This window comes from Hippopotamus amphibius, chromosome 17 (assembly GCF_030028045.1).
Source record: "Hippopotamus amphibius kiboko isolate mHipAmp2 chromosome 17, mHipAmp2.hap2, whole genome shotgun sequence".
NCBI classification, from domain to species: Eukaryota; Metazoa; Chordata; class Mammalia; order Artiodactyla; family Hippopotamidae; genus Hippopotamus; species Hippopotamus amphibius.
In genome coordinates this window covers 37,700,245-37,835,172 of record NC_080202.1, presented here as the reverse complement: position 1 = coordinate 37,835,172, position 134,928 = coordinate 37,700,245, and the positions used below count along the sequence as shown (strand labels likewise).

Genomic DNA, 134,928 nt, shown 5'->3' with positions numbered 1-134,928 from the left:
CACCCAGGGTTCCTGAGGGGGATTCATAGGGTTCACGTTTCTTTGAGCCTTTGACCGGGTGGGAAGGTTGAGGGTCTGCACAACCTATCTGTGACCTCCCCCCACCAGCTGAGGGCTGGGGAGGTCCCCTGGTGGGAGGAAGAAGGGTCATTTGTCACTGATCCCTGAATTCCCCAACCTTTGGTGGGGCCCAAGGTGGGGTTTCCTCTCACTTAAGGAGAGGGAGGGACTCTGTTTAATACCCCAGGCTGCAAGCAGTGGGGTCTGCATGGAGCCGACTTGCGATTCTGGGAAGGATGGAGAGTACATGTGGACAAGGAACATGTGAATAACATACACGTGGAAAAAACCTGTGTCACTCATAGACACATCAGAGGCATGACATCCCCCCTTCTCCACCCCACTCTCACCCTTGGGGGATAGAGGGCCCACCCCCTATACCAACCATACATGTGTGTTGAGCGCGCGCGCGCACACACACACACACACACACACACACACACACCCCCACGCTCCTGCACTCGCGCACACATCCGATGAGCTAGAAGAGCAGGACTGGGGAGCTGGGTTGAATGAGGGGAGGGGAGGGACAGGAAGGCAGGGTAGCCCCACCCCCACCCCATGCCCCATGCCCACCGTCCGCCTCCCTCCCGGTAACTGGCGAGGTCTCTGCCCCCTTGACTTTTCCCAGCTTCGAGGAAATACCTCCCTTTAGGGGAAAGCGAGATCGTGAGGGGAAGGAGGGGAAGCACTGACTCGGGCAGAGGCATGAGCCTGATTTTCCAGTCTGAGGCGGGGCGGAGCGAGGTGGCACTGGGGACGCCCGGGCGATGGGGCCTGACTCAGAGCCAGAACCACAGAGCTCGTCCGCTGTATTGTCGTCGGGGAACAAGAAGCCACCAGGTTTATAAGAAACTGCGATTCATCTCTGCCCCCTTCCACCCCTCTGCAAGGGATCACAGTTAGGCTCGAGGAAGAACTTACAGTCCAGGCAAGGAAAGGAATCTGTCTCAGGTGATCTTTTTGGAAGTCTTCTCTGGGTTTGTTAAGGAAGAATGGCATGTTTCAGGGAGTTTAGATCTTGAGAATAGTCTGAAGCCAGAGGATGGGGCCCTCGATGTCCCCACATAAGCTGTCAGAGAAGCCCCCTCCTCCCTCCCAGCCAAGAATAGGAGCTCTTAAGCTCCACTGGCTGTCCCAGAGCTATGGAGGCTGCAGCAGCGGCATCCAGGGGTCTTCAGAATCACAGGCAGTCAGATTGGCATGGAGAGGCGTGGGGCAGCGGGCAGCTCCAGCTGGCTCTTTTGCCCCCCTCTTGGCTACTGGCTCACAGGTCCCAAGGTGAGAAGCAAGATGGGGAGAGAGTGCAGGTTCTGTTAGCAGAAGGGCAGAGCTGAAGGTGTGATGAACCTCAGAGTGGGCAGAGAGAGGGAGGAAGTGCTGCGGGGCAGGGAGCGTGTCCAGTGGCATCCTCCTCCCATTTCTAAGAGCTACCCAGGCCCCCTCCCCACTCAGACAGAAACACCAGACAGCTGGGATGTGCGGCAGTGGGCCCGGTTTTCAGGGTAGGGAGATGGAAAAAGTGAGGAACGCCCCTGTCCCTACCCCTGCCGCTGGAAACCAGGACTCCTGGAGTCTTCCATCTGGACCTGTTTTCGTCCCCTGCCACCATGCCCAGCCCAGCCTGGGCTGTGTGTCTGAGCCAGCCCCTCCCCTCTTAGTTCCTCAGTCCTGCTTTCCCCCCTCTTGCCCCATAAGTGGGATGGGTTTTGCTGAGTAATGAAGCTCAATTCTGCGGGGTCCTGAGACAGAAACGGACGCTGGGAATGACTTCCCAACGTACAGGGGAACACACCCCGGGGGCGACCTGGGGAGGACTTAAGGTCTTGCCTTTCTCCAGAGGAAGGGGAAGGACTCTGAGCCGGAACTGGGGTGGGTGGGATACCTTGTGAGCGGAGAGGGATAGCGGATAACAACAACTGAGAGCCTGGGGAAATCAAGTCACATCGGAGCATCAGTTTCCTCATCTGTGAAATGAAGAACAATAGTGTCCTCTTTACAGGTGTGGGCTCATGGGAAGGGCGCAGTGCAAGCATAAGGGTGCAGCTCTGGGTCACCAGCTTGACAAGGTACTTCACTTCTCTATAGCTCAGTTTCCTTGTCTGCAAAACAGGTACAGTGACCCCACTGACCTGTGGCGCTGCGGAGCCTAATGAAATCCCCACTGACCTGTGGCGCTGCGGAGCCTAATGAAATCCAGGGTATGAGTCGCCTGGCAGTGTTCTCTTCTCATCCTCTGTGCCACTAGGCAGCAGTGGGATCATCAGGAAGAACTCAGGTTTGTCCAGTTTCCAAACTCACAGGGAGTCCAGGGATGAAACAAAGTACAAGCTGGACTCAGCCATGTGTCCAGGGCAGTGGGAGCCTGAGAACCTTGGTGGACAGCCCACTCCTGGGGCCCTGAGCCTGGGGTGGTGGTGACTCCAGGTCAGTGTGGTGTGTGCATGTGTGTCTGTGAAATGCAAAGACCACAGGCCCAGTATCTCAATTCCCAGCCACTGGCCCAGCTGCTAAGAACTCGCCTAACCGTAGCCCACGCTCCCCAACCCACAGAACACGTCAGGTTCTGGTGCCAGTGATTGGAAAGAAATGGAGGCAGGCATGAGGTGGGGAGTCTATGGGCAGCCACGCCAGCTTCACAGCCCCTGTGGCTGGAGATGAGGGTCCAGGGGCTGCCAGCTGCCCATGGCTCTGGTGCAAAGAGGTTGGCAGGACGCCTTGTGACACTTCCTGGGTAACTGAGGGGGGTGGGCAGCAGACAACAGGCCCCCGGGGAAATCTCAGACTTGTGTGTCAGAGCGGATCTGTGTCTGGTATGGTAAGTGGGGTTAAACTCAAGGTCAGACCTAGCCAACCTCTTTCTGCACCAACATGGCCTTGGGTGCCGTCCATTGCAGAGGCCGGGACCCAGGTGTCCACTCAGCTGGAGCTGACCCTGCTCATGCCTGCTCAGTCCCTCTGCCCGGATGCTGGTCGTCTGCCTGATTTCTGCCTGTGCCTGGATTTATGGGGAATGGAGCACAGCACGTAGGGCCTAGGCCTCCGTTCTACTGCCAAGTTGCGGGTGCTAGTCTCTCCATAGGTTTTGGGGATCTCAGAAAAGGAAATGAGATTGAGCTGTAGTGTGAAGGGCTGTGGGAAGACAATTTCTGAATCGCACGTGGATGAGGTGGGAGGTGGCTCTAGACTGCTTAAACAGAGGGAACACTACCAGGTATCTCAGAGTTCTGTACGATCCAGACTCAGTCGCTTAGCCTCCACCTCTGAAGTGCGGGGAGGTCAACCTGCCCCAGGCTCCCGGGTCTCCTACCTCTCTCCTCCTTGGTCTCCTGCCATTCCCAGGCCACTGTTTCATGGAGTTGAGAGGGAGGAAAAGGAGGGAAGGAGGGAAAAGGAAGCCTTGAGAACAATCTGGAGGGCCAAAGTGGACCCCAAGCAGGATGCAGAGTTGGTAAGATGACAAAGAGGACACAGTGGTCGGTGAATTTGGGCAAGAAATGTAGGATAAGTCAGCAAGCTGCCTTTGCAGCAGGGGGACCCGAGGTAGAAGGTAAGAAGGGCTTCCAAAGGGGGCGGCAGTGTCAGTGTTTCTGGCATAGGATGTGTATGTGTACTGCAGGTGGGGTAGGGCTGCACAGAGGGAAAGCTGCATCTTCCTGCCTTTGAGGAGGAAGATGGTGCAACAGGAAGGCCAGAACGTGGACTGCAGGTAGAATTCCAAAGTGCCCCCATGAGACAGGGATGAGGGAGACAGAGGGCCAGCTGCTGGGCCTGCAACCTCCCCTGTCCCCACGCCTATCCCTCCCGCCCCTGCCAACACTCCTCAGTCCCCCACCCCATTCTGGCCCGCAGCCCTGGGGAAGCGACACGGCGTTCTCACCACAGAACCAGTGCCGGCTGCAGCTTCTTCCCTCTGACCTATTTTTCAATCATCTGATGGGATCCCCCCCCCCCACCAAACCAAAGCCCTGGCCCCCTGGGCCCGTCAGTTCCGCCGCGTGTCAAAACTGCCCCTGTCACTTTGCGTTGGGTCTCAGTCCAGCCGGCCCCTCCCCCAGGGCCTGAGCGCAATGGCTAATTACCCAGCTGCTGAGCCCCCACCCCCTCCCTGCCCCTCCACTCCCAGCCCCAACGGAGGGGCCCCAGGACCGCTGGGAGGACGATCTGGGGCCTCCGCACCCTCCCGCGGTGTGGCAGGAAGTCCTTCCTGCTATCTAACCCCCCGTCTTCCCTCTGACCTGCCGGGAGCTGAATCACAGACACAGAGGATGTTGGTACTGGAAGGGACGTTGGGATGCCTCTCAAGGGACAGAAAAGGGCAACCAGTCTCCTGCCTTGGGTTTAGGGAAGTCTTCTGTCCCCCTGGCTTTCTCACAGAATTCAAGAGGATGGTGTCTACGGACTGTTTCATTGAACAGAGCAGAAAACGGAGGCAAAGAGAGGGAAAACACCTAGCCCAGGGTCATCGGGGGCTCATGGTGGAGCCAGGGTCAGAACCCAGAGCTCTCTTTCTAAATTTCCATTTGCTTCTGAGTCCTTCCCACTGGATGTCTGTTTCAGTTTCTGTGCAACTCTACCCTTGACCCTGACCAGAAGCGTTCCCTGCCATGTCTCTCTCTCCCTTGCCCACTGGCCTAGAAGAGCTTCATCCTGGTTTTGGGGGGCTGTCCAGCTTGCTTCAGGCAACATTTAGTGATGGGATCTGTCCCTTCCTCTCCTCCCCTCACTACCGCCTGTGTCCCCCTTTTCCCTTCCTCTTTGGTCCATGCCTGGTGCAGCCCGTGTAAGTCTGCTCCCACCTAGTTGCCACCCCACAGTGTTAACCGGATGGACAAGCCAAAGGGCCTCAGGCCAGAGACAGGCCTGGAGCAGACTCACGAATGGGGGCCCAGTCCCACACAGACAGGCAGACAGACAGAAATGCAGCGGGCACACTGAGACCTAGAGAGACCTCAAGGCACCGACAGAGACATGAAGACGTTTGCAGGCTCAGCCCCAGAGAAAGCAGATGGACGGACACAGAAAGATCCACACAGGACCTACACTTGGGACAAGCACACCGAGATTTTACAGATCCCAGAGACAGAGGTGAGTGCAAAGAAGACACACAGCCAGGCAGGCAGAAACTCTGGGAACCCTGAGAGACACACAATCAGACCAACATAGCAGAGAAACACAGAGACGCAGAGCCCTGAGAGACCAATAGAGTCACGGGGCAAACAGGGATACACAGGGCTCACCGGAAGCCAGGCGAGGGCCTTGGAGAGCGAGGGGGCCAGGCAGGGACTGTTTGGCTGTCCTGTGGCCAGAGGCCCTGGGGAATGGCCTTCCACGGCGGCCTGGCCTGGTGGAGCCTGACTGTGTCAGAGGACTTGCGGTCTCCAAGAGCACAGGATGGGGAGCAGAGAGGAGCCTGGCTGTGGAGGGGTTAACCCCTGGCCCCTCCCACTACTCAGCTCTTCTTTTTCTCCCTGCACCCCCCCACCCCCATCCCAGCTCCCTTTACCCTGAGCCCCGGGTATTCCCCCCCACCCCCACTCCTGGTAACTGGACCCTGCTTCCTGCCTGAGATTAAGGGCCTGTCTGCTGAGATTCCCCAGGAAGGGGAGGGACACAGTCTCTCCCCAGGGCCTCCCGGAGCTCAGGCTTGCCCACCCATAGCCTGGCATGCCCCCAAGCCTACAGATTGCTCAAGTACCAACATCTTAAGGTCCCTTCAGGAGGGGGCAGGAACCCTAGCCTGGGAGCACAGTGGGGGTGGGGTGCTCTGTGGGTGTGTGGGGGGGTGGGTCTAGTGTGAAGAGCTGGGGCTGGGGTGACAGGGATTAGAGAAAGACAGAAAAGCTGATCCGAGATAGGATGCCCACAGAGGGAGGACTGAAATGCAGGAGGAGCCAGGCATGGCCTGGGGCCAGAGGGTAAGGCTGCCCCGCCTTGAAGGGTGTAGGGGGTGGGAAAAGGGAACCAGCCTGGGGGTGAGAACCTGGAGCTCTTGACCTTGGGATGAGCCCACACTGACCACCTGGTGCTGCGTGCTGGGGACTCGGAACTCCTGCAGCTGTCATGGGGGGAGGGGCTTCTACAGGTGCTTGTCACTCCCCTCCTGCCCTCCCTGACTGTTAAGCCGATGGTTCCGGCCTTGCTCTCTGAAGGACTGGGAGTCTGGGCCCAGGATGGGAGGAGGTTCAGGGCGGGTGGGGGTGAGCAGAGCAGATGCCCAAGGAGCTCAGGGAGGCTGCATGTGGGACAAGAGAAGGGGATATGGCTGCAGGAACTGGATCACAGGGATTTGCCTAGCATGGCTCTGTGGGGCCAGCTGTGTGTGTGTGTGTGTGTGTGTGTGTGTGTGTGTACGCTCATGTACATGTGGGTGTCATTTGTTGTATGTGCACAGGCTGCTGTGTTTCAAGTCTGCATCTGTAGGGCAAGTGCCCTGAGGGGAGTACTGTGACACCAGGGTCACCTTGCTAGGAGTTCTTTGGGAGCAGAGGCTGAGCCTAATTTACCTCTGTGACCCCATAGTCCCCAGGGTCTGGCCTGTCCCAGTCTCCAGGGAATGGTGTATGGGCGTTAGGAGGGGAAGCCTGTCCTTTCTGAGATGGGGCCTTACGGAGTGGTTCTCTTTGGGACCAAGGCCCTTAGTGGAGGCTGGAATCTGGATTTGAAGGCCCGTTTGTGGGGAACCAATGGATGCCAGAGCGGGGAAAGGGAAGCTACAGGCAGCTCGGAGGAGAGGAAGAAGAGGCATTTTAGCATAGCCTGTCCCTCTGCTCTGTTCCTGCCTTGGGGCAGAACCCCTCAGCCTTTACACTACCTTACACCTCACTTGAGACCCGGTTTGTCCTGGCAGAATATCTGTTAGCTCCATTTACTGTCAAGGAAACCAGAGAGGTGAAGATACTTGAACAGGCCACACAGCCAGTTGAAACTGGGGTTCCAAGCCAGTGACCCCATTTCCCTCTGCCCCAGCCTCCAGTCCCCACAGGTGTCTCTGCCTCTTCCTGGCCCGTCTCCCTCTTTTCTTCCTTCTCACACGTCCCTCTTTCCTGGCCTGAGACTTTCTCACTGAGTCACACTCTGGCTCTCTGACTTTGCCGTGCTTGTCCCTCGCCATCTCTGAGCCTTTCAGAAGCTCAGCCCAGGCCCCTTGCACTGTGCTCTCTCTTTCCTGTCCTGCTTCATCCTGAACACGCTGTCCCCTCTTCACCTTCTCACAGCCTCTCAGGCTGTGCCCAGCAGGGTGGAGGGCAGACATCCTGGGCCCTGGTGTCCTTATGTGCTGGGTCTCCACCAACAGCCACCCCTCCCTAACTCCCCCGGGGGCTGCTCAGCCTTCCCTGCATCTTGCAGTGTGAGCCCACTCAAGAGCCGCAAGGGCTCAACACCCACACATTTTAAGGAGAGGACCCAGGTGACTGTTAGATTCTGGGGTGAGGAATTGACTGATCGGATCCTGGAGCTTCAATAAGAGCATCTTCTCAGTGCCTGTAGCAGCCGTCCTCAGCCATGACACAGTCTTCCAGGCACCGAGCAGCACACAGCAAGCAGGCTGAGGGCGCAGGCTTTCTCAGGCTGGGACATGACTTGGAGGTGGAATAGCGAAGTGGGAGGGGCCCGGAGGGTGGGATGCATGGACTCCGTGGGGCCCAGCATCACCTGGAGTCCTTAAACATACAGACTCCGGGGAACCTGCCACAGGCCTGGGAATCAGAATCTCTAGAGGCCCATCCCAGGAATCTGCATCATAACAGCTTCCTGGCACCGTCTGTGACCCCCAGGTGTGGCAGGTGCTGTGAGGCATCAGGGGAGCCAAGTTCGTTTTGTCTTGATAGGAAAGAAGCCTTGAATACAGACAGAGGACAACAGGGTGAAGAAAACCGCAGGCCAGGCTGGTGGGGTAGGGGCAATTTTCTTTCCTGTTTTCCACACCTTTTCTGATGTGATCATATGATTTTCATTTATTATGATTGTTCTCCCTTAAAATGGGAAGGCAAACCCTCTTGTGTGAAGAGCACTGGATCAGGAGTCAGGAGACCGGGGTTGCAGCCCTGGCTCTGCTATGAATGGGGTGTGGGTGTTTGGGAAGTCATTCATTTTCCCATATTTACCATCCAGCCTGTCTCGTAACATTTGATGTTTGTTGGAGACGGTGTCTCTCCCATCCTGGACACACACCCTGTGTATCTTCGCTCCTGCCCCACCAGGGCCAACCGTCTGGATGCTCAGTGGGTTGATCCATGAGAGAGGGGCTGGAACGGGCAGCGATGGGAAGTGAGGGGATCCCAGGGCCTCGTATCCTGCTCCCCCTTCCCCACCTCTCCAGCCCTGGGGCCTGGGAAGAGGATGAGGTGGCAACAGGAGGAGGAGGTGTCACTGCCAGGGTTCTTCTTCTCACCCAAGCTGGCAGAGGGGCGGGACTGGCACTGGTGACACCAGGGCCACTCAGCCCCCGCTTTTCACAAGCACTTTCTTTTTTGGGTGGAAGGAATTGGAGGGAGGGGGTGAGGAATCTGGGGTTGATGAGCCAGGCTGTAAGACCCTCTAACAGCCCATCAGGTTACAGAAAGACTGCCCCCAGCCACCCTCTTCCTCCAGGGACACGTCCCCAGGCCCACCTGATTCTGCGATTCATAATCCCTCCTGCCCCCAAAGGAGCTCAGGTCCTTCCGTTCAGAGGTAGGGGATGGATCAACTGACCTGAGGATTAGTATGGAGAAGAGGAATGGGAGAGAGGGAGGGAGGAACAAGGCTTCACTTGGCCCTCCACAGCCAAGCACTTAGCGAAAATGTCTCCCAAAAGAGGTGGCAGCATTCAATAGTCTCATGTCTCCTGGGGAAATCAGTCATTCAGGGAAGACTTACTAAAATCTTTCACGTTTCCCCAAAAGGAGCCAAGGGTCCCAAGGTCACCCTCTCTTTCAAGCAATGCTGCCCAGTTGGAACAGCAGGCAGAAACCTCCCCCTTCCGTAAGGATGGGGAATGGTGGGTAAAGAGCCAGGAGGAGGCCAGTCTCGGGTTCTGGTGCTGTTGTGTGCTGGCCTCCATGTTCAGCGGATGCACTGATTCTCTCTCCTCCCTCCCTCCCTGGGTCATGCCCGCCTCCTGGGGTCCCCAGCTTTGCCTTCACCTGCCAACCTGCCTTTCAGTTCAGCTCTAGCTGGGAGCAGAGAGTCCCCCGGGCCCCTAAGTGTGAAGTCCTGTTGGGCTGGGACAGGGATGTAGAGATGGGGCCAGCCCCCAGGGGAGAAGTGAGGAGGCCTGGGGTGAAAGAGGGGATAGAATAGGTTAACCTTTAATATGATGAAAATGTTCAAGTATTTTTCAAAACACTCGTACAAATGTAACTATTTACCTACATATTGACATACAAAAAATTCCACAACACCTTGTGTTTTTTAAAAATATTTATTTATTTGGCTGGGCTGGATCTTAGTTGCTGCACGCAGGATCTTCCTTGGCGCATGCGGGATCTTCATTGAGGCACGTGGGATCTTTAGTTGCGGCATGTGGGATCCATTTCCCTAGCCAGGGATTGAACCTGGGCCCCCTGCCTTGGGAACGTGGAGTCTTAGCCACTGGACCACCAGGCAAGTCCCCATGACACCTTGTTGAGAGAAAAAAAAACATTACAAAGCAGCATGTGTGCTGTTATATAGAATTATATATATATATATATATATGGGGTGGGCGTGTGTGTGTGTGTACTCATGTGCAAAAGACAGAGAGAGGATGTACAGGGAGTGTTATCTGGAAGGGTGTTCACCGAAATCTTAATCTTGTTTGCCTCTCGGGGGTAGAGTTTGGGGCAATTTATACAGTCCTATTTTTACTTTTCTGTACTGCTTAAATTTTCTACGTGAGTATGTTTTAGCTTTACACACAGGAAAACTCCCAACGATGATATTTTCAATTGGGGAGAAAGGATTGTTTTCATCATAAAAGGAATATAACTACATTAGTCAACAGAAAAAGAAAATAGAGAAAGAAAAGCCCCCATAGTCCTTTCACCAAGGCAGCCCTTCAGAACATGTGGTGGGTTTCCTTCCTGTCAGCCAGCTCTGAATATGTTCAAAGCAGCTTTTCCATCCAGGTATAATAATAGACTGGAAAATGCCGCCCAGGTGTCCCCTCTCATGTAAGGCTCACAGCCCCTCTGAAAAGTACATCAGTTTGTTTTCTCTAGCCTAGGGGACTTGAGGCACTTGAGGCTGACTTTCAGGCAAGGGAAGTGACTTGTCCAGGCCACATATACCCAAGTGAGAGGCAGAGTCAGTCCTGAGACTCTCAACACTGGCAGTTCAGTGCTACTTCCAGTGCCCACGGCTGCCGGGCCCGTGAGGGAGAGCTTTTGTGAGCATGGACCAGCCCTGGGCCCTGCAAACCCTCAGATGCTGCGATGCAATTCGTTTGAAGGAACTCTTCTTGCTGCCCACCAGGTCCCAGGTCTGCCCTGGGCCTGAAGGAACAAGATGCATCCGAAACAGTCCACTTGGGCCTCTGGCAAAGAGAAAGGGCATAAACACTTCCCACAAAGCCTTGGCACACAGTGAGCAGCAGTGAACATCTGTCACACGCCCATGAGTGAAGCGCCTCGGAGCCTGCGAGTAAGCTCACCAGGGCCATCACTGAAGGCTTCCCGTAGGAGGGGGCCTTTGAGCTGAGACTTCAAGGATGGGTGGAATTTCCACGAGGGTTCAGAGGAGAGAAACAGTCTGGCGTTTCAGGTGGTGGGGCTGACTCTCCCAGAAGGCAAAGTATTTGAGCGCGAACTACAAGCCGCGCGGGGACTCGCTGGTCTACACGGTGGGGCCCCTGCAGTCCTCCCCAACCGCGTAGAATTTGCCGAGTATTAGCCACGAGGGGCGGGGTGAGGCGGGGCGGGGTGAGGCGGGGCGGGGCGGGGCCGAGGTGGCGGGGTGGGGGTGCCCGGAGAGCTTCATAAAGCCACAGCAAAGGCGCTGCGACGCTAGTGACAGCGGCCCGCTGGAGAGGGAGCCCGGGAGCTGCCGCGCGCCCGCCAAACGCGGGCGCAGGACCCAGGCGTCCGAGCCCGGGCTCCGGTGGGGCCCCCGCCCCTGCCCCCAACCCCGGGGCCCCCGCCCCGCCCCGCCCCCGCCCGCCTCGGCCCCGCCGACCCCCGCGCCCGCCCCCGCGCGGAGAGGGGCTGGTCCTCGACGGCCGCGGGAAGGTGCCAGCCCGCCCCGGATGGGCATCGTGGAGCCGGGCTGCGGAGACATGCTGACGGGCACCGAGCCGATGCCGGCGAGCGACGAGGGCCGGGCGCCAGGCGCCGACCCGCAGAACCGCTACTTCTATCCGGAGCCGGGCGCGCAGGACGCTGCCGACCGTCGCGGGGGCGCCAGCCTAGGGGCGCCCTACGCCGGGGGCGCCCTGGTGCCCGCCCCGCCGGGCCGCTTCCTCGGAGCCTACGCCTACCCGCCCCGGCCCCAGGCCACCGGCTTCCCCGGGGCGGGCGAGCCCTTCCCGCCGACGCCGGGCGCCGAGGGCTACCAGCCGGGGGACGCCTATGCGGCCCCGGACCCGCGCGCCACACTCTTCCCGGGGCCGCGCGAGGACTATGCGCTGCCGGCGGGGCTGGAGGTATCCGGGAAGCTGAGAGTCGCGCTCAACAACCACCTGTTGTGGTCCAAGTTTAATCAGCACCAGACGGAGATGATCATCACCAAGCAGGGACGGTGAGTGAGGCGCGCGCCGGGAGAGCCGAGAGGTGGGAGCCTCCTCCGTCCCGCCCGCCCTGACGGGGACGCGCTTTTCTTTTCTTTCTTTCTTTTTTGTTTTTTCTTTCTTTCTTTTTTCGTTTTGTTTTGTTTAGAGTTTGCTAGTGTTTCCGTGTACCTCACAGTTTTGGCTCAGGCTTGGTGGGGGGGAAGAGGGAGCTGAGTTGTGGACAGGAAAGTTCTGGGGCTTGTTTACTCTCAGGACATGGTACCAACAGGCACAACTCAAAAGGGAGATGGAGGAGAGGGGCGCAGTGAGCCATCGTCCTGGTTTATGGGGAGCGTGCCTAGGTTTCACCCAGCATTTCTGTGCGCTCTCTGCCTGGGTGGGAGGCGCCGAGAGCGCAGAGGGAGTGTGTGCTGTGGGTCTGACAGAGCAGGACGCCTCTTAGCCCCTAAGTGTGCAGAAACTGAGCTGAGGGCAGAGTCGTACGGTGGGTGGACAACGGTCCAGCCCTCATCTCCGGGGCCCCCTGTGCCCACCTCTCCCAGCCCCGTTGCTGTTGTTGTGTACAGGTCAGCTCTGGGGAGGAGGGGGTAAAACTGGGATTTAGTGACATGGAGAAGTAGTCGCCAAGTTTCCCTACCGGTAGTACTTTGAGATCATATGTCTGGTGTGTGCGTGTGTTGGGAGGGGGCATAGATTCCTTCCAGACACAGTCCCCTGCTGGAGGGCACAGACGTCCATGGGCCTGAGCAGGTGAAGCTAAGCCATGGGTCCCAGCTGGCAGCCAGTCCTGCACTCTGTACCCTTCAAGTCTTGTCCCTGAAAGCCTGCCCCACCCTTATTCAGATATTCACCAATCCATCCTGGGGAACCCATAGTTCCATGGCTCAGAGTCCCCTGAGCCCGGTGCATTTGGGGTAGGGTTTGGGGCCAAGGGTGCTGCTTCCGGAGAGAGACTCCTACGTGGGGAAAGAAAGAGAAACTTGCAACTTGTGTGGTATTTGTTTGGTAAGCAACACTCTGAGTGGGCCCTGCCTGTATCTGGTGTGTGAGGGTGTGCACCCGCCCTCCCCAGTGGGGGCCCGTGTGGGCAGGGGACCAGTCAGGGCCTCCATGTGGAGGAGCTGTGTCCTCAGTGGACCGGGGAGGTGTTGAAGAGCAGATACCAAGTGTGGGGCTTGGGGAGGGAGAAGGGAGAGGCCATGCTGGGCCCGAGGGTTGGCATTCAATCTGGGCATTGCTGGAACATTCTTCCCTCCTGATAGATGATTTCTGTGGGGTGGCTTGGCATTGAGGGACCTGTCCACCAACAACAATTGGCTTCAAATTGCTGAACTGCTCCTCTTTCTTTGGGATGAACCCAGGAAATTTGGCGTTTTCTTTTATGGCGCGGCCTTCGTCTTCTAGGCCTTCCGATAATTCATTCCTCTCTGCTCCTCCAATGCTAACCCCGCTCTGGGTGCACCCAGGCACAGCCCAGGCTTCTAGGCTATCGTGTCTGAATCGGAGGGGACCCAGAATATCCTGTCCCGTCTTTTCCCTGGACAGACCGGGAAATGGACCCAGAGGCAGTAAGAGACTTTTCTGAGATTACACAGCACACTCATCGCTGGCAGAACTGGCACCAGCACCCAGATGTTATATGCCTGATTTCTTTCTCTGGTCCCCCCCAGCCGGGAGTAAAAACAGCCACCTACACTGTCCGAAGGCCTTGATGCATTCAGAGTGCTTTCACTTCCATTATTTCACTGTGCACTAGGTAGGCCAAGCGGCCTCCCCATTTACAGCTGAGGGCACTGAGGCCCAGGGGGACTGGTGGCTTACACTGGGTCACACAGCAACCCAAACTCAGGCCTGCACCCTGTTGCGTGGTCAGGAAGCCTTCCCACCCTGGGGCCTGGTGGGGATATCCCCACAGCCTTGCAGCCAGGCCACAGCCCCTCCAGTCTTGAGAGATGAGGTGGACAGAGCTTCAGCAGAACTTCAGGGATCTGGGGGTACAGGGCTAACTGTGGTCTTAAGAGGATGCATCTTCCTGTACTGGTTGCCTCCTAGACATCTACAACTTCCTTCTTTCCTTTATGTTCCTGCTGAATAATCCTCTCTTGCTAAGTTTTGTTGTCTCTCTTTTAGATCCACGCACAATTTCCTTTATTATGGTAAATTCCAATATATATTAGAAGTGAAGAGAAACATGTAACAGATCTCCATCTACCCATTACCCAGCTGCAGCAGTTATCAGTACTGGTCCAGTCTTGTCTCTGCTTTATCCTCGCTCACTTAACTTCTGGTCTGAAACTATATTAGTGATAGTGTAAGTAATTAGTAAGTAAATCCTAGACACCGTATTACTTCATCCTTAAGTAGTTCTCCGTGCACCTCTAAAAATGGCTTTTTAAAAATAAACACAATGCCATTAGCAAACCTAAAAAGAAACTCTTAAATATCATCAAATTTCCCTGATTGTTGTGCGCGCCCACACACATGCACACATACGAATGCTTCACAGTCCTCACACTTTGAATCCATCCTGATGGACTGCTTCGGACACCGCGGGGTGTGGGGCAGTTCCAAGAGGGCAATGGCCCCCTCACCACTTCCTTTGAGGCCTGCTCTTGGATCAGGCCTCGGGGGCCCCATGGTGGGGTGGAGGAGACAGAGGACACACCGCCCCCAATTCAGCACCCCCGACTGTGGGCTCCCAGTGATCTGGGAAGTTGGCGGCCATTTCCTTCTGCTACTGGCTTCTGAAAAGTAAGACTTAGGCTCAGAGAACAGCTCCCTTTCTGTCCTCCTGCTTTGGCGGGCTGACCTGTCCTTCCACGGTTTCCAGTGACCCACCAGTCACCACCACATCACCCACGGCTTTCTTCCTTTTTGAAAAATCCTTCCAGCCCAGGCTCGCCCACAGCCCCGTAGCCTTTCGCCTTGGGCTGACTCAGTCCCTCCCAGATCCTTCCTCTCCCACCCACCCTGGACCCATCCCTCAGTGTGGACAAGACACACGTTCATGCTCTCCTTCACGGGCAGGAATGGAGTGGGGAACAGGGGATGATGCTGGGGTCCAGAGGCTGATCCAGGCAGCTCAGATGGGGCTAGGAGGGGACACAGGACAAGAAGATGGACTGGCCAACTGGAGGGTTTAGAGTTCAAGTTTGTGTGCTTGTGGAGGTTTGTGGCCTGATAGGCCCACTTGTGCTCCCCAGACTCATATTATTTCTGGGAGGCCGTCTGTGTGCTGTGCCCGAGTCGGCCGGCGAATAGCAGTCGACGGTAGACATTCTCAGTAGAGGAAGAGAGAGGCGGCTGTCTCCGTGTGTGGGTGTGTGGGTGTGCAGTAATTGCCGGCAATCCCCACTTTTCTGGGTGTGATTAGTTGATTATTATAATTAAGATAACTCTGTTGTTGAGCAGCTCAGTTCGCATTTGTGTGTGTATGTATGTGCGAAGTTAGGGCTTGATAAAACAATTTCAGTTCCGCACCATCCTCGATCACTGGCCTCAGCCCTTTTGGTTTCCTCTTCTCTACATTCCAACTCCGAGAACTTCTTAGATCTTTATAAAAAAATTCTTTTTAGCTTTAAGGCTGCTTTAATTTGGGCTGACTGGCTTTATTTCTTTTGGAGCAGGTGGAAACGCCTTGGCTTTCTCTTCCGCCATTTTCTGGTGGCTGTCCGATTTCTATTCAGTGGCTGCGAGGTTGGTGGGAGGAGGTGATCCTTTGAGGCCCGAGAGCTTTTCGTGTTTGGATTGGTACAGTGCATTGCCAGAATACCCTCCTCAAAGGTGGTACCGATTTCCAGCCCCACCACTAACGGACGAGAGGACCCATTATCCACAGGCTCATCAACATTAGATGTTGTCTATTTTGAAACATCTTGCCAACATGACTGATAAAAACCATCTTTTAATTTGTATTTAATGACAGTGAATTGGAGCATTGTCAGAGGTGTTCAGGATGGGGAAGGGACACGATGACGTTGTGAATCTTTTCAAGCTGGATGGTCCTTAGAAGAAGCAGAGGAATTTGGGGTCTTGGTCCCTGTCCTCGGAGGGCCGAGTGGTGAGCCGTCTTTTCTAGGGGCTCAGTCTGGCACCAGACCCAGCTTCACTCCCTGTTCCTTCCCAGCAAAGTGTCATGTAAATCAGGGGCTATTTTGGGATCCCAGCTGGTGGTGATTCTAGACTTTTAGGGTGAAGTTGAGACCTCCCTTTTCCTCTCCTCTTCCACACAGTCTTCCTTTATCTCCTGCCTTTCACTCTACCAGTGATAAGCAGGGTGGGGCGATGGAGACTGTTGCATGTGCTCCGCCATCGGGAGACCCCATTTCTGCTCTCCCACCAAGGAGCAGTCACCGAACCTCTCTGAGCCTCGTTTTCTTCAAGTAGAAAATTGGAAATAACATTTTATATCTCAAAGGACTGGTTCAGTGAACTGGCTGCTGCATAAGTAGTGGCGCTTGAATGAGTAAGTTCCCTGCTCTTTCTTTATTATTACATGGTTGGATAGGAACTGGTTACAGTATAGGAAACGTGAATGACCTGACCACTGCTGTAGAATGAGTTGGTGGTAGAAATGGGTTGAAAATATCCTCCCACCCTCGACTGCTCACAGCCTCATCCCTAACCTTTGATTTCTCTGGTTGACTGGCACGCCGAGCTCCTGGGACCGAGGGCCTCAAACTGGAACCCTGGACTCTTGCTTGGGGTTCTTCAGCCAGGCCAGAAGGCTTTGATCCTTCTGGGCCTGGGAAAAGGTGGGATGGGGGTGGGATGGAAGAGACGGCAAGCTGAGTTTCACATCTTTCAAACCTCTTTTTTTAAATAAATTTATTTATTTATTTATTTATTTATTGGCTGTGTTTGGTCTTCATTGCTGCACACGGGCTTTGTCTAGTTGCGGGGAGCAGGGGCTGTCCTTCACTGTGGTCCACGGGCTCCTCATTGTGGTGGCTTCTCCTGTTGCGGAGCACCGGCTCTAGGCACATGGGCCTCAGTAGTTGCGGCACATGGGCTCAACAGTTGTGGCTCACGGGCTCTAAAGCAGGGCTCAATAGTTGTGGCGCACGGGCTCAGTTGCTTTGTGGCATGTGGGATCCCTCCAGAGCAGGGCTCGAACCTGTGTCCCCTGCACTGGCAGGCAGATTCCTAACCACTGCGCCACCTAGGAAGTCCCTTTCAAACTTCTTAACAGCTCTCAGAGGAAAGATAGACAGCAGTTATTATCTCCATTTACGGGTGAAGAAAGTGAGGTTTGGTTTGGGCCTTAACTTATCCAAGGCCATAGGGCCAGTGAGTCTCTTTTTTTCTCAGCCCAGGAGAGTCTTAGGAAGACAGGAATGTGATAGTACCCTCCTAGGAGATTTTTCCAAGGTTATTAAGGATATTGCTCTGGGACCCTCTGGGGACTAGAATCCACCCAAAAGTGCTCCTAGGCCCCTGGAACTCTCTCTCCCCCAGGTTTACCAACTCATGAACCAGTGCCTTTCTTCCCAACCTACAGGGCTTCTTGTAGGGGAGGGGAGAAGTGTGTGGGAATGAAAAGTAGTTCTGATGAGGGTTTGACTCTGCTTCTTAAAAACTCTGCTCTTCCTGCTTGGGTTATAAGAGAAAGACTAAGCCATAGAGGTGCTGGTTGTAGTGTTGGTGGTGATGGTGGAGGTTATGGTTGTAGTGGTGGTGGTGATGGTAGAGGTGTTGGTTGTAGTGGTGGTGGTGATGGTGGAGGTGATGGTTGTAGTGACGGTGGTGATAGTGGAGGTGTTGGCTGTAGTGATGGTGGTGATGGTGGAGGTAATGGAGGTGTTGATGATGGGGTGGTGATGGTGGAGGTGGTGGAGATGCTTGTGGTATGGTAGTGCTTCTTGCTCTGAATCTATTACTTGGCACAATAGCACAGCATCCCACATCCAACTTCCTCCACTTTTCCCAGAAACCAGGACTTCGAACATGAGCACTGGGCTCAATACAGTCCCTCTTCCAGGTGGATGGGAAGCTCCAGCTAGGGCTTCAGCTACTTCTCTGAAAACCCTGGAGGAGGCCGTACTACAGATATCAGGCCCAGGAGGATGAGGAAGGGAGGGCCTGTGGATGGGTGCTCTGGGGCTGGGTGTGTGTTAGCACTGTGAGAGCCTCAGTGGAGAGGATGGATGACACACTGAGGCCAGCCCAGGGTTCAGGGAACTGAGACATGAGGACCTACTAGGAACTGCCTCTGTGGGGCGGGCTGGTGACTTTGCTCCCCCTCTAGGGAGCAAACCAAGGCTGGAAACAGGAGTGTGCAGCTGATGTCTAGTGACTGACCCTCTGAAAGAAAAACATTTTTAAAAACCCTGATTCATAGTGTTTGCTGATTTCCGTAAATGGCCCTGTGATGGCTGCTTGTCAGCTGCCCACGTGACATCACTGAACACTCAGTTGGGAAGAGATGTGTGGTAGTGCACATTATCTAGTATCTCCGCTGTACAGGTACGGTGGACGTAAACAATATCAAAGGCAGAGATAATAGTAAAATGTAATAAAAAAATTTGAGAAGTGATTTTTTTGAGTGTGTATTACTTTGGCGTGTAACGTAATATATTTCATTGTAAATTTATATGACTTAATTTTTAAATGTGGCTGTTCAACAACTGGCCGGCAGACTTCCTGGAGAAGGGGGAGACCCAGCTCCAGCACACCACCACGGACGGCCTTTGCACAAGGCGCGGCTGTCTGGGGGGTTGGGAGCTGATGGATATTGGTGGGTGTCTGTTCTCCCCAGGAGGATGTTCCCATTCCTGTCATTTACTGTGGCTGGGCTGGAGCCCACCAGCCATTACCGGATGTTTGTGGATGTTGTCTTGGTGGACCAACACCACTGGCGGTATCAGAGCGGCAAGTGGGTGCAGTGTGGAAAGGCTGAGGGCAGCATGCCAGGTACGTGCCTCCTTGGGAACGGGGGGCACACTTTTTCTCTAAGACGGCGCGCCCCCTGGTGGATGCAAGAGGAACCCCCAAGCCCCTGCCCCTGACTTCTAGGATTTAATTCTCTTCCATCCCTCCCATCCCATCCCATCCCACACCCCCCACCCCACCCTTCCCAGGTCTCACTTCCGTTCTCTTTGTCATCTCTCCTACTTTGCTCGGCTCGGTCCTCCGCCCACACCTCCCCGTGTCCTGCCCCGTCTGTCCTCCCCCTCATCCTTCTTGCCATCCCCCTCAGAACAGGCAGAGAAGCCCCACATCACCAAGGGCCTGGTCCCGGGGCTGTGTGCCAAAGAGATTCACTGTCCACAGGGAACCGCCTGTACGTCCACCCCGATTCTCCCAACACGGGAGCCCACTGGATGCGCCAGGAAGTTTCATTTGGGAAACTAAAGCTCACGAACAACAAGGGGGCCTCCAACAATGTGACCCAGGTGGGACTCCTCCCCATGAGTTAGCCCCACACCCCTCCCGGTCCTCGAGGCCACAGTGGGTCCTGCAGGCTGATTCTACTCTGTAAGAGGGACTTTTCTCCCTCTCTGATTCTGGTTCTTTTCCACCCACTTTGGGAGAAGGCTAAGGTGGGAGGACGCTGGGGGCAGGCAGGGGTCACGTACAGGCCAACATGGACCCAGCCAGCCTGGGGATTTCTTTACCGAATCCTGGGCTGCCGTTACTCATGTGCCATTTTGGGTAGAGAGTCGGTACCAGTGGTCCCAGGGAACGGATGCAGAGTTTCTTTGAGTTGAGCAATCCTCTTAAAAGTGCCCTTATCCCTGAAAAGCCCTGTTTGTGCTAATACCTTGGTCACAATGGACATCTGGGGATAGGAAAAGGGGCAAGAGAGTAGAACTGGTACCCTGAAGAGGCTAGGGACTGGGGTTGGAGGGCCTGGGAAAAGTTACATGGTGGCAGGACAGAGGAGTGGTCACGATGACTTCGGGGTCCTTTCTAGTTTGTCCATAGTGCTGGCCACAGGCCGGGCTGGGGGAGGGTTCCTTTGAACTCTCCCCTCCCACCCTCACAGCCGTCTTCGCCTCTCTCAGATGATCGTGCTCCAGTCCCTCCATAAGTACCAGCCCCGGCTACACATTGTCGAGGTCACTGATGGAGAGCCAGAGGCAGCCTGCAACACGTCCAACACGCACATCTTTACTTTCCAAGAAACCCAGTTCATCGCTGTGACCGCCTACCAGAACGCTGAGGTGAGGGCTGCCTGGGTGAGGGTGGGCTGAGCCTGTGAGGGGGTGGGGGTGAGGGGGAGAGCGGGGCCCCCAGTCTTCCTGGGAGTGATTTTGGAAGTTCCCCAGCCTCAGACTCACAGCTGACTCTGTTTCCCTTCTCTTTAGATTACTCAGCTGAAAATTGATAATAACCCTTTCGCCAAAGGTTTCCGGGAGAACTTTGAGTCGTAAGTGCCACGGGGTTCAACTCATGTTTGCAGAGGCCTCCTCTTGTCCCTCAGAGGGACAAGTGCTCAGCGTGTCCCCACTCTGCCTCTGCGGTGGGGACGTGTGGGGTGGGTGCTGGAGGGCGGCGGGCAGGTCAGGGAGGAGGGTCTGGGGAGGGACCTGCGATAGGCTGGCTCCTAAGTGACCAGTTCTGCTCGTGACCCTTGGCTTTTGCCTCCTGTTTTTATTTTAGCATGTATGCATCTGTTGACACCAGCGTCCCCTCCCCGCCTGGACCCAACTGTCAATTGCTTGGGGGAGACCACTACTCTCCTCTCCTCCCCAACCAGTATCCCATTCCCAGCCGTTTCTACCCTGACCTTCCCAGCCAGGCCAAGGATGTGGTTCCCCAGCCTTACTGGCTGGGGGCCCCCCGAGACCACAGCTACGAGGCCGAGTTTCGAGCTGTCAGCATGAAGCCTGCATTCCTGCCTTCTGCCCCTGGACCCACCATGCCCTACTACCGAAGCCAGGAGGTCTTGGCGCCTGGAACTGGCTGGCCTGTGGCCCCCCAGTACCCTCCCAAGATGAGTACAGCCACCTGGTTCCGCTCCGTGAGAACTCTGCCCGTGGAACCTGGCCCTGGAGCCTCCGAGGGGCGGGGGCCAGAGGACCAGGGCTCCCCCTCCTTGTGGACTGAGATCACCCCCATCCGGCCAGAGTCCAGCGACTCAGGACTGGGCGAAGGAGACTCTAAGAGGAGGCGTGTGTCCCCTTATCCTTCCAGTGGTGACAGCTCCTCCCCTGCGGGGGCCCCTTCTCCTTTTGATAAGGAAACGGAAGGCCAGTTTTATAACTATTTTCCCAACTGAGCAGATGACATGGTGAAAGGAACAGAGTGTCATTAGGTTGGTGACATCAAGTAACTTAGACCACAGACTCAGACCTGAGCCACACCCAGCTCCCTCTGTTCTGTCTCCTTTTGTAGTTGATTGAGGAAGAGGGGGGCCAAGAAGGATTCTAGGGTTCACGTGCTGCCTCCCGGCCCATAATGAAACCTGTGAGGCGTGTCCTCTGCGCCAACTACAGTCATTTACCTGGTGCTGCTTCTGGCTGTGGGTTCCCAGCTGGAGAAGAGAAAACAGACAACGGAAGGTCTAGGACACAAAAAAGCTTCCTCTCTTCTGCGCGGTGGGGGTGGGGGTGGGGTGCCAGGGTCAGGTGGGCCGGCCAGACTGGAGACTCACATCTCTTCCTGTGTAGAGTGACTTTCAACATTTTTGTATGTGTGTTAATCCCTGATCTGGAAATAAAGACAAGTGACTTTTATAACAGCCAGCCAGCCAGGGTCAAGGAGAGGACCCAAGTGACTTTGGGCAGCTGGCCTGGGTCTCACCGCCTTAGAGGCAGTGGGGCCCCAAGCAAGGGACTGGGAAGGGGGGGTTACTGTGCACGACTCAAGAAGGAAGATCATGGGAGGGTGTGAGGGTGCACTTTTTCTTTTCGGGGACGGGGGAGGCTATTTATTGTATAGAGAGTGGTGTCCGGATATGTTACTTGTGTCTTCACCACTTTCTGAAAATAAACACAAAACTGTCAAGTGTGTCCTGCTTCGGTGCCTGGGTGGGGGACATGGATGGGGACTCTGCTGGGAATTGCAAGTGCACCAAAGCTGTTCTCTCTGCTCTAGAACAGAACCTGAAGTTCCAAAGACGCCGGACCTTCTAGAAACCAGAGGTGACTTCGTTCAGGGGATAAACTGAGTTAGAGCAATGCTACGTGTCCTGCCCTTGGTGCTCAGGTTAATGGCTGATGCCACTTCTTAAGGTGTCTTGGGATACCCTGACCTGTGGAGAGGGTGTGAGGGCAAGGCCAGGGGCTGGGGGCTGGGTGGGTGGAGGAGCCTCTGCAGAGGAGGATGGCACTTGATTTCTCTGCGTTTCTAGCAGCTTTGGATCTCCATCTTCATCTTAGGGTTGTTCAAGGTTAAGTAAATGTAAATAGGACCACATGAAATTGCTGTTTTTGTAGGTCAAGAGTAGCCAGATATTGGCAATTTCAGATGATTCAACCTGGTAGATGTAAAGGGTTTGGAACAGTGCCAGATAAACAGTAAACACTCGGTGTAAACTATCGTCGTTGACGTCATTATCGTGTTCTAGCTGTTTCTCTCTCTCCTTATACACACACTGAATTGTGTTTGTAAAATACTTCTTTTAAAGCATTGAAGCAATGCAGAAAAGTATAAATATAAGAATAAATTATCCCAAATCTTAGCACCCGTCAGTAATTATCGTGAACATTAGATGGATTGGATAGACAGAAACATTTTTATAATATTGGAATCGTACTGAAAATGCTTTTTCTTAATGAAAACTATTGAATTTTCATTAACATAAGTTAATGATAATAATAATAACCACCCACCAAACAGACCATCAAAACCCCCAAGACTCTCAAGTGAATGAAGAGAATTGCTGAACTCAGATCTTCCTTCCTGATAAATATTTCCTGAAAGAGCACTCTAAGGTTAAAAAAGGAGCTTATGAGAAACATGAAGAGGTTGGAGTTACTATGTGTGCCTCACCCCAGTCCAGGGTGTACCCCATTCTAATACAGGAACATCATTATAGATGTGTAGGTGTTCTTCCAATTCTGTTTGGAGCCTGGAAAACTCCACTTATGTCTCACAGTTCACATCCCCTCCTTTACTGGTCTCTGCCCAGAGGTAATTTTCATCACCATCTAGTCAGAAGAAGGAAAAGATAAGGAGACTCTCATATGTGATTTCACCCTGTTTGGATTTGGAAGCTCACCTTTTTAAAATGACGTGAAGAGTTCAGCCACACTGCACTCCATGAATGCAGCTCAATCCCCCCCTTGCCCCACCCCTCAGTGGTCACTCTCTGAAGTTAATGATATTAAATTGAGTTTATATCCTTTCTTGGGAGCTGTTGTAATTACAGTACGCCTCTCCCTCGCCATGTTTAAATGATTTTGGCTCACTGCATTAGATATGAAGTGAAGGGAGTTGTGATCGAGTTATAGTCTTCTTTCTCCAGAAGTCTGGCTGCAGATGTTTTGATGCTCTGTTATTTGACTAACAAAGATCCATTATTACTATTTCTTCACTCTTAGCTGTACCTTTGCCTGAAAAAAAAATCTGAATGAATAATATAGTTATTTATTTTACTGAGTATATATGAATACATATACACAGAGTCTTCAGTTAATGTAATGCATTTTACCTTAAAATTATACAATCTGGTATTAATATGCTAATTTGTGCCTTGTTTTTATTTGAATTCATCTGATAAATTTTCTGCTTTTTAGTTGATAATGTCTGTTTCACTTTTGTTGTAGTTGTGTCTGTGTTAAGCAGCAAACTAACAAATTTAAAACCACACTTTAAGACAAAATATTTTCTATTTATTTATAAATATAATGATCACTTATTAACCCACCACACAACATAAGGACTAAAACATTAATAACATCATAGCTAGCTAGCTATTACCCCATCTCGTCTCCTGTCTTTTCCTTATGGATAGCCAGTATTCTGAGTTTTGTGTTTATCCTTTTCTTGCTTTTTAAAATTATGTATTAACACTTTATATATGTAATTATTATGTTTTTAGTTTTTAGTTGTTTTGAATTTATAATATATATGTATGTATCTTTATATTATCTTTCTATCCATGAACATGGAATATTTCTTCATTTATTTAGGTCATCCTTAAGGTCTCTCACCGTAAAGTTTTATAATTTCTAGGTATAGATCTTGTACATCTTTTATTAGATTTAGTCTTAGATATTAAGTTTTTTTCTCTATAAAAGGTATCTTTTAAAAATATATATTTCCTAATTGTTACTGGTAGACAGAATTACAATTAATTTTTGTATGCTGATCATAAGATCCAGCCACCTTGCTAAACTCTCATTATTTTTTAGTGGTTTGCTATAAATTCATTACTTTCTCCATGGCCAATCAGGTTATTTCAAATAATGAGTCTTATTTCCTCCTTTTGAATCATTACACTTCTAATTTCTTTTTTTTTTTTTTAATTCTATTGGAATATAGTTGATTTACAATGTTGTGTTAGTTTCAGATGCACAGCAAAGTGAATCAGTTATACATATATCCACACTTTTTTATATTCTTTTCCCATACAGGCCATTACAGAATATTGAGTAGAGCTCCCTGTTCTATACAGTAGGTTCTTATTAATTATCGACTTTATATATGGTAGTGTGTATATGTCAATCCCAATCTCCCAATTTATCCCTCCCCCACCCTTATCCCCTGGTAGCCAAAAGTTTGTTTTCTACATTCGTGACTCTACTTCTGTTTCGTAAATAAGTTCATTTGTACCCTTTTTTAGGTTTCCATCTAACTTCTTCTTTCTTCTTCTTATCCTATCGTACTGGCCAGAACTTCGAGTGCTAGTTTTTTGCCTTTGGGGGGATGATTTCCCCCTATTTATTCCACTTTTCCCCTTAAGCTGGTGTGGTATTTCTCTTATTTTAGTGGTATCACTATACATTTTATATGCACATTTAACCTAACAGTGTCATAATGTTGAATGATATTTTGCCCTCCATTCTGGTCAATAAAACAATTTTAGATCGCTTTAGCTCTGCTCTTACCCCTCCTGACTCAATATTACTTTTCCCCCCAACTTACGGATTTTGAACATTTTAGTTCTGTTTTGTTTTTTTTTCAATCCCCGCAGATTAGATTTCCGTATTATTTTACTGAGACAGAACTTGTTTGGGCTTACTTTTATGTTACTATTCTTTTTGTTCACTTTTTCTTTTTGCATATCTACCATTTTCTGAGATCATTTTCCTACTGCTTTCTTTTTTTTTTTTAATTTGATTTTATTATTTGGCTGTGTCAGGTCTTAGTTGCAGCATATCAGATCTTTTATTGTGGCGTGTGGGCTGAGTTGCCCTTTGGCATGTGGGATCTTAGTTCCTGAACCAAGGGTCAAGCCCAGGTCCCCTGCATTGGAAGCCCAGAGTCTTAAGCACTGGACTACCAGGGAAGTCCCCATTTTCCTACTTCTTGAACTAAATCCTTTATATGTTCTTCTAGAGAGGGTCTCTGTGTAAACTCCACATGTGCTTGTTTCTCATAAAAATTGTTGTTTTTTCCCTCATTAATGAGATTTGCCGAGAAGACAACTTTAAATGCTTAGTGATTTTTTTCTCGTCATTTTGTAGAAGTTATTCCGCTGTCTTCTGGCTTCCCTTGTTGTTTGTGAAATCTGCTGCTACTCTAATTGCCATTGTTTTGTAGGTCATCTGTCTTTTTCTTTCTGCTTTCGAGATCTTCTATTTATATTTGATGCCCAGCAGACTCACTATGATGTGACAAGGTATGAATTGATTTTTCTTGCTCATATTTGGAATATTTTGTGCTTCCTGGATCTGTGTATTCATGACTTTCATCAGTTCCAAAAATTCTCAATTATCTTTTTCTAAAAATTTATTTATTTATTTACTTATTTATTTTTGGCTGCATTGGGTCTTCGTTGCTGCACACGGGCTTTCTCTAGTTGAGGTGAGCAGGGTCTACTCTTGGTTGCAGTGCATGGACTTCTCATTGCCATGGCTTCTCTTGTTGCAGAGAATGGGCTCTAGGCATGTGGGCTTCAGTAGCTGTGGCCTGCAGGCTCAGTAGTTGTGGTGCACAGGCTTAATTGCTCCGCGACATCTGGGATTTTCCCAGACCAGGGATTAAACCTGTGTCCCCTGCATTGGCAAGTGGATTCTTTTTTTTTTTAATGGGATCTTCCTGGAGCAGGGATCGAACCCATGTGCCCTGCATTGGCAGGTGATTTCTTAACCACTGCGCCACCTAGGAAGCCCCTGGCAAGTGGATTCTTGATCACTGTGCCACCAGGAAAGTCCCAGTCAATTATCTTTTAATTTTTTAACTTTTTTTTTTTTTTTTTTTTTGGCACATGGGCTTAGTTGCTCCGCGGCATGTGGGATCTTCCTGGAGCTGGGATCGAACCCATGACCTCTGCATTGGCAGGCGGATTCTTAACCACTGTGCCACCTAGGAAGCCCTATCTTTTAATTTTTTAATTGAAGTATAGTTGATTTATAATATTATATTAGTTAATTATTTCTTTAAATATTGCTTCTTTCCATTCTCTTTAATTTCACCCTCTGGGACTCCAATCAGATGGATGTCAGAAACTGTTATTCTGTTATTATCATGTCTCACAACTCTCTAGTACGTTTTCCCCTTTGCCTTTCTTTGCTGCATTCTGGATAAATTCCTGGGATACATTTTTTAATTAAATTCTACTTTCAACTGTATCAAATATGCTGATTTATTAGCCCATTCATTGAGGGTTTTTTCCACAATTTACAAAACACATTAAGTATTTTATATTTCCATTAAGTTTTATTTCAAAGTTATGCTTTGCATTTTTTATGAGTTCTATTTTTTCCAATTTGTACAATCCTGATGATTTCCTGTTGTATGTTTTCCCTTATAATTTCATCCTTTGTTTCCATAAATATTCTATACACAACCATTCTGTATTTTGTATGTGATATTTCCAACATCTGCTGTCTTTGTGAGGGTGATGGTAGGGGTGTTGGCAAAGTATGTTGTTTCTTCTGGTCCTCACTCATAGTGGGTTTGCCTTCTCGCAGCTTAATTGTCTTTGTAAGGTCATGTTTGACTTTTAACCCATGCAAGTCTGATAAGACTAACTTGGGGAAACTTTCTTCCACAGTTGTTGCCTCTGATTCAACAGATGTGGAACACCAAGTAGTGGCTGAACTTTTTTTTCCAACACTAAAGTTCGATTTCTTGGCTGACAGAAGCTTCCAGACTGCTAAGGGCCAGGCCTGGAACTGTGACAGCATCACTCCCACTACATTCTATTGGTCTCGGCCAAACCATATTCAAGAGGAGGGGAAATTTTTTCCCCTGTGGATGGGAGAGTGGCATGTGCTGCCTGGCCATTGCTCTGGGACCTTTCCTTCACCATCAGCCTGGGGATTCCTTTCATGTCTCTTTTGTGTTGGATCTCTTGTTTCCTGGATCACGTCTTTCTGTTTCTTTGTTTATTCTCTTATTTTACAGAAGGACTTTTTTTTTTTTTTTCACTGAAGGACTTTTATGGTGCACAAAAGGTAAAACTAAGTTTTCAACATGTCTGAAAATGTCTTTATTTCACTTGCACATCTGATTGATGGCTTGACTGGGTATAAAAGCCTCAGTTGGGAATAATTTTCTCTTGAAATTTCCAAGGCATTTTTCCATTGTCTTTTAGTTTTCAGTATTGCTCTTAAGAAGTCTGATGCCATTTTGATTCATGATCCTTTGTGTTAGGCTTTTAGATCCTCTCTTTATCCCCAGTGTTTTGAACATTCTAGATTATATGCATTGATTGGAAGCTTTTTTTTTTTTTTTGGTCTATTTATTATTTTGGAGCACTCAATGAGACCTACCAATTCAGACAATGTTCTTTTTTTTTTTTTTTTTAATTTTTACTTATTTAGTTATTTATTGGCTGTGTTGGGTGTTCATTGCTGAGCATGGGCTTTCTCTAGTTGCAGTGAGTGGGGGCTACTCTTTGTTGCAGTGCATAGGCTTCTCATTGCGGTGGCTTCTCTTGCTGTGGAGCTCAGGCTCTAGGCGCCTGGGCTTCAGGAGCACAGGCTCTAGGCACGTGGGCTTCAGTAGTTGTGGCACACAAGCTCAGAAGTTGTGGCTTGCGGGCTTTAGAGTACAGGATCAGTAGTTGTGGCGCACAGGCTTAGTTGCTCCGAGGCGTGTGGGATCTTCCCGGACCAGGGCTCGAACCTGTGTCCCCTGCATTGGCAGGCAGATTCTTAACCACTGCACCACCAGGGAAGTCCCAAGACTGTATTCTTTAGTCTTAGAAAGTTTCCCTTTATCCATTCTTTTTTGTTTGTTTCTCAACTTCTTTTAATCATATGATGGATATCCAAGGTGATTCTCTAATTTTATTTTGTAACTTTAATTTTTTTCTTTCTATTATTATTTTAAGAGAATTCCTAGTCTTTATCTTCTGATTTTGTTATTGACTGTAAAATTTCTCCTATCTCGTTTTTAATTCTACAAATTCTTTCTTGTCCTCCAAATGTTTTTATAGCATAGCACCCTATACTTCTTTTATGGATGAAATATCTTTTCATATCTCTAAATATATTAATTGGAAGAGGAAGTTTTTATTTTGCCTCTTGCAATATATCTGCTTTTCTCAGCGTTCCTTTTTCCTGATTGTTTATTTTAGACTCTCTTTTCCATATTGGAGGCTTTCCTCAAATATTTAGTAATCCTTGACTGTTCATGTTTGAGAACAAAGCACTGTAAAAATAATAATTTAAAAAAGAACAAGGCACTTAAGCTTACATGAAAGTTCTTGTGTGTTCAAGGGGGAGGGGTTAATCAACCAGTGGGCTTCATTTCAGTGTGATATCAAAGGATGATCAGGTTGGAGACCTGGCAATGGTATGCTGGAGCTGGCTGACACCAGCCTGCAAAAGCTGAATGGGCACATATATTCCAACTCTGCATTCAGCAACATCACGTTTATAGCTTGAAATTGTCCGTGAGAATATTTACACCAGGGAAATCAGCAAATGCTACATGCAAGGGCACACTTCCTCCCAAATTGTTGGTTGTTAAACATTTACTGCCACATCCCTGGGGGCTGGTTTATTAGGTTGGGAACCTCATGAAAGGAGCATCAGAGGTCTTTTCTCCTAAGATATTATTCAGTTCTTGTAAGGAGACTTTCAAATTTTCCCCTGGTTGATAGCATTTTAGGAGTAGAATATGAGAAGAGAAATTGAGGTTCCAATTTTTCTTTTATAAACTTTCACTTAAGTTTTCTGCTTTCAGCTTTGCCTCACCCTTCTCAGCCACTGACTTTGGTATCCCCAAGTCCCATGTCCTCACTTTCTTCAGAGAATAAAACTCTGTTCTTTTAGGTGGTGGTAGACATCTTGATACCTGTGATTTCAGACTTTTAGCCCATCCACCAATTTTCAGTACCATGCTTTAACTCCACCTGCCACTATGCCTGATACTCCCAAGTACTGAGCCTCTTAGGGGTTCTTGGTTGGTAAGTCAGTCTGCTTATTGTCGATCCTGTTTGCAGGCATTTCAGGTGAGGATACATTTTAGTTTGTTGCTCCATCTTGCTTAATCAAATAGTATTCCTCTGTCTGCTTTCTATATTCCAAAAATTTGTTGAAATTTATTGTCTGCTTCCCTTACCTCTGTTGCTTCTGTGGTTCTGTACATTAAGAAAATTCTTATATCATTTTTGTAAGCAATGTACAATTTTAATTAAATATAGTTGATGTACAATATTACGTTAATTTCAGGTGTACTACATAATGATTTGACATTTGCATACATTATGAAATGATCATCACAATAAGTCTAGTAACCATCTGTCCCCAAAGTTATTACAATATTATTGACCATTTTCCTGTGCTGTATATTAAATCTCTGTGACTTGTCTATTATGTAATTGGAGATTTGTACCTCTTAATCCCCTTCACCTATTTTCTCCTCTCCTTACCCCTCTCCTTTCTGGCAACCATCTGCTTTTTCTCTGTATCTGAGTCTGTTTTTGCTTTGTTTTATTTTGTTTGTTTGTTTTCTAGTTGTTTTTCTTTGTCTGATTTATTTCACTTAGCATAATACCCTCTAGATCCATCCATGTTGTCACAAATGTCAAGATTTCATTTTTAATGGCTGAGTAATATTCCATTACATATATATGGTGTGTGTGTGTGTGTATATTACATATATACACCACATCTTCTTTATCCATTTGTTTATTGATAGGCACTTAGGCTGCTTCCATATCTTGGTTATTGTAAATAATGCTGCAGTGAACATTGCAGTACGTATATCTTTTCAAATTAGTGTTATTTTCTTCAGGTAAATATCCAAAAGTAAAAGTGCTGAATCCTATGGAAGTTCTATTTTTAATTTTTTGAAGAACCTCCATACTGTTTTCCATAGTGACTGCACCAGTTAACAATGTCACCAATATTGCACAAGCTCTTTTTTCTCCACATCCTCACCAACACTTGTTACTTGTTGTCTTTTTGATGAAAGCCATTCTGACAGGTGTAAGATGGTATCTCACTGTGGTTTTGATTTGCATTTCTCTGATGATTAGTGATGTTGAGCATCTTTTTATGTGTCTGTTGGCTGTTCATATGTCTTTTTTGGAAAAATGTCTATTCAAATCTCTGCCCATTTTTAAATTGGGTTGTTTGTTTTATTGATGTTGAGTTGTGTGAGTTCTTTGCGTATTTTGGGTATTTACCCCTTATCAGATACTTCATTTGTAAATATCTTCTCCCATTCAGTAGGATTCCTTTTTGTTTTGTGGATAGTTTCCTTTGCTGTGCAAAAGCTTTTTAGTTTTGTGTAATACCATTTGTTTATTTTTGCTTTTGTTTCTCTTGCCTGAGGAGACATATCCAAAAAAATATTTCTAAAACAGATGTCAAGGAGTTTTGTGGTTTCAAGTTTTACATTTAAGTCTTTAATCTATTTCAAGTTTGTTTTTGTATATGGTGTGAGAAAGTAGTCCAGTTTGACTCTTTTGCATGTAACTGTCCAGTTTTCCCAACACAATTTATTGAGGAAGCTTTTTCCCCATTGTGTATTCTTGCTTCTTTTGTCATATATTAATTGACCATACAAGTGTGGGTTTATTTCTGGACTCTCAAGTTTGTTTTGATTACTGTAGCCTTGTAATATAGTTTGAAATCAGGGAGAATGATACCTCCAACTTTGTTCTTTCTCAGTATTGTTTTGGCTATTCAGGGTCTTTTGTATCTCCATACAAATTTTAGAATTATTTGTTCTAATTTTGTGGAAAATGCCATTGGTAATTTGCTAGGAATTGCATTGAATCTGTAGATTGCCTTGAGGTGTGGCATTTCAACAATATTAATTCTTCCAATCCATGAACATGGTATATCTTTCCATTATTTGTGCAGTCCTCAATTTCTTTCATTAATATCTTGTAGTTTTCTGAGTATGTCTTTTACTTCCTAGGTTAGATTTATTCCTAGGTTTTTTATTCTTTTTATTGCAATTGTAAATGGGATTGTTTTCTTAATTTGTCTCTCTGATAATTCATTGTCAGTGTATAGAAATGCAATAGGTTTATGTATGTTAATCTTGTATCTTGCAACTTTACTGAAATCGTTTATTAGTTCTAATAGTTTTTCTGGTGGGGTCTTTAGGATTTTCTCTATATGATATGCTGTCTGCAAACAGTGACAACTTCACTTCTTCCTTTCCAATTTGGACTCCTTTTATTACTTTATCTTGTCTGATTTCTAAGGCTAGGACTTGCAATACTATATTGAATAAAAGTGGGCATCCTTGTCTTGTTCCTGATCTTAAAGGAAATGCTTTCAGCTTTTTACCATTGAGTATGATGTTGGCTGTAGGTTTGTCACATATGGCCTTTATTACATTAAGGTATGTTCTCTCTATACCCACTTTGTTAAGAGTTTTTGTCATAAATGGATGTTGAATTTTATCAAAAGCTTTTCCTGCGTCTATTGGGATAATCATATAATTTTTAGGCTTTAATTTGTTAGTGAGGTGTATCACATTGATTGATATCCATAAATTGAAACATCCTTGCATCATATACCATGGATTACCCACTTGACCATGGTGTATGATCCTTTAATGTATTGTTGAATTTGGGTTGTTAATATTTTGTTGAGCATTTTTACATCTATATTCATCAGTGATATTGGCCTGTAATTTTTTTTTTTGTACGTGATATCTTTGCCTGGTTATGGTATCAGGGTGATGCTGGCCTTGTTTGGAAGCATTCTTTCCTCTTCAAATTTTTGTAATAGTTTGAGAAGGATAGGTGTTAACTTTTCTTTTAAATGTTTCCTAGAATTCACTTACAAAATTGTCTAATCTTGTACTTTTGTTCAGTGTTATTTTACTACTGATTCAATTTTGTAACTGGTAATTGGTCTGTTCATATTTATATTTCTTCCTAATTTAATCTTGGGAGATTGTTGATTTCTAGGAATTTACCCATTACTTCTAGGTTGTTCATTTTATTGGCATATAATTGTTTGTAGTAATCTCTTATGATCCTTTGTATTTCTGTGGTGTTGGTTGTAACTTCTCTTTAATTTCTGATTTTATTTATTTGGGTCCTCTCTCTTTTTTTTCCCAATGAGTCTAGATAAAGGTTTATCAATTTATTTATCTTTTCAAAGAAACTGCTCTTAGTTTCATTGATCTTTTCTACTGTTTCTTAAGTCTCTATTTCATTTATTTCTGCTCTGATCTTTATTATTTCTTTCCTTCTACTAACTTTGGGTTTTGTTTGTTCTTCTTTTTCTAGTTCCTTTAGGTGTAAGGTAAGATTTTTTATTTGAGTTATTTCTTATTTCCTGAGATAGGCTTGTATCCCTCTGAAACGTCCCTCTTAGAACTGCTTTTACAATGTCCCATAGATTTTGGATTGCTGTGTTTCCATTTTCATTTGTCTACAGGTATTTTTTAATTTCTTCTTTGATTTCTTCATTGGTTGTTTAGTAGCATATTGTTTAACCTCCATGTGTTTGTGTGTTTTTTGCAGTTTTTTTTCTTGTGGTTGATTTCTAGTCTCAAGTCATTGTGGGTGGGAAAGATGCTTGGTATGATATGATTTCAGTCTTCTTAAATATATTGAGACTTGTTTTGTGGCTTATGTATATATATATTGTTATGTTATGTTATGTATATATATAATACATATATATCTTTGTTTATACATATGATTATTTTAAGTTGATCATCTCTTAAGTTCAAATGCATTCTAACAACCATGCATTTTTACTGCCCCTACCACGTTTAATGTTTTTGACATCATTTTTTAAAATATCTTTTTGTTTTATCTCCCTTAACTAGTTACTGTGGGTATAGGTGATTTTACTACTTTTGTCCTTTAACCTTCCTACCTGCTTAATAAGAGATTGATCTACTACCTCTATTGTATGTTTGCCTTTACCAATGGGATTTTTCCTTTCATAATTTTCATATTTTTAGTTATGATTTTTCTCTTCCACTTACAGAAGTTCTCTTAACATTTCTTATAAAGCCAATTTAGTAGTGCAGAACTTTTTTAGTTTTTGCTTGTCTATAAAAACTCTTCAAATATGAATGATAGCCTTGTCATGTAGTGTATTCTTTGTTGTAGGTTTTTTCCTTTTATCACTTTGAATATATCATGCCACTCCATCTGGCCTACAAAGTGTCTGCTGAAAAGTCAGCTGAAAAAAAAAAAAAAAGTCAGCTGATATTCTTATGGGAATTCCCTTGTATGTAACTAGTTGCTTTTCTCTTGATGGTTTTAAGATTCTCTTTATCTTTAATTTTTGCCATTTTAATTATAACGTGTCTTGGTGTGAATCTCTTTGGGTTCATCTTATTTGGGACTCTCTGTGCTTTCTGGACCTAGATGTTTGTTTCATTTCCTAGGTTCGAGAAGTTTTTAGCTATTATTTCTTCAAATAAGTTCTCTGCCCCCTTCTCTCTTCCTTCTCCATCTGGGATCCCTATAATGCAAATGTTAATACACTTGATGTTATACCATTTGTCTCTTTAACTATCCTCATTTTAAAAAATTTCTTATTATCTTTTTCCTATGTGACTTTCTATATGACTGCTCTCTTCCAGTTTGCTCATCTGTTCCTCTGTATCATCTAATCTACTGTCCATTCCTTCAAATGCAATTTTTATTTCAGTTATTGTATTCTTCAGCTCTGTCTTGTTCTTCCATGCATTTTCCAAGTTTTTGGTAAAATTTTCACTGTGTTCATCCATTCTTCTCCTGAGTTTCTTGAGCATCTTTATAATCATCACCTTGAACTCTTTATTGGGTAGATTACTTATCTCCACTTCACTTAGTTCTTTTTCTCTGGTTTTGCTTGTTTCTTCATTTGGAACATATTCCTCTGTCTCCTCATTTTGCCTAATTCTCTGTGTTTATTTCTATGTATTAAGTAGGTTGGTTACATTTCTTGAATTTGGAGATGTGGCCTTATGTGGGAGACATCCTATGGGGCCCAGAAGCACACTCCTCCAGTCACCAGAGGTATATGCTCTAGGGGTATTCCTTAAGTGTTCTGCATGGGCCTTTCTGTTGCGGTGGGACTGACTACTGTGGGCAAGCTGGTAGGCAGCCTCCAGCATGGTTGGCTGCCAGGCCCTGCCTTGTGTAGTGGCTGAAGGCATGCTGGTAGGTGGGGCTGTGTCCCGGTGCAGCTGGTTGTGCATCCCAGAGGTCCTGGGGTTGGTGCGAACCCACTGGTGTCCTAGGGTGACTGAGCTCGTATCCTAAGGTGGCTGGTTGTGGGGTGAGGGTGGAGGACCCAGGGTTAATATACAATTTTTAAACTAAATACTTTTCATTGAGTTTGAATGGAAACTTGTAAATCTTTCAATCTGTATAAGTTGGCCTTTTATCCCCTCCTTTTAGGAAAGTTTTATTTAATTTTGTCTCTGATTATCTCTCATCCAGTTAGTATTCATTTTTCAGGGACATCTGTAATTCTTTAACTTGATCTCTACCCTCTGTTTCTTTCCCTATGGCTTTATTTTCATCATTTAAAATTTATATTCTGTACTCTGAGAGAGATTTCCAAATTTATCTCAGTAATGGAATATTAACTTGGAAATGGCTGGAGACTAACTTCTAATGGGAGAGCGATCCTAAAGGTTAATACCTGTACTTATAATTTACATGAACACCTTTATGAATGTCTATGGTTACAGCTATGTCTTAATATGCTGTTTTATGAGAGTTAATAATGGCAGAAGTTCTAAATAGCTGGATATAAAAGTAACTGTTGGGCTCAAGATGTGAAACTACATTAAATACTAGTCTAATCTTTTCTCAGACTTAACAAAACCCAACCTGTTTGAGTTACTTATATGTAGATTACCAATGATTCCTCCAAGTGGGGAAAAGGGGCACAAGAATTGCGTCAGGAAATATCTGAGAAAACATAACTGCCTAAGCTCATGTCCTTATATGACAAGAATCCTTCTGTGATGAAGGAGAAATTGTGGCACAGATATGTGGCTGAATCATGTCCAAACACACACATCATAATGATCTTTCACGACACTGATTCCGTTTTCCCACAGTTCAGCTGTGCTCTTTAGGGCCTTTACTGAGAGTTTAAATTCTGTTATTGGATTTTAGTTTCCTTTTTAACTTTGTCTTATCTCATCTATCTCCCCATCATCCTGGCCTACTTATTCTTGGATAACAATTCTTTCCTAATATATTTCTTTTACTTAATTGAAGATGCTGAATATTTCCCTGGAATTTTCTTTTGGACCTTGAAATGGCAAGATTGTTGAGTGAGGCAATTTACTAATTGGGATTATTAGCTATAAATCAGTTAAATGAACAGTCAAACAGATGCAATTTTGGGGAAAAATAATAGATATGTGTCTTTAGATGATATTCCTTTATGCAGACTCTAAGTACACCCCCTTCCCTCCAGGGGTAAGACCCTGAAGGCCACGTTTATTTAGTGCCCTGCCTCATACCCCATCATAGCTGGTTGGAAGAGGTATTGATGCATGAAGGAATTGGGGTTGAGAGTTACTAGTTACTTTGGGGTATTGCATGAGTTTAAATCGTGTAAGCTGTGATTCAATAAGGCAGCCAAGTATATGAAAATGCAAAGAATGCAGTTTGTGGATACAGGAGCAGAAGCAGATGTGCAAAGAGATATAGGAATAAAGTATGAGAGAGGGAATGAGTGATAGCAAGAGCAAGAGTGACAGTGAGAAAGAACTTCCTCGTTCCAGTTCCTCTTAAAGTCCTATTGAACTTCCTCTCTTTGTCCTCTGAGCCACATCCATGTGCTAACAACAATTTCCCTTTAGTTTGGAGTAAGAGTCTGAGACTACTAAGAGAACATTGATTAAGACATCCCTTCCTAGTCATAATCAGCAAATGGTATCATTGTGAGTAAGAAGATAAAAAAGATATTTCACATTCTGTTCCAATTGTGGGAGGATATGTACCCAGCTCATCCCAAAGTGATATCAGAGGATTAGGAAACAAGGTGAAAAAGTGTGGGGGTGGGTTAGGATGAGGGAACAGAGACCACATCCTCATTTGACCTATGTGGAAATTATTTTCCAATTCCTAAGAAGGTTGACCCTCCTTTCCTAGGTCTTGCTGAAATATTGAGGTACAGGTTCCATATGAGTAGCAAAAGCTTGTGAGGGGCTTCCTAGGTGGCGCAGTGGTTAAGAATCAGCCTGCCAATGCAGAGGTCACGGGTTCGATCCCAGCTCCAGGAAGATCCCACATGCCGCGGAGCAACTAAGCCCGTGTGCCAAAAAAAAAAAAAAAAAGCTTGTGAAACTTAGCTAATAGCCAATTCCTGATCATGGAGTTAAAGGTGAGAGAGAACAATGAAAGCTTTTAGCTTGGTGGTGAGGACCCCAACCATAGGCTGAAGTGGAAGGTCATATCCAAGGCTTGCCTGCTCCTCATGTTCAATATCAGCCAGAGAAACCTAGCGCTGCAGGTAAATGAAAGCAGTAGGCATACATTTTGGATGGATGCTGTGACTTTGGAGGAACAGCAGTCTGCCTTTTAAAAAGGAAGAAAGTGAAATTCATCCAGATAGGAATCAAGCTTGTGGAACTGACAAGGCAAGGATTGAGGGCACTCTCCAAGGTAGCCCTTGAACATCACCAGGGCCGGGGGTTTTTTAAGGTGCTATATTCAGTGACAGCTTTCTTCTTTTGAAACATTATATTATGAAAAATTTCAAACATACGAAAAGCATCTCAGATTTAAAAATTGTTGATATTTTCCATATTGTTTCATCTTTTATTTTCAGATGTATTTAAAATTATGAACATCACAATACTTCATCTCCAAATATTTCAGTCTACATCTCTTAAAAATAAGGACACTTTCAGGCTTCCTAGGTGGCGCAGTGGTTAAGAATCCACCTGTAAATGCAGGGGACGTGGGTTTGATCCCTGCTCCAGGAAGATCTCACATGCCATGGAGCAACTAAGCCCGTGAGCCACAACTATTGAGCCCATGTGCCACAACTACTGAAGCCCATGCGCCTAGAGCCCGAGCTCTGCAACAAGAGAAGCCACGGCAATGAGGAGCCCACACACCACAACGAAGAGTAGCCCCCACTCACCGCAACTAAAAGAAAGCCCGTGCACAGCAAAAAAGACCCAATACAGCCAATAAAATAAATAAAGAAATTTATAAAAATAAAAAAAAAATGACACTTTCAAGACTTCCCTGGTGGACCAATGGGTAAGACTCCTTGCTCCCAAAGTAGGGGTCCCAGGTTCCAATCCTGGTCGGGGAACTAGATCCCACAGGCATGCTGCAACTAAAGTCCACATGCCACAACTAACGAATTCCACGTGCTGCAGCTAAGAAGCTGGCATGCTGCAGCTAAGGATCCCGCAGGCTGCAACAAAGATCCCACATGCTACAACTAAGACCCAGTGAAGCCTAAATAAATAAATAAATATTAAAAAAAATAAGGACACTTTCTTACATAACCACAATGCCATTATCACACTGACAAAAGTCAACAATAATTCCATACTAAGTCCTTATTCGCATTTTCGTAACTGTCCGACAAATGTATTTCATGATTGATTTGTCTGCACAGCTCCCAAAGCCCACACCTTTCATTTGGTTGCTATTCCTCTTCAACATATTTTAATATGGAACTGTCCTCCCACCTTTTTTTTTCATTCTGTTGACTTTCTAAGAAGCCAGATTAGCTGCTCTGCTGCTCTGTAGAGGAGTATCCCACCTTCTGGCTCTGACTGCTTTTTCGTGGTATCATTTAACTTGTTCTTCTTTCCCCTTCATTTCATGCAAATTATATATATATAACTATACACACACATATGCATATATATAACACATATATGAATAATATAATATAGTAGAATATAGTATATTGTATAGTATAGTTACATATATATATGGAGAGAGAGAGAGAGAATCACTTTAGAATGAGCAGCCTATCTGGTTATCCAGCTAGAACTTTTTGACCAACTTTGTAGTGAGAGAGATTATAAATGAAATTCAGGCAGGATCTGCTGTCATATTTTCAAAGATTGGGACACCTGAATAATACATAACCTCTAACTATGTCCAGTGGTGGGCCACCGTAAATTAGAGGTCCCCAAGAAAAAGAAATATATTGTTTTCTTTGAGCTACTAAACTTGAGGTCTCTTTGTTACAGCAGTTTAACCTGTCCTAATCAACATACCCCCCTCCTGACTAAGTTATCAGGGGAAATATGTGCATAAAAAATAACAGTCATTATCATAACACCATTTGTTGACTAGTCCATTAGTTCTCCACTTATTTGCAGTGCCATCATAACCATATATCAAATCGAAAGTTATACATGGGTGTCTTTCTGGATGTTTTCTTTTTAAAAATTCATCTATTTGCCTATTCCTATACCAATAATACACTTTTAAAATGCATTTTACTTTGAGATAATCATAGATTTGTATGCAGTTGTAAGAAATAACACAGAGAGAGTCTATGTACTCTTTACCCAGTTCTCTCAATGGTAACACTTGCAAAACTATGATACAATATCACAACCTGGATATCAACATTGATACCATCAAAAGAGAACATTTTCATCACTACAATACCTCCTGTGACCCTTTTATAACCACACTCACTTCCGTTCTGACCCCACCTTCACCTTAACACCTGGGGGTTTATCCACTAATTTGTTCTCTGTCGACATTTGCTCCATATATTTTGGGAGCTCTGTTATTAGATGCATATATGTTTGTAACTGTTATCAAACCTTTAATCAATACATAATTTCCTTCTTTGTCTCTTGTAACCGTTAAAAAAAATTAAAGTCTACTGTGACAATAATATAGGCACCACAGCTCTCTTTTGGTTACTGTTTGCATGGAGTATCTTTTTCATCGTTTCACCTCAACCCCTTCATGTCCTTGTATCTAAAATCAATCTCTTGAGAATGAGCATATAGATGGCTCGTATTTTTTCACTCCCTCTGCCAATCTGTCTTCTAATTGGTGTATTTAGGTCATTTAGACCATTTCTTCTTTTCTATAAATTTCTCTCTCAAGCACTATCTCATGAATTTTGATATTTTGTCTTTTCATTTTCATTTAGTTCAATGTATTTTTAAAATTTCCTTTAAGACTTCCTCTTTGATGTATGGGTTATTTAGACATATGTTGTTTAGTTTCCAAGTGTTTGGAGATTTTCTTGTTATCTTTCTGTTATTGATTTCTAGTTTGATTTCACTGCGGTTGGAGAACACACTCTAAATGATTTCAGTTCTTTAAAAAAAACTTGACTTTGTTTTATGACCCAGGATGTGGTCTATCTTAGTATATGTTTTGTGGGCACTTGAAAAGAATGTGTATCCTGCTGTTGTTGAGTGGAGTGTTCTATAAATGTCAATTAGATCCTGTTGATTGATGGTATTCTTAACTTCTTCTGTATACTTGGTGGTTTCTGTCTAGTTGTTCTATCAGTTGTAAAGAGAATGATGTTGAAGTCTCCACTTTAACACATTTTGACCAGAGAAGTATTATGGCCACAGGTGTTAGCTTCTGCAAAAATCCCCCAGTCAATAATGTGTTAATTGCGGATTTGTCTATTTCTTCTTTCAATTATATCATTTTATTTCCTTTGTCTGTGCTTTTTTTCCAGTTTTATTGAGATATAAAAGACACACAGCACTGTTTAAGTTTAATGTGATGATCTGCCTTACATACATCATGAAATGATTGCCACAAGTTTAGTGAATATCTGTTACCTCATATAAATACAAAATTAAAGAAGTGGGGAAAATATTTTTCCTTGTGATGAGAACTCTTAGGACTGTACATTCTTTTTTTAAAAAATTTATTTATTCATTTATTGGCTGTGGTGGGTCTTCATTGCTGCACACAGGCTTTCTCTAGTTGTGGCAAGCAGGGGCTACTCTTCATTGTGGTGCGTGGGCTTCTCATTGTGGTGGCTTCTCTTGTTGTGGAGCTTCAGTAGTTGTGGCACACAGGCTCAATAGTTGTGGCTCACGGGCTTAGTTGCTCTACAGGATATGGGATCTTCCCTGACTAGGGGTCAAACCTGTGTCCCCTGCATTGGCAGGCGGATTCTTAACCACTGCACCACCAGGGAAGTCCAAGATTGTACATTCTTAACAAATTTCATATATAACATACAGCAATGGGTTAACTATATTTATCATGTTGTACATTACATCCCTAGTATTTATCTTGTAACTGAAATTTTGTACCTTTTGATCATTCATCCAATTCCCCCTCCCCCCACACTCCACCTCTGCTAATCACAAATCTGATCTCTTTTTCTATGAGCTTGATTGTTTTTGAAGTATAAGTGACCTACAACACAGTGTTAGTTCCTGGTACACAACATAGTGATTTGCAATTTCTATACATTTCAAAATGATCACCACAATAAGTCTAGTTACCATCTGTCACCATCCAAAGATATTACATAGTCTTTGACTATATTCCCTACACTGTACATTTCATACCTATGACTCATTTATTTTGTAACTGGGAGTTTGTACCTCTTAATATCCCTAACATATCTCTCTCCTTCCCCTACCCCTCCTCCACTCTGGGAGCCATCTGATCTGTAGCTATGACGCTGTTTCTGTTTTGTTACGTTTGTTCATTTGCTTTGTTTTTTAGATTCCACATATAAGTGAATTTATATGGTATTTGTCTTTGTCTGTCTGCTTATTTCACCTACAATAATACCCTTTAGGTCCTTCCAAGCTGGCACAAATGGCAAGATTTCACTTTTTAATTGCTGAGTAATATTCCATTCCACATCTTCATTATCTGTTCAACTTAGGTTGTTTCCATATCTTGGTTATAGTAAATAATGCTGCAACGAACATAGATGTGCATACATATCTTCTCAAATTAGTATTTTTTACAACAGTTTTTTATTCACACATTTTGTAATTCTGTTCTTTGGTGGCTTCTAATTGTTACGTCTTGTGGTAGATTTACCCTCTCATCATCTCTGCCTGGTAATCTTCTTTGCTTTAAAGTCTACTTTATATGTTGTTAATATAGCCACCCCTGCTTTCTTTTGATGTTTGCTTGATGTATCTTTTTCTATCCTTTTATTTTCAGTCTGTTTATAGTGTTATATTTGAAGTGAGTTTCTTATAGACAGCATATACAGTTGACCCTTGAACAACACAGGCTTGGACTGTGTGGGTTTACTTATATGTGGATTTTTTCAGTAAATACTTATAATTAGTTGAACCAATGGATGTGGAACTACAGATATGGAGGGCCTACTATGGGACTTGAGTGTTCATGAATTTTGGTATGGGCAGCAGGTCCTTGAACCTATCCCCTACATTGCTCAAGGGTCAATTGTAGTTAGGTCATATTTTTTCATTCACTCTGCCAACCCCTATCTTCTAATTTGTGTATTTATACCATTTACATGTAATGTAATTACTGATATGTTATGGATTAAGTCTGTCATTTTTTGTTTGTTCATTTTGTTTTAGGATTGTTTTCTCTGCAGTTCATTTCTTTGCTTTCTTTTTTCTTTTCTTTTTTTTTTTTTGCCTTCCTGTAGGTTACTTGAACATATTTTAGAATTCCATTTTGATTTGTCTGTAACATTTTTGAGTATATCTCTTTGTATAGTATATTTTAGTAGTCACTAGTTATTACATTATATATTTTATATATATATATATATAGCTTGTCACAGTCCACTAGTGTTGTCATTTTGCAAGTTAGAATGAAATATAGAACACTTACCTCCCTTTATGTTCCTTTACCTTCCCCATATTTAGTATAATTGTTTTAAATTTTTCCTCCATATACATTTAGTACAACATCAGACAGTGTTATAATTTTTTACTTCAACCACCAAACATAATTTAGAAAACTCAAGAGAAGGAAAGCTTATTGAATTTATTCATATTTTTGTTTTCCATGTTCTTCCTTCCTGATCTTCCAAAATTCCTTTTTTTTTTTTTTTTTAGTTTCATTTCTGTTTAGAGAATTTTCTTTAGTCCTTTTTTTTTTTTTTTTTTTTTTTAAGGGTAAGTCTGCTGGTAACAAGTTCTCTTAGTTTTTCTTCATCAGAGAATGCCTTGATTTCCTCCTCATTTCTAAAGGACATTTTTGTTAAATATAAGATTCTGGGCTGACAGTGCTTTTCTTTCAGCAGTTGGAAAATATGCCACTTCTTTCTGGCCTCCATGGTTCCTGATGAGAAATCCACTGCCATTTGAGTTGTTTTTCCCTTATAGGAAAGATGTCATTTCTCTCTCATTGGTTTCAAGACCTTTTCTTTATCTAGTTTTCAGAAGTTTGACTGTGGTTCACCTTGGTGTGGATTTCTTTGAATTTTCCTATTTGGAGTTCACTCAGCTTCTTGAATCTGTAGGTTTATACCTTTTGCCAAACTGGGGACATTTTCAGCCATCATTTCTTTGAGTACTTTTTTAACCATGCTTTCTGTCTCCTTTCTTTGAGACTCTGATAACAGGAGTGTTAGGGATCCTTTGTTATAGTCCTGCCAGTCACTGAGTCTCTGTTCATTTTTGTTTTAAGTCTATTTTCTCTCTGTTGTACGGTTCGGTAATTTCTATTTTTCAGTCTTCTAGTTCACTGGTTTTTGCCTCTGTCCCTTTCATTTTACTATTGAATGCATCCACCAAGTTTTAAAATTTCTGTTATTACCTTTCTCAATTTTAAAATTCTATTGGTTCTTTTTTATGTCTTCTATTTCTTTGCTGAAACTCTATTTTTTTGATGAAGCTTCCTATTTTCTTATTTGTTTTAAGAATGTTTATTGAAGCTTTTTTTTTTTATCATGACTGCTTTACAATCATGCATGATCACATACCTGTGACCTGTGTTGGCATATACTGATTTTCTTTCTCTCTCTCTCTCTCTCTCTTTTTTTTTTTTTTTTTTTTTTTGGCTGCATTGGGTCTTCATGGCTGCATGCGGGCTTTTCTCTAGTTGTGGAGAGTGGGGCTACTCTTCATTGTGGTATGCGAAGTTCTCAGTGTAGTGGCTTCTCTTGTTACAAAGCACAGGCTGTAGTCACTCGGGCTTTAGCAGTTGTAGCACGTGTGTTCAGTAGTTGTGGTGCATGGGCTTAGTTGCTCTGTGGCTTCTGGGATCTTCCCAGACCAGGGATCAAACCCATGTCCCCTGCATTGGCAGGTAGATTCTTAACCACTATGCCACCAGGGAAGTCCTGATTTTCTTTTCTTTTCATTCAGTTTGAGAAATTCTGGTTCTTAATATGTGACTTTTTACTGAAATCTGTACATTTTGAGTATTATGTTATAATACTCTGGATCTTATTTAAACTTCTTGTTTTAGCTGACTTCCTCTGACACTGCTCAGGCAATGAAAGTGTTGGCACCCCCTCCTTACTGCCAGGTGGATGTGGAAGTCCAGATTCTTCACATCATATCCACTGACACTGCAGAGGAGACTGCCCTCAGTGGCAATGAAAGTCCTGATTCCTTATTCAGCTTTTCCTTGACACCACTTTAGTGGGTTGTGGGGAGGATGGGTCAGTTGCCTTCTTACAGCCTGGCAAGCATGGCTCTAGACTCCCCACTTGGTCTTTGCTGGCATGTACAGGAATTAGGTCAGTTTTTGTTGTTGTTGTTGTTGTTGTTTTGTTTGGGGTTTTTTGGTAGTGTTTGGCTGTAGTAAAGTGGCTATTGTTCAAAATTTTTTAATATTGCTAAGCTGCCCTTTTCCTAATCCTTTAGCTAGAGTGAGTAGGCTTTCACGCATTTTGTTTGTTTGTTTTTTAATTTTTTTTAAATTTTTGCCTGTTGGTGTTTCCAGATTGCTGGCTTCTCCAAGACCCAGTCTGGGATATATGGGGCAAAAAGAAAACCCATAGAACTCACCTCTGTGTCCTTTTTCAGGTCACAAGGTCTCTATGCAAATCCACCTTCTTCTCTCTACCTTTCAGTTTTCTTATATCGTTTTATGTAAAAGATCCAGGGTTTTTAGTTGTACTTAGCAGTAAGAATAAGAGAAGATATGTCTACTCCATCTACCTGGAAACTGAACCATTCCTAAGAACATATGTTTAATTACTGTAGTGTTACATTATGTTTTGACATTTAGTAGCAAAACCTCCTTCATTACTTTTCTCTTTAAAGAGTTGTTTTGGGGGACTTCCCTGTTAGCACAGTGGTTAAGAATCTGCCTGCCAGTGAGGGGACTTGGGTTTGATCCCTGGGCCAGGAAGGTCCCACACGTGGCGGAGCAACTAAGCTAGTGTGCCACAACTACTGAGCCTGAGCTCTAGAGCCCTCGAGCTGCAACTACTGAGCCCATGTGCTGCAACTTCTGAAGCGTGTGAGTCTAGAGCCTGTGTTCCACAACAAGAGAAGCCACAGCAATGAGAAGCTCAAGCACCACAACGAAAAAGTAGCCATCATTCGCTGCAAATAGAGAAAGCCCACACGCAGCAACAAAGACCCAATGCAGCCAAAATAAATTTAAAAATAAAAATAAATAAATAAAATAGAGCCACCATAAGATCCAACAATGTCACTAAAAAAAAAAGTTGTCTTGGATGTACTCATTCTCTTATCTCTCAGGTTAACTTTAGAATCAGTACCTCAAATTCCCTTTTTAAAAATCTCATTGGGATTTTGATTGGGATTATATCAAATTTATAGATTAATTGGAGAGGGTATCTACTGTATTAGAATATTAAGTTGTTGCATCTAAGATCTAAATCTCTTTATTTTTACTCATGTTATATTTTATGTCCTTCATTCAAGATCCATAGTTTTCTTGAACACTTTTCATTAGATTTATTCTTACAGTTACAGGTGTTTTTTAAAATTGTAAGTGGAATATTGTTAACTAGCACTTTGTAACTGGTAATTGTGAATGTATATAGTCACTGTTTTCTACTCAATCTTTTCATAAATTTTTTCAATCACTTTTTTTTCTCTACTAAGCATCCTCTTCCCCATTTCTCCTCATCATAGTTGCAGGAGTGCATATATAATCCTGTACAAGTCAATCACAGCATCTTATGCTGCTTGATGAAAGGTGTACACATGATCCAAGATAAGCCAATCAAAACCCTTCCTGGGATTTTTTTGTGGTTGTCATTGACAAAAAGAGGTTTGTTTCTTTTCTGGTTATGGAGTTGTCAGGTATGATCCTGGATGCCACTGGTGGCCGATGTTCTCTAATTTGCTTAGAGAAAGCCACTCTAACTTGGAAGACAATGAAGCTGAAACCGAGTATGAAAGCAAGACAATTGAGAGAGAGAGAGAGGGAAAGAGGGAGGGAGAAAGCAGTATTTTGTCCCTGTTTACAATATAGCCCTGCCTTTCCTATCCCGTAAACCTAAAAGCCCCTTCTTCTTCTTCTTTTTTTTCATACTTGGCTGTTATATTATTTTTAAAATTTTTTATTTATTTTATTTTTTTGGCTGCATTGGGTCTTTGTTGCTGCATTCAAGTTTTCTCTAGCTGCGGCGAGCGGGGGCTACTCTTCATTGTGGTGTGTAGGCTTCTCTTGTTGTGGAACACAGGCTCTAGGCATGTGGGCTTCAGTAGTTGCAGCACACAGGCTCAGTAGTTGCAGCATGCAGGTCCTAGAGTGCACGGGCTTCAGTAGTTGTGGCGCACGTAGCCCCCTCTTCTTTAAATTACTTTGAGTGAGGTTGCTTTATTTGCAACTAAAAGAATCTTGACCATGAAGACTGGTACAAGCAGTGGGGTGTTGCATGCCACAGAATTTAAAATGTGGCCTTGGCCAAGTGTGGAAAGCAGTAATAAACCATTCTTTCCAATATCATTATCCCCATGGAAATGCATCCGCTCATCTAGCATCTCCTGTTGTACCTTAGGGCTTAGACTATGTGCCCAATGGAATTATTGGAGGTTTCATAGAAAAATATTGGATATTTTTATTAGATATTGAATGTGATATACCACTTGTGGTCTTCACATGGTGCTACAAGAAAACAAAAATCTTTCTTTTAAACTGGGCCATCAGAAGAGGTTGGATAATTAGCTTTGTTAATAAAGATCTAACCAATGATCTAAGACCAGTCATCTAAGACCACTAAGAGACAATTGTGATCTACCTGTAATTGCAAAAGCTGAATTTTATTTTCTATGCTAAAGTGAAGAGGAGCCAGAAGAAACAATCCATTGTAATTATAACCTAGTATTTTTCTTCAGCTTTTTATTCTGCTTCCTCAGTTTTGGATAACTCTCCTCACAGTCCCAACAGCCCTCATGGCTGACAGCAGCTCCTGGGGCTACAAGCTTCCTTGTTCAATATCATCAAGAAAGAACAAGTCCATGTCCCAGCATTTTCAGCTAAAGTCTTGTGATTAATTCTGATGGGCTGCCATAGATCATGTGCCCATCCCTGAACAATCATTTTGGTGAGGGAGATGGAGACATACTGATTGGCATATCCCTGGACTTTGGTGTAGAAGACAATCCGAGATTAAACCTCTCGGCTGAGAATGAGAGGAGGAAAGATAGCTCCCCAAAAGAAATTCAGTCTCAGTCACAGAAAGGATGCTGGTCTGTGAACCCCAGTTGCCCATATACAGAGCAAGAATCTTAACCTAAGGCCTAGCTGGATAGTCAGAGCCCCCAAGCCTGTTGCTAAGAGACAAACCACAAGAAGTGGGTTCAGAATCAAGTTTCATGACTGGGCAAGATTTCTGGCATTACTTACTTGCACGTGGCATCCCTAGGAACTGAAATGGCAGACAGCCAACTAGGATTTAAGGGAGTTGTGGCACTAGAGAAATCCCAAGCCTGGCAGACAGAGCCCTCTGATTGCTCAGCCCTGAGGTAATTCCAACTCTAACTATACCAGCAGGAAGTGGAGCACTTGAGCAGGACACCTCCCGAGAGGGGAATGCTCTTTCAACTCCTCTCAGGTTTGGCCACGGAGGACAGTAGATGAGATAAATCCAGGCAGCTGCCAAAATCAGGGGCGATCAGACCTAAGAGAAGCCTGATTTCACTGCCAGGGAAGTGAGACCTTGCAGATCCCATCCTTCTGCTTGTGGCATTTTCCAGACTGTAGACCACTATCTGTTATTCCCCCACTATTCTTTTAAAAAAATATACATTAAAAGTTTTTAATGAAAATAACAAGTGCTCACTTTTATAACACCAAATAATATGGAAGGATATAAAGTGAAACTTTAAACTGTCCCCAGACCCTCTTCCTCTGGGAGTTCCTACTCCCTGAGGTTTACACCGTTAAGAGTTAGGTCTGCATCCTTCAGAGGTTTTCCTATGTACCTCTAAACTGTACACAGAGAGTAAAATTGAAAAATTAAAGTCTTCCTCCATCAATTGTGAGGCCCATTCCCTGGAAGTAATCATCTTCAACCATTTCTCCTTTTAAACTTTCCGATAGTACCTCTATCAGGATGCCATAAAATATGCTAATATCTCTGTACCTAATTCATCAAATTTAAATAGTATCTCCTGACTCCCTGCAATGACAGGTGATGAATTTAGCTTACTTTCACTGTTTCCCATCTTTCCCTAATCCCTGCCAGTCACCTATTTATTTACTCCTTCTATTACTTACTTTTAGGGTTTAAATAATACCTTTAAACATGTATTTCCTGACTTCTGTTTGGGTTGTTTGTTGCCTGTGCAAAAATGACTTCATTTTATTTTCACACTTGATTGATATGTTGACTGGGTATAATTTCACCTCAATATCAGTTTGAATCAGGTTTAGTTGTAAATAAGAGACCCATAATGGTGGTGGCTCAAACAAGTTGAAGTTTTATGTTTTGTTTTTGTTTTTTTTTCATGTAAAAGACAGCAGGAGACCAGGATCTTCCTGCTTTTCTGCCAAATGTAAGATGTGGTCCTTGTCCTCACATTATGAGATGATAGCCTCTTATTAGCTTTCCAGGCAGCAGGATGGATGAAGGAAGGTGCAAAGGAGGAAGGGACAGCTGGAACTTACTCACATGGCCACACAACTTCAAGGGAGGCTGGAAATATAACCTTGATTCTGGGTGGCTCTGTGCAGAGCTAAACACCAAGTTTCAAGTGGGAGAGAATTATACCTGCAGAGGCCTTGGCACCTGAGAGCACAAATCATGTTCTCACCATGTGCTGCTGACCTGCTCATCCTTTTCTCAGACTCTTTCCTTCTTGTGTCCTCTGTGTCCACCCACTCAGCCAACGTGGGTGTTCTCAGCTTTCCTCTCACTCTCCCTGAGTGACAGCATCCTCCTGTGGCTTTTGCTACCACCCACTGGGATGAATCCCAAATTTATATGCACAGCACAGCTTAAGTTTTCTTTCAACCTCTAGACCCAAAACAACACATTCATCTACTGGTCTCTCCACCTGATGGACTCACGGGCCCCCAGACCCCTCATTGCCGCTCTGACCTCTCCCATTCCTCTCACCCCAGTCTGCAACTCCTCTGCATCCCTCTCTTGAGGAACTGCCAGCAGTTTTCCCTTCTGTGCACACCAGGAACCTGCCATTTTGGGGTGGTCTACACCCCTGTATGTTGTTCCCTCTCCCTGAACTTCCTTCTTCCTTTCTTCCCTTGGCTTGTTCTTGTCCGTCTTTCATAACTCAGTTCAGGGGCAACTTTTGGGGGAACATGTTTCCTGATTTCTTTCTACCTCATCCTGGGTTGGGTGCCCCTCTCTTGGGTTCCCAAGGTGTCTGGAGAGTCCCTGTGTCTCCTCATCATCGTGATAATTTCTAACCATCTGCACCCTCATCTGGACTGGAGCTATTTGATAGTAGAGACGGGATCTTATTTCTGAATCCCCAGTATCTAGTAGTGTTTGGCACAGAAAAGTGGAAGCTTCCTTTTTTTTTTTTTTCTGTGCTGTCCAGTTCATTTTGTACATACCTCCTCATAACCGAACCCCCTTTTCTTTGGGGAACTCCCTCCACTCCATGTGGTCCTGAAGAGCTGTGAGTTGGGGAGCTCCCTCACTTCTGCCTCCTCTAGAGAGGTGAACACGTGACCCAGCCTGGGTTAATCACAGTCTCAGCAACAGTGATTAGACCAATGGGTATCACTGACTGAGCAGTACAAAGGAGACCCTTCCTTGGGGTTAGTATGCAGACACAGGAGGGAGGACCTCTTTGCGTTGGGAGTGCTAGTTGAGATGATACAGGCATAGGGCTCTGAGTGGCCACCTTCCCTTCACGTCTCTGGAGCAGTCTCTCTGCAGAGCAGAGTCAAGCAGAGATGGAGATGAGCCGTGGGCAGGGGTTGGAGCTCTGGTGGCTCCTGTTGCCTTTTCCTTCTCTCCTTTAGGCGCTCACAGTACCACCCCCCGTTGTGTGAACCAACAAATTCCCTTTCTGTTTAAGGTCGTTTGAGTGGGTTTCTACCACTTGAACTGAAAGAGTTCTGACTAATGGAGAACTCCATGAAAGTTTAATGAAAACGTTAATAAACCAAGTGAACCAGCTCCAGTGCCTCTCTCTCCCATGTGCTCCCCCTGAGCACGGCGAGATGCCTCCTCATCTATGTTCTTTGGAGAGGTTGACACCATCCCTTGTCTGCACTTATGATGTCAAGTCTGAACTCCTCAGCCTGGCAAGTGAGACCTTTGCAGTCTGACCCCCAGCGCCCCAGCCAATCTCCTGTCCTTCCCCCAGGCAGCCTCTGTGCCAGCCAGATAAATGCTCACAGTCCTGCCCTTGCCCTGTTGCTCCCGACTGCTGCATCTTTGCCCGAGCCTCAGTCTGGAATGCTCCCTGCTGCCCATGAATCCCAACTCACCCTCCAAGGCCAGTCTCAAGTGGCACCTCCTTCAAAGCCTTCCCGCCACCCCACCCCCCACCCAGAGAGAGTCCAGCCCTCTTTTCTGTAGCCGTCACCTCCATTGTCCACCCATCGCACTGAATTGCAATCGTCGTTTACTCAGCTGTCCTTCCTCTACTAGACAGAATTCATTAAGGGCAGGGAGCTGCTTTTTATCCTCCTCTGTGTCCCCGTGTCCCAACACCCACAGCACATTGTCAGCTAACAAGTGGTGAATGAGTGGAGGTCTTAAGAAGAGGCTTCATTTCCTTCTCTGTTAAATGGTAGAAAGTGAGTTCTTCTGACCCCACGCATCTCCAGGTTTCAGGTTTCAGAAGAGAGGTGAGTCTTGTGATCCCTCCCAGGACCTCCTCCACGCCAAGAGGGTGGAGAGTGGGAAGGCAGTGTGGATGCCATCTGACTGGCCTGTGTCTACGCTGGCTTCTGGTTCCGTTAGTAACGGGACCATACTGCCTTAGAGAACTCTGACCCTCCCTGAGTTTTGCAGCACTTTGAGTACCCCTGCCTCCTCCCTCACTGTCCACCTCCCAGAACCAACAAGGTCAGAGAAGGGAGGTTCTTGGGAATCTCCTGGCCCTCCATTCAGGTGGCAGGACACATGGCAGATTTATCTCTGGGAGGTGTGGGGTGAGCTTTGGGGGAGTGAGAGAAGGGGCCTGGGGAGATTCTCTCCATTGCAGCTCAGACATCCTCTGGCTTTGCCTGTGTTGCTGTACAAGGCTTCCCACACCAGTGAGTCAGCATGGTGAAGGGGCTGGGACCCAGAATGGCTGTGTGACCTTGCAAGTTACTTAATTTCTCTGTGCCACAATTTCCTCATCTGTAAAATAGGAATGGTAATAATACTAACCTTGTGAGTAGCTGCGAGGGGTACGGCAGTTGATATTTGTACAGCACGTGGTAAGTGCTATGTGAATGCTTGTTTAGACTGTACTAGGGTTTCATGTTTTGAAATTCAATCATAGGATCCCAGAACCCTTTTCATCCTTTTTAAAAAATTAATTATTTATTATTTTTTGGCTGCGTTGGGTCTTCATTGCTGCGCACGAGCTTTCTCTAGTTATGGCGAGTGGGGGCTACTCTTCGTTGTGGCACACGGGCTCCTCAGTGCGGTGGCTTCTCTTGTTGTGGAGCACAGGCTCTAGGTGTGCAGGCTTCAGTACTTGTGGCACACGGGCTCAGTAGTTGTGGCTCGTGGGCTCTAGAGTACATGCTCAGTAGTTGTGGTGCATGGGTTTAGTTGCTCTTCTGGCATGTGGGATCTTCCCAGATCAGGGATGGAACCCATGTCCTCTGCATTGGCAGGTGGATTCTTAACCACCGTGCCAACAGGGAAGTCTTGCCTTTTCATCCTTAGTAAAGAAACCGCTCAATGGTCTGTGAGTGCATGGGTGCAAATGGTCATGGAACTACTTAGAGAATGGAAAAGATATAGTGAATTTCCTCAAGTATCCACAAGAGGGCACCCAGTTTCCCAAAAGAGCCCACTTCACGAGCAGAGCCTTACGGGACTTACTGCCTTCATGTACCATAGTGGATGAAGGTGCTGCCCAGTGATGATAAATGACACACAAAATCATCTCACTCCTCAGAGACCCAGATATCTTCAACCTTTAGCACTGTCCCTGAACGTGCTACCCTGAGGTCTGGATGTTTGGGAAAGTGAGTGTCAGGTGCTTCCAAGCCTAGATCTGCTAGTTCCCTCATCCTCACCCCACCCCCACCCCCAGGAGTCAGATCCCTCCGCTAACCTCACCCACCCTGCCTGCCGCCCCTGCGACCCAAGCCTGACCAGAGTCTGGGCTGGGTCATGTGAGTCCAGATCTGGTCCTCACATCCGGTCTTCCAGAGATAGCCGGAAGTGGAGGGGGAGTGAGGTAGTGAGACCGGAGAGTTTCCTTGGTCTGGCCCCACTGAGATGGTGAGGTTTGAGGTAGGGAGATTAGGCCCAGTGGCTGATTCAGCAGAGAACTCACGACCAACATGGGACACCACTGCTCCTGGGTCCCCCTAGAAAGGGGGTAGAGAAGGTGGAGGGTAGGGAAGAGAAGTCCCACAGGCTGTCCCCCTCCACCTCTCCCTTCCTCCCCACAATCCAGGCTCAGGGCCACCTTCCTGCAGCCAGCTCTGTGGGGATTCAGCGCTCGGGGGCCCAGACAGGGCAGAATCGCTCCCAACCCCCTCCTTGCTTCACAGCAGAGGGAGTCGGGGCAGAGGAAACAGCACTGGACTCTACAGGAGACCTGAGTTCTATGCCTGGCACTGTCATCGGCTGCTGTCACCTCCCTCCGTCTCAGTTTCCTCACCTGTAAGGCGGGCTAAGTATGCCACCCCGCTCAGGCAATGCTGTGGCAGACTGGCTCCTGGAGCAGATGAAGTCTGATCTGGGAAGGCTGGAAGGGATAAGGGTCCCGCCACCTGCAGGTAGGAACCGGAAACAGTTCCTAAAATACTTAATAGTTTAGTTGCAGCTGAAACGGAGAAATAGTGACCTGGGATCTCTCTCAAAAGATGGGATCCCTCACCTCTATGGGCCCCTCACCATCAGTCCCTGGGATGGAGCATGGCATCCCTGTGTCTATTAGTTGACTGACCTCCCTCCCCAATTAAGGAGCCTCGGGCTGTGAGGAGCTCCTGATCCACCACCTCAGACACAGGAGAGACCCTCCCGGCTAAAGGGGGCCAGAGAGTCCTGGAAGGGCGGCAAGTCCCAGCTGACAAAGATGAGGGCTAAGGGGGCAGAAATGGGCATCTGACTCAGGCTTCACCTTCACTTTCACCTGCGGCACCAACTCGGGGTGGCCCGGGCGCGGCGGACACTCAGCTTCACAGGAGACCCGGGGGCAGAACCACGCCGTCCAGCCCGGCGGCTCGGGTGCAGCTGGCCCGGTGGCCGCGGGGCGGAGCGCGAGGACCGGAGACGCCCAGGCAGGGCGGGAGGGCGCAGCGCACCGCGTCCTCGGTCGCCTCTGCGTTTGCCCCGTGGCTGCGGGGCGCGGGGGCGGCGCGGGGTCCGCGGGGGCGGCCGGAGTCCCGGCGCCCTCCCTCCTCGCGCACGAACGCCGGTCCCCTCGCCCAACACGCGCACCCGGCGCTGCGGGACCCGGGACCGCGCCCCCGCCTGCGGAGAGGGCAGGCCCAGGGCCCAGTCCTGGCGACCTTCTACCCCTCAGAGTTAGTGACCTAGGAGATGGGGCGGCTGCAGGATGAGGAAAAGGCACCTCGGGTCCCATGAATTAAACGTATACATTTGTATACCATGGGGGACCAGCAGATCACACAACCCTTTCACCCCCTTTTGAAAATCTAATAAACCATTTTAAGGAAAATGCACATTTATTGTAAAACCACAATTGATCAAATAACATTAGGAAAGAAAGTAGACTCGTGGAAGATGAATGCCTGTCCCTGCTTCCTGATCATCTGATAAAAGCCTGGCAAATCCCTGTGAGGGCCTGGAGGAGAGGCCCTCACACCCCTGAAGCTGGGGTGTTGGAGGGGAGACCCCAGAGCAGGTTGGTGCAGATTGAGTGGCCATTACTGTCTGAGATTCTGGGATGATGGGGCCCCAAGGGCCTGGGGAGGGACTGCCTTCTTTGGTGGCACCTGGAGCAAAAACTTGCAGGCCAAGCAAGCTGAGGGGTCTTCCCTGCCCAGACAAGGCCACCCCCACCCCAGCAGCTCTGTTGGGCTGAACTGCTCTCCGCACACCCTCCCTGGGAGTATGAGAGCCCAAAGGCTTCCTCCACCCTCCTCAGGCAGTAAGACACTCCTACCTACGCCAACCCTCAGAGCTGAAGAAATTCCGGGAACCGAAGACCAGCAAACAGAGAAAACCACAGGGCTTGGTAGGTATGTGTGGGTAAAGAAAGGTTACAGGTCATTCAAAATGACTCAGTAGTTCAAGTGAGAGGTCATGTTCGCAGCGCCCCAGGGAAGGCTGCACCAGTGGGTCACCAGTGAAGGGAGCCCCCAGGCTATCCAACCCTGAACCATCCTCCAGGGTCTGTGTCAAGGACTGGGGATGAGAGCAGCTGCCCGAGGGTCAGCCAGGGCTGCCCAGCCCTTTGTGACTGAGGTGTTGGTTCAGGTGGGCCCCTTTCAGACAGGCAAGTCTGGGCTTCTGACAGGCGTCGGATGTGGCTCTGTGTGTGTGTGTGTGTGTGTGTGTGTGTAAGGAATGCCCATCCTCCCCCCTCCCCCCTCCCCCACTGCATTGAGGAGAGCAGCCTCCCACCCGCCTTTGGAAAGGTTGAGAGCCTGCCCACTGAGCCCTCATGCCCTGTGTCAGCTCTAACCTGCCCCTCAGGCCAGAAATCCTTTAGGAAGCCTCCATTGGAGATTATTATCCACCATGTTCCGGGTGCCCCGGCCTGGGCCTGGCTCAGGATAGAGGGTCAATAAGACTTCTGTCACTTGGAATCACAACTGGGACAGCATGGTCTGTGGTCTCCAGTATGGCAGAGCCCTGCCCCACCCCAGGGTTTGTATTCTGGTGAGGAGGCAAGATAGATAACAATACAGAGAGACGAAGTAGTCCTGGGTGTGGGAAAAACATTGGCTTGGGATGTCAGGTGTCTTGATTTCTACTTTTGTTTTCCATAAAATGGAGCAAGTGTTCACCAGGTAGGCTGTTACAAGGATTAAAAGTATAATGTGTGGGGCTTCCTAGGTGGCGCAGTGGTTAAGAATCCACCTACCAATGCAGAGGTCACGGGTTTGATCCCAGCTCCAGGAAGATCCCACATGCTGCGGAGCAACTAAGCCCCTGTGCCAAAAAAAAAAAAAAAGTCATGGGGGGAAAAAAAGTGTCATGTAAGTTACCTGAGGCCCCCCCAGCATGTCCCTTCCCTTTTTGGAATGTTTTTCCATCTGTTACTGAAGGGACTTTTAGATGCTGCCTGTGATGGTGCTTGTGAGTTTTTCACACTTCATGTTGACTGTGATAGGTCCAGTGAGATAGTCTCCCTCCTGCTCTTGAGATCTGAGGGCAGAGTTGACCTCCCCCCAGAACAGGGCCACACTCAGTCAGGACAAGTGGGACTGCACGTCTCAGCTCAGTCTGCTCGTAATTAAGTGCTCAGCTATTCTGTCTTATGTATCTGGAGTTAGAGTTTAATCAGGGACTTGAGGGGGGGTTTCATCATCATAACAATTGTTTTTTTCTCCCTAATTTGTTTGATTAATTGTTACTGTTTTTACAGTGAATGTATATTTTTCTTACAATAATTTATTTCATTTAAAAAAATCAAATAAATTTGATTTTTGGTTGTGTGATCTGATGTGCCCCTATTTATACAAATATATACCTTAGGGTATGTTTATCTTTCAGTGCGTATGGGAGAATCCTGAAACTTTACAACAAAAATGTGAACAATGTCACCTCTGGGGAGTCAGACAAAGAGTGAGGGCAGATTTTCAATGTGCTCTTGTACCCTTTAGGATTGCTTATTCATTTTACAAGTACTTCTTTTAGAATTAAAATAAATTTGAGGAGTATTCATAATATTTCACTCAATGATTCTATTTTTAATTCTTATCCTAAAAGAATAAGCATATGTTGGCACAGCTTCATGCTAAGAATATTCGCTGCAGCATGATTTAGAGAATATTTAGAAACTAACAACCTAATCTTCCATCAATAAAGAACTGGCTAAATAAGTTATCTACTCTCCCAATAAAATGTGATACAACTTCAAAAATCACACTTCTATAAATTACTTGATTATATGGGAAAATGCTCTTGATATAAAGTTTAAGTTGTAAAAGCAGAATACAAATTTAAATACAGCTTGGTTATATAAATGATTGTGTCTGGGTGACACGATTAGGAGACATTTATAATTTTGTTAATTTTGTCGTAAATTTTCAAATTTTCTCAAATATATTTGCATCACTTTTATCTGCAAGAAACAACAACAACAACAACAGTGCTTTAATTAAATGAATGCAAAGAGCATTTAAGCTTGAAAAGGGTCCATAGACCCTCCGACCTCTCCATCAAAATATGTCTGTGTTGGCTTGCCCCGGCGCCCCTCTTTTCCTCCAAACTCCCCTTCCCCTAATCCAACCAACTCTGGACCCTCAGTCCTTTAATTCACAGGACCCGAGGTGCCTTTTCGTCTTCATCCTGCAGCCTCTCCACCCACTAGGTCACTAACTCTGAGGGGTAGAAGGTCGCCAGGACTGGGCCCTGGGCCTGCCCTCTCCGCAGGCGGGGACTTGGTCCCGGGTCCCGCAGCGCCGGGTGCGCGTGTTGGGCGAGGGGACCGGCGTTCGTGCGCGAGGAGGGAGGGCGCCGGGACTCCGACCGCCCCCGCGGACCCCGCGCCGCCCCCGCGCCCCGCAGCCACCGGGGAAAGGCAGAGGCGACCGAGGACGCTGCGCGCTGCTCCCCCCCGCCCGGCCCGGGCCCCGCGTTCGGGCGTCTCCTGTCCTCGGGCTCCGCCCCGCGGCCACCCGGCAAGCTGCACCCGAGCCGCCGGGCTGGACGGCGTGGTTCTGCCCCCGGGTCTCCTGCGAAGCTGAGTGTCTGCCGCGCCCGGGCCACCCCGAGTTGGTGCCACAGGTGAAGGTGAAGGTGAAGCCTGGGTCAGATGCCCATTTCTGCCCCCTTAGCCCTCATCTTTGTCAACTGGGACTTGCCGCCCTTCCAGGACTCTCTGGCCCCCTTTAGCCGGGAGTGTCTCTCCTGTGTCTTCCTGTATCTGAGGTAGTGGATCAGGAGCTCCTCAAAGCCCGAGGCTCCTTAATTCGAGAAAGGGGTCAGATACACGGTATTAGATATACAGATAATATTGTGTTTTGTCCGTGGAGTACACGCGACGGAGCCAGGGTTTGGGACCCCTGCCTGATCACCGGAGGGAACGGAAACTTGAGCCCAACATGCGGCGGGCAGCAAAGCCAAAGACAGCCCATGATGAGATCTCAAGTCTGGTGCCACCCAAAGCTGCACTTACCACTTGCTTGGCCCCCAGAGTTCATAGTCTATTCAGTAACACCATCCTCTTTGACATGTCTGTCAGCTCTCCGGGGCCGGGGGGTGGGGAGGGGGGGAGTGGGGGGGGGGCGGCCAAGACGGTCGGATGTCCAGCAGGGCTGAGCAACAGGTTATCCCAGGGCTACCTGCTGCCCTGACTTTGCAGAGGAACATGGTTACCTGAATTATGGCAAATCTGTGCAATGGATTTGCATTGCTATGGGAGATTCAGCACACCTCTGCACTCCATTATCACACCAAATCCCACAAAAGTTCAGAAAAGATGGGAAGGGGGAATCGTGTGAGCAAACTGGAAATGCTGAAGTATTTCTTCAATAAAGACACTCAGTCCAGATCAGCCTTCCTGAGGAAGAAAATCACACCATGAGTTACGTAGAAGACAGCTCTGGCACCCAAGGTGGTTAGATGCTGCAACTGGAGCAGTGGGGCAGGCCCTAACCTTCCTTTAGTCACTCCTGCCGAGCAGCAGGCATGAATGACGCTTTCCCTGTGACTGGAAAGGCAGGATCCAGACGTCCTCACACCCAGAAGACAAACGCCCAGCTCATCCCTCCTGGCGGCACACTGTGTCTAACATCCTAAGAGATAACTGAGAAAAATGAGACGTGTGAAGAGGTACAATTAGTATCTCCAGAGGGATGACTGGCAGTCTGTCATATGCGCAGTCCGCAAAGAACCACATCTCCTGCTGTGCGTGTCCTTGGTAGTCCCCTCTCATGTTGGTTCTGGGCTGGCCTGGGACCTGCTGTAATCAATGCACTACAGCAGAAGTGTGCCAGTTCTGGGTTTAAACCTTAAGAGGTCTGGCATGTTCCTGTTTGTGCTCTTGGCAGCCCTGAACCACCATTTAAGAAGTCCAACAATTGGGAGATTGGGATTGCTATATATACATTACTAATAAGAGAAAAAATCAAATTGTACACTTTAAATATATGCATTTTGTTGTATTTCAATTATATCTCAATAAAAGTTCTTAAAAAATAAAGTCCAGCTACCCTGCTGAAGAGATGAAGTCAAGAGACTGCACAAAAGACACTTAGACTGCAAGGACAAAGAAAGGCCTGGCCATCCCAGCTGAATGCAGCTGTATGGACCACTGGCAAGACCAATAGAAGAATTGCCCATCGAGCCCTGCCAAGAAGACAGAATCATGAGCAAATAGTTGTTTCAAGACACTTAGTTCTGGGGTAGTTTGTTGTACTGCAGTGAATGACAGAAAACGGGAGGCAAGAGAATATCACACATGCACACCCATGCACATACCCAGAAGTCCTGGAAATTAAATGTCTGATTGTCAGGAGCAAAAAAGAAAACCTTCAGAAAATGGTTGAATAACAGTACGGATACAGCTGATTCGTTACCTGGAATATTGAGCTGAAGAATTGCCCACAATACAGTGCAAAGGTTGAAAGTGATGGAAAGAGTAAGTGAAAAATTTAAGGTATATGTAGATTTTCCACATCCATCTAATAGAAGTTCTATAAGAAGAGACTAGAGGGAAGGGAGTGGGGGGAGCAATAAAGAAATACAATAGTATTTCTTATATATCTTCAGTTTGAGAGAGCCCACTGAGTGTAGTGCAGGAAGAATTAAAATGATCAACCCACAGATATGTTGTGTTGACATTTCAGAGTCCAGGGATATTGAGGAAACTCTAAAACCAAGAGAATAGGGAGGGCTTCCCTGGTGGCACAGTGGTTAAGAATCCCCCTGCCAATGCAGGAGACCCGGGTTCGATCCCTGGTCCAGGAAGATCCCACATACCGTGGAGCAACTAATCCCGTGCGCCACAACTACTGAGCCTGTGCTCTAGAGCCCTCGAGTCACAGCTACTGAAGCCTGCCTGTCTAGAGCCCGTGCTCTGCAACAAGAGAAGCCACTGCGGTGAGAAGCCCGAGCACTCCAACAAGGAGTAGCCCCTGCTCTCCACAACTAGAGAAAGCCTGCACGCAGCAACAAAGACCTAATGCAGCCAAAAATAAAATAAATAAAATAAGTAAATAAATTTATATTAAAAAGGATATATAAACACTTTATGTATAAATACTTTAATTTTATTTTTTATATTAACAACATATTTGCAGTTTATTTTAGTATATGGTGTTTGGTAAAAATTTGACTTTATTTTTAACCAAATCGTTTATCAACTGTCATAGTACTATTTGTCAAACTCGTCTTTCTTTCTTTCCCGCTGATTTATGATGCTGTCTTTGGCACAGGCTAAATTCTTACATGTGCTCCAGTCTCCTCTGCTCTGTGTTATTTTTCATAATCCATTTGATGATAACATGTTTAACCTAATTAATTTAGAAAGTATTTTAATAGCTGATGAAAATTACTTAATTTTAACATCTATTTTTCAAAAATTTTTCTTAAATGGTCTCGTGTTTATTCTTTCAGGAATCTAGAAAGCCAATAGCATTCTTTTTTCCATAACAATTTTTTTTACTTTATTTTCTTTAAGAACTTTTATTGAGATACAACTGACATACAATAAACTACATATATTTAAAGTGTACAATTTGATGTTTTTTTCTTATTAGTAATGTATATATGGCAATCCCAATCTCCCAGTTCATCCAACCCCAACCCCCCTCCTCCACCCACTTTCCCCACTTGGTGTCCATATGTTTTAGAAAACCAATAGCATTTAGAATCACATTGTCAAGTTGCAAAGAAGAGGCCATTCTTAATTGTTTTATTACAGAAGAAATTTATATTCATAATAATAATTGAAACAGTGTAGAAGACATAAAGACCATGATAATAATTTCTCTCTCCCTACCCTATTGCATCCCTCTGACACCACTACTGTTTAGATTTTAGTGTGTATCCCTACACATTGTTTACACTTATACAAACATGCAAATACACACACACACACTGATGATTATCTCTTTTCATTAAAAAAAGAACATTGGATTATATTACATTATTCTGAATTTTGCTTTTCTTATTCAAGAGTAAATAATAGAAATGTTTCCTGGTCAATAAGTATAAACCTTATTAATTATTTTTTAAAAAATATTTATTTATTTAGCTGCATCGGGTCTTAGTTGTGGTACGTGGGATCTTCATTGCGGTGTGCAGGCTTCTCTTTAGTTGTGGCATATGGGCTCCAGAGCATGAGGGCTTAGTTGCCCCACAGCATGTGGGATGTTAGTTCCCCAGCCAGGGATCGAACCCGTGCCCCTTGCCTTGGAAGGCAGATTCTTAACCACTGGACCAACAGAGAAGTCCTAAACCTTATGAATTGTTTAATTTTATAATTTAGATTTTCTTTCTATCTTTTTATCATACAGAAGTTTAAAGAACTAAATTGTTCTGGAAGCCTTGCTGTGAAAAGCTTCAGCCTCTCACATCTCCTATTCTTTGTTCCTTGGAGGCAACTCCCTCCAACTCTTTTAGCTCAAAATAACATGTTTATATAACTACTTACTTGCTTTTCAATTTTGAGACTATCTATATACTTCCCAGGATGGAAAATAAGGATTTACCTTCCTCACCTCCAACCCCTGTCTCATATATGCTCACTTCCCCCACACATTCTCAACATAATTATATCATAAATGTGGCTGAAACCTCATTGGCTAGATCAATTGTCCATGCTCACATCACTAGGACCATGTAAAACTCTATCCATAACTGAAACTCACAGAGCACTATAAGTACTTTTCCTTTTCTAAACAACTTTTCCCCCTCCAAACTTAGTAATTGTTTTTGTTTGCCTAATTTTCTATGAATATATCACTACTCCAACCCCAAACCTTTTGCCAGTTGTCCAAATTGCTTCTCAATATTTTCAGTCACATCAGGTAATTTGATCCTTTCATCTTATGGAAGAATCTTTCCAGAGCAGAATCTTCCCTCCTGCTCCAATCTGGGCTGACCACTCTCTATCCACATCCTTTTGCTTCTCTCTTGGGTGGAATTCCTGATGCCTGTGTTCCATGTCTTTTCTTTCTTGGCTTCCACCCTCCTTTTGGTAGAGTATACCCTTTAGTAGCTTTCTGAGAAAGGGTACATGGCAGGAATTTTCAGAATTTGTACATCTTGAATTTCTTGTTTCAATTCATGTTAAATTGGTAGTTTTTGTGGGTACAAAATTCTAAGAATAAACTTTCCCTCAGAGAAGTAGTGGTTCATTGCCTTCTAACTTTTGGTGTTACTCTGGGGATCTAAAGCCTTTCTGGTTCTTTATTTTTCATATGGTACTTTTTTTTTTTCTTTCTCAGGAAGCTTGTAGGATCTTTTCTTGGTCCCTGGTATCTGGAAGTTTTGAGATGTTGTGCTTTGATGTGAATCTATTTTAGATTTCTTTAATCAGTTTATCTTTTATGAAGAAATCTCTTCCGGGAATTCCCTGGTAGTCTAGTGGTTAGGACTCACTTTCACTGCAGAGGGCCCAGGTTAGATCCCCCCCTCCTCCGCCTGCCTCTGCCAAAAAAAAAAGAGAAAGAAATCTCTTCTGAAAGCTTCTGCTTTCAACCCACACTTAGGTGGTGGGTTAAAGACTTGTCACCTGGCTTTCAGAGAGTGAGTGACCCTTTTGTCTGTTTATATTTGAGAATGGGGCACTAAACACTTATTAGAATAGCTGAGTTAATGGAGTAGCTGAGCTTTATCTACAGTGGGCTCATGTAGTGATCTGGCTGGACCTTTTGCATCTTTGCTCATGAGCTGGTCAGATTCTTTAAGGCCCCTTGGACCCCTTGCCTGTGGAGTTTAAACCTCGTGGCCCGTGTCTGGGTGCTGAGTGGAAGGAGAGTTTCAGGAAAGGGGGAGAGGTCTCAAAATTTAACATATAAACATCACTTATCCTCTTATTTCCTGAATAGTAGTTCCACCCTCAGCTATATTTGGCACCTCACAGTGCAGAGACTATTTATTTTAATCTCTCCACATAATAAACCTTCACTCTTCTTTTGGGAATTGGAAGGGGAAGTTGTTCAGCTGTGTTGAGTATGGAGAGAATCAGAGGATGTACATGTTTCTCAAACAGGCTTTTAAACAATCCTCCTTTTTCTTTTTCCAAACTTACCTTCTCCCCCACTTCCAAAAGTACCTGGTACCTTCTATACCAAGAACCTTTGGGGAATTACACAGAAATCAGGGTCATTACTGGGCTTTTCCCACTGCAAGCTGTATAGCATTATCACTCACCATTTGTTTCCAGTTTCCAAAATTTTGTTGATATTGTCTACTATCTCAATTGCTATGTTTTTCATATATATATATATATATATATATATACACACACATATACACATATATACATATATATAACTTTTGTTTTTTAGTTATTTTATTTTATTTTTTAAAATTTTTATTTATTTATTTATTTATTTATTTACTTTTGTCTATGTTGGGTCTTTGTTGTTGTATATAGGCTTTCTCTAGTTGCGCCAAGCATGGGCCACTCTTTGTTTCAGTGCACAGTCTTCTCATTGCAGTGGTTTCTCTTGTTGCAGAGCACTGGCTGTAGGCACGAGGGCTTCAGTAGTTGCAGCGCCGGGGCTTAGTTGCTCCACAGCATGTGGGATCTTCCTGGACCAGGGATCAAACCCGTGTCCCCTGCATTGGCAGGCAGACCCTTAACCACTGCGCCTCCAGGGAAGTTCTGTTATTCTTTTAATGTCTATAAATATCTTTAAAAAATAACCCTTGAATGTGATAAGCAGACTCCACTAAAGAAATGAAGAGTGGTAAAAATGGTGAAAGTTAAAGTAACAGTAAGGTTATTTTTTCTTATTTTTAATCACTCTAAAAGAGAACTTACTAAAAAAAATAGCTCAAAATAGATCACAGACCTCAATGTAAAACTATAAAACTTTTACAAAACATAGGATAAAATATTTTTGACATTAAGTTAGGCAAAAATCTCCTAAATACTATATCAAAAGTGGAGAAAAAATTGATAAAATTGGACTTCACCAAAATTAAGAACTTACGCTCTTCAAATGATACTGTTAAGAGAATAAAAAGACAAGCCACAGCCTGGGAGAAAATATTTGCAAAATACGTATCTGATGAAGGACTTGGGCATCAAATATATAAAGAATTCTTAAAATACAATCATAAGAAAACAACTCAATGATAAGGGGGCAAAAGATTCAAGCAGATGCTTAAGCAAAGGAGATATATTAGGGACAAGCACATGAAAAGATGCTAAGATCATTACTCTTTAGAGAAATGCAAATTAAAACCACAATGAGATAACACTACACATCTATTAAAATAGCTCAAAACAGGGAATTCCCTGGCAGTCCAGTGGTTAGGACTTGGGCTTTCACTGCTGTGGCCCTGGTCACGGGGAACTAAGATCCCGCAAATGGTGCGGCGCAGCCAAAGATAAATAAAATAAAAAAGCTCCAAACAAACAAACAAAACAAATTAAAAAATCCCTAATAATGCAAGTGCTGTTGAGAATGTGGAGCAAATAGAGATCTCATCCATTCTTAATGGGAATGCAAAATGGTACAGCCACTTTGGGAAACAGTTCGCAGTCTCTAATAAAGATACACTTAACAATTTTCTATAAAGTTAAACATACACTTAACACAAGCCTCAGCAATTCCACCCCTCTATATCCATCAAAGTAAAAGGAAAACTTAAGTTCACACAAAAATCTGTACATGGGTATTTATAGTGGCTTTATTCATAATTGCCAAGAACTGGAAATAATCTAAATGTCCTTCAGGTGGTGAATGGATAAACTGTGCTACCTCCGTACAATGAAAAATGACTCAGCAATAAAAAGAAATGAACTATTGATACATCCAACTACAGGAATCTCAAATGTATTATGGTAAGTGAAAGAAGCCGGATTCAAAAGGCCATGTATTCCATTATTCCGTTTATATGACATGCTGGAATAGGCAAAACCACAGGGACAGAAAACATATGAGTGGTTGTTGGGGATGGGGTGTGGGAAGGAGTCGACAACACAAAGGCACAACAGAAATTGTGGGGGGTAACTGTGGTGGTGTTTCATAACATTACGCATTTGTCAGCATGCATAGAAAAAATAAAAATGCATAGAAAAATTTTAAATGGAACTTTAAGAAGGCTGAATTTTATTGTATGATTACACTGCAATTAAATATTGCTAAAACGATTCCATTTGATTTTATTTAGCGGTGATTTGGCAGAGAGAAAAATTATGTGCACATGTTCAATTTGTAGTCTTTACCCCAAAACCATTTCATATGCATTTGAAAAGCAGCTTTTTAATTTCTGTTTTGTTGGGTTTTAATTCATTTGTTCCCATGTGGGATGGTAAGGCTTTTGCTATCAAAACCAATGCTGCAATAAATATCTGCTCCTTGTTTGTGCTTTTATTATATGGGATACAACTTTAAAATTAGGATTTCAAAATCAAAGGGCACTTCTCTCTATGAGTGGGTGAAAGCAGTGAAGTGAAGCTTCTAAGCCCGAGGGACCTGGGGGCAGAGAGTCTGCTCCCCTACACAGCAGAGTTCTGCATGTCATCACTCCCCCCCACACACACCTTGGAGAAAATCAAGCCTCTTTCCCATTGCTTGCCAGTCCTACCTTACACAGGCTCAGGAGTTTTAGTAAAAGCCATCAATTAGTGCATTGCTGCAACTAAACTGATGGTCATAAAGTTTTAATAATACCTGTAAGTACTTTAGTGGTATTATAAAAATGTACACTAATATGACCACAGCAAGGAAAAATGAATGCATTACATGGAAGGAAATGATCTAAAAAGCAGCATTTATCATTGTGCTTGGAGGTAGGGACATGAGTGATTATTCTCTCCTCTCTGTATTTTTGCATTTTTCTATATATTAAGAAGATAGCATTATTTTTAAGATCATGGAATAAATGAAAGGTTGATGAACACCTTTACAGTGGAGGCTTCAAGTTGTTACCAGTAGAAGCCACAGACCAATACTGGCATCGCTAAGAATGGGACAGTCTGACATTAGGTGCCGTCTGGCGTCATGCGACGTGAAAGACTGAGCACCACCTCTGACGTGTTCTTATTTACCACCTTGGAAAAATTAAACCTGAATTGAATCAAGCCTTTAGACCTAACTTCGTGTTCACAGGAAATACAGAGGATAAAGGAACAAATGTCATCCCAAAGGCACAGAGAAATCTGGAATATGGGCCATTCTACAAGGTAACCAGCCCGGTTTCTTCAACAACATAATAGTAAGAGAAGGGTGAGGAGAGGGTGGACTACTCTAGATTAAAAGAGATTTAAGAGGCATCATCAAGTTCAGTGTGTGGACCTTGATTGAATCCAGATTCAAACCCACCAACTGTGAAAAAACACTCTTGGAACACTTGGAAAATTTGAAAATGAACTACATGTTAGATGGCACCAAAGGATTATTAGTTTTTAAAGGCATGACAATGGCTGGGGTTTTGAAGAAAAGATCCGTTTATTAGAGATGCATACTGAAATTTATAGGATTGAAAAATATGTGAGGTCTGGAGTTTAAAACAATAATAACAGAAAGAATAGATGGGGCAAGGGTGGGAAAAGTTTGATAATTGCTAATTCTGGAGGATAAGAATATAGGAGTTCATTGTATATTCCTTCTACGTTGTCTGTTTTATAATGCTTTCACAATAAAAATTTTAAATGTATACAAGAGGTGGTTCTATTGTGAAGATCGCGAATAGTGAATGAGTATCTTGGGATAACATTTCCAAGGACATCATCATATATGATGCAAAAATTGCTTACCCTCAAGCAGCTCAGATGGACGTGCTCAAAGAGGCCCAGTGGTGAAAACAAGTATAATGATACCAAAGGAGCAATTCAGATTAAAAAGTTTCATAAAATGGGAGAGTGACAAAGCAATATTTCTAAACTAGTCTATAATATATTGCATAATTTTATATAGTGACATTTTCAATATAAAAGTATAAAATTAACAATTTAAATGTTTTCGGTAGTAACAAAGAATATCAGAAATGAAAACAACAAAAGCTTTCATTTCTTTGGGTGGCCCAGTTCTTTCAGCACCAGGTAAATACATCCCTAGGCTTATTTTTTTTTCAAGATTCTTTTAAGGAATATTCTTAATCTTCATTATCTTTTATATTGCATTTTTGGTTCATGTAAAAAAAATACATGTGGCATATACCTAGGACTTAAAGTGTAATATTAAAATAAATGCCTGTGGTGATTTCCCTGGTGGTGCAGTAGTTAAGACCCCGCACTCCCAATGCAAAGGGCCCAGGTTCCATCCCTGATCAGGGAACTAGATCCCACATGCATGCTACAACTAAGAGTTTGCATGCCACAACTAAGGAGCCTGCATGCTGCAACCAAGGAGCCGGCCTGCTGCAGCAAAGATCCATCGCAACTAAGTAAATAAATAAATAAATATTTTTAAAAAATAAACAAAACAATACAAAATAAAATAAATGCCTATGAATCACTCAAATTAAGAACCAAAACAATACCAATAATTTTGCATCTATCTGTGTCCTTCTTCCCCTATCCAACTGCCTTAGTCTCCCCCAGAGTTTACCATTATCCTGAGTTGTGAGTTTATTACATTTTTGTTTAAAAATTATAATCCAATGTTCATATATTCTTAAACAAGGTATTGTTTAGTTGTACTTCTTTTTGAGCTTTGTGACTCTTTTCAAGGCTCCTTGGTATTCTAGTCTATTTGGTTCAAGACACGATGTCTCTGATTTAATCTTCTCCCAAGTGAGGGAGCAGGGAGGAGTCTGGACCCTCCTTGAGATTGGAAGCCATAAAGCCACTAGAGCTAATTTTATAATTAGCATCAAATCTTTCCAACCTGTTTGGCAGGATGGTTTGTGAGTTGTCAGCACCCTGGACAGATCAGGGTCATCTCAAGTGTTCTGCTTCCTTCCCTTCTTCTGAGACAAAAATAACTTCTCCTTTCACCCCTTGCAATTTTGCAATGCTATCCTAAATCATCAGTGTTCCCAACTGTGAATCAGGGACCTGTTGACTCTTCTGGTTCTGGATTTTGCCCAAGGTGGGAGCTAAAGAATTTGTACTGGGTCTAGGCTTGGAGTTAAGACAATTAAGGCTTCCATCTCTTCCACCTGATATTTTTCTTATATATAAAAATATGCAAGAAAATACCTTTCTTTTCTTTTAGTGTTGACAATATGATTTTATAGTCTCTGAAAACATACTTTTCCCCATGTAACATTCACATCATATTTCAGGCAACAACTGACCTCTTCTAAATCCTGTCAAATCACAATGAGCAAAATTAACCCACTTCAAAAATATTGCTATTTGCTGACCTCACACCCATTAAAATGGCTATTATAAACAAAACAAAATAAAACAGAAAATAACAAGTGTTGGTGAGGATGTGGAGAAAGTGGAACTCGTGTAATGTTGGCGGGAATATAAAATGGTGCAGCCACTGTGGGAAAATAGTACGGCAGTTCCTCAAAAATTAAAAATAGAATTGCCATATGATCCAGCAATTCCACTTCTGGGTATGTACTCAAAAGAGTTGAAAGCAAGCTCTCAGAGGGAAATTTGTTCACACTTGCTCAAAGCGGCAGTATTCACAATAGCCAAAAAGGTGGAAATAACTTAAGCATCCACTGATGGATGAACGGATAAACAAAATGTGGTATATATGCAAGACAGAAGATTACTCAGGCTTAAAAAGGAAAGAACTTCTGACACATGCTACAACATGGATAAACTTTGGGGACATGACACAAAGTGAAACGAGCCAGTCAAAAAGGAAAAAATAGTGTATGATTCCAATTATGTAAGGTACTTAGGATTGTCAAATTCATAGAGACAAAGTGGAATGGTGGTTGTCAAGGGCTGGGGATAGGGGAGAATGGGGAGTTAGTGTTCAAGGAGCATAGAGTTTCAGTTTGGGAAGAGGAAAAAAGTTCTGAGAATGGATGGCAGTGATGGTTGCTCAACAATGTGAATGTACTTAATGCCACTAAACTGTACACGTAACCATCGTTAAGATGGTAAATTTTGTGTTATGTGCATTTTACCACAATTAAAATTAATATGATAAAATTACTATTTGCATTTTTAAAACTTAGAGGGGAAGTTCACAGCAATCCTCAAGTAATGATTTATAAAACCTTAGCTGAGAAGCCCATGCACCACAACTAAGAGCAGTCCCTCCTCGCCGCAACTAAAACCTCAGGGAAAGCCAGCCATGACAATACTGGGCACACAGTACATGTTATTTAATTATGCTCACTCTACAAATAGTAAACTTTTAAAAATAACCAAATGGTCTCCATTAATAAAATATGAAACAAGAAGGAAATGAACAGCTCCCCAAAGAGGAAATTCACATTTGGGGAAAACACTGCAAAACAGAAGTACTCTTTCCTTTTTCTTTTCTACTTTTATTGAGGTACAGTTATACACAGTCAACTGCGCAGATTTTAAATATATAGCTTGGTGAATTTAGAACATTTTCAGTACCTCAGGAAGTTTCACTGGAACCTCTCTCAGCCAATCCTCTCTCCGTTAAAGGTCATCACACTTTGGTTTTTAACACTATAGAACTTGCCATAAATGATGTCATTCAGTACATAGTAAGGCTTCTTTTGCTCAATATTATGTCTGTGATATTCATTCATGTTATTGTAAGTAGTGATGCTTTCTTTTCTCATTGCTCTATTGTTTTGTTTTCTACTATATAGGAATATCACAGTTTTTTATCCATTCTCCTCTTGATGGACATTTGGAATTTATCCACCATTTTGGTAATAATGAATAATGTTAGAAATGTTCTTGTACATGTTTTGGGGGGAACACACACATTCATTTCTGTTGGGAATATGGCTAAGAGTGGCATTGTTGGCCCTAGTGTATTTTATGCATTTTTAGCTTTAGTTAATATTGACAGTTTCCCTAGTGGTTCTACCAATTCACATTCCCACCAGCGATATGTGAGAGATCTATTGTTTTATTTCCTTTCCAGCACTTTGCATTATCAGTTATTTATTTATTTACTTATTGATTTATTGATTTTTTCCTCTGGCCACTGCCTGGCTCCTCAATCTTTTAAACCTTAGCCTTCAGACAGAAATAAATTTGAGAATTAAGAAGGGATTATGGTAACAGTTACTGGGTTAATGAAAATAACACATACAACCACATACTAATATATTTGGAAATGTGGATTAAATGAGCAATTTTCTCAGAATACAAATGACCAAAATCCACTAGAGAAAAATAAAAACTATTATTACTTGATTAATATTGAAAAAATAAAAATTATTATCAAGTTTGTCAGAAGGTAGATATTTGAGTGAGTGTGTTTCAGTTAGGAGAAGTAAGAAGTGAGGGCTGGAAATGACTGGAGAGGAGAACAGGTGAGGCAGTTGCTCAAATGCAAATAGACTCTAAACTATTGCCCAGAATTTTGATGTGATCTCAAATTTTTATTTTATTTTATTTTTCCACACTGCACAGCTTGCAGGATCTTAGTTCCCTTATCTCGGGCCCTGGCAGTGAAAGTGCCAAGTCCTAACCATTGGACCACCAGGGAATTCCCAATATGATTTCATATTGATGTCCATGTATCTCTGAGAGTCCTTGTCCATTCACAGCTGGGGAAGATGCCCCAGCAGGGTTCTGCTGCCCATCTGTGGGAACAGACTGTGAGAGGATCCAAGGTTGGAGGCCAGCAGGAAGGAGAGAGCTACAAGCAGGAAGGTCCATGAGACGCTGGTTCAATCAGTGACCATGGAGTCCAGGGGTGGTGAGGGAAGCAAGACATAGGTGAGGCTGGTGGACTACAGAACTCTCCAGTGGCAGTGCCAGCGGCCTGTCTCAGTCTGTTTGGGCTGTCACAGCAGAATGCCACAGACTGTGTGGCTTACGAACAACAGAAACTCCTTTCTCACCGTTCTAGAGGCTGGGAAGTCCAAGATCAAAGCACTGGCAGATTCAGTGTCTGGTAATGGCCCACTTCCTGGTTCATAAATGGCTGTCTTCTGAGTTCTCACTTGGAAGGTGTGAGGGAACTCTCTGGGGTCTCTTTTATAAGGGTACAAATGCCATCACGAGGGCTCCACCTTCATGACCTCATCGCCTCCCAAAGGCCCCACCTCCTAATGCCATCACATTAGGGAATAGGTTTCAACATATGAATTTGGAGGGGTTGGGGGGACACATTCAGTCTATACCATTAGCCAAGTGAGGTCTATCTTTTGCCTGAACTAGTGCAGCTTGCTCTTTTCTGCTCTTCCCAGAACATTTGTGGCTCCCCTCCATCTCATTCTTCTAATAAAACCCACAGTATTTAAGGGATTTCCCTGGTGGCACAGTGGTTAGTGATCTGCCTGCCAATGCAGGGAACACGGGTTCGAGCCCTGTTCCGGGAAGATCCCACAGGACGCAGAGCAACTAAGCTCATCTGCCACAACTACTAAGCCTGTGCTCTAGAGCCTGAGAGCCACAACTATTGAGCCCATATGCCTAGAGCCCGTGCTCCACAAAAGAAGCCACTGCAGTGAGAAGCCCATGTACCACATAGAAGAGTAGCCCCCGCTCACTGCAACTAGAGAAAGTCCTCGAGCAGCAACAAGGACCCAACTCAACTAATAAATAAATAAATAAATTTATTTAAAAAAAAACCCACAGTATTCAAAATGCAGTTCCAATAGTGGTTGGAATTGTGGTTAAGCGTCAATGATACAGGCTTAAGTTGCCAGCTGTACAGAATTTCCTTCTGAGGGAATATAAACTCCTGTATTGCTTGATTTGTTTTTGTAATGAGTATGTATTATTTTGTTTATTTATTTGTCATTATAAAGAGGGGGCAACTGCTGTTATTTGCCTGATATGCCATTGCCCGTCATATACACAACTCCATGTTTGAACACATACATGCATTTATATACATGCCCACCCTGGAGAAGGAAGGGCCACTAGCACCAAACAGCTAACGAAGGGGCCCCCCGGCCGTGGGAGAGAATGTGGGGGCAGGATGTGTATTGTGTCTTATAGCTTTTATACCTCCCTTTTGTTTGAATGTTTTTCTAGGAGTATGTGTCACTTTCAGAATAAAAATAAACTGAGATGAAATGTTCCTACCCTTAAATCAGTGGTTGTCACGTGAAGCATTTTCAAGATAGCACGGCTCAGGCCCCACCCTAGACTACTCTGGCTGTGGTCTTTTGTAGAACTTCTAGGAGCAACGAAATGTGTGGCCAGGCTTGAAACCTTCTGCGTTAGATTTAATAATTCCACGTATAGTAATTTAGCCTCAAAAATCAGATGTGGATAAAGCTTCAAGAATTTTCATTGCTCTGTTATTATGGTATATTTTAAAGGTTATAAATATAAACCTCCTATTCTTCGATGGAATATTACGTATATACTCTAAAAATCATGTTTTTGAAGACAATGACATGGGAATGTGGTCCTGATGTAGGATATAAAACTATACACAGTGTGATCATGTGACATTAGAGAAGAAAATGCTAATGATTGGGAGACAGTCCCTGGGATATGGGATTATGGGCTATTTTTTTAACTTAATTTTTTTAGGACTTTAAAAATTTGAGGTATAGGTGATTTACAATATAAGCTTCAGGTGTACAACACAGTCACAATTTTTAAAGATTATACTCCATTTATAGTTATTATAGAATATTTGCTCTTTTCCCCATGCTTTACAATATATCCTGTAGCTTCTTTATTTTATATATAGTAGTTTGTACCTCTTAATCCCATACCCTTATTTTGCCCCTCCCCCTTCCCTCTCTCCACTTCTAACCACTAGTTTGTTTTCTATATCTGTGAGTCTGTTTTTTTGTTATAGTCACTAGTTTGTTTTAAGTTTTAGATTCCACATGGAAGTGATAATGTACAGTGTCTCTTTCTCTGTCTGACTTATTCTACTTAGCATAAACCCTCCCAATCCATCCCTGTTGTTGCAAACGGCAAAATTGCATTCTTTTTTATGGTTGAATAGTATTCAATTGTCTCTCTATATATACAGACAATTGAATATATATACTCAATTATGTAATTGAATTTATATATATATAAACACCTTCTTTACCCATTCATCTTTTGATGGACGCTTAGGTTGCTTCCATATCTGGGCTATTGGAAATAGTGCTGCAGTGAACATTGGGGAGCATTACCCTTTTGAATTAGTGTTTTCCTTTTCTTTGGATATATATTCAAGAGTGGAATTGCTGGATCATATGGTAGTTCTATTTTCAGCTTCTTGAGAAACCTCCATACTGTTTTCCACAGTGGCTGCACCAATGTACACCCCCACCAAAAGTGTACAAGGGTTCCCTTTCCTCCACCTCACCAACATTTATTTGTGGTCTTTTTGGTGAGAGCCATTCTGACAGGTGTGAGGCGATATCTCATTGTGGTTTTGATTTGCATTTCCCTGATGATTAGTGATGCTGAACATCTTTTCATGTGCCTGTTGGCCACCTGTGTGTCTTTATTTGGAAAAATGTCTATTCGGGTCTCCTGTCCATTTTTTAATCTGCTTGTTTGTTTTTGAAATTGAGTTGTATGAGCTGTTTATATATTTTGGATGTTAACCTTTTAGCAGTCGTATCATTTACAAGTATTTTCTCCCATTCAGTAGGTTGTCTTTTCCTTTTATGGATGGTTTCCTTTGCTGTGCAAAAGCTTTTAAGTTTAATTAGGTCCCATTTATTTTTGCTTTCGTTTCCTTTGCTTTAGGAAACAGATTGCTATTCTTTTTTTGTATTTTCTAACTGTCCAACAATGAACATGCATTATTTTTAACAGTGGTGGATAGTGGTAAAAAACAAACAAGTCCAAAAAAAATGCTATATTGTTGTCGTTTTACAGAAATATTGACACAAGGAAAACCCGACAGCCTAGAAAGGGAACTTGGTCACTACCTCCTCTCCACGACTAAATTATTCTCGCCTCTTGTCCTTACCCCTTGCGGATCTTCCAGCCCACGCTGCCCCTTCTCTGTCCTCCCCTCGGTCAGGACCTCCTTTTCCAGATGGTCATCCCCGGGACACACTTCACACCCAGTGAGATGGAGAGAATGAGCGGCCGAGGCTGTCGGCGAAGCCGTCCAGGACTGGGCCCCTAGACCGGCCCTCTCTGCAGGGGGCGCGGTCCCGGGTCCCTCAGCCCCCGGTGCTCGTGTTGGGCGAGGGGACCGGGGTTCGTGTGCGCGGGGGGAGGACGCGAAGATTACGGCCGCCCCCACGGACCCCGCACCTCCCCCCCGCCCCGCACCCCGCAGCCCCGGGGGAAGCGCAGAGGCGACCGACGACGCGGCGCACAGTTCCCTCGCTGCGCCCTCCCGCCCAGCCTGGGCCCCGCTCTCGGGCGTCTCCGGTCCTCGGGCTCCGCCCCGCGGCCACCGGGCCAGCTGCACCCGAGCCGCTGGGCTGGGCGGCGGGGCTCTGCCCTCCCGGGGATCTCCTGCGAAGCTTGGTGGCCACACGCGCCCGGGCCACCTCCCACTCCGGCCACCCCGTGTCGATGCTAGATGAAGGTGAAGGTGATGCCTGGGGCAGGTGCCCATTTCTGCCCCCTAACCTTCATCTTTATCAGCCTGGGACTTGCTGCCCTTTCAGGACTTTCTGGCCCCTTTTAGCCAGCCGTGTCTGACGCAGGTGGAACAGGAGCTCCTCACAGCCTCGAGGCTTCTGAATTGGGGAGAGGGGTCAGTCAGACACAGGGACGCCATGTTGCATCTCAGGGACTGATGGTGAGGGGCCCACAGAGGCGAGGGGTGCTTCCCCTCCCTCCCCCCTGACTTGCCTGAATCCCCCACCTTTTGGGGAAGATGCTTTATATCCTCCTTTTCTTGTCAGGAGTATTGAGAAACAGGGCACCGACTGTTGTCTGCATGCCCACCCTGGAACTCTGCTTCCCTCTCTGTCAGGGAGGACGGGCACGGCCCTAGGAGGCCCTGGGTGTCACGGTGATGACTCTGGTCCAGGTCATCTGAAGCCACCCTTGTCTGGTGCCCCACTGCTTACACAGCACTGTGCCCCACAGTCTCCTTTGACAAAGGAGAGAAACTGGGCCATTATCATTATACCCGCCCTGCAGAGGGAGAAATGGAGAGAGGGGATAAGTGGCAGAGCCAGACCCAGAACTCAGATCTCCTGGTTCTTAGTCCAGTGCTCTCCCCTGCCCGCCTTGCCTCACAGGTGGTGGAAGGGGAGTGCGCCTAGCTCAGAGGAGAGAGGCTGCCCCGGGCCTGGAGCATCTTGCTAAGTGGTGGAGTGGGAGCCAGGGCTAATGGGACCTGCCCTCCCCGCCTGCCACCTCTCTAGCTCTTTCCTGGGGTCCTAGGTGAGATGGATTCCCATAGCAGCCGAGACTTCTCTGCTAGACTGGTACTGACCTAGCTGCCTTCTCACCCCCAATCTCATCCTTCCCAGGAGGGCACAATGGATGCCCCCAACACCCCCCTCCACATGCACACCTCTTTGAGAAACACCACACAAGGAGTCTTCCCAGGCCCAGAATAGGAGTACAAATGCAGGCCTATATATCATGTGTTAAATACTGAAAGGTTATAAACCAAGCTAACAAATATGTTCTGTTTTCCAAACTTGACAAAATATAACTTCATTATGACCTGAAAGGGCAGGTTCAAATTTAGAATTTCCAGACTCTTCCAAGTTCCTCGCCAGTGTCGGGAGACCTGGCACTAGGCCAACAGCAGACCCTCATTTCTGTCATGCGTTGGGACTGCTGACACGGGCGGGCAGTTAACCCTCGACAGGGTATGCCTGGGAAAGAGACCTGCCCTGTGATCTAGAAGCCAATTGGTCAGGAATTCCATCCACCCCACAGATCCCTAGCCCCATGGGAGGGACACTGTCAGAGGAAAGCCAGAACCAGATCTTTCAAAGCTGAGGGCCCTGCCAGGGGCACCTCTTGTTTGGACTTAAGGGTGGCACTCTTCCTCCTCTACACCGTAGCTGCCTTTCTCTTTGGAATGTCAAAGTTAGGGTAGAAGACTAATTCAGAGTTTCCTGCCCCAGTGTATGATGGGTCTGGGGACTACAGAAGCAGGAGAGGTGTTAGTAGAAACTTAATGGAAACTTAGGGGAAAGTTCTCTCAAGAGGCCTCTGTGTGTGGCGGGGGCGGGGGGGGGTGTGTTGCAGAGGTGTCTTGAAACAGCCCCTGGGGGCACTGCTAGCTGACAGTGAGGAGGCACTAGCAGAGGGGGCTTGGACACCTCCCGCAGACCACCTGGGCAGTTTCTGGGAGTGGCTGGGACGCCTGGGTCTCCCAGAAAAGGGGCTTTCCTGGCCCAGTGAGTGTTCTCTGAAGAGTGAAGGTGAACAGGGGTTGAATGCACTACTGATAAGTTGTGCTGTTATTTGTCACTGCTGAGGTGGGCGCCAGCCACTGAAGATTCTTGGGGGCCTGATACTCTGCGCAGGCAGTGCAGTGGGTGCAGCCAGCCGCTCACCATGTAGGCTCAGGAGGTGCCTGAATTGGTCCTTTCAAGAGACCCAGGCGCCCTCTTGCAGATACTTGAAGAATCTCACCATCTCCATCCTGGATACTGGGACTCTGAGGCCAACGCTCCTCCCCATTCTCTCTCCTTCTGGCTCCTGTCCAGACCCTTCCAATTTCTTCTTCCACCTACGGCCTCCCCGTAGTCAAGCCCACCCATCATTCTGAGAGGCCTCTCGCATGAGGAACCAGCAAGTCCCAGAATCCCCTGCATCCTGGCATCCTGGGACAAAGTGCCAACAGTTTGGACTTACTCATAGGAAACCACCCCTCCAAATACATAGGGTCCGGAAACATCTTCCAGCAACCTGAGGATTTTGTACCATGTGATGATATATGTTCATAAGACATGGGTAATCTCATTAACCCCAACTCCTAGGGCCAAGCTCCCCCAGCCCCTGGGGGCACCCTGCCCCAGAGCCCCATGCTGAGCTGACTCTGGTGTGTTGGGGATCTCAAGAGCTCTCAGTGACTCCTCTCTCCATGGGCTCTTAGGGGGCAGGTGAGGAGAGGATGAGGGTGTGGTGCGAATCAGGGTGGATAAGTCCCTGAACTCTTTAGGCCAGGTGGCCGGGTTAAGCGTCTGCATCAGGAATAGGTGAGCAAGACTCAGCCCGGCCAGCCTGTGAGGGTCCCTTTGAAGTCTCTGCTGCCCTCCCTGACCACCTGGGGGAGAGCACTAAGCCCCACCTCCTTTTCTGCCCATGCTGGAACCAGAGGGTCTCTGAAGGGGGAAGTCACTTGTTCAGTGGGTCCTTTCCAGGAAGGGGGCATCTTTAAGCTAATGATCAGCCACAAGGGACCTCCTGAGCTTTCCCTAAAGAGCATCCCTGGCAATGTGACCCGTGATCTTAAAGAACGGGACTAGAATAGTAGGGCCTAGGACAGGAGAGCCGTGTACCCTTTCTGAAACCAGTGGACTTGAAGTCAGGCATCAAGACCTTTGCACTGGACTTCCTAGGTGGCACAGTGGTTAAGAATCTGCTTGCCAGTGCAGGGGACACAGGTTTGAGCCCTGCTCTGGGAAGATCCCACAAGCCACGGAGCAACAAAGCCCGTGCACCACAACTACTGAGCCCGTGTGCCGCAACAATGAAGCCCACATGGCTAGAGCCAGTACTCCACAGCAAGAGAAGCCACTACAATGAGGAGCCCATGCACCACAATGAAGAGTAGCCCCTGCTCGCAGCAACTAGAGAAAGCCTGTGTGCAGCAATGAAGACCCAACGCAGCCAATAAATTAATTAATTTAAAAAAAAAGACCTTTGCATCCTGAGCAGGCGTCAGTCAGCCCCTGAGGGTATCCCCACCACTGCCCCGATGCTGCTTTCCTTCTCCCTGAAGCAGAGCTGATGGCAAAACCCCATTGACAGACACCTCGGCTGCATGCTGTTGTGCAGCAGGGATGCGGGTGCCTCCAGCTTTAGGTGCCTCCACACCCTGTCCTCCAGGAGGGGATGTGAAGTGTCCCCTGAGAGCTGCAGATCAGCACATAATGACTCCGCCCAAACCCCTGCGCTAGGAGAGGACCAAACTCTATCATAGCTTCCAGCAGCCTGTGTCCCTAGGATGACCCCAGCCCCCTCAGGATGCCTGCCTGAGAAAGCTCAGGGCTGCCAGCAGAATTCACGGCTTGTTCTAGCCAACACCTGACACAGGCCCCTGACGTCCCCTTTTCAGGGCTTGTGAGTGTGACTCCTTCCTCTGTCCATCCTCCTTCTACAATAGGAGTGTTTTTCTCAAGGACCTGAAAGCCACACCTTGAAATGCAATCATCAGGAAAGGTGGAGGCCGGTCTCTCAACCTCTCTCAGAGGACAGGATCCTAAGAGGACAGCTGCTCGTGGGTCCCCTAGCCTCATCGCACTTACACGGACGACCCTTTGTAATTTTCTCTCCTCTGAGCTGCTTGAGGCCCCACTGCCCTTCCCCACTCCTTCCTTCTCCCTTTAACCACCCAGTCTCCTCTGCACAGATCAGGACGGAGCTCAGCTCTTTCCCCTCCTGTCAGTAGTCACTGAATAAAACCTGTTTTCACCACTTCAGCTCATTTCTCTGTTTACCTTTGGCTCCGGCTCCCGGACAGTTCAGTGCCCCCTCCTGTCTGCGGTTCACTACAAACACACACGCGCACACCCCAAACCACGCTTTATTCAGAAGGTCCAGGGAATTTGTGGGGGGGGGGGGGGGTTCTAAGTGTTCTGATCTTTTTTTCTGGGCTTTTTTGCCCCACGCAACCCAGGCATCCCCAGCAGCAATTCAGTAGCTAATTTTGTTTTTTTTTTTTGGCCATGCCTCTCGGCTTGCGGGATCTTATTTACCCCGCCAGGGATCAAACACGGCCCCATCAGTGAAAGCACCGAGTCCTAATCACTGGACCTCCAGGGAATTCCCCCAGTAAGTTTTAAAAGACAATTTTAATCTCTCTCTAGGTGGGTCTGGAGGGTCCACGTCAGCTGAGGTGAGGACCACCAGCTCCCGCCTGCTCCCTCCCCGCTGCCACCATCCTTTGCCCCTGCTGTCCAAGCTCTGACCTTGTTCACTCACCTGGGAAGCAGGTCCCTGGCTTTACACACTGCTGTGTCCACTTGCCTCTTTCCCAGGCCAAGATGTGAGCCATTGAGCCCACATCGTCCCCTCTGCCCAGGCCCGCCACATCTTCCACCAAGGCCGGGGGTCTGAGCCTGGGCGGGGCTGCCCCGAGGCCCCACGGTGAGCAGTCCTCCTGTGCATCCTCAGACTAGACTGAGAGGAGCTTGAGAAGGGGGCCCCGAATTCCTTCCTCAGACCAGCCTTGAGCACCCCACCCCCGCCCGTCTTCCTGGTGCCTGGGAGGTGGCCATCACCCCCCGTACCCACAGCGTCCTTCGCCCCCTTCCCACTCTGTCCACAGAGCACAGCCGACCGTCAGAAACCCAGGCTCCCCTCAGCCTGGCATGAGCGCCCTGTCAGCAACAACCCCCCAAACCCTGGCTGGATGGGGGGCCTTCGGAGAGAACAGCCCTCCAGCAGGGAATGGCCCAGCAAGCGCGAAACCAACTGCCCACCTTCCCACCTTCCCACCACTGACTTGGCACCAGGGAGGGGAGAGGATGCTAGTCTCAATGGTGAAAGCCACAGACGACTTGGCTCCTGTGGGCAGAGGGGTTCTAGTCGCCCAGAAAAATAGAAACATAACTGGAATTTGGTCTATTTGAAACTCTGGTTCTTAAAATATGTGGAAGTTGAACACAGGCTGGTCAGTCAGGCTGTGTGTGGCTCTGGGTAGAAAGGGTTGGGGAGGAAGACAGTACACCTTGTTTTAAAAAGATCCTGAATGTGTGCAGGCTTTGGCTTTTTCTGGAATGGGTTGAGGTTATTTCTGGCACATGGTGTCAGGACAAGTGTGTTCTTTTTAGCACCTTCTGTAAATAAACTGTGGAAATGTGGACCACCCCTCCCCCCACCCCCACCCACCGAGGGGTAGGGGGTAGCGGCCTGGAGAAGGAAGAAGAAAAGGACTAGGATTGGAAAGGCTGCTGTAGCTCAGGGATCTCCTCTGTTCTTACCGCCTCCCCTGAGAAAGCATGACCTCCTCTTGGGACATCCCTCAAACCCGAGCAGGGCCTTTGGGTGCAGTGCAACGGGCTGAGGGTCTAGGAGACAACAAACTAATGAAATCGGGAGCCTGGACATACACTCTCCTCTAAGTCATAAAAGAAGCCAAGTGAGGGACCACGGAGTCCCTGAACATAAAGGTAAGGCACTTGACCAAGATCAGAACAGCTTTGGAATAACAGAGCTGGGATTTGAACTCAGCAGAGGTGGTGGGGAAGGGGGAGACATGCAGCTTACTCTGTTCTCCCATCCCTTCTATTCCCTCCCCACCTCCCACCTTTCCTTGAAAAGTCACTGAGGGGGACGTCCCTGGTGGCTCAGTGGTTAGGAATCCGCCTGCCACTGCAAGAGACATGGGTTTGATCCCTGGTCTGGGAGGATCCCACATGATGCGGAGCAACTAGGCCTGTGAGCCACAACTACTGAGCCCATGCGCCGCAACCACTGAAGCCCATGCGCCTAGAGCCCATGCTCCACACCATGAGAAGCTACCTCAATGAGAATCCCCTGCACAGCAACAGAGTAGCCCCCGCTCTCCACAACTAGAGAAAGCCCATGCATAGCAACGAAGACCCAATGCAGCCAATAAACAAGTGAATAAATAAATTAAAAAAAAAAAGTCACTGAGGGGGTGAGAGGGTGAGCAGAGACCTGACTGAGGATGCTGGGGGTGGGGCCAGCTTCCGTGCCAGAGGGGCACAGGGACTACACAGTTTTCTGCCTGGTTGAAGAGTTAGGGTTTTTCCTTGAAGTGCTCAGAAGCAATGCGTGTATTAGAAGCAAGCACTAGGTGCCATTTTTCTTGCAAAATATTACCCTGAAAGCCAGCATTAGAGTGGAAGTGACTGGAGGCCGGAGGATACTGTAATAGTCCAGGGGAAAGCTGATAAGGACCCGTCCCCTAAGCTGATACAATCGAGAGAAGGGACCAGAGCCGAGAGACACTGAGGTAGAACTGACAGGAGGTGAGGATTAAGGCAGAGAGATGAGAGTGGGTCTTTAGCCCAGGTGAGTGGGGAGCTATGGGCCTTCACTGAGCTTGAGCACACGTGTTTTTAAATGAATGGTCACAGGCCAAAGTTTGGGACAGTCTTTATTGGAGCTTGGAATGTCATAGCAATTCACCTTAATCAGAGGCAGACTGGTAAAATAAGCAGCAACGGTGGCGGACCCCCGCGGGGGACGTCCGGCCTACACGACAAATCCTGCTCGCCCGCAAGCAGTACAGAGGCACACGCACACACTCTTCTACACAAACTGACACTCTCACGCGTGCTCACTCACTCCTGGTGGGTCAGAGGCCAGGCGCCCTTCCTGCCCTGTCTGATCTGGGGGATCCGCTGAGCTGAGACTGAAGGAAACCACTTGAGGACCAGGGACGAAGGAGCTGGCAGCTGCAGGCATTTTGCAGTTTGGGAGAAAGGGATCCAGGAGGATGGGAGGAATTGCCAGGGCCAGGCGAAGGGAGCCCCCCTGGGCCAAGGCATGGGGAGAAGATGCTGGAGATGGGGCATGGGAGGGATGGGGGTGGGAGAAAAGGCCGTCCCCTCTCCTTCACTCACTCCAACCTCACAGCCGGGGCCAGAGTCCTGGACACAGGAAGCCTGGGGAACATCGAGGGCTCCCCTGTGTCCTAGGAAGGCACTGAAATGGGGAACAGATCCTGGAGGGCCTGGAGTCTCCCCCAAGTACCCCAGGAGGGAAGGAAGGGGGATGACAGAGCAAGGAGGGTCTTACATGCCAGCTGTCTGGGGCAATGAGACTGGGAAAGCATGAATCCTGCTTCCCACCCCAAACAAGGGGTGGGTGATGGGCTGAGATGCAGCCCCTCTGGCCAGCAGAGGGGAGAGGGCTAGAGCCAGGGCTGCCCCTTTGGTCTCCAGGGCAGTGAGTGGGAGAGCCTGGGCCTGCCCGTGTGTCCATGGTGGGGTGGAGGCAGGAGGGAAGAACCGAGGCCTCCAGCCCCCGGGGCCTGGGCTACCAGAGCACAGCCCCGTCCAGGTTCCCGTAGCCCGGCTCGGCCCGCAGCCGCCAGTACGTGTCGTTCGTCACCCACCACTCCTTCCCGCTGCTGTCCGTCTGTCGCCTGGGGGAAGGGGGCCATGGAAGGAGTGCGGTGAACTTCCAGCACTGAGGCCGGGGCGCCGAGATGCTGCCTTGCACTGCCGGCCCCACTCAAAGCGCGAAGGGGCTAGTGGGGAGGAGGCTGGGGGCCCGGGTTGCAGAGAGACCCGGAGAGGGGGGCAGAGGCACCTGAAGAAGCGAGCCTGGTGGACAATGTTGTTCTCCTCCATCACTTTGCGCCTGTCTCGCTGAAGCTGCTCGATCCTTCTCTTCTGGGCCTCGGCGGCCTGTATGTTCCCCTCCTCCAGGTACCTGAGCATCCAGACCGCAGTCAGTGGGACTGCCCACCCTCAGGGGCCCCCAAATCCAAGGCCTCTGTCCCTGCCCAGTTCCGCCCCCAAACAGGTCCCATCTTCCTGAGGCAATTCAAGGAAGGAAGGACATAGTCCCAGGTCTGTGTGGAAACCCAGGTGGGGAGGGAGGAACCTGGAGGTTCCGAAGCGGCCCCCGCCTGGCGCTGACCTCTGGTCTGGCCGGAGCCGCGTGTCTGTGGAAGGCAGGGACCGTTTCAGCTCTGCCGTCAGCTCATTCAGCTCCAAGGCAAACTGAGTGAAGCCGAAGTTTCGCTCATAGTTTGGGGGCATTGAGTCTGAGGGGAAGGCAGGTGGCTGGGGCAGGTGGCCTGTGCACGGCTGCCCTCACCCCTGCCCAGCCCACCCGAGCACCCCACTTACTGGGTTTCCAGATGCACTGACCGCCTGGTGCGGGTCCCCGGTATAGCCCCTCGTGCCACTTCCCAGAGAGTCGGTGGAGGACACGGCCGCTCCGGCTGAACACAGCACCCTGCACCTCGTGGACATTGGAGCTCCAGTACTTGGCCTGGGGTGGAGGTGGGGCAGGGGGCTTAGGGAGGTGTACCCTCCCCTCGCCTGGGGCGAGCTGCTGGGGCGGATGGGTGGGGCAGGGTGGCCACCCACCTTGCAGAAGGTGATCTTGCAGTGGCAGGAGCTGTCCTGCGTGTTCCGGATGAGTACCTCCCCGTAGTGCTCGATCCAGCGCTGGCCACTCAGGATGTTGTGAATGCAGGATGTCACCTTGTTCCACTCAAAGTGGTCCCCCAACCTGAGAGAGACAGAGCATGGCGGCGGGCAGCTAGCCGGCCTCGGGGAACAGAGGCCTCTCTCATCAGAGCAGTCATGCGGGTCTGGGGCAGGAACCCTGGGGTCCTGGTTCCAGCTCCTGGTCCCTCCGTGGAGGAGGATATGTCTATAAAGCAGAGCAGCTTTCACAGAAAGTATTCAACTAACACGTCTCCATTTGTTGAGAAAGCTCCTGAGTGCCTAAGTCATGGGGGTGAAAACATAGACGGGGTCCCTGCCCTTGGGTGGCAGGGACCATGGCGGTCTATTCACATATACCACCCTGTTGACTCCCCACCTCTGTCGGATATTACTTATTACTCTTATTTTATAGACAAGCAGATTCTATAAAGGCTCTGAGGCATCAGGTCTTTTTGCCGCTTACATAACTATTAAGTGGCAGAACAAAGACTCTCACCCAGGGCTTCCCACCCTGAAGTCTAGGGTCTCCCCCGCCCCCAACTGGCCTCTGGCTGCAGTTCCCCACCTGTTACATGAACTAGATGAGGGATTTTCAAATGTGGTTTGTGACCAGTCCTGAAATCACTTTAGCATCACTGTAGGTTTCTGTGTGTGTAGGGGCGGGTTTCTGCCCGCTGACTTGAAGTCTCAAATGCATTCCTTACTGAGTCATGGTCAAAAAGTGTGAAAGCCACTTGGTCAGATGGCCTTGATGAGCCCTTCCAGCTCTAAGACTTTTCACCTTTCTTTATTGACAACTGCTGTTAACATAGGTGTAAAATGTACAGAAACTGCCCCACCCTGAGCAGCTTCAGACCAGGCCTCTCTCTCTCCCGTGCCTCCCACCTCCCTGTCCCAGCCCAGAGGATGGCCTGTGGGCTGGGCCTGGCTGCACAGCACTTAGGCACACTCACCTTGGCAGGCTCACATGGACCGTCCCCACAGGCACAATCTCTAGGGATTTGCCCCAGAACTTGTTCTTCCACTTCATGTCTGGAGTGGGGTTGAGAGAAGGACAGTGACAGCAGACATAAGACCAGAGAGTGTTCCGGCCCCTCCCCCATCTGCCCTTCACCCCTGGCCCCAACCTTCACCTTGCCAGAAGATGAAGTTCTCAGACTCCGCATGGCACGCCGAGATTGGGGGGTGGTGGGAGACCTTGATGAGCAAGGAAGTTCTCTAGAGGCTGCTCCTGAGGACCATGGGGTCTGTTCCTGACCCCAGGTCCCCAACATCCCTCACTGCCCCCCCACCCCCAGTTCCCCTGTGAACCAGAAGACCAGTTAGTTCCAGGTCTCTTGTCCCTGTCATCCTTGGCCACCACCCAAATTCCACCACCCTCTCCTTTCCCATGAGACCCCTACATTCTCCCTTCTCACTCCCTCCCCTCTAGGGCCCTCCCTGCTGATCTGGTGCACGGTGCCCCCCAGACACCTTGACCAAGCCTACGAAGTCCTCTAGCAGTAACAGATGGGGCCTCCATCCATGCCTTGCCTGGAAGCCAGCCCTCCCACGAGGACCCTCTTGCCTCCCCAGCTTCTCCCCCAAAGCTGATCATCACCTTGCAATCTCCACGACACACCCTTAGAAAGGCTTGGCCTTGCCCTCATCAGAACAGCTCCCCATCTGGAACCTTGAACTCAGGGATCCCATGGCCTGTCCTCCTTGCCTCTCCCCATCGCTTGGCGCCCGCCACTGCCTGAGTGTTCTCTATAAAGTGCAATTCTAAGCATGTCACTCTACTGCTTAAAACCCTCTCATGACTCCCTGTGGCCTTCAGGATTTAAAAACCAAACAACCAACCAACGCCTCCTTACCCTCACCGACAGGGCTCCTCAGGGTTCGGCCCTGCCTTGGCTGACAGCCCTGTCTCTAACTCTTCCCATCTGTCCCTTTACACTGCCTGGGATATCCCATTCTCCCACCCCCTTGTGTACCTGGAGAACCCCAGTTCATCCTTCCAGACTCAGCTCAAGATCTGCTGCTAGAGCTGAATAACCTCCGATGAGCTTCCACGATCCCAGCTCTAGAACGTGGTGCAGTAACTCCTTGTTTCAAGTCTATCTCCCCAAGGAGCGGGGAGCTCCTCGCCTGACTGCCCGACTGCCGGGTGTTCTCTCCCACGCCCTGGCCCCTTGAAGCCTGGATGTTTCCCGGCCTCGGCCACATGGCTGCCCTCGCCAGCCCTCGCCTTGCAGGCCCACACCTGCTCGCTGATGAAGCGGAAGCCTCGGTCAGGCCGCTCGCACTCGTAGGTCTCCCCCAGGACAGGGTTGAAGGGCTTGCAGCCCGCCCGGTGGTACGTGGAGGAGTAGGCAGACACGGCGAAGGCCGCGACGTACACCTGCAGGGGACGGGGCGCTGGGGGATCAGAGGAGACACCACCCCACCACTTCCCAATCGCGAGCGCGGGCGGGGAGCCTGAGGCGGGCCTGGGAGACAGGATCACGGGAAGAGGCAGCCTGGGCGGGGCCAGGGAGGGCGCACCATGCGCTCGCAGGGGTCGGCGGTGTGGCTGGCCTGGTCCAGGAGGCTGCTGTACTCCAGCTCCTCGCAGAGCCGCTGCAGGGTGTTGAGCGGCTCATTGAGCTGCACGGGCATGGACACCTTGGACAGGTCCTTGCCGATGTTGTTCCGCAGGATGTTCCACAGGCTCACGTCGGCCCCGGGTCCACTGGCCGCGGGCAGGCATCGCCGGCGGGGAGGTCCCATGGCTCCTCCTGGAACACGATCCCGGGGCCAACCCGCCTGTCACTCTCCCCTGGACACTGCGCATCCAGGCCCACAGCCTCCCGAGCTCCTGAGGTGCTCCTAGGTACGCTCGCTCCCAGGCCCCAGGCTCCGCTCACTATGGGGCAGGCAGCTAGGAGCTAATTCTTGATGAGCTTCTGGGGATTTAGGTGAGCAGCAGGGTTAAGAACCAGGAGACAGTTCCCACTGTTGGAAACAGAAACCCTGCACCCCAGAAGCCCTTCCTGAGTCCCACCCTTGGCTTCTGCTCCCTTTCATAAGCACACAAACCAATGTCAGGATGTAGATTATTCAGCCCATTTTACAGATGAGGAACCAGGGTCCAAGAACTAAAATGACACATACAAAGCCACACTGCTAAAAAGTGGCAAAGGGGGCCCTTCTGCCTATCAGGCCCAGTAGGTCTCCCGCAGGACAGCGGGAGCCTTCTCAGAAACCCAGAGGGGAGGCTGGCCCCAGGCTGCGCCTGTCCCACCCCCAGAACCACCCCTGGAACACAGCTTACAGCTTAGCCTTACGCACCTCCGAGGTCATCCCTGAAGTCAGCATCCAAAGCCATTAACCCACCAGTACTACAAGGGACTACTTCCCAAGGGGCCTGGGTCCTGGACAAACCCCCTTTCTGTGCCCACCTCCAGCCCTCCCCCCCACACGCCTGGCTGGCACCTTTCTGACAGCGCTCAGCTCCCCTGAGATCCAGCACCTCCTCAGACAGGCTGGTGGTGACTTCACTGGTGCATGACTCCTCCTCCTCCGAGCCCTGGGCCAGGACAGATGACAGGCCGGGCAGACTAGGCCTCCCCTGGGCAGCTGGGCAGCGCCCAGAGCCTGGCAAGAATCTGCCCAGCTAGCCCTTTGGTGGGAAGGGGAAGAGAATATATTTGGGGGGGTCTGAGCCCTAAGACACTACCCCAGGAGGCCTGGCATCATGGTATGCCCTGCCACCTTGGGAGGGAGAGGGCCTGGCCCTATGACTGGGGGGAGACAGCCCAGGGACTTGGCGGGACATGACGGAAGGGAGGCCAGGGATTACTGGGATTCAGCATTGGGAGGGTGGGGGTCAAGGGAGGGCTGAGGCCGCAACAGAGTCACATAAAGATGACGGGGTGGGGCTGAGGCAGCGGCTTCAGGACCCATGCGGATAGAGCACATCAAACCGGAAGAAGGGTCCCCGGCAGAGACGTCTAAGCAGGGTCCCACAAACCCAGCAGGTCTGGACATGTTTCCAGAGACAGTGGCTGACTTGGTGAGAAAGGACTTGGGAACCTACAGATTCTAGTCTCCCCGCACCCCACCCCTCTATTCCCGGGGCCCCTCCCCTCTCACCACCAGCGTCCCCCTCCCTCACCTCATTGTCAGAAGAGCTGGCAGAGAGGAGGACTTCACAGGCATCAAAGAACTCTGTGTGGGAATCAGCGAGGGACAGGATGCTGCTCTGGGACAGCTGAGGGGCCAGCTCTCGCCCCTTCATGTACAGAGCTTCTTGCTGTGGGGGCAGGACGGGTGTCAGGCCCGAGGCCCAGCTGGGAGAGTCAGGCAGGGCTCCCCTGGCCTGACGGTTCCCTTGAGAGGGAAGCACGACCGGGGACTGTCTGAGGCTGAGACCCGGTGAGCAGAAGACGCCGAGGGGAGTGAGTGTAGTGGGCCACAAAGGCCTGGTGGAAAGATCCTGGCCTGGGAGTGAGGAGACATGGATTCCATAATAACTGCTTATACTGCCTGAGCCCGGCTCCAAGCCCTCTGCACGCATCGACTCCATCAATTCCGACACTCACCCTACCAGGTGGGTGCAGTCATCACCCCCACTTTGCAGACTAAGACACTGAGGCTCAGGGCCACAAAGCGGGCACACAGTGGAGCCAAATTCAAACCCACGTAGTCCAGGAGCCTGGGCCCGTCAATTAGATTCTTTGAGTCTCTGTTTCCTCATCTGTGACCTTGAGGGTAAGAATCACTGCCTCACAGGACTTAGAAGCACAAGCGCTCCACACACGGCTAAGAAACGACCCCCATGTGGCTCCTGCCCGTGTTCTGTAAGACAGGCTGGAGTCCCAGGTCTGAAAGCCAGCCACGCCTTCCCTCTTGCTGAGAAAGGAGCCCCCGAGCAACGGTCCCCACAGCCCACCCTGGCTCCCACCTCCTCGGGGTTGAGGGAGCTGAAGGAGTCTGCCGTGGTGTCGGAGGAGACGGACAGCGAGTGGAGGCGCCGCGGGCCGGCTGCGGCCTCAGAGACCTGCAGGGAGAGGGTGAGGGCACAGGTGCCGGGTGGCGGCGGGTGAAGCCCTCCGGGGCTGCCAGACACAGCCTGCCTCCACCAACCTCCCTTCCCTCCGCAGGTCTGCGACTACCCCCAGGCCTGCAGTCCTCGGGTGCGGGCCCCCTCCTCCCAGCGGCCCTCCTGTCCGCAGCCTCACCCCCAGCCTGGAGGGCTCCGAACCCTGGTGCAGGACCCTCAGTCGGTCCCGTTCAGCGGTGAGGGCGGCCAGGACGCTGCTGAGGGAGCTGTGCACTGCGGGGGCAGGGCCAGCCATCAGACTCCCTTCCTCCCCCTCCCCCTCTCCCTGCCTGCTCCCGCCACCCCAACAGCACGCACTCACCCTTCTGAGCGAGAGCCCAGAAACTGCGCTGCAAGTGGGCATAGTCTGGGGGTGGCAGCCCACGGGGGCCCGAGGGGTCCCGGGACTCCAGGTAGCGAGACAGGTTGGGAACAGAGCCGTGGAGACGACCCACCTGTAGGCGAAGGGGAAGGGTTGAAGGGCCCAGCTTCCCGCAGCGCCTCCCACCCAGCATCTCGGGGTCCACACCCCACCTCACCCGCCCAATGGTGTCGTCCTTGGCAAAGCTCTGAGTGCACCACATGCGGCTGGTCCGCTTCCCCTTCTTGGGTCTCTCGGTCGTCACCGAGGCCTGGCAAGTCGAGGTGGGGGAGTTTCAGTCTCAGGGTGGGGAAGACCACCAAAGCCAGGAGAGAGGTGGACGGTCATGGAGGAGGACGCAGAGACACCGGCATCCCGGAGGCAGAAGACCGACAGCCTGGCAGCCGCCTGGGCACAGGAGGAAGGGGTCGCTCCAAAGGGGCAGAAAGACAGCCCTGAGGCGGTCTGGACACGGTGGGGAGGGGCAGCGGGGAGATGGTGGCTCTCCAGGACACCGCAGCATATAAGGGGGGCTGGGGACCTGTCTGGGGAAGTGACGGAGATGAAGATGGCAAGAGAGGAGAGAGCCCGGGGCGGGCCCCTGCCTCTCCCCTGGACCTTACCTGGTGCGTGGGGATAACAGGGGCTGAGGGGATCCGGTGCAGGGACTCCAGGCTCTGGAGGAGTCTGTGGAGTTCCTGGAGCCTCCCCTGACACTCTGAGAGCTCTGTGGGAGGGAAGAATGAGAAAGACCCTCTCCCAACACTGGCCAGGCCCCCCCAGAGACAGCCCCTCAGCTTCCCGTCCTCCTCCAAAGGCTTCACGGCAGCCACGGGAATTCCGACACTGCCTCCGCTCCCCAACTCACAATCCCAAAGCAGTTCCCAGCTCCCACCCTCTGGTCTGGCCTCATGGGAGTGCCCACACCCCACTCTGCACTCTGGGGCCGCTTCCACATAGGCCGGGGGCCCCTCACTCTTGCTCTCCCCACTTGGCTTGCATTTCCCTCTCCCAGACCAACATCACAGCCCCCGGCTCCAGGAACCCGGTTCTAGAGCATACCCCTTCCCTGACACTACTCCTCAGGACCCCTCGCTGTGCTGGCATTCTGGATCTTCTTTTTCATGAGTCCTGGCCCTGTGTCTGGGTCTGTCTGTGTGCCTAGAGCACGAGCCCTGACATTCTCTGCAAGCTTGAGGCTCCCCAGGAGCAGAGATGGAGGTAACGTTTTTCCCCTCCTGTGACTGCCGATGCCACCTAGATGCAATAGTATGGGCCCTTCCCATGGAGGGGCAGCGCCAGGGGCCCCTCACCATGAGAGCAGCGGTCCAGCCCATCACTGTCCCTCAGCCAGGAAGACACCTTCTCCCGAGACCCAACCCCGGGCAGAGCCGAGGCACTACCCACTGCAGGAAGCTGGGCACCAGGAACCTGTGGGGTGAATCAAGGGTCAGGAAGGTGCCTGCCTCCCTGAGCGTCATCCTGAATCCCCACGTCACCTGTCCCCACCCCAGGGCCCATCTTACCTTCCGTTGAGTGGTGCTGGGCAGCAGGCTTCGGGGCACATCCAGGTGCTGGGCCAAGCGGTGGGCACGCAGCTGGGCCACCCAGCTCTGGAACAGGTCCTGGGATTTGATCTGCAGAGGTGATGCAGAAGGGGAGGGATGCATGAAAGGAAGGATCGCTCTCCAGGGGCAAGAAGCCGGGACTCTGGTCGGCAGGCAGGCAGGGTCTCTCCCTATAGCACAGGGCTCGTGCAAAGGCCCCTTGCAGGAAGACAGGAACAGCTTCTGCAGGTGTCCAAGCCCTCAGCTCTGTGCCTGTTCACATAACAACCAACAGGGCCAGTTTGCCATTGGCTATTGTACATGGTGGGAACTCCGTTCTGGTCAGACCCTCGGCCCCTGTCCCTCTCTCCTGTGTGCCCCAGTGCCTCTGCCAGGCTGGAGGCCAAGCCACCATGTGACTTCCAGTGATGTCACCTTGAGGTGGTAGATGTTGTCTTCAGTGTCAAGGTCAATGCGCTGCGCCTTTTTGTTGATGGACATGACCGATAGTCGGACATCAATAGAGCCATGGAGCTTCCCCTTGGTGATCTGGGGTGGAGAGATCGGAGGGGGAAAGGGGCACTGGTTTTAGGCCACCAGGGCCACCATGCCCCTGAGGTCAAGCTAGGCTCAAGGGCCAGGCAGCAGGTGCACCCTCACGCCCAAGTCACAGTGTCAGCAGGACTTGTCAGTCGTCCTCCTGAGCACAGGACACCCCACTATGTCAAGTCACAATCTGAGCTCCAGGGAGTCACAAAGCGAGGAAAACTTTTCCCACCCTCAGGAATCTGCAAGGCTGAGGAAGGAGCACCTTCTTGGAGAGAGCCTGGGTGTCTAGGCCTTTAGTTCCTTGTTTTTGCGCAAGCACAGGACGAGGACAAGGATGATAAAGCCCCTGTGTCTTGGGCACTTATTTTGTGCCCGGCACTGTCCTGAGGGCCCTCACCAAGGTGAAGACGCTACAAATGGGTGACTGTGCTCTCTCCACCTCAGAGGTGAGGGGCTCAGGCCCAGGGGCCCAAGACCCCACACCCAGCAAATTGTGTACCTGGGATTCAGACCCTGCTCTGGGGGACTCCAGAAGCCCCCTACCCACCCAGGGCACTCTGGGGCCAAGCTCCTCCCACATCCCCCAGCCAAGGCCCTGACTCACTTCTTGCCGAGTCGTTGCATAGTGAAGGATCCCATCCTCGAGCACAAAGTATCTCTGCGACGTTGCCCAGAAGGAACAGGACCCGGGGCGGCGGGTGAGGGTGCAGAGAGGAAAGGATGTGGGGAAAGAGCAACCGCACAGAAGTTTCTTCTTGACACACAAGCATCCCGTACTGCCCGGCAGCCCCACACATCCCCCTCCTGCCCCTGCACCAGGCCCCTCCCTTTGCCCTGCCACCTTACCTTGTGCCAGCCCTTTAGAGGCCATTTCCTCTTCTTGAGCAGGTGGCCTTCCTGCCTCTCAGGCATGACACCCTCTGCCCCCAGCCGGCCCCGGGGTTCCTCTAGCACCTCCCACAGCTCGGAGGTCTGCAGTCCAGGACAGAGTGGGGGAGTGGCCGGTGAGGTGACCACATCTGCCCTTCCCCTGTGGGCCAAGCTCAGCCCCGCACCGCCTGCTCCCCACCCTCAGACCTGCTGGGCACTGCTGGGCTTTGAAGACTGAGTGCTCTCAGCCAGGGAGGGAGGATCCCGCTCTTGGAAGTCCATGGGGAAGGGAGGGGCCACTCCCTGCTGAGGACGTGGAGCAGAGTGAAAGGGGAAGGCTGTCAGCTTGTCCTGAGGGGGCCCTTGGAGCAGAGAGAGACCTTGTTAGCACAGGCTCAGTTATCACCTTCATCACCGGCAACCCCTCCTGCACCCTCTGAGATGAACGCCCCCCAGCACATCTTCCGCTCACCTGCCAGGCCTCTCCCAAGCCAGGCCCACCCCACTCGGCGCAGTTCTCCCTGCCCACACGCTCCTACTGCAGCCACTGCCCAGAGACACGGGGCACACAGCAGGCAGGCCATGCCAAGAGAAAACCTCGAAAAGTCCTCCCCGCCCCACCTTAGGCACACACACAGGCTCTGGCTCCAGGAAACACTCGGTGCTTTCTCTGGAGGATTCCCCGGGGGTAATCAGAGGTGAGGCGGGGGAGTGAAGGAAGAGGCTCCAAAATAGGACAGAGGGATTCAGAGACTGGACAAGCAAGATCTCATTCCAGCCCCTCTTCCTTTGGGATCCCTGACCCCAGCCCCACAGCGTGGAGACTCCCCTGCCATTATCACACCCTATAGAAGCCCCCAGCCACTTGACCCCAGCTCCCCACCAACTGGCCTCCATATCCTCTAGTTCCTGGGCTCCCATTTTTCTGCCTGGGGAAACTGAGGCCTGAGACAGCCCCCATTTTCCTCTGTGCCTTCCATCAATCCTCCCCCTAGGATGCCCACTTTGGACCCCCTGTCCCCCCCATCTCCCAAGCCTCCTTTCTTCCATCCCAGTCCCTGGGGCTCCTGAGAAGTGCCATCCACCCGGAGGGAGCAGGGGATGGGCCGATGGAGACACATGCCGAGGTCCGCACAGGCACCCTTGGCACCAGCCCTGGCCATCCTGACTCCACGGGGAGATCAATAATTCAAGAGGCTGTGTGTGTGTGGGGGGGGGGGTGGGTGTGTGGGTGGGTGTGTGTGTGTGTGTGTGTGTGTGTGACGGGGGAGGGGACTGGAGGGGAAAGGTTGGCCTGAGGCTTGGGAAACAGTCTAGATCTTCCGGTGGAGCTAGAAAGCACCTAAGGAGCTGAGGCCAGGAGGGAACAGGGACGTGGTGGGGTGTGGGTGGCCGGGAGGTCAGGGCAGAGGGGCCCATGCTACCAGAGAATGACCTGGGGGGAAACTCCTACATTTAGCCATTGAAAGTTCCCAAACTCTTTCAGTGTTTGGGGACCTCTGTGCCCTTTTCCTGGCCCCTTGGGATCCTGGCCCCTCACTGCTTGCGGGTGGACGGGGATGCTCTGTCGGTAGAGGGAGAGGGTCGAGGTGAGCCAGGTGGGTGCCCCCTTTCCACCTCCATCCCCGCCCTCATCTCTGGAGGAGCAGATTCGCCAGCTTCAGGTGGGAGGAAGCCCTCTCAGGGAACGTCAGCTGATGCCAGTGCGGTCCCCTTACCCCAAGGTCCATGGATGCCAATGCTCCTTGGCCCGCACACCGCTCCGCCTCTGAGTCACCGTCTCCGAGCCGCCCGCTCTCTGCTCACGGAGCTGAGCAGTGGCGGCAGCTGCAGCAGGAACCAGGAAGGAAGGAGACGTCGGAGCCTCCCCTCTAGCCGGATCTCCTCCCCTCCCCCTTCCCTGGCCCCTCCTCCTGCTGAGCTCCGGGCAGCCGCTCAGCTCTGCCCCCCTGCTCCCCGGAGGACTCAGGGCTGAGCCAACTCCCCAGCGCCTAGGAGGCTTGGGAGTGGGGGCAGAGTCCCCACTGGGCACAGTTCCAGATAGATCACAAGAGGACTGTGGCGCTGCTGGCCTCAAGCCAGTGGTGGTAAAGAATTTACTCATTCTAGCATGGCCTTGACCTGTTAGTACCCAAGGCCATTTCCTTATTAACCCCCGCCTCTCATTTTACATCTGAAAATAGACTGCAGAATTTGGAGCCAGCAAAGCTATCAGGTTGATGGGGAGGGAGGAATGCCCCTACGGGACCGCAACTGACAGTGCCGAGGGCACAGTCTGCAGGGCGGTCAGGATACGAGAGGGCTACCGTGAGGCTGCCACTGGGCATGCTGCCCCACCAGGTCAGGACCCATGGGGGCCGGAAGCACCTGTGTGCTAAGACAGCCCTCATTCTCCACCCCCAGCCTATCAAAGTCTCTGGATTGGGACCAGGCCTGGGCAGTAACCAGCTGGCTGTTAGAGGGCTAGCTGGAGCCAACTCGGGTACCCTCGGCCTCCCTTTCTGAGCACCTTTGCCTTTCTGCTGGAGTACTGTGTTCAGCTGCTCAATTCAAATTAAAAATTAGCTCTTGAGAAAGGTCTAGAATTCATTCAAATGGACGTGAACTGGACGGACAGCTTTAAGTGCAGTGCAGCCGCTTTCTGAAAGTGGGCTTCTAACGATGCGACACCACCAGCAGGGAAAGGACGCAACTCAAGGTTCCTCTTTGATTCCCAGTATGACACAGGCCACTTCCCCATCCGGCTGTCTGTACATGGGCCTTGGCTTACCCCTCAGGGTCTTACACATCTCTCAGGAGATGCCTGCTCTCTGCTCCATTCAGAACCTCAGCACTGTTCCTGCCACCCCAAGAAGGGCATTGTTAACACCTGGCACGGTTCTTGGAGTCAGGGAGAGCACTCGGCAGCACTGGCCAGACCAGCTCTGGCATCCAGGAGCCTGAAGGGCCTTTCAATTCACTTCACACTGAGCATCCCTGGGCAAATGGCACAGAGCTGGGCACTGTGGGAAACCGGTCATGGACCAGGGAAGGAAAAGCTGCCGCAGATCAACACTGCCAGAGCGGTATCCGCCCAGGACTAAGGAAGTTGTGGCACCGTTCCAAGTCCCGGAGAAATGATCAATAACCACCTCCCCACACCACCCTGTGTCCACCCAGAACGTGCTCCAATCAAGCACAAGGGCAGGCTTCTAGTTAAACATCCCCTCTCCATTAAAAACTTCCAGTTCCCTGAGACTTGGACGAGGCCTCCTACTCGAGAGCCACCAGACCCCCTCATTAAAAAAGAATCCTGGCTTTCCCTTGGCTCTTCTGTTTTGAACCACCTGAGACATGTCAGCTACTGGGAGAAGGGGGCAGCTGCCTTCAAAAGGACAAGCATGTAAGCAATGCCATTTGTGGGAGCAGGTTCAGGGAGGTAACAGGCTTGGACATGGGAAGAGGAAGGATTTTCTAGGAAGGGAAGTGAATCAGAGATGACCTTGGGAATAAGCCTACAGGGAGGATAAGCTTGTAAACAGCAAAACACAGTAAGTAAAATGCATTTCACTTTATCGTGAAGCAGTGCTCCCAAACGTTCCATGACATGGCACACCCCGAGGGCAGAAAATTAACACCCAAGCACACTTGGGACCTTAATAAGAAAGCTCTAGTGTAGAAAATCAGGGTAGCGCCTTCAGAGCAGAAAGAGCCTGGTTTAGTCCCTGTGCTGCCTCTCACGAAAAGCAAGACCTTGGCGGGCTATTTAACTGCTCTTCCCCTTAGTCTTCCTCTCTGTGAAACAGGGATACTGTGTAAGAAATACGGGAACTAGTACATGTAAAGTGGTTAGCAGGGAGCCTGGCACAGCAGGCTCTCAACAGATGCCATTCTCAGCACAATTAATTACTCAGTTGAGCTATTCTGGCGCGTTGGAGCCACGAGGGGATAGGCTGGAAGGCACGTGCAGCAAGGGACAGTGAACACAGAAGCCAAGGGCTTCTCCGTCTTGGACCTGGAGAGCAGAAAGAGACCGCATCTATCAGGTCCTAAGTTGGAAAAACCAGGGACAAAGACGGTGATTACCAGCCTCCGTTCTGAAATGGAATCCCTCTGCATCTCTGGGTGGCCATGTACTGGAACAGATCGTTGTCAGTGAAAGCCAGGTAACAAACGCCCCTCGCCACCCCAAGTTCCCCACATCTCCAACAGCCAACAGGGGCAGTGCGTCTATGGGCAGGCTGGGTGTAAGAGGCTGGCTATGAGTCCGGGACAGGACCAGGAAGATCCGGCTGTCCACTGGCTGGCACGACGGGGTCCCCCTCGTGTTGCTGCCTGATGTACTGATCCAGCAGGGCAGTCAGCTGGAGGGGCTGGTGCTGAAGCAGGGAGTGGGTGTGGGCAGTGAGGAGGGTCAGCCCTCCTACCAGCTCCCCCTGCACCAGGGCCAGGCTGGGGAGCTTGGAGTAGTTGATGAAGCCTTGCCTGCTGAGGATGGTGTCATCGATGCAGCCACCTGGAAGAACACAGATCAGCGAGGTTCCCACAAATGTTTTTCTTCTCCGAAAACAATGGTCCAACCCTAGGAACTTGCCCTCCACTGCCCTTCTCTACCTCTCAGCCTTCCCCCAAACCCGGTTCCCACCTGTGCCCCGCCCCACTCCCACTGTTTCGGATCAACCGCCCCCCTCAACTCTTTGCTAGAAAACCCGTACATAATACGTCTACCTAGTCCAACCCCTACTAAGTCACTGCTTCCTAAACTTCCGTGAAGAACCATGGAGTGTGTGTTCACCGGGTGATGGCGGGGAGGACCTGTATTATCAATACAGATTCCTGGCCCCTGACAGAGACCTGTGAAATCAGTATTCTCTAAAAAAAGCACCTCCAGGGATTCTCAGCATCCTCAGGGGAGTCTAGGAAACACTGCTCACTGTCCCTCAGCACCGTTCACTTGGGTGATTTAAGTGTCTTCATTCTGTATGGGTTTCAACACCCACTACCCCCTTATTACACTCAAGGTGTCTGAACTTCCCCTTCCTGGAGTGACAGGCAGGCAGCTCTCACCAAACGGTGCTACTGACTCAGGCCCCACCATGAAAGGGTGTCCCCCAGTTTTACCCACACAAGCCTCGAAGACGGCACCAGGCTGCGGTAGCACCCACTCCCTTTCACCCCCATCCCCAACTGGCAGGGGTGCTTGCTCACCCAGCAGCGGCAGGAAAGGCACACTCTTCAAGATTCGCACCATCTCCTTGACCTTGGGCTCTTCACTGACCAGGAGCAGGTTGTGCCCCACAAAAAGGGGCAGCAAACTTTGGTACTTGGAATCTTCCAGGAAGGGCTTTAGGATCTGCAATGGCAGCAAAGAATGGCTTACTGCGGTCGAAAAGGAGGAAGAGACCCGCCTTGGTCACAGGCCATACCAGGCTGAGGGCTCAAGCCAAGGGTCTCCTCAACCCCTAATCTCAGTTTAGTTCCTGGACTAGAGGGCTGCCATGGCGGGGAGCAGTCAGGAGTGCCAGATCTTGAGAGAGATGCTGGGGTCTGAGATTGGCGGGGCAGGGAGGGGAATATGGCAACCACACCAGGGGGCTGCTCCCTACCTGGTTGGGGAAGACCTTCACCAAGATCTTGTGCTTCCGCAACCGGTGCCGCATGAGAAGCTTGTCCTCCGCACTCAGAGCCACATTCTGGCAGACAGCTATCATTCTGTTGTCTCGGAAAACCGCTGCTATCTCCCGACGGAGGAGCCGGACGAGGCCTGTCTCCTGAGGTCAGGAAGGGAGGACCAAGGGGATGTAAGCTGCCCCTTCTCCTCACACTCCTTACTCCCTCAGGGACGGGTGCTGGGGCCTCCAGGGATGCCCAAACAAAGAACGGGCTACAGGCAGAACTGGGCCCCTGACACTCTGTCTCCCACTCCATCCTTTCATTTCCATTTGATAACCGCAGGCTTTAGAGCGATGTTTTTAGTTTTTAATTTTTTTTAATTAAATTTCTCTTTTTTTTGGCCATGCCATGCAACTTGTAGTATCTTAGTTCCCCAACCAGGGACTGAACCTGGGCCCTCAGCAGTGAAAGCATGGAGTCCTAACCACTGGACTGCCAAGGAATTCTCTACAGCAGTATTTTTAAAGCCTGAGAACGCTCAGTCCCCTTGAACTGGACAACAGTCTGACCCAGCTATTATTTTGATAATAATATTGTCAAAATTATTTAATTATCCCTCTGACACTGTACTCACAGTGAATTACTTTATCGATTATAAATATAGGTTTACTCATTTGCAGTGTTAATTCAAAATTGAGGTATTTCCACAGAACGAGACTTCATTTTTCTCAAGACAGTGTTTATCAAAGTTGAGAACTTATGGAGCTGAGAACCACCATAAAGTTACCAATTCTCCACTGGTCTTTCCGTCCTTTTTCAAGGACAAAAAACCTTGTATTGTTCCTCTAAGAAAACCCGGAAGCTTCAAAACGCGAGCGATGCTCTCCCCTACCCCCACCTGCGTGGACAGCTTTCATACACACGTTTTTGGAGACCAGAATGAAGGAAATCCAGGAGGCCTGTCCAATCCACTGAGCCCAAAAGGCCAGAGCAGGATCAAGTGCAGATTTCATTTTAAAGATTCTGGACTACAGGGTCAACGTGGGGAAGAAATGATGTGGATGACCGTGTCCTGGAGTGCTACTTCATTATGGCCACAGAGACAAGATCACTTTAATTCACCATCCCACCAGCAGGCGACATGCCCACACTCCTCCTTACCTCCTGGGGGGGGCTGGGAGGGGGCGGCAGGCATCTTGGGTCAATAGTTGGTTTAGGGGGGATATACTCAGTCACAGCCATCAGCTTCTGCCGCTCAAAGTGCATCACACGACGGTGGCGGGTAACGGCCTTGGAGCCATAGCGGACAATCTGGCAGGTGGGCAGCCGGCCTGGGAGGAGAAACGGCCATGTGGTGAGATGTAGCCTCTTGGAGGCCTTAGTCTGCCCCAGATGGACAAAAAGCCCACTCTCCAGGCACAGACAACCAGAGCTCACAGAGCTAGCCTCAGCACTGAGTGGGACAAGGAACTGTGTTAGAAAGTCTGAATCCCCAAATCTTCTCTTCTCTTTAATGGGTGACCTTAGCTCATGTGCTTGATCCTTGGAGGCGACCATTTCTCCAGCTCTTCTTTATGCACAGAGATGAGGAAAAAATAAGAACAAAGGAGAAAGTATTTTTGAACACATTTTAAAAAGCAGGAGAGAACTGGACAAACTTTTTCTTAAATGACCAAAAAAAAAGGTTAAGTTTGAGAGCCATATGGTCTGTCACTACTATTTAACTCTGCCACTGTATTATGGAAGCAGCCATAGACAATATGTAAATAAAGCTGTAGTTGTATTCCAACACAACTATGTAGAAAATATGGTGACTAGCCCTGCTGTAATTTGCCAACCCCTGCTTTAAGCCAGTTGTTCTTAAAGTGTGCACCACCACCCCCCAACCCAACATCAGCATCACCCAGGAACTTGTTAGAAATACAAGTTCTCAGGCCCTGTCCTAGATCTACTGAGTCAGTAGCTCTGGAGCAGAGCCCAGAAAACAGTGTGTTAACAAGCCCTCCAAGTGATGCTGATGCTGGCTAAAGTTTGAGAACCACTGCTCTAAGCACTGCTCCTTCCCCCATGACTTGAAGCAAGAGGGAAAAGTTATACTGTTTTCAGAGCTCCCCCACACAAGTCTCCCTCGTTTCTACGCTTCCTGTTTACAGGCACTGCTGGAGAGCACCCCTCAGAAGACAATGGAGCCACTCAAAAGCCTTAAGCCACAATAATCCCTTCATGCTCAACAAAAGGACTCAGGCTAGAGCTTCCCACTTTCAGCCCTTCCCAAGGCCAGGATGGGATCTCAGGGAAAGGTTCAGCCAGCAGGTGGCTCTAACAGTCAGAGAGCTTGGAGATATGCTTAAGTGACAGGTTTTCTTGCCAGTGGCCACAAAACCTAACTGTTAAGAGCACAATCGTTAGATCAGATGGAACAGACTTTTCAAAAAATTTTGCAGTTTTACTGAGATATAATTGATACACATGGAGCCAGATTTTAATCTCTCTTCTGCCACCTACTAGCTGTGACCCTGACCACTCAACTGGTCTAAACTTGAGCTTCTTCATCTGTAAAGAGGGGAAGAGAATGCCTTCTTCGTAGAATGCATTAAGGTTTAAAGGAAATAATACATGTAAGGTACTTATCACTGTGCCAAGCCTATATTACATGCTCAAAATCATTCATTAAACAAACATCTGTAGCATCCCTACTGATGTCAGGCACCATGCCACCTGCTGGCTATGCTGAATGCACACGAGTTCTGCCCTTATGGAGAGAGAACAACAAATAAGCAAATGCAAAATTACAGACTGTGATGAGGCGACGGGGTCAATAAATAGGGTGAGAGATTCAGATTTAACAGGGAAAACCTTCGCGGAAGGTGGCGAGGGAAGGACTGGGATGACATTTAGGCTGAGACTTTAGAGAATCTCTGGAGGCAGAAAGAGCTGGGTGGTGGGTTAGAGAAACCCCAAACAAGGCAGGGGGACTGGGGCGTAGAGAATAAATACTGTGGTTGTTGCTGACGCTTTGCTGTGTTGTCGTTATTACTAGAGTCTGGGGACAAAGGAAATTAGATGCGGGAAGGAGGCCGGCGATCTAGCTCGGGTCAGGGGTCAGAGGGAGCTGTCTGGGATCAGACATTCCGGGAGGGCATCAGAAGTAGAGAAGGGAGACGAGTAGAGGGCATCAGCCGGAAAGCGCCGCGAAGACGTGGGCCGCTCCTTACCCGCCTGGGGCAGGAGACCCCCTCGCAGCACCCCAGCCACGGCCGCGGCCATCGCTACCGGAAGAACGGCCGAGACCAGAGCGAGACGGAAGAGCTATGGATTGTGGGTAATCCGGGGCCGGAAGCGGAGGGCGTGGCCACCGGCTGCAGCAGCAATCCGCATGCGCCGAGCCAGGCACCTGCGCGCTGGCTCGCCCCAACGCCGCATCAAGCGTCCAGTCTCCTAGCAACGACGCTAGACTCCTCCAACCGCTTTCCATCCGCACGCACCACCATCTACCTACAAGCCCCCCGTAGGCGGCCAGAAAAGCCCCTATACACCCCTCAAACTCCAGACCTTCCACTTCGATTTACTTTCGTCTTCTAACCCACCAACAATTTGCTCTTAATCAGCCCCTTTCCTTTGTCCCCCACTTCTCTGAGCTTGCTTCTCCTCATACCACCCTGGGCTCCTCCTTTCCCAGGAGCTGTCCAAGCTGCTCTGCTCCTCTTTTTTCCAGTCCCTCTCCAAGCCAGTAGCTTTTAGATCATGCCTGGAGGTGAGTAGGGAGGTGGGATGATGAACAGAACAGTTGACTAACAGTAGAGTCAGGCCTCCAAGAATAAGGAACTGTAACCATTGGACTCATCTTTTCACAGCTAAGCTTGCCCAGAGTCCAGAGGAAGGCGGCGTGTGCATTACTGAAGCCCTTATCACCAAGCGGAACTTGGCCTTCCCTGAGGATGAGGAGCTGTCAGAGAAGATGTGAGTGCACGGGAAAGGAAAGGGGTGCTGGAAGATTGAAATACACAGGATGACCAGTCCCCTAAGCGCTACTGATTTGTCAACTTATCTTTGTCCCTCTCTCTCCTTACTCCACAAGTTCAGTCAGTAGCAATGTCCAACTGATCCTCCCTCCTTAAAAATCATTGTTTCTTTTTCACCATGCCCTCTCAAATGCTTTAAATAAGGGTCTTAAATAAGTCATCACTTCTCAAACAAACTACTAATTAATCTCTCTACCCCTAGTCCAGGCACCCCATACTGTTGCCAAAGTGATCCTTTAAAATAACAAATCTGATCAGGCACTCCCTGATAGAACCTTCCTTAGCTCCCTAGTACCTCCAGAATAAAATCCAAACACCTTAGCCTGAGTTGACGTCTGCTGCCTTTTCAACCTTGTTTCTTGCCACTCTCCATAAATGTGTGATTCCTCTAAGACCCCAGGTTCTCACACCTTAGCAGCTTACGACTCAGGGTGGTGCTGGGGCAGGAGGATAGCATCTGCATCACTTAGGAGCTTGCTAGAAATGAAGAATCTCAGGCCCACCTACTGTATCAGAATCTGCACTTTAACAAGACCCCCTAAGGGATTCATGGGCACATTAAAGTTCAAGAAAGGCTGGATTTGCACATACTATTCCTTCTGCATGAAATGCCTTCTCCTCATCCCCCCTCACCTTCCTGGCTAATGCCTACTCATATGTCACCTCCTCCAGAAAACATTCCCTGAAACTCCCCCAAAACTCCCCCTTCCCCAGTCTGCTTAGTCCCTTGCACATGCCTCTGTCATCCACTTGTCCTAGATATTTGGCCAGCTTCCCTAGTAGTGATGGGCAGGGACTCTCTCATTTGTCTCTAATGGGCACTCAGTAAGTGCTGTGGGATTAATGAATGGGTGGGTGGAACAAGTGATTTTCCCTTCGTGGACCACTCAGAAGGGAGGTGAGGAAGGATCTTCCTGCACAGATTGTCTTCTCTCTGTCCCAGCCCCTGTCTTCCCCACCCAAGCTGTCTGGAAGAAGTCTTCCCCTGCCTCTGCAGGAACCGTAAGCTGCCATCACCCAGTCTCCCAGTCCAGGGACCCTTACCTCCCTCTCACTCTTATCCCTCCCAGTGCTACTGACAGATACCCAGGTCTCCCAAGTCAACCCAGGTTTCCGATCTAGACCCCACCTCATGAGACAAGCAGGTGTCCCTGACATCTGATCAGTCACTGAGGCATCCACCCCTCCTTGAAACACCCTCCCCTCCATCTTCCTGCTAAGAGACCACAGAAGTGGCACTCTGTCACACCACCCTGCTGACCATTTGCCCAGGTTCCACACGCTTGCTGAACTGCAGACTGTCCGCCTGGACCGTGAGGGAATTACCACTATCAGGAACCTAGAGGGCCTCCAGAATCTTCACAGCCTCTATCTGCAAGGGGTAACTTCCTGCCTCCTGCCTTTCCTCCTCCCTGTAGAGGGGACTCTGTTCCCTGTGGGCCATGTCTGTCTAATCGGAAAGGAGCCAACCAGATCATCTGACCCATTTACTGATGTTCAGGCAGACCTTCGTTGAAACGGTTTCCAGATGAATCAGGAATTCTCTTGAATTGAAAGACAAATCCACCCAAAAGAGATCCTGACCATGCTCTTGAATCACTGGTGTTTTTGTTTGTTTGTTTGTTTTTGTTTTTGTCAGACACCTCTTGTTCTAGAAGTCCTTCTTGGTGTCTTCCCTAAATCTCTCATGTTATACAGCTCAAGACCATTTCTTGTTTTGAAGAAAGTGAAGAAGAAACCACAAGATTGCTCTGCCTCCTTCAGAATCTTGAAGACTTTTTGGTGGTGGTGGTGGTGGTGGTGGTGGCAGTGAGGGTGGGGGGTGGTTGATCTCCAGCCTCCCTCAAGCTGAATATACCCAGATCCCTTAACCTTTCCCCACAGAAACTTGAAGGATCAAAGTAGTATAGGTTCGCTGTTCCCTCTGTGTGTGCAATCCACCAAGGCCTTCTCCCTTTCCGTGTTTTCCCTTGGTTTCCTTCTCTGATGTCCAGGTCACTCCTTGGTTGTGGGGTGATCAGTGTACTTAAATCAAGTTTAGCCAGCCCCAAGTTTATGCCCTCCCACCATCCATGTGGAGAAAGCAAATCATCCCAAGGTAGTGACAACCACTTCAGGAGTGGGGTGATCATTCCCAAAGTGCCAGATCTCCAGCCTCAAGAGTAGACACAGTTTGGGGGCTTTGTCCCTTAAAGGGCCCCCCACTCAGCTTGACCTCAGCTTGGTTTCCCCACCTTGGTTTCTTCCTGCAGAATAAGATCGAGCGAATTGAGAACCTGGCCTGCGTCCCCTCCTTGTGGTACGTGGTGCCAGGGCTCAGACAGTGTGGGGGGAGAGGAAAAGAGGGAGGATGAAGGGAAGGAAACCTGGTAATACCCAAAGAGCTGGCTCAGATTTCCCCAAGCCTGGCTGCTGGTAAGCCAAGGACCCCGCAAGCCTAGCTCTGCTTCCCTCACCCCAGAAGGCCATGTGTCCCCACTCATCATCCAGTTACCTAGTCAGGGGGCCCCAGGCGCCTGGTGCCCCTGTCCCTCCCTGCAGCTGTTCTGTGATTCAGCTGTCTCTCTGCCTTCCTTCCCCTACAGCTTCCTGTCTCTGGCAGGAAACCGAATCAAGCAGGTGGAAAACCTCCATGACCTCCCACACCTCCAACTTCTGGACCTTTCTGAGAACCTGATAGAAACACTGAAGCTGGGTAGGAAGGCCCTTGCCCTGGCTCATGGGATAAGTCTCGGTGGGGCCCTTCCTCCTCTCTGCCTCTCTTCCCTGTGCTTGTATTAGCGGCACATCCTCCAGGGGGCTGGGGGGTTGTGCAAAGAGGCAGTGGCTTTGGACAGGAAGGTGGGTGTGAGAACCTTATTCCCCCTCTTTGCTGTGTGCAGATGAATTCCCTGAAAGCCTTCTCATCCTCAACCTGACTGGAAACAGCTGCACCAACCAGGATGGCTACAGGTGAGGAGGAACTGAAGTTGGGAAGAGGGGAGCGGCCTGCAAACCTGGGGGCACTGTCCCTAGGACCTTCTCCACCCTCACCCGTGCTCAAATCAGCCCCCTTTGGCCCCCCCACCCCCATAACTCCAGCCAGCCCTCAGCTCATTGGCCTGACCATAGGCCTATCTTCCAGCTTGAGAACACCAGCCCTCCTGCTGTGGTTGCTGTGGCCTGTGTCTACCCATCCTCCCAGGCTTCCAGGGTGCCCTCCCAGGTAGCCTCTGCTCTTTCTGCCCTGCAGGAAGCTGGTGACAGAAGCCCTGCCACTGCTCCTAGACATGGACGGCCAGCCTGTGGCAGAGCGCTGGACCTCAGACGAGGAGGATAAAGCCTCAAGCGATGAGGATGAGGAATTCCCAGAGCTGAGAGGCCCATTCTGCTCAGAGCGAGGTGACCCTGCTTTCCAAGGCTTGCAGCCTCCCCAGAGCACACCCTTGCAGGGTCTGGGAAGCTAAGACAGCAGTGGTGGCTGGGGAGGTGGTCCCAGGGCCAGACCAGTCTGGCCATCCCACTCCGCCTTAGGCTCCTCCCCATCAGGGATGGTAGGAGAGAGTTTGCTCCTGCTAAGCCTGGGGCTCCATCCACCATTGGCCATCCTGGCCCCTCACAGGCTTCCTCAAGGAGCTGGAGCAGGAGATGAGCAGACACCAGGAGCGCAGGCAGCAGACAGCCCTGCTGGAGCACCTGCTGAGGGTGGAGACGTGGCCCGCCCTCACCGACCTCCCCCTGCTGCCAGGGGCGCCCATGGCTGGGGACAGCAGCCCTTCCGTCACTCCCAGGCAAGGGAAGGAGACATCCCCGGAGCCCGCCTCCTTGCCACAAGCCTCCTCTGCCACCAAGAAACCATGCCCTCTGGCTTCCAGGAGCCAGCAAAGCACTATGCAGGCAAGGAAGGGGGCCAGAGCAGCCGCAGCCCCCAAGGCCTCTCTGGCTGGGGCCCCCAGCACGACCAAAACTGTGACCAAAAGAGTCAAGAAGTGAAGTGCAGCTGTCAGCAAAGCCCCAGGAACACGGAGTAACAGGGAGTGCACTGGGCCTCACCGCCTCCTCAGAGCCCTCCCCTGTGGCAGGAGCCTGTCCCCAATAAAGTATCCCCAGGCCCTGAGTGTGTCTTCCGTGTTACTTGGGGGCATCTCAGGGGAAGCTGTCAGTAAAAGCACCCAGAAACAGTGGCAGGAATACAGAGCCTGATTCTAAAGAACAAGATCTTGCAGGAACTACCCAAGGGACTGGTACCCCGTCTCAGGACCCCAGCTGGCTTCTGATCGGACAGGTGGGCATCACCTCGCATAGGACACCATTTCAAACGGTGGGCACATCTCATGGCCCCACCTCAGGGGACACCTGAGGTTCACGCCAAGGACCAAAAACCTGTGATTCTAGATCTCCCCACGCAGCAGCCAGCCGCTGCGCCAGGCACACTCCTCCATGTGTGTCACCTGCCCGCACGCCGGGGGCCACCTCCTCTCCTCACAGGGCGCCCCACAACCTTCACCGACCACTACGTTAGAAGAATGTGCGGCCCAGCAAGGCACCCAGAGGCCCCGCAGCCACCTGAGGGCGGCCCTTGGCCCTCTCTCGGCTTTCCCACCCTCACTGGCCCTGGACACCGGATGAGGAAATAAAGCACATTTATTAAGGCAAAGGCCGACCCGGCCACTCAGAACAAGGCTGAGGGGGTGAGGGGACTGCTCTGTCCCCCCGTGAGGCCAGGCCGGGAGGAACTGGGCTCAGGCATACGCCCGGCTCTCCTTCTCCACAAAGGCCTGGAAGAGGCCGCTGAGCTCGTGGGGGGGGGGGGCCCCCTGCCCGGCCAGCAGCCCCTGCACAGCCACCAGGCCTTCCTGCTCCAGATCCCGCTGCTTCTGCCAGAGCTGCTGCCCCCGATCCTGCCCGGGAAAGCTAGCGATGAGTCCCTGGGACGGGCTTTCCTCCGGATTAAGGGGGGCATGGCTGCCGTCTCACAGACGCAAGAGAAAGGACAGAGCACCCAGCATACTCCTGGACAGCTGGCTTTGAAGGGAGAGGCTCCTCTCCCCAGCTCTGCAGTCTTTCCTCCGCTCCCGGATCCCCTCATGTCTCCAGAGTCCCAGCTGGGGGTGGGGGAAGTGCGTCATCCCCCCAGGGTAGCCCCTGTTCCCTGGGGATCACCTGCTCACTCTCCATCAGCCCCAGGGCCACCTGGTGTCCGCGGTAGAGGGCGTGCCGGCGATCCACCTGAGTCTGGAATCGAGGCCGGGTCTGAACAGGGTCCTGTGCTCCAAAAGTGGGGGACAGCACCTGAGGGGCCTGGGCCACCCCCTCACCGAAGATGAAAGGTTTGAACACTGACCTAGTGGCACAGGGATGGAAGGATGAGGGCTAATCTCACCCTTCCATCTCCCCTGCCTGGCGCACTCTCCCCAGCCTTCCCCACCCTCTAACCGGGATGGGTCTGGTGTGGCAGTGAGGAAGTGGACGCAGGGCTGTGTGGGGTCCTGGGGCAGCACGGACACCATGCTGGCCGTGGTGCGGAAGCCTCCAGAGTCCATACAGATGCCACTCTCCTTATTCCTGAGGATGCCCATCATCACCTCTGCCGTGATGCCCCCTGCCAAGGAGGACAACGGTGAGGAGCCCCCAGGGCAGAAGGGGGCCCTCCAGCCTCAGACCAAGCCCCCTGAAGCTGTGGGAAGGGAAGGGGCCCCACCCCTTCCACTCACTGACCTTGCCATTGCTGCAGCAGCTCCCGCCCGGCCCGGAAGCGGGCCTTGGCAGCCTCCATGCGCACAGGCTGCTGGCTCAGGGAGAAGACCTGGGCAAAGTCAAAGGCGCCCTGCCCAACCCACCAGCCTTGGGCCTGGGCATGGGGCCGGAGCTCAGGGTGTTCTGCCGAGATGTCCGTGCCGATGCTCAGCTGGTTGGAGATGTTACGGGCCCCCTCTGTGGCGGAGAGATGGGGGGTCGCTCATTTATCATTAAGCCCCTGTCCTGTGCCAGGCACTCAGCTAGGTGCTGAGAACTCGGTGGTGAAGAGAACAGATAACCCTCATGGAGGAGGAGACAGACAAACTGATCACAGAAAGGATTGTGAGCCTGCAGCTCTGGTGAGCGTCATCAAGAAGAGGAACCTGCTTGCGTTTAAGGGAGAAACCTGGCCACCAGGAAGTCCAGGAAGGCTCCCCAGAGGAAGGGGCAGGCTGGAGCACAAGAGGACTCAACCAAATGAGGGGGGAGGATAAGTTCCTAAGTGGACTCATTTCCCATCTCCCTGGATGCCCCACCACCTGAGACATTTGCACCTGGATCAGGGCTTCCCTGCCCCCACCATCATCCCCCCCCCACAAAAGGCGAACACCTCTGGAAGGCAGGCCCCAGTGCCAGGCCCCTTACCCTGGATCCTCTGCGCAGCCCACAGCCTCCCCGCCGTCTCCAGCACCCATGCCTCAGTCCGGTCAGCTAGCAGGAAGGTGTTGTGGTAGCAGAATGGTGTGGGGTCCTCCCGGCAGCTGCCCCCCTGCCCATAGCGCTCCAGCAAGCCTGTAATCACGTGCAAGGCCTCCTGGGCTGAACTGCCCCGTTCTAAAGCCAGCCTGGCACAAAGAGAGTCCAGAGGACAGAAGGGCGATGGGGTATTAGTGGCTGGTGACAGAGCTTCAGTGGACAGAAAAGGCCCAGAGAGGTTTGGTGACAGGTCCAAGTCACAGAAAATCTGCCAACCCTGGTTGTATTAAACACATATAGGCCAGTGGTTTTCAAGCTGTGCTCTAAGGGATTCATGAAAAGGACTGAAACGTATTCTTGGAGAGAGAAGTGCCCTGAGCCCTCTAACCTCTTCAATCAAAGCTGCTCCACGCTTAGTGCTTGTACAAATCAAAATTCTACATGAGATTTCATTTGAAAAAAAAATTTACTTCTATTGAAAAAAATTTTTAAACCACTGCCCTATTTCTGGGCCAAGAGAGGCCCAGAGATGGCCACATTTGGGAGTTCCTTACCAGACTGTGGAGATGGGGCCAGGAGAGGTGAGAGGCGGGGGCAGCCTCCCTGGAGATGATGACAAAGTGGGCAGAAAGGGGGAGGAGCCTGTGAAGCAGACTTGGGGGCAGGCAGGATGGCCTGGGTCAGTACTCAGCCCCTGATTTCCGGTGTATTAAGGGGATGAGGGAGGAAGGGTTCGCACCTGAGTAGATCCATGCCCAGCAGGGCTTCGCCTTCCCCAACTGGCTCCTTGGTCCACACCGCCTCGTTGCCAATGCAGACACCGTGCTCATTGGCACCCATCTCAGCCCCCCATAGCCAAGAGGGGCGGCTCAGGACCACAGCATGGGTCTTTGACACCTGTTCCACCTCAATGTAGGTGCACTGGAGATAAGGGAGGAGAAAGGGAGAGTCCACTCAGAAAGGGGGAGGTACCTACAAAGAGGTGGCTCTGTGCCCGTTACCTTACAGAGCCCTTCGAAGAAGGTCTTAGTAGTCCCATTTTACAGATGAGGAAACAGAGGTGGACAGAGGCTAAATAACAGGTTAGGTCCCGGTCGGTAGACTCAAAACTCATGCTCTTTTCACCACATCTGGGCAGCTTCTCAGGAAGGGGGAGCAGAGGAATAAGGTCTCAGAAGAACGCCTAGTTCTGCCACATCTCCCAGCACCCTATAAGGCCTAACCCACCTGGAGGCGGCTCCCAGGGGCGTGAGTGCCTGCCGGTACAAACACCACCTCCTGCACCTCATCCCGGGGCCGGTCAGAGTTCTTGGCAAAGATCACGGCTGGGATGGCCGAGGCCGGGGGCACCGAGACAAAGCAGTCGCAGGAACGGGGGGTGTCAGGGCTCCACGACGCCATCTGGGGAGAGGTGGGGAGAGGTGTGTCCCTCTCATGCCACCTCTCTCCCATCCTGACCGAGGCGCAGTCCTGGGGAGCCGCTCTCCCAACACGTGCAGACACTCAGGGAAGACACTGCCGCTGGGTTTTGGACGCTCAGCCCCGCACTCAACGCTCGAAGCTCGGCGTGCGCGCAACGGAGACGCCCACTCTCCCCCCAGGCTCCAGGCTTGGGAGTCAGCCGACCTGCGCAGACCGCACGCTCCGAGCGCCATGCCCTCCCGGGAGTCCTGAGCCTGCAGGGCAGTCGCGGGAGCGTCTCCCTCGCTACCCCACCCCCTCCAAGAGGCCCACGCCACTCTTCTGTCTGCCCTTTCCGTTTGCCCAGTACTGTATGCCCCTCACCCTCTCGCCCTCCAGGATCCCCAGCCTAGACGCGCGCGCCACTGCCTCCACTTCGGGTAAGGTCCGTCCGAAGGGGAGGAGGCTCCTCGGTGACCTGGAAGGTTTTGGGCCTGGGGGCGGAGTCGGAATCGAGGACCTGCAGTTCCTCCGTTTTCCACCAGGGCGCGCGCTAGCACCACTTCTTGGAGCGAAGCGGCCCTGGGAGTCCTGCGGGCTGCCTGCCCTACCTGGTCGCAGTTTTCAGGCCGGATAAAGGCTGCGACGAGTCTACTACTGCTCAGCTCCTCGAATGGGGTCACTGTCCGGAGAGGGAGCTGGGGGGTGGAAAGGAGCCCAAGAGAAAGCGAAGGAAAGAAAAACTTGACAGATTTGTTAGAGAATGGGGACTGCTAGAGCATCTGGAGATTAAGGAAGAACCTCAGCTACTTGTGACCTGGTTTGAATTCCAAAGGCACAATTCCAGGCTGGTGCCCCCTTCCCCGCATTCCCTCCCTACCTTTTCCCACCTACTGCTCGCCATCTTCCACTCCCCAACCCCTCGGAAATAAGATCTATAAGATTGGTCACAGGCCAGGAGGTGTAGGAATAATTTAAGGCACATATGCACAAAACCCATCCGACCCCCCAAAGGCCAATTCTGCCCCACAGTGCTCAAACTCACTGGAAGTTAGCTTTGAAAGGAAATTTGGAAATTTCTAGTTCAAAGATTTGGAACTGAAACAACAAAGGAGAAATCTTGGCCAGGGGGGCACATATCCCTGTGGAGGTAGACTCTGAACGCAAACGTTCTGCTTTCCAGGTCATTTTCCTCTTTAGACCATCTCTGTAAACAGCATTTAAGCGAATGCATCTCACACCCTTTCGCTCTATGGAGCCCTCCAGGAATGGGGGGAGGAGAGACGCAGCAGATTATATACTTCTCCCACATCCGCCCTGCCAACCAGTCAGGGCTGCTGCTTAGAGCCCTGGCCACAGCATCCCAGCCTGTGGTCACTCCTGGAATGGGAATGGAGGCAGAGGTTGATGTTTCCCCAGGAGGCAGGCTGTGTGTGGGCAGCTGTGCTGGGTGATGGCCAGGGGGAACTTGCCAGATAAGGCTGTCGGGACATCTGAAATCTGAGATATTTTCTGATTGCCTCTAGATAAACAAGGCAGATTCCCAAGAGGGTGCTGTCTCCCTGGAGATGGGCTTCATTTTCAGAAAGGGGACTGCCACTTGCGCAGAGGGTTGACCTAGAAGCTGGGCTGGAGGCAGAGAAGAACATTGCTTGGAACTGTGGAGACTGGCATCTCATCCTGCTCCTACTATAATATAGCTCTGTGGGTCTCTTCGGGCAGGTCACTTTCCTTGCAAGGGCCTCAGTTTCTCCAGTAGCAAATGAAGGCATTGGACTCGATCAGTGATTCTCAACCATGGATGGGGATAGGAGGGATTATTTTTCAACCACACAACTCCCATTGCACAACACAATACTTTAATACCTTGCTTCTCAAAGTGTCTGTGGATTGCCAACATCAGCATTATCTGGAAGCTTGTTAAAAATGCAGAATCCGAGGCCCCACCTCAAACCTGCTGAATGGGAATCTCCATGTTAACAAGACCCCCAGGCGTAAAGTTTGAGAAGTGCTGCTCTACGGCACCCCCAAGGGACATAATTTTGCTGGGATGTTGGGGAGTGAATTGGAGCATCTGGAAAAACTCCACTGGTGATTCTAATATGGCCTCTACCGCGTAGGAACAATTGGACTATTTGGTTCCTGAGATTCTTTTCAAACCTACACTGCTCAGATGCTGAGCAGACTCACTAGGATTAATGGGAAGTGAAGGCTGCTTCTGGTGTGATATACGGAGTGGGGTGGGGGTGGGGGGGGGTGAGGTCACCATGGGATGTCATTCCCAGAAGCAAACATCAAGGCTGTGTGGTGATCACATGAGTACCCGAATGGGCTGGCCTGAAAGCCGCTTCACGTCCTGTGCTTCCCCAGCTGCCCACTGCGGGGGAGGAACAGGCAGGAGGAGAGGCCTGGGGCAGCACAGCCCCCGGCTGCAATTCCCAGGCTGCAGGTTCGTCTGTCACCTTCCCATTCCTGACTTCACTCACCCACCCTTAGAGGGATTCTGCTTCCACCTCGCAGGAGAGGAGAGGGTGGCTCAGCGACGTTGCTCAGAGGGTCAGCCCAGGTGTTCTGATTTCTGGAACGCCCTCTCAGCCCCTCCAGGATTGTCCTGCTGGGGGCGCCAGAACTGAGGGGTCAGAGGTGGCCTCCAGCTCCATTGAGGGGGGAGGTGGGTGGCAGCCAGGCAGCATTGCTGCCTGGGTGAGCAAGTGAGCGTCAGAGCCCCACCAAAGGCCCCCACTAAGAATGCAGGTCAGCGGGAGGAGCTGCAAGGGGAGGAGGGGCAGCCCTAGCCCTGCCCAGACAGGCCCAGCCGGCCCCAGCTGCCTTCCTGTCCCTGGGGGCAGTGATGGGGGAGAGGAGGAGAGGACTCACCAGGCTCCTGGGGTCTAAGTCCCCTGAACCAGGATGACAAAAGCGGAGTCCCAGGGAGTGGGGTGGGCCTGAGGTCACCAGAACACCCTGTCCCTCCTCCACCCAGGCGCCTAAGTCCAGCAGCAGACAGAAACAAGCATTTGGCCCGCTCAGTTGGTCTGCTTTCCTCTGTAACCCCTAAATCACTCTGATGCCCCCATTTAAGAAATTTTGTGACCCCAGACTCTCCCAAACGAGTGATCGAATGGACGAACCTGGGTACCAGACTTGGCTCTGAGAAGTTGGGTTAGGGTTAGAGTGGGGTAAATAGGAATCCCACTGAAGTGGATGATAATTTTGGCCAAGATGTAGGATGGAAAGGTGAAAGAACATAATAACCTACTCTGCCCCCTTGGAGCCCAAAACTGATCCTCTGTCAACCTTCCTTGGTTTGGGGCTCTGGAACCACGAGGCTTTTGCTCATTTGACATGTGTTAGGTACCAACTGCGCGCTAGGCATTGAGCAGCCTGGAAACGTGTGCATTTGTGCATATCCAGGGGCGCCCGACAGGTCCAGTGAGGCACCCGTGTGCACACCATGGCTGTGTCGCTGTGGCAGGTCTCTAGCTGGGAGTTGCAGTAAGGACCTTTCTCTCATACTTTCCAGCTGGGCGGGAACCCATCAGATATCTTGGCTGCCTTTCATCACCTTGTCCCTGATAGAGATCATCCTGGGTGAAGAAATCGCTGTCAGTCACCCCCACCTCACTGGCAGCCAGAAGGCCTGATTGATATGCACACTCCCACGAGGGTGGGGTGAGGGGGCCAAGAGGCTGGCCATCTGTAGGAAGGCAGGGAACCAGCCTTCTTGGCAGGGGAGACAAAGAGGGGGCCTGCATGTGGAAGAGGAAGGAAATATCTAGAACCTTTTCATCTCCACAGGTGAAGACCAGGGAGGGACAGTCAGCCCAGCTATCAACCCTGAGGGAGCTCCACCCCCTTGTGCGCCAACAACCTCCAGGCAGGATCGGACCCTTCAATCAGCTCAGCTCTGCCCCCAAACAAAGGGAGGTGAGGCTGCCCAGGGCTGCAGGATCAAAGAGAAGTGTCCACGCCACCCTGCAGCCAGCCTGGTCCTCGCTGCTGAGAGACCCTGAGTCAAAAAGGAAACCAGAGCTGGAAGAAAAACGAAGCAGTGATGTGGCTGATGACTTTATTATGGCATAAAAAACACAGGCTGTTTCTTCCTCCTCCCCCCCCCAAAATGGGTTCACAGCAGTTAAAGAAAAAAAAAATCCTACATTTCTCCTCTAGGGGGCTGCCTAGAAGGGGGTAGACAGCCAGACAACCTAGGTCTATAAAAGAGGTGAGCAGAAGAAAACCTATCCAAAGCCCTCACCTGCACACCGTAGAGCTCGGGACCTCCATGGGGGGAACATCCGTGCCTCCCCGCCCCACCCCAATACGCATTCAGGAGTTCCCCTGAGAATGGTCACCAAGGAAAGGCTGTCCTAGTGGCACAGGGAGGGGGTGGCTGGTTTCGATGGGTGGAGGAAAACAGCATCTCACACCCACAGTGCCCTCCCTCTCTCCCCCTCGTTCACCTGGCCAGGCAACCTGCAGGCACTGCCAACTCTCTTCTGCCCCCAACTCCCTCAGCAAGGAAAGGGACCTCTGGTCGGATTAGCAGGAGGTAGGGAAAGAGGGAGCGTAAAGAAAGGACATTACTTCTTAACCTACCCCAGGCCCATGAGTCCTTCAGCGAGAGTCACCCTATCCCTCTTAAGAAGGGCTCTCTTCTACACAAACAGATCCCAGCCCCACTTCCCAATAGCACCCAGTCCTTGGACTGGGCTCCAGCACCCCAAGAAAGGAAAAGATGCTGTGGGCCTAGGCCCCAGGACCTTGGCTGGGGTGAACAAGATGGGGTTTCCCTGGCTGGAGACCCCAGGCTCAGTAGAGAAACACACACACACACACACGTACATACAACATGCACACACATGTTCTAATATTAAATAAAATACCCTTTGCTTATAACTTAAAAAATCAATACACAACTAATCCTTGCATAGGACTCTGGGTGGAGAAAGAAGGGCAGGGAAACGGGAGGTCAGGGGGAATCTTAAGGGCGCTACCTGGCGCCTGGAAAAGCCCAGCAGCTCCAGGGTCCTGTGGCCCACCAGACCCTGCCCCCATCAGCTTTTTTTCTTGTCCTGGCTCAGCCTCTGCTGGCTTCCCCCCTCCCCACATTCCCCACTCCAGGATCACCATCAGGCTGTATTTCTAGCATCTAAAGGGAACAGAGACAGCTTCCTGGACATCACCTCAGAAGGCAGACCCCTTCCAGTGAGAGAACAACTTCCTCATATGGAAGGGGAGCCCCCACAAGAGATGAGATGGGGAGGAGCCTCCTAACACACCCTACAGGAGGGGCAAGGCTTCTAGGCAGTGCCAAGGGGGGAGGGTTGAGTTAAAGAAGGAGTGGGGCTTAGTTCTCTGGAAGCAGATGGCCAGGCAGGGACAGAGTCCTCCACTCTGAGCGGGAACCATTGGAGTTCCCCCTGCTGGGACACCCCCCCCACCCCCCCCCACCCCCGCCCCCAACCGAGGTAACCCTCTTCCTTCCATCCCTAAGGGGAAGGGAAATGCTGAGGGAACTAGGGTGAGGAACTACATCAGCTCTGGAGCAGGGACTCCTGGCTGCCTTGAAGGCCTAACCTGGGGTGACAGATGAGAGTGGACTACTGAACTTTATTTTTATAAAGACCGAGAGTTAAGGGCTGAATCAGTTAGAGAGGGAAGGGCTTAGTTCCACTCCCTCACCAAATCCCTTCTCTTAGAAGAGACCTCCTTGCTCAACCCCCACATCTAGCTTTCTCCTCCACCCCACAGTTCTGGCTGGAAGCTGTCGTGGATTCTGGCCCTCTTCCCTCCTTCCTTCATGGCTCCATCAGACGGGGTCTGGAAGGCTTAATAAGGAGGCACATCAAAGGCATTATTTCTGCGGCGACAACCCTCCCAGCCAGGTACAAACTCCTCCCTTAGGAAGACCCCCAGCCTCTGCTACCCCATCTCAGCTCTCCCTCCGGAAACCCTGGGGTAAAACACTCTCAGGGGGATGAAAGGGACCCGGGCCGCAGGGCGGCTCCGGAGGCTCTTTTATGTCCGGGTTCCCAGGCGCTAAGGACATGTCCAGACAGCTACCCCCAGAGCCCAGGGCGGCCCCACTCCTCTCTGCTCCGGGACGCGCAGTCTCCTCCAACCTGTCCCCTCCGCCCTCCAGCCGGCCCTCGAGCCGCCGTAGGGGTACCCCACCCCAACCCCCCAGCCCTGGGGCGTGAGTGAAACAGCGAGGAAGGGGAGAACTGATGGGCATGCGCAGCGCCTCCCCGCCCAGCCAAACAGTCAACCGCGCGCGTCCCGTCCAGCCCCAGAGACTAAGAACCCCCTAGCGCCCCGGCTCCCTGACCCCCGCACCACTTTTCCCCCCTCTCAATAAATAACCACCTTCTCCTCTTACTCAGGCCACCCCCCCCCCCCCCCACCAAGGGCATCGGGCCAGAGGGCTCTCTTCTGATGGCCCCGGGGGAGACCAGCGGGGAGGCGGGACCGAGGAGCTCAGTTGGAGGGAGCCGCGCTGCCCTCGGCCTCGCGTTTGCCTTTGCCCCCGGGGGCCTCCGCTGCGCCGGCCTTGCCCTCTCCCGCCGCCCCGGCAGCCTCCTCTTTGGCGCCCTCGTGGGTTTTCATATGTTTGGCCAGGTGGTCGCTGCGCATGAAGACCCGGCTGCAGACTGCGCAGGGGAACTTCTTGGTGCCGGTGTGGGTCTGGAGGTGGCGCTGCAGCTCGTCGGAGCGCGTGAAGCGCTTGCCGCAGAAGAGCCAGTTGCACACGAAGGGACGGTCGCCGCTGTGCCAGCGCAGGTGCGCCTTCAGGTGCGACGTCTTGGCGTAGGCTTTCCCACAGCCCGGGATGTGGCAGTTGTGCAAATGCTTCTTCTTGCCCCCATCGGGCCCGCACGGAGCCCCCAGTCGCTCCGCCTCCAGGCAGTTGGGGCAGCGGCAGACGGTCTGGCCTGAGCTGCGGGGCACTGACCGCCGCGAGCTTTTGGGCCGGGCCGCCCCATCCAGGCTAGTATCCAGCCCCTGGGATTCTGGGGCGGCCCCTTCCAAGCCCTTCGCCCCGTCGGGAGGCCCGAGGAGGTGCTGCCCTCCGGCGGCTGGGAGGAGGTGGTGCGGGTGTGGGTGGGGCGGCGGGGCACAAAGCTGGTGATCTCCGACGTAGCCCCCCAAGCCAGCCTGAAGCGCCCCGGGGTGGCCAGGTGAGGTCAGCGCACCCTGAGTGTGGGGGAGGTCCATCCAGCTGGTACCCGGATGAAGGTCCCACCACGAGCCATCCTCGGTGCCTGGGTGTGTCGGCCGGAACCACGATTCGTAATGATGTGACATGTCCGGCTGCAGGAGCTTGGAAAAGGGTCCCGGGGCCAAGGGACTGTCGCTTTCCAGGTCCTCGCAGGTTACCCGAGAGGAGGCCCCCGGCAGCTCATAGCCCTGTGAGAAGTCCACCTCGGGGCCCAGCGGGAGGCTCTGCAGCTCTCCAGGCTGCAGCGGGGAGGGGTAGTCCCCGGCCTCCGGACTCGTGTGGCCCTGGTATGTTTGGAGAGGCTGCAGGTCGAGGCGCGGCGGAGAGGCAGAAGGCGCGTCCGAGTGCTGGCTGCCCAGAGAGCCGCAGACGGCGGTTAGCATTGCCGGGATCCGGGGTGGGGTGGGGGACAGGGATGGTCAAGGGCACCTCAGGTGGGACCTAAAGGAAGCAAAGAAGAGGTAAAGTGAGGAAAGTAACCAGTTTACTTTCCGTCCTAGCCCAGATCCCCTCCCTGCCAAGTGCTCCTTTCCCATCCCTAGGTGACAAAGGGGAAGGCACCTCTGGGTGGGGACTAAAGATCGGTTAAGAGAACTTGGGAGTGCTAGGAAGGGTTGAGGGTATGAGGTTCTCCAACGCGGGCAGAGAATGATGGAAGCCTACCTTCCCCTAGGTGATCCCTCCTATAGGACCCAGCCGATCCTGGGATTTGGGGTGGTCCCAGGCAAGTAGGTCGGTGGGATACACCTTGAGTACAGTGCTAGAACCATCCTAGCTGCCTGCCTGGCCTGAGGGCCAGTGGCATTGCCCCCATAACTACCCCCTACTCCACCCACCTGCCCTCAGATCTGCTGCCAGCCCAAATGGAGAATCTAGGCCCATCTCAGCTTCCCCAGTTTAATTCAGGACACACTTGGGGAGAGGGAGGTGGTCTAACCCAAAGTTTAAAGTGACCTGACTTCCCAAAGCCCAAAGCAGGTTCAAGGTTTTGGAAAAAGAGCTCTCCTTCCATCCCTGAGACATGCTCAGTGAAGAAGAGCATTCCACTGCTCCACGCAACCCCCCCCAGCTCCCAGCCTGGCTGGGTGGCTGCAGCCCCACCAAACCCACTCCCATGCCTGGCCCCCGCCCCTTTCCCTCTGGCACGGACTTCACCTCCCTGGGGTGCAGCTGCAGTGCCAGTTTCCAGAGGACTTCTTCCCACCAGAGAAACTAAGCCCCCCTCCCTGTCCTGACTTACACCAGGGCCCAACCAACTTTCTGGCTGCTACCCCTGCCCTCCTCCAATCTAGGGGAGACCCAGATGTGAAGCTAGGAGGGGTTGGCCAGAGAAGAGCTTACCAGCAAGCTCAGGAAGATAAAATTGCCACCCTCTTCAGAGATTCAGGGACAGGGTGGGGGAAGCAACAGGAAAAGCCAGAATCACCCAGAAATTATGAGGAAAAATTACCCAAAGAGATTATATAGGGGGTGCATTCTAGGCCCGGATCATTTTTAGGAGCTCTCCAGATGATTCTAACATGCAGCCAAGTGTTGAGAACCACTGCTCCAGGCCAATCCTCTTATTTTAAAGAGGAAACTGAAGTCATATTTGGAGAAGTAACTTGAAAAAAGATTTATTCATTCAGTCAACAAATATGTACTGTATGTACCTCTGTGAGCCAGATCTCTCCATTCCTGGTCTGTTTCTCTTTCCCTAAACTATTAGGAACCTAAAGACCCCCTACTCCTTTCTGGACCACATATCTGTCACTTGAAAGTCCCCCTTGTCTCACCACCTCTCCCTAAGGTCTAGGAGCCCTGCCCTGGTGCCTGGAGTATGTGGGTTTTAGTGCTTGGGGCTTTTCTAATGTTGGAGGAAGAGTCGCAGTGGTTTAGGGCAGGAACTTTTCCTTCCCAAATCGGGATTCGGATGACCCTACCATCTTCTGCTTCTGGGACCAGGGAGGTTGGCCTGGTGGTCTGGGAGAGGGAGGGAGAGGGGTTGGGGCGCCTACTCAGGCTCCTGCAGCCTCACCACAGGAAAGGAACAGGGTGAAGCGGCAGGAATGGAGCCTCAGGCCCAGGCGGGGCAGCCTAGAAGGCGCTGGGCGGGAGCAGTGAGGCCTGGGACCCTAATAGCTTTTGGCGTCTGGGAACGGCCCTAGGGGTTGGAGGCGGCGGGGGGTAGACTAACGATCCGGGCTCCAGAGCGGCCTCTCCCGCCACAGGGCCTAGGAGCCCAGTCCTGGGATGCACTAGCCTGCTACCGAGATCTCGGGAAGGGAGACAGCCGGGCGCGTACCCCTGCCTGCCGCTCCCCAAGGCGGGAAGGCTGGTAGAGACACCCTCCTTCCCCCTTCCGCCGGCTGCCTCTCCCATCACCGGCGCTCAGGTGGTCAGAACTTCCGTACTCCCGGTCCTCAAGGTTCCAGTGCTCCAGTCGTCCCAGTCGCTCCAGTTTCCCCAGTCTCCAGCCTCGCCCGTCCGCCCCATTTTCGCTCCGCCGGGACGCTAAGCCCGTCGGATTCTTTAGGACCACCTCCCCCGAGGCCAGAGGAGGCTGTGGCGTGTTCCGGGCGCGTCTTTCCGAGACGATCCCAGATGCGCGCACCCCTCGCCGCCAGGACCCGGGCTCCTACCTCGAGGCTGCGCTCGGGCGCCGGGCACGGCAGGCTGGCGCGCTCCCGACGGGCGCTCGTGGGCCTTGCGTGCCGGCGGGCTCTCCAGCAGCGAGGGGCAGGAACCGAGGGCGAGCTGGGGCCGCGACCAGACCCGGCGGCGGACGGCGGAGGAGGGGCGGAGAGAGGCGGCGGGAGGGCGGAGGGCGGGCGGGAGCCGGCGAGCGAGCGAGCGAGGCCAGCTCCGCCCGTGACTCACCGCGCTCTCTGCCTTCATCCTCGGCCCCGCGCTCCTTTTTCCCCGAATTCACGGCCCCGCCCACCTCACCTGTGTCCGCCTTTAACCCTTGCGGGCTCGGCCGGACGGGAGGCCGAGCGGGGTCGCGCCCGCAGGGAGGGGGCGGGCGGGCGCGGGAGGGATCACAAGCTAGGTCGCACCCCGCCCCCTCTCTCGCTCCTCCCTGGCCCCTCCACTGCGGCGGCGAGGGGCCTAGGAGGAGGGTTTCCCAGGTTCTGGGGCCCGCCCCATCCAGTGGAAAACTGCCCTCGAGTTGGCTAGGTTTGGCCGGCGCTCAGGACTCTGACCCTGCGGGCGTGGAGGAGGGGGTGGATCCTTGGGGGGGTGACACCGAGTCACCCTAGGGCGCCGTTTCCCACGACGGCCCTCCACCCACCCGCCCCAGCCGGGCAGCGCTGCCCCAGAACCGAGAGGAAAGAAGGAAACAGGACTGAGCGCCAAGGATGTGTCCGGTCTACCCCCAGGCCTGGGTCGTGAGAAGCTGGTCTTGGCCACCGCCCTCCTTCACCATTTCCCCCGCCGCTTCCTTCCACCACCACCGCTTTCCCCGGTCCTTTGCGCGCTCTCTCTTTCTCTCTTGCTTCCCTGCTCTCTTTCTCCGGCCACTCACCTTTTTTTTTGAGTAACCTCCTCCTCTCTTCTTCCCACCCGGCTGGCCCGTCTCTACCTGCCTCCTCAGCTCTCACTCTCCAGCAACCTCAGCACCTCCCCAGGTCCGCCTCTCCAATACACCCGCGCTCCTCTCGGTCCCGGAGGTGCTCAGCCTGCGCCCAGCCACCCTCGCCCCGCGCGCACCCGGCTCTGAAAGTTGGGCACTGGAATAGCCCTGGGAAAGGACACGTCTGCAAAGATTTGCGCGACTCCTTGCCACCACTCCTTCCCGATTCTTACCTGAGTGCCTAAACCCAAGGTTCATAACTTTGGGGAAGGGTCTTGGATTCCTTTGAGAAAAACAAATGCACATACACAGTGCAACCCTCTGCAGAATTTCAGGGCGTTTGCGACGCCCACCTAAAAACTTCTCTCAGATCAGAGTTGGTTGAGATACCCAGCGCGGGTGGGTAGGGGAGTTCCCCTCTCCTCCCCCCGCCAGGCTGCCCTGTGCGCCGGGGTACACAGCTCACTTGCTGGTGGGTGCCTCCCCATAACAGCCGCTTTGACCTCCCCAAGTGACTCTTTTGTTGCAGGGGGAATTCTGATCAACTTCCTAATTTTTTTCGTTGCCTCGGTTGGCTTTCCCTATGCACTCTGTCATCTGCTTTTTAAATTTCGTTTTTATCTTTACAATCTGTTTCGTACAGACCGAGCAGAATTTAGGCTGATTCATTTTCTTGGGTACAGCACCTATTCCACCACCATTGGTTTCCCTCTGCCGAATACGAAGTGCGACTATTAAACGGTTAAACTGAGTCCACAAGCTACTTGAAAATCGATCTTTTTGTGTGTGGTTCCCCCAGCCAAACATACACATTCTCATATCCAAAATCAAGGTCTGATTCATCAGTGCAAATCCCTCTTTTTTAAGACTGTTTCCTCATTTGGACAACCTGGGTACAAGTTGGGAGGGTTTCCTGGGAATTGATGGTCCTAAAACACTTAGCCCGTAGGGCCCCGGTAAGCTCATCATAAAGGGAAGATGTCGTTGGTAGTGTTATAATTATTAAATAAATCGTTTCCCAGCAATGTTTGTTGGATTCATGTATGTTCACAAAGATCTTTGGGCTAGAAGTTGACAGACCTAAATTCTAACTCCATCCCTGCATTTGCTAAGCTGATCTGGCAGATCAGGTTGCTCTGAGCCTCAGTTTCCTCGTGGGTGAAATGCGGTTAAAGCAGCCGCCCTGCGGGGTAAAGGACGGGAACTTAGGGAGCCGCGAGGCGCCTCCCAGATGTCAGGGATTGTACTTTCTAATCAGTCGGATTTCATTCCCAACTCTTGGGCCCCTGAGATGTAGATTTTCAAGAACGGCTTTGGGTCTTCGCGGCCGCGGCTAAATCGACAGCCCTCTCTGACCACACATGGTTTTATCCCTATACACTCAGCCTGCAAATCTTAACTTAGTTGGGTTTGCACCTCAGTTCACAGCCATGTCCAAAACAGAATTATGGGCTCACATCGCAGAGCCTGCTCCTCGAATTCCTGGGTTAAGTCTGATTCCACCCCTAGGCATCCTCTTCCTCCTCCTCCTTCTCCCTGCAGCCTGCTGGCCTCTGGCTGTTCCCCGAAGCTGCTGCTCTTAAGGTGCTAACCCCTGAGCAGGGATCTGACTCTCAATGGGAAACCCGAGTCCCCTCTGTCATTTTTTTTATAGGCACCAGATTGTCGTCTTCCTAGCTCCTTCCATCTTTCCCTGGAAAGAACAGGGAAAGGGATCCAGCCCCTGGACAGTAGACATCCCACCCCCCTTTCACCCCAGACCCCCTTTCACCCCACCTGGTCGTGACCCACAGCCACCTGGGTTTCCCAGAAGCAAAGACCCTCCATCTGCCTGGGGCTCGTCAGCATGAAATTCAACAGCAATGCAGTCGTCTCAGAAAACTCAGCCGTTCTGACTTCCTGCCCTGACTGAGTTTCTGCCTCTGACTCGGGGCACTTTCTTTCTTCCTCTGCTTTTGTTCCTTTGATTCCAGTGCTTTCAATTTCCTTCTTGCTAGCTGTTTCCCTGATTAATGGTGCTCATGGTCTGTTGACCTGACTGTGAAGATCACCACTGCCCACTGCTGTGTTCTTATCTCGCCTCAAAGTTGAACCACGCAGCCCAGTGAGATCTGCCCAGGACGTGGGCCATTTCTGCTCCTTTCCCTCATTCCGGTAAAGGGGTAAGTAGGCAGATTTTGCCACAAGTGTCTATCTCCCATTCTTGCCACCCCTCTCCTTCTCATGCCTCACATATAGTCAGCGATCCACTTTGTACCTGGAGCAGCCTTGCTGGTCCCGACGCTCAGCATAACCACCATTCATTCATTGGGCACCTGCTGCATTCCAGGTGCTTCACAAATCTCTCTCATTCTCATGAGCAGGCAGCAGAGTAGTTATTACCATCCCCCCATTGCACAGATGAGGAAGCCAAGGATTAAAGAAGTTAAACGACCTGCCCAAGATGACAGAGCTGTTAAGAGACAGAGAAAGAAACTGAGTCCAGATCTGTGAGGCTCAAAAGCACACGTTCTGCCTGCCGTTCCACCCAGCTTCACTATGGCAGCAGTGATGGCCTTGGCAGTCCGGCTCCCCTGGATCCTGAAGGTGGAGAGGACAACATTCTTAAACTATTCCCCAGATCAAAGCCATCAAGATCCTGTTATTAAGATAGGACAAACTGGTCCTGTCTTGGATTGGATGGCTGTGGTCCCTTCCAAACCTCAACTGTCCCTCTGTGGAGATTGCACTAGGAGAATATCAAAGCTGTTCTGCTCATAAAAATTGTCATGGCAAGCTCCCATTTTGCTAGTAGAGGAAATTAAACCCCAGAACAAGGCGGCAAGTAGCTCAAAATCACACAACGAATTAGAAGCATAGCAGGGACCAGAACCCGTGATTCCTGGTCTCCTAGTTGCTCACTCCTCTCTACTCCCAACCCCTACCTCCAGGCTGCATTCAGCTAACTGCAAGCTGGTGATCTGGACACTAACACCTTCCTCATATCCCCTTCTCTCCCCTATGCTCTTCCAGACTCCTGGGAAACTGGACAAGGTCCAGAGCTGGAGCCAAATGGTTTTTTTTTTTCATTTATCCTTTATTCACTGAACTAACACTTACTGAGGGTCTACCCAGGGCCAAGCACTACTCTGAACACTAATTCGCTCATAAACCCACATGTCCCTAGCATCACAGCCACTCTCAGTCTGAAAGATGAGTCTAGCTGAGGCTAGTGCATCTGCGCGCTCGTGTGTGTGTGTGTGTGTGTGTGTGTGTGTGTGTGTGTGTGGTGTATGTGATGTGTGTGTATCAAATGTGTGTGTACCCACCATGCCACTGTGTGCCTTTGGGGCTTGAATGTGGGGTGTCTGTCCTCTCTCCTCTGTCATAAAGGGTGTTCCCCACAGAACATGCACAGTGGTTTCTCCCCTACAACTTCTGTAGATGTGCTATCACACGTGAACTGCCATGTGGTGAGTGTGTGCCCTGTATGTCTGTTATATTAGCCTATCTTTTGTCTCAGAATGAAGTCCCTAGTCATCTGTTAACTGGTGAATCCCCACTCTCCCTCTCCCTCAGATCTCAGCCCAGTCCAGAGACCTCCAAGGAATCCTCTTTCGTTCTCCATGCAGACCCCTCCAAGATCCCCCTCTTATGTCCCCCTCCCCAATTCAGAGGGAATCGCACCCTTTAACCCCTTCTCAATGATCCCTACTTTAGAGTGGAACCCTGATCCTCTTGTCCCCTGAACTGGACAAGGAAGAGCCCCTCTTACCAGTCCATGGAGCCCAGAGTTGGCAGCGACACTGAGGGGCAAGTGGGGGTGATGGAAGTGCCAGGCTTTATAAAGGAGACAACAGTCAGAGCCAGAGGGGGAGGTGAGAGACTCAGGCAGGGATGCTGCCAAGTCCTCACGGCCTCGGAAGCTTTTAGGATAATCCAGGAAACAGTGGCCCCCGGCTCTTCTGGGGGAGTGGTGGAGCTGAGATCTGAGTCTCTGAGGTCTGCCAGGAAAGGAGGATTTCAGCTGAAAGAGGCAGATGAGGGTGGGGGTGGGGATGAAGGGGAAGCAGGACATCCTTCCCTCCCCAGAGGTTGTACAGGCAGTGGGAGAGGGACAGAGTGGTTCTTGCAGGATGGAGGAAATGAGAACATCGCCAGGGGAGAGAGCTGGGATGGCTGGAACTCTCCAAATTCCATTCCCCTCCTTTCGTTTTCTCCATGGACATGGTGGGAAAGAAAGAAGTACCGCTTTTAAGACCTCACACACACACACACACACACACACACACACCCCCCTCTTCACATGGTCCCTCCCTGCAGAGCTCCCCAGCAGTGTTCCTGGCTACTCTGGCAGTTGAGGCGGGTCTCCCCTTCTCTGCTGGGGCCTTGTTCCTGTTCCTCCTCCCTTTTCTTTGTCCACTTTTCAGTCACTTCTCAATTCGGAACTACCAGGAGGGTCCAGTGTAATTCACATTTTGGATCTGGGATCTCTCATTGTCAACTAGGGAAGGAAGACCCTCTCCCTGACTTAGGATAGGGTGGGGCAGTTTGGAATGGACAAGAGTTCACCTAGCACCAGAGGCAGAGCCAACCAAGAACTTTTATAGACAATTCAGGAATCGCAGAACTCCAGGAGGGTGAAGAGGCTGGGAACACGGCCTGGAATGGGTGATGGGGCCTGGAGATGAATTTAGGTGGGCCCCATGGTCCCCAACTAGTTACATGAGCTGCACATTAGGGTGGTTGTGGGCTTCGGCACACTGGCTACTAGGAGCATGTCCTGGAGCAGAGAGGACGGAAGACCAGGAAGGGGAAAGCAGATGAAACAGGATGAGACCGGTTTCCTAAAGCACTCTGAAGCTAGGAATTCTGACCCACATAGGAGAGTGGCCTGGAGACTTTTCACGTAACCACACCCCATTCTCGACCATAGCCCAGTGCTCTTAGCACTGGGGATGGGAGCTGCTGTGTACCCTTACATGTGCACAGATCCCAGTAGCCCAGGGCTTGCCTGCCACCTCCCCCACCAAGTCTCCCACAGGGTGAGTGAGGGCATCTTCACCCTGAACTCTTGTCCTGCTCCTCCTCCTACACCCCCAGAAATCTCTAGACGGGGGATTCCCTGTCCCTTCATTAGCTTTTCAGTAATTATCCTGTAAAGGCCCTGACAGGTCCTTCCTCTACCCATTTCAGAGCTGAGAACATTGAGGCCCTTAAGAGCACGAAAAATCTCAGCAGAAAGCTACCCATCAGGCAGGAGAGAGTAGAGTGGTGGGGGGCTTAGGAGGCAGAGCTGCACCCTTTCCTTTAATCCCAGGCGAAATTAAGAGGACAGGGCTTGTGTACAACTCCCTGGGGGAGCCCAGGCGTCAGGATGGAGGCAGGCTCCAGGGAGGGGCTTCCCTGGCCCTCCCCACCTTCCAGCCCAGAAAATCAGAGTGAGGGGGGAAACAAGCGGAGACCACACAGGTGGAGTAAATAATGTTAATACGGGAGCATTATCACTAGGGCATTTCCTCATGGATAAATGTCTCAAATACCAAAGGATGCCTCCAAATTATAGTTAATTACAGAGTTGATTTGCATAAATTATAAGGTGAGCATACAAATTCTTTCAATCGGTTCCATATGCTTAGGTAGCATGTCCAGTCCAAAGTGGGAGAATCTTGGGGTGGGGGGCTTGGGGGGAGGAAAAGGATGAAGCCCTTGGCCTGGACCCACACCCCTCCCCAGCTCTCTGATCAGTAAAGAGTGTCTGGAGATCCTGACTGGTTTGTGGGGAAGGGTTTTACCTGGACCCTGGTTTACCTGGACCCTATCTGGCAGGAGACCCCCTTTCCTCCTCTCTCTTCGCACCTCGGAACAAAGAGCTTTCCCACCACCAATGATGAGGTAGGAAAGTGGGGGTGGGTGGGCACCATGGGACCTCAACCTACATGTCGGGGGTGGGACTCTGGAGCCCAGGCCTCTGGATGAAGCTGAAGACCCCGCAGGGTTCATGGCAGATTCAAAGCCCCTCTTTCTTGCTCTCAGCTCTCCCTGCAGCCACCCGCACCCCACCCCACCCTCCGGTTCCAGCTCACCCCCAGAGCCAACCCTCCGATCCCAAGTTTGATGTTGCCGCTGCCTGCACTTTCCAGGTGGCTCCTCAGAGGCTCAGACTCCCAGACTTTTGTCTCCAGTGCCTGGGCCCATTTCCTCTGCCCTCGCCTCCCAGTCCCCACCTCCTCCCTCACCCACCTCTAGCTGCTAAGACTCTACTTCCTTCTCCAGCTCTCTAATTTGTCCCTCCCTCCCTCCTGGCCCCCATTCTCACCCAGAGGCCTGTCTCCCACTCTTCTCTCCACCTCTCTCCTCCTTCCCCAGCCTCCCTCCCCCAGGATCCTGGGTCCCCCCTACACTCAGCTCTCAACTTTGCTTTTCCCTCCCATTGAGAGCTTTCTGCTGCCCAAGCTGGTTATCCTACCTCATGCCATCCCCCAAATCCTTACTGCGTGTAGTTCTCTAATTTTTTCCATATACCTGCTCCAAAGGCAGAAGCTACTGGATTAGCTTGGGGGGGGGGGGGAGGAGGAGGCCGGGCTAAGGCCCCCAGATGTGTGTGGGTGAGCGTTCACCTTTGTCTTCAAATCTGAACGTGAGAGAAAGAGAGAAAGAGAGAAGAAAGGAATGAAGAAATAGCCTCAAATGCTTTTTGGTACTTAGTAAGTGTTGCTTAAATAATTGTTGAATGAATGAATGAGTTGAAAATGGGCACTGATCCATGAAAATTCTAGAGAAGTGCCAACTTAGTGACAAGAATTACTTTTTTTTTTTTCCTCCGAGAAAGCACAGCGAGGATTTATGAAGTGGTAGTACGCTCTAAGGGGAACAGCAGGCCAAGTTGGGTGAGCAGCTGCCAGGAATGACTTCTCAACTGGATTATTTTTTAGCTCTCCTTTGGGTTCTGCCACTTCTGTGCCCACCTACCCAAGGTGTCCTGCAGACCAATAACAGATTAATCGCCCTGAAATGTCACTCCATTTTGGCACTCTTCATCTCAAACACGTCCAGTGGCTCCCCAGTGCCAGCCTTGACATTTAAGACCCTCCTACTTGGCCTCCATCACCTTCACAGGCTTCACTTGCAATGGTCCTTGTGCAAACCCTCCAGCACAGCCCACTGGACTTATTCTTCACCAAACATGTCTAGCCTTCCTACTTTTGGTTCAACTATTTCCACCCCTGTTACCCCAACTGCCCTCAAGAAAGCTTCTCATCCTCCAAGCTCCCGGCTCATGCTTCCTCTAGGAAGTCTTCTCTTACTAGCACGTCGTCACTGACTTGCTCCTCTGAACCTCCCTGGCACTGATTGCCACATGCCCTGTTTCCACGGAGTTGTCTTATATTCCCTACTGGTCGGTAGGCTCCTGAAAGGCAGGAATCATGTCTTTTTCATGCCACACAGTCCTTGGCTCAGCACCTTTCTTTGAGAAGGGATGGATAGGCCACAGATGAGTGAATTGGAAAAGTGCTTCCCTGGAATCAAAGCTTTCAGAAGATCCTCAGCTGGGGAGGGTAACAGTCAAGGCAGAAACCTGGGTCAGGAGGGAAGACACAACAGAAGGCTTGACACCCAAAGATCCATGAGGGAAGAGAGCCCAGCTTCCCTACCAGCTGTCCCATCACCCACCCCCTCCCCCAGCTGTGTGATGGAGATAGAAGGACCCAGCAAGATATCTGTAACCTGAAGGTTTGGGGTAAGAGCTGGGGAAGAATGAAGCGCTCTGTCAGCCTGCTTGGAACAGAGAGTTGGAGGTTTGGGACAAAACGAGCAAAGATAGTGAGTGGGAGCTGGGAGAAAGGCTGGCTAAACAGCAACCATGGAGAAAAGAAGAGGCAGAAAAAGCAAACTCCTCTTTGTCCCTCTGTGTGCAGTTAAAATTCTTCTTACCAGGGTGGCAGGAGCATGTCATGCCTCAGCTCAAAAACATTCAATAGCTCCCCATTCCCTGCAAGAGAAAGTCTATATCCCTTGGTCCGGAATTGAAGCCCCATTTCCCCATCTGGTCTCTGCCTACCTTTCCAACCTGACCCCTCTCACTCCCCAGGCTCAGCCACAGGGGGCTTCTACTCCATCCTATTGTTCATATATCTTTACACCTGATAGTCTTCTTTGTCTGAATTGTTCTTCCCCATTTCTCTGCCTGTGAGCTCCTATTGATCCTTTGAAGCCCAGCTCATATGTCCCACAAGTCTGTGAAGGCTTCTCAGTTCTCCAAGTTACCCTTTCCTGTGTTCCTAGAGACCTAAAATACAAAGGGCTTAACACTGCCTGATGGGTGATACAATTAGTTGTGCGTGTGTGTGTGTGTGTGTGTGTGTGTGTGTGAGCTCATGAGCCCCTTGAGAGACTGGAGTTTTCTCTGTTCATTTTCCCCCTGCCCGGCATCTTGTACACTGACTAGTGCTGAGTGTGCGATAAATATGTGTTGCGCTGAATTGAATTGCGCCCTTTGCAGAGAAGGGGCTGCCAGGCCAGGGGTCGGTGGGTTCTCTATAAATCCCATTGTCACAGCCATCCAGATTTTGCCTCATGGGCATCAAGATGTGGTACCCAAAGCACAAAAGCACGCCTTGACCCTTCCTCTTGCATCCCCCACTGTGCCCAGGGCCCTGTCAGGAATCCAAGATCAGGCTGGCAGATGAGGCTCCTTGAGAGGCCCAGCATCCTGTGTTGTGGCGGCCAGCCGGGCACTGCCACCAACCTGCAGCCAGGGTCACCCAGACAACCTCCAGCTGGATCCCTCGAGCGGGGAATTAGAGGAGAGGGCTGGGTTTCAGGACCTGGCAGGCGAAATCTGACAGGGAGGGGGGAAGGCAGGCAGTGCCCTGGAAAGGGGGCCGGTCTCATTGTTGTGGTCTGTCTGGGAGATTCCTCCCCTTTTTAATTTGCTTCCTGATTGAGGGGTTGGCTCTGCCTGCCCAGCTCCCCAGTCATTATCTGCTGCCGGTGGCTCAGGTGCTGGCGAGCCTGGCGTGGCCCCTGGGTTATTACCTGGAGCTCTGGGGGTGGCAGAGGCTGCCCCTCTGGCCGGGGTGGGGGCCTGTCTGGAATTTGCCCTGCTTCTACCACCCACAGGGCAGCCATCTTGATGCCCAGCACGGTGGACATGCTCACACAGTGCGGGGAAAACAGCTGGTCCCAGGAGGACTTTAACATCTGGAAGAAGCTTCATCTGTAAAGTGCCTACAACATTGATTCAGGAACCTGAGCCACGTAAGATGTGGGCACCAGAGGACCCAAAGTCGGAGTCATTTCCCAAAGGCTAGTGAAAGGTACTGAAGTTAGACATCAAGAAGAACTTCTCAGGACTTCCTAGGTGGCACAGTGGTAAAGGAACTCACCTGCCAATGCAGGGAACACGGGTTCGAGCCCTGCCCTGGGAAGATTCCACGTGCCACGGAGCAACGAAGCCCGTGCGCCACCACTATTGAGCCTGTGCTCTAGAGCCCGTGAGCCACAACTGCTGAGCCCATGTGCCACAACTATTGAAGCCCATGTGCCTAGGGCCCGTGCTCCACAACAAGAGAAGCCACTACAATGAGGAGCCTGTGCACCACAATGAAGAGTAGCCCCCGCTTGCAGCAACTAGAGAAAGCCCGTGTGCAGCCACGAAGACCCAACACAGCCAATAAATAAATAAAATAAATAAATAAATTTATTAAAAAAAAGAAGAACTTCCCAGCCACGTTGAGAATGAGAAAGAGAGGGCAGTGAAGCTTGGTGATTCCCATCCTGAATTCCCCCTGTTCTGCAGCGTTCAGCAAACCGAGTCATAGAGGCGAATGAGTATCATTGATCCAAGAACCTGTGATGACCAGAACCCAGAATCTAGAATCTTCCTGAAGTGTGAGTGCAGGGAGCTCAGGCTCCTCACTGAGTGCCCTGAAATATGAGACCTCTGACCTCTGCCCAGTGCCCCTGAACACAGCCTAGAAATCTACAGGGGAGGGGGGAGGGCACCCTGGCCTCTCCCTCTCTCTGAGTCCCCAAAGCTCTGCCCTTTGCCCCGTCCCTGTTTGGGCCTGTGGGCTTCAAGGACAGGAGATACTATCAAGACAAACAGGAAGTGCTGAATTAGAGACATGAAGTTTGTTGTTTTAGAGGGCACCCAGCGCCAAGCAGCGGTGCCAGGTTGGCAGCCCAGAGCCTGGCGTCTGCCTGTTCTCCACACAGCCTGCCCCTTCACACCCTCGCTCATGACCTTGGCGAGAGGATTCCCTGGAGAAGAAGACAGTGGGGAGGCGGGGCATGGCAGGGAAGGGGTTACACAAGGGATTATTTTTTCCTTTCACCAGCTGAACTTTTGTCGTGTCACCTCTGATTCATACTGGGCATCTAGTCACTCATTTGGTAAGTATTTGCTTGCTTTGTCCCAGGCACATGCTGGGCACGGCCCCTTCCCCTGTGGCTAACATACTCCTCGCTGGAGGCAGGGGGCTTTATTCATCTCTCCACAGCCCCCCTGCTTGGAGAGGTGCCTGGCACTTAGTGAGGCTTTATAAATTTGCTCAATAGATGAAGGGAAGGATGGAGAGGTGGAAGGAAAGAAGGAGGGGGCCCTTAAAATGAGTCTAGGAGGGTCCCATGATTCTTCAGTCCACTGGACTTCTTAGTGGGAGCCCTGGTGATCCACAGGTGTTCTCCTCCCCATCCTGGCTGCCCCCAAATGTATCTTTGAGTCTTGATGCCAGTAGGTGGCCATGGTCTGTTCTCTTGCCAAGATGCCACCAGAGAGTTCAACATCCAGGCTGCGATCACAGAGGGCGAGGAAGGAGGGCTGATCAGGAAACATGGGTGGTCCACGGGGTAAAGCCCACCAGGCCACAACAGTCCCTTCCCTGGGCATCAAGGTGCTAGTGGTCTCCCAAGTCCAGAGCTGTTGGCCCTCCAGGGCCCTGGTGAGCCGCCCTCTGCCCTGGCCCTCCTCCTTTCTCCGTGGCAGTGCCAGGTAAGGCTTGGGGCATGGCAGAAGTCGAACTGAGAGCCACCCCACCTTGTTCCCGTGGCTCCATCCCCCCATCCACACCCAAGAGGTGAGATCCTGGGGCAGTTGGCATCTGACAGCCTGGCCTCAACTCATGCCAGCAGCTTGGAAGCTGCAGTAATTAGAAGGGAAGAGGGAGAGAGGGGGAGAGAAGGAGTGTGAAGACAAGCTCAGGAGAAACCTTCTCCTGCCTGCCGCAGGGCAAACTACTTCAAACGAATTCGTTTCGCTCTTGTGAAACTGAAGACAATTTCCTTTTCTGTCATAAAACAAATTATTGCTCATCAGGAGTGCTGGGCTGGTCTCTCTCCCGAGGGTTTTCTCCTGCTCCTGTGCGGGGCCCCAGGTGGGCAGGAAGACGGGAGAGTCAGGGGAGGGGCCCAGGCACAGGAGGCACCTGAGGAGAGGCAGGGAAGGAGGTGTGGAGAGATTAAGGACCCCATCAGGACTCCAACGGCACTCTGTCCTCCTTGTCGACCTCCTCCACTGACCCAGGGAAGGCCCTAACCACCGGCACCAAAAGGGACTCTGGGGAGGTCATCTCGCCCATCCTCCTGCCTCAGAGCCAGGCTGGAGGGGCTCCACTTCCTCCCTCAGGCACCTGTTCATGGAGTGAAGGGGTGGGAACAGGAAAGGGAGGCCCAGAGAAGTTGAGGAACTTGCCAGAGATCACTCAGCAAATTAACTAACGGCAGATCCAGGATTAGAACCCAATGGGTTCTCTTCCAGGCCAAGATTGGAGGATGCCTGGGGACTTCTGTTAGCACTTTATGACTTGGGATGGCTCCAGTGAGCCCATGGCACCCAAATACTACTGCCAGACATGTAGGGCTTGAGAAAGAGGGACCAGTGGAACAGGTTCCCTCCATCTCAACAGCCCACCCCCAAAGCTGGCCTCCCCATGCCCGGATAAGAAGGAAACCTCACCCCTCTCAGCCTTTGCTTTGGTAAACTCTTCTAGGGAACCTCCCATCAGACTCACCAGAGAAACCATCAGGACTTTCTTCCCACCCCGCTGCTCCCCACTAAACCTTCATAACTCTTCCTTCCTCTTCTCTGCTCTGCTCCCTGCTTTATCTCCTGCCAGTTCCTTCCCATCACCTCCCCAATAATTGCCCCCCCCCCTCATTTTTTCCAGCCCTGCTCTCATGGACTTTTCTGGGAATTGGGAAGAATATCAAGGCTCTATCTCTGGGGTGTTTCTAATCAGGGTGGCAGGAGATCCAGGCCCCATCCTCAGGGAACTCCTGGCTTACTTATGTAAGACTCAACACACACACCAGGAGAGACGCTGGCAGACTGGCTGAAAACACTGGGGACACCAGGACTAGGGAGACAGGGCAGGGTAGGAAGGAGAAAGCAAGGCCGGGTGGGACCTACTCCCTGGAGAAGGAGAGGAAGGAAGGTGTGAAATGTCTGGAGTAGAAAATCCGAGCCAAAGAATTCTTGGAGGTGAGGAGGAAGATGGTCCCAGGTTGGGAAGGCAACCTGATGCCTGGGAAGGGACTTGGAGGCAGACTTGGGGTCACCAGGCAGCTGGGAGGGTCCAATACGAGCAGCCGTTTCCAGGAGGTGGAAACTCAGTTTTACGCCGGGGTGAATGGAGAAATCTTTGGGGATTGGCTGCCAGACTGGAGCAGCCAGACACCTGTGGGGAACATAGGGTTGGGGATGGCATTAAGGGCAGAAGGGAGACAGGAGACGTTCCCTTGTCCACTCTCTGCCCAGGCACACGCGTTCCTGACCAGCACTGCTTTGCTCCCAGGGGACGTGGGGCCTGCCACCTGCCCGAGCTGGCCACTTGATGATACCTCCGAAAGTTCTTCCTTGTGTCCAACCACAGTTCCCCTGGTGGTTGGTAGGGGCTTGGCAAGGAGAGGGGCAGGACGGAGACTGCAAGCAACTGCCCCCCCACCCCAAGTGGCTTCCCTGTGGCTGGGAGGAAGACAGGGAGGAGGAGGTGAGCAGAGGGCAGGGCCGGGAAAGGATCTTGTCCGGGCGAAGACTCTGGCTCATCGGACATGCCACGCTGGGAATCTGAGAATCCGCGGTGGGAATGGGCCGGGCAGGCAGAACAAAGGATGAAAGGGAGGTTGTGTGGCCAGCTGGGACATACACACCCTCCACTGACGTACTTCAGCGGCCAGTGACCTCAGCCAGCCGTCAGACCCGTCTCATCATGCTGCTCCAGTGGGGTCCACTTGCACCCAGCCCCCAAACAGGGCCTGAGAACATGAAGGAAGTCAGTTAGACTCCCAGAAGGACCTGCTGTCATGATGAGCTTGGGGAATTGCCTTTCCCGAAGTGGGCAGAGTCAGAGGAGGGGTTGGGGGAAGGTGAAGAGAAATATTGAGGCTTAGAAGGAAAGTGGGGAAACTGTGATGTCAGCATCCCCTGACTTGAGGACCCAGGGTACCCACCATCAATGGTTCATGTCTATGTAAGGAGTCTGACAAGCAGAGGGCAGGGCCCAGCTTGGCCTGGGATATAGGAGATTTGGATTAGAGACCAAGCACTCCCTTGCTTTTGGTTAGAGGACCATTAAGGGTCTGAGTGTAGAACCCCACAGCCAATACCAGAAGTGTGGGGTTAGGCTTCCTGTGCAAGGGCAGATTGCCGCTTGGCTCCACAGCCAGTCAGAAGGGGGCTCTGACCCTCCCACCCCCAGCTCCCCTGGACCTACTTACCTCCCTGCGCCTCCCAAGGAAACCTGCCTCCAGCACCTCGCCTGTTCCCATGGGCCAGGATAGGGAGGAGGACTGTGGTGTTAAGGTGGTGGGAGCCTCCCACTTACCCAACTCTGGGGAAGGAATGGGCTCTTACCCAGAAGCCCACTTGGGGACCTTATCTGCTCCTCTAAAGCCCTCACTTCCACTGGAAGCCCTCCCAGACCCTCAGGTGCAGCCAGACTCGCCACCCCCACCCCCCAGACACAGATGGATACACCTCCTCCTGCAGTTTCATATACAATCACATAGATCCTCTGTCATCACACACACGCGCACGCACGCACACACGCACACACCCCTTCACTCATCCATGCACCCTCATAGGTCATCGCTCACCAAGAGGCTCATTCAGACCCACATGCAGACAGATACTGCAGAGTCACTCCACTCCCCGTCTGCCCACAGCCACCACTCGTGCACGCGCCCGTTCACGCACTTCCTTCACTACGTGACTATGATCTGCAGCGGTCACATACACTCTCATGCCGGACACACAGGCCCTCACTCCAGAGGAGCCCTGCACTCCTGTGCCTCCATCACACACTCTCCATCCCACAGCGGCAGACCCTAGAGTGAGCACCTGCTCTGTTCTGGACACTGGGCTGGAGGCAGACCCTATACGGCGCCTTAAGGAATTTGTTTGCAAGGTGATAGGAGACTCGGACCAATAAACAGATTGTTGCAAAGCACTGCGTTAAGGGCTGCAAAGGCGTAAGCACTATGGGGACTTACCCAGTCTGGGGGCTCCAAAGAGCCTTCCCACTTCAAGAGCATCTTTCCCATGCTCAGATGCACCCCTGCCAAAGGCTCAGGGCTTCACAACCATCGTGAGGTAAGTATAAATATCACCATTTTACAGGAGAAAAAACTGAGGCCAAATAAGTGAGAGCAAAGTCATGCAGCTCATAAAGCAAGTAATAGAACATGGACTCCAACCCAGAGCTGCCTGAATCAGAGCCTAGGGCTCAGGGTCACCATTCAACTGCCTCCATCGGGGACTTGAACTTTCACTCTCTCAGGCCCTCACCTACTCTCTAGGGCCACTCAGCGATCCTCCTAATGTCACCCAGACCCCCCAAGCCCCAACCTTCGTGTACATACACAGGCCAGCCCTCCAGCCCACCGCTCTCACGGGTCCTCCCTCCCAGGAGACAGGGCCACTTGTCACTAGAGGAGCCATAATTGGCAGGTGCCGAGGCTGCCTCTGGAGCTTGAGAACAGGCAGAAGGGAGGGAGGAGAAGGGTTCCTGAGGCAGGGGGCTTGGGAGCTGGGACGGGGGAAAGGGAGGGGGCCGGCTCCAGTGCCCTCTCCTCCGCTCTGCAGGTGTAATTAGCCCTGGCAGATGAAAGGGCGTCTTTGAAAGCGGGCGAGATCCTTGTCTGTCAGCAGGGCGCTCTGGGTGGCATCGGCAGCTTATCCTGAAACCACACACGGCACCAGAGCCGGGCTGTCTGGGCGCTACCCAGGAGGCAGGGCGGCAGACCCCAGGGGTGTGGGCCCTTGACTCCCCACTCCCCAGTCTCTCAACCCTGGGCTCCCTGCCTCTTTGGTCAGGAGCTTCTCAGAACGGAGAATCACCCAGAGCCTGGCGATGCCAATCTCAATAGGATGATGCCCCATCCCTGGCGCCTGAGGGGATAGAGTACTTCCTCCCCTCCCCCGCCAAGCTGGACAGGAGGCCAAGGACAATGGCCCTAAGCAGTCCTTTCATCCTGAGATCTCAAAGCGCCATCTAATTAACCCCACCCAGGTCGGGGACTTCCTCTGAGTCCCTTTGGAGGGGTGTGGTCTGGGACCAGCAGTTCCCAGATCCCAGCCTGGATAGGAGCCCTGGGAGGACAAGGTCTCCCAGAGTGTTCATCCTGTTTGGGACCTGGGGGTGCTGAAAGGGGTCTCAGGGGAGCATGAGTTTGAGACCCAAAGGGGATAATCTCTGGTATATTCCATCCCACCCCTCACAGATGTATTCAAACTCAAGCAAAGATGAATCTCACAAACACGTGGGGTGAAAGAGGCCAGATACAAAAGAGCACATGGTACACGGCTTGCATTTATATGAAGGTAGAGAATTGGCAAAAAACAAACATATGCTCTTTGAAGTCAGAATATTCTGTGACTCTTGGAGGGGGAGTAACTGGAGGGGACACAGTGAGAGCTTTGGGGTGGTGGTCATGTTCTGTTCCTTGAGCCATGTGCTGGTTACCCAAGTGTGTTCACTTTATGAACTTTCATTTTTTTTTCTTTTTTCTTTTTTTTTTTTAATTATTTTTTTGGGGGTACACCAAGTTCAATCATCTGTTTTTATACACATATCCCCGTATTCCCTCC

General features: G+C 50.1%; 6 protein-coding genes across 10 annotated transcripts; 2 read left to right on the top strand and 4 right to left on the bottom strand.

The window, feature by feature from the left end:
- The first annotated feature begins 11,191 nt into the window (after positions 1–11,191).
- Positions 11,192–21,696, top strand: TBX21 (T-box transcription factor 21). The gene is made up of 6 exons (XM_057716034.1): positions 11,192–11,757; positions 18,507–18,661; positions 19,022–19,143; positions 19,756–19,914; positions 20,059–20,120; positions 20,354–21,696. The coding sequence occupies exons 1-6, from the start codon at positions 11,267–11,269 to the stop codon at positions 20,970–20,972; spliced, it is 1,608 nt and encodes a 535-aa protein (XP_057572017.1). The 5' UTR covers positions 11,192–11,266; the 3' UTR covers positions 20,973–21,696.
- Positions 21,697–80,223: 58,527 nt separating this feature from the next.
- OSBPL7 (oxysterol binding protein like 7) lies at positions 80,224–92,545 on the bottom strand. The gene is made up of 23 exons (XM_057716467.1): positions 92,374–92,545; positions 90,863–91,017; positions 90,632–90,757; positions 90,390–90,443; positions 89,672–89,785; positions 89,216–89,326; positions 89,003–89,120; positions 88,313–88,416; positions 87,868–87,960; positions 87,651–87,783; positions 87,468–87,562; positions 87,191–87,286; positions 86,402–86,539; positions 85,720–85,813; positions 84,790–85,022; positions 84,509–84,646; positions 83,397–83,460; positions 83,217–83,295; positions 82,180–82,324; positions 81,937–82,081; positions 81,725–81,851; positions 81,392–81,514; positions 80,224–81,224 (listed from the first exon to the last, which is right to left on the bottom strand). The coding sequence occupies exons 2-23, from the start codon at positions 90,935–90,937 to the stop codon at positions 81,116–81,118; spliced, it is 2,514 nt and encodes an 837-aa protein (XP_057572450.1). The 5' UTR covers positions 90,938–91,017; positions 92,374–92,545; the 3' UTR covers positions 80,224–81,115.
- Positions 92,546–94,178: 1,633 nt separating this feature from the next.
- On the bottom strand, positions 94,179–99,569 carry MRPL10 (mitochondrial ribosomal protein L10). Its single transcript, XM_057716828.1, has 5 exons — positions 99,463–99,569; positions 97,409–97,578; positions 96,241–96,405; positions 95,843–95,987; positions 94,179–95,150 (listed from the first exon to the last, which is right to left on the bottom strand). The coding sequence occupies exons 1-5, from the start codon at positions 99,512–99,514 to the stop codon at positions 94,894–94,896; spliced, it is 789 nt and encodes a 262-aa protein (XP_057572811.1). The 5' UTR covers positions 99,515–99,569; the 3' UTR covers positions 94,179–94,893.
- A 166-nt stretch (positions 99,570–99,735) lies between these two features.
- LRRC46 (leucine rich repeat containing 46) lies at positions 99,736–104,353 on the top strand. Its single transcript, XM_057716829.1, has 8 exons — positions 99,736–100,001; positions 100,102–100,207; positions 101,542–101,650; positions 102,522–102,568; positions 102,855–102,964; positions 103,152–103,221; positions 103,502–103,650; positions 103,871–104,353. Exons 1-8 carry the CDS (start codon positions 99,992–99,994, stop codon positions 104,239–104,241), a joined length of 972 nt encoding a protein of 323 aa, XP_057572812.1. The 5' UTR covers positions 99,736–99,991; the 3' UTR covers positions 104,242–104,353.
- Positions 104,354–104,881: 528 nt separating this feature from the next.
- On the bottom strand, positions 104,882–108,556 carry SCRN2 (secernin 2). Of its 2 annotated transcripts, XM_057717210.1 has the most exons (8): positions 108,469–108,556; positions 107,911–108,084; positions 107,423–107,604; positions 106,633–106,832; positions 105,967–106,182; positions 105,685–105,850; positions 105,412–105,592; positions 104,882–105,149 (listed from the first exon to the last, which is right to left on the bottom strand). In XM_057717210.1, the coding sequence occupies exons 2-8, from the start codon at positions 108,082–108,084 to the stop codon at positions 104,991–104,993; spliced, it is 1,278 nt and encodes a 425-aa protein (XP_057573193.1). In that variant the 5' UTR covers positions 108,469–108,556; the 3' UTR covers positions 104,882–104,990. The 2 variants fall into 2 exon arrangements, with proteins under 2 accessions (XP_057573193.1, XP_057573194.1); XM_057717211.1 differs by lacking the exon at positions 107,911–108,084 and having other exon boundaries at positions 108,469–108,534.
- Positions 108,557–112,146: 3,590 nt separating this feature from the next.
- On the bottom strand, positions 112,147–118,863 carry SP6 (Sp6 transcription factor). 4 transcript variants are annotated; one of them, XM_057717233.1, is made up of 2 exons: positions 118,812–118,863; positions 112,147–115,744 (listed from the first exon to the last, which is right to left on the bottom strand). In XM_057717233.1, the coding sequence occupies exon 2, from the start codon at positions 115,684–115,686 to the stop codon at positions 114,562–114,564; it is 1,125 nt and encodes a 374-aa protein (XP_057573216.1). In that variant the 5' UTR covers positions 115,687–115,744; positions 118,812–118,863; the 3' UTR covers positions 112,147–114,561. The 4 variants fall into 4 exon arrangements, with proteins under 4 accessions (XP_057573216.1, XP_057573214.1, XP_057573215.1 ...); XM_057717231.1 differs by lacking the exon at positions 118,812–118,863 and adding an exon at positions 117,925–118,158; XM_057717232.1 differs by lacking the exon at positions 118,812–118,863 and adding an exon at positions 117,588–117,911.
- Between the last annotated feature and the right edge of the window lie 16,065 nt (positions 118,864–134,928).

Excerpts from the sequence above, each read along its gene's own strand:
- TBX21 (XM_057716034.1), top strand. The coding sequence starts at position 11,267 with ATGGGCATCGTGGAGCCGGGCTGCGGAGACATGCTGACGGGCACCGAG. Across the intron at positions 11,758-18,506 it reads ATCATCACCAAGCAGGGACG|GAGGATGTTCCCATTCCTGT; the intron begins GTGAGTGAGGCG and ends TGTTCTCCCCAG. Across the intron at positions 19,144-19,755 it reads CCTCCAACAATGTGACCCAG|ATGATCGTGCTCCAGTCCCT; the intron begins GTGGGACTCCTC and ends CGCCTCTCTCAG.
- OSBPL7 (XM_057716467.1), bottom strand. The coding sequence starts at position 90,937 with ATGGACTTCCAAGAGCGGGATCCTCCCTCCCTGGCTGAGAGCACTCAG. Across the intron at positions 90,758-90,862 it reads AGCCCAGCAGTGCCCAGCAG|ACCTCCGAGCTGTGGGAGGT; the intron begins GTCTGAGGGTGG and ends CCTGGACTGCAG. Across the intron at positions 81,515-81,724 it reads CGGCTCCGGCCAGACCAGAG|GTACCTGGAGGAGGGGAACA; the intron begins GTCAGCGCCAGG and ends CTGGATGCTCAG.
- MRPL10 (XM_057716828.1), bottom strand. The coding sequence starts at position 99,514 with ATGGCCGCGGCCGTGGCTGGGGTGCTGCGAGGGGGTCTCCTGCCCCAG. Across the intron at positions 97,579-99,462 it reads GGGTCTCCTGCCCCAGGCGG|GCCGGCTGCCCACCTGCCAG; the intron begins GTAAGGAGCGGC and ends TTCTCCTCCCAG. Across the intron at positions 96,406-97,408 it reads CTCCCAGCCCCCCCCAGGAG|GAGACAGGCCTCGTCCGGCT; the intron begins GTAAGGAGGAGT and ends TCCTGACCTCAG.
- LRRC46 (XM_057716829.1), top strand. Across the intron at positions 102,569-102,854 it reads GCCTGCGTCCCCTCCTTGTG|CTTCCTGTCTCTGGCAGGAA; the intron begins GTACGTGGTGCC and ends CTTCCCCTACAG. Across the intron at positions 103,651-103,870 it reads CCCATTCTGCTCAGAGCGAG|GCTTCCTCAAGGAGCTGGAG; the intron begins GTGACCCTGCTT and ends GGCCCCTCACAG.
- SCRN2 (XM_057717210.1), bottom strand. The coding sequence starts at position 108,084 with ATGGCGTCGTGGAGCCCTGACACCCCCCGTTCCTGCGACTGCTTTGTC. Across the intron at positions 105,851-105,966 it reads GCTGCTGCAGCAATGGCAAG|GGGGCATCACGGCAGAGGTG; the intron begins GTCAGTGAGTGG and ends CCTCCTTGGCAG. Across the intron at positions 105,593-105,684 it reads GCCACACCAGACCCATCCCG|GTCAGTGTTCAAACCTTTCA; the intron begins GTTAGAGGGTGG and ends CTGTGCCACTAG.
- SP6 (XM_057717233.1), bottom strand. The coding sequence starts at position 115,686 with ATGCTAACCGCCGTCTGCGGCTCTCTGGGCAGCCAGCACTCGGACGCG.